Genomic DNA, 138927 nt, shown 5'->3' on the forward strand with positions numbered 1-138927 from the left:
ATGGAAAAGTAAATTTTTAGAAGTTTTATTCCCTAAAATTTTTCATTATTATTGTGAGTCATAGACAGATGTAGAGCTTAAAGTGAAATGAAATCATTTCTATGTATGTTAAAAAAAGAAAGTAAGTATTTGGTTTTCATTTTCAATCAGACGTCAGGTGACATTCCAACTTATCCTATTTAGCAGCAGTACTATCAAGATGCAGTAAAACAATAATAATATTTTACCAAAGTAGCCTTATATTAGATAATATGACACGAATCATTATGCTCTGCCAGACAGATAATTTTATTCACTATCACAATATGGCATTCAACCATTTTACTAAGGTAAAATAAAACCATATTATGTTTTATTATAACTACAGTAAATTTGAAATTTATTTTCATAGATAATAATGATGTGAACTAAACTAAAGGATTAGCAAAACTACAAAACTATATTTTCATAAAAAGATTACGCGCCCACTATATTATCTTATCCAACGTGTAACTCCATCTGAAATACTGCCAAAAGCGAAATTCGTTAACCGACCGTTTCACTAAGCCAGAAACCATTTACTTTGCGAAACTTTAAAATTTCCAATAGATATTTCCCTCAGTCTCGAAAAATTGCAATCTCTGTATATAAACAGCCCGCGGGTGGCGGCGCGACAAAGTGGCAATATTCTATCTCTACGGGGCTTCCAAACAAGGGGACTCGAGGGAGATGGAAATACAATATTTGAGCAAGCGAAACAGAGACACTAGCAAGTTATTAATTGGAGTGAATTGACGGAACTTCGCACGAAGTCGTGTTTTTGACAAATTTCGCTTTGATACGGCGATTACTTCCACCTCAACGCAAGGGTCTTAAGTGAGAGATAAATAACGTCGCAAAAAACTAGACATTAATACACAAATTGGGACGTTTATAGATTATATTTTTCTTTGAAGAACAAGAGTATTAACGCTTGTGGGAAAAAATTGAGCTCTGTTTTGGGTATTAATGAATTTCTGTATTTATTTTTAATGACTGTTTTTTTTTTTACTTTTCAACAGACACGTTAATAACATTCAAGTAAGATCAGTTTAAAAAATTCCTTTACTGAGAGTTTACTTTTGTTGAAACAAATTTTTCTCTCTTATCATTCCCATTTTTATCTTATAAAAAATTTAAGAACTTTTCTCAATTCTAAGTTGCTCTAAAACAATAACCAACCAAATATTATATTTGAGTTTATTTTATACTAGCTTTCCGCCCGCGGCTTCGCCCGCGTTTTCAAAGAAAAACCCGTTCCCGTAGGATTTCCGTGATAAAACCTATCCTATGTCCTTTCTCGGGTATCAAAACATCTCCATACCAAGTTTCCTGAAAATTGGTTCAGTAGTTTAGGCGTGATTGAGTAACAGACAGACAGACAGAGTTACTTTCGCATTTATAATATTAGTATGGATGTCTTCGATCGTTCTATAGTAAATTTAAAAATTAACAAAGACGAAACTTTATGTCGTATGTAGTGGTTTTTAAAGTACATTTCAGAATGAACAGTTGTAATGCTAACGAGGTTTTAGTTTAGTAGTTGCAATTTTATATAATGGTTTAGTAACTTTTGCTTGTATAAAAAGTTTCAGTATAGGTAAAACGTTTTTTATAGTCAATTGGAGATTGTTTTATCATAATAATAGTGGACCGTATGCTCTGTATTTATTTTCAGGTAATTATTATAGAATATAGAATGGAAAAGAAAATTAGTGAATACATCCAGTTGGAAAAGTAATCCCTTTATGCATAAAGTTTCTGCATCAGTTATAAAATTATTAAAATACTCATTCACTGTACCGTGTTCTAAGACTAAAATTGTTTGATTCATTGGTTTTTAACCTAAAAACTTTAAATTTTTAATCTTACATTTTAAGTTATATCTGCATTTAATACAATTCTATTAACAATATTCATATTTTAAAATAATATGTAATGTTTGTTTCATTGATATTTTCAGGTGGTCAGCCTTCTGTGTCCTGCCAATTGTTAGTCACCACTGGGAATCGAACCCAGGTATGGTTCTTCTTTACAAAGAAGGTGTTCAAACTATACATACAAGGTGTATAAATAAAACAACACATAATATTGTAAAATAACATCTTTTATTCCTCGTAAATCACGAAGCCGTATCGGATACATATACGTCACTTATGGTTAACACTTGCTTATTACATTTAACATTTAACATACAATCACAATCATCTGGCACTCAGTGTCGACACTTACACCACTCATCATTTACATTTTTTTTTCAAAATGGACAAATTTAAATTTTGAAATAGCTGAATAAGATTATTTTTTTTTATTTATGAGCCTAAATATAAGTAAAATTATGACGTGTCTTTACCAGTCTATGCATAAAAATAAATAATACATCAATACATGATACATAACTACAGCGTGTTCATTTAAATATTATTTTTACTGTAGACCTCATTTTTAAAATACAATAATTATGTAGTTTATGGATAACAACAAATGAATTGAACCCAAATAACAAGAATACTTATTCGTCTTAACAAAACAAGTATATAAATGGTGCTTGTTTTTGGTAAACGTAAAATATTAATCAATAAATAAAACACACATTTCAATCCTTTAATTACCTACATTTCTAAGAAAAAACCATGTAAGATCCAGTCTTTCTCAATAGCATTAGTGTCGCAAGATTCGCTCTAATTATGTCTTGAAGTGAGTAGGTATCTTTCAGTAAAGATGAAAGGCAGTACTCGATTATTGAACACTCCTTACTACGAGATAGTTCTTGGTCTTTATTGTTTCAGTCAAAGATTGAATCGATCTATTGAAGTATACGTTTCGAGTTGAAGTAAGATATATAACAAAAAATATTGAGAAAAAATTTTGACTTCTGTAAATATTTGAGAGAATTATCGATTTTGAAATTAAATATAATTGAGTGATTGACATAAAGTTAGTTTGTTGATAATAATTTTTGGTTAAAATAAAATAATTTTAAACATATTTCCTCAAGATTTTCATTCAGCTGTCAGTAGTCATGCGTAACAAAAAATAAATACTTAGTTGATGATGACGTGACATATTTTGATGTCATTAATAAAATAATCGCTATTATTGAGCATAAATAAGCTATACAAACTTAATATTTACCCGAGCCATACGCGTACAAAACTTCGTTACAATTATAAATATTATTATAACATTTAGACATCGAAACACGATAACTTAAACATCTAATTAGCTAAACATGCAAATAATACTCTATAGAAGAGATATATGAGATAATAGAAGAGATCTAAGCGCATAAGATGCCTAAGAGTTGAAACACCCTGTATAATCCATAACGCGTTTACATACAATTACGAATAACATACATAGATTAGAAGCTAAAAGTTAAATAAATATACCAAGGCCGTTGATTTATAAATTTATTTTCGTTGAAAAAAAATGTGTGCGTGTACGTAAGAAGTGGAACTTCTTTATGACCTTATTTTATATCTTGTTAAAACGATATGCTATCCCTACTGCGCTGGAGAAAGTACCTATACGTCGAATCACGCGTGGTAGGGATAAGAAAAAGATGGCGCGTAACGGAAAAATGTCACGCGTAACGAAAAAATGTTACACTAAATTTTTTTCCAACCCCGATAAAGAAGTTTCACTTCAAAAAACTAAAAACGAGATCATTTTAATGGCATTTATAGGCCACTTCTAAATGTTTTTAAAATCGCGCAGAGCCATTTTAGTTGTATCCATTTTAAATAAAAATAAACACGGTTTAAATTAATATTGAGCATCACAGAGAAAACATATTTTAATTGAAACAGTTTAAGACAACGGCCTTGGATCACAGGGTCAAAATTATGTGAATAGGATAAAATATTGCAGCGCTAAATCTTTGTAAAATTAACAAGCAAAAGTGTAAAACAAAACAAGTGAATGTCTATTTACAATATTGCACTAAACCAGTATAAATATAATGTGTATATATTTTCCTATGTATAACATTTGGTATAATAGACGACTATAGACACGAAATCCTGAATGTGGCTTCGAGGGATTATTTTTACAAGTTATAAGGCGTCGTATTAATTTCCATTGCGAAATGAAACACGATATTTTTCGGTATTCGTAGGGGATTTGTTTGAATTTTTTCATTTGTAGTAAGCATTCCTATGGTTTATTGTTTTAATTTTCAAATACAATGGCGTATTTGCATTCTTTCATATAGTTTTTATTGGTACGGTGTGCATGAATTCAACTGGCAAAATGTCTGTTTCAAATTTCGTTTATTTGAAGTAGCCCTTGTATTTATGGCCACAATTCTCCAAACAAACCATTATGAATCTTATGTAAGATCTAATCCTATCAGTATATTGATGCATTATTAGATTTACAAGATTCACCTACCTGTACTTTTTCGCAATGTGAAAGAAAACCATGAAATGCAAGGCATGATTCTAGAAGGTATTTAAAAACACAAACTTAGATGATTTTCGTAATATACATTTACGCCTTTTATTTCATCGAGATATTTCTATCTCGATGTTTTATTTGTTTATAATTCCTCAAAGCCAATTTTTAATGTATTTCGTGTCACCTACTGTTTTTGGTGTTAATCCTTACTGTGCCTGGACGGACGATGTCCTCAGGAACTCTTAACCTAATACTTACCTATCTCCACTGTATATCCTATACTATGGTCAAAAATTAAATTCCTTTTGCATTGACTTCATATTATATACAATTCCTTAATTTTAATGTGGGTAGTTGCATATTTACACACGTTAAAGATTTAAAAATAGACAGGAAATTTATTTCTAACGTTCATATTGTGGTAACTTATATCCGCAATTTCTGACATTAATTAAGTGTATCGTTGATTAATTTTATTAATACTTCTCAGTATTTCTTTGGTAATATAACCTTAATAAATAGACATTGAATTAGATCTAAGAATTCCAAGAATTCCCGTTCTTAGAATATAAATGGCCCTTAATAAACACCGATTCTGTTATTTACATTTCCATTGTTTCGTATTAAAATGCTACTTAATTTAACATACAGTTTGATAAAAAATTACTTTTTATTTTATTATAATAGATACCTACCTAATGTTTCGCTTTTCAGCTGTCACCGACTTTTGTTTCAATACAAAATTTATCTTTGTCTATTAGTCTTAGGGCCGATTTTTCAATGCTTGGTTACAACTTATTCGTCAAATAATTTATAAAACTACCATCTTAAAAACGTACCTATTCTAATTGTCCATATTTGACAGTTTACGTGACATTTTAATATTATCGTGTAATACTTTATTGGCCGGATAAGTTTTAACCAAGCATTGAAAAATCGGTCCTTACAATAGTTAATTCGTTAATTGTTTTTATATCTGAGAAAAATCGATTTTGCATAGATTAGGATGGTCCATGCAAATTGTGCGTTTTTCATAAAATCATGAAATTTAAAGTGACCCTCGACCGTCAATATCCAATTGGTCCCCCATGACAGCGTAAAAATTATGATAAAAATAAATAAAATAAAAACGTAGCACGCAGGCACTTTGGTACTTATATTCGTTAAAAGATCGGAAATAAGATTTGAGTGAAAAAGCGAGACCTTTTAATATTTTTTTTGTTTCATAATAACTACAGTTTGAGAATTCAAAAACAAATCAAATTAAAACAATTATTTTTAAAACATTATTCTTTTCAAAAAAAGAAAAATATTATCGATAAGAAATGTAACTGGAGAATTGGATGGTTTTTGTATTCTAAAAAGCAGTTACAATAAGAAATAGCATTACAATTTTTCACTTACAATAGATTCAGAATACAGAAAGACAACACTAATTATTATTAAATCAATATTTTCATGCTAAGTAAAATATACTTTATAATGAGAAATGATTTCTGACTTTTAATAACCTGAAATGTTCAGACTAAGATCAAAGAGCCTTATTACAAAGATTAATTTTCAAGACCAGAACTATGACGGCTTTTTATAAAATTTAGTAAAAGGAGACTTAAATTATAGCCCAGTAGATTTTAAATATTATAAAACGATTTCAAAGACCTATTCGTTCAAAGCAATTAAAAATCTTGTTGTAGACTAGACTTTTGATCATAATATCGAACATACTTATTTCCAACGCATTCACATTTGCTTTTTGATGATATTATGATAAATGAAAATTGGAAAAATTGTATGTAAAATCTATTGAGCATAATTTGACAGAGCAACATATATATTTTTTCGAAACAAGAAAGCTTAGGATAATTATATAAACTTCGAAAGAGAACACTTTCGAAAATGGAGAAGAGCCAATTATTATTGATAGAGATACAAAAAATGTGTATTCAGATAATTTGGTAGAAAAGCTGAATTAAATATAAGTGCTAAGCGCTTGTCTAAAGTCATGAAGGGCGGCGAGGAGTTGCGGTGCGAGTGGACGAGCGGCGGCCGCCATTGTCCAACACCAGCACATTAGACCGTACCTTTGTAGGGTTATATTTTTAGTATGAAATATCTATTAAATTTGTAATAGAAATGGTGGTTTTTATTGAAGTGAAACTTCTTTATCGGGGCTGGACAAAAATTGAGTGTACATTTTTGCGTTACGCCGTACGCGTGACATTTTTGCGTTACGTCGTACGCGTGACGTTTTTGCGTTATGCCATACTCGTGACATTTTTAAGGTCATAAAGAAGTTTCACTTCTTACGTGTGTACTCTAGTACACGCATACATTTTTGAAGTGAAACTTCTTTATCGGGGTTGGGCAAAAATTTAGTGTAACATTTTTGCGTTACGCCGTACGCGTGACATTTTTGCGTTACGCCGTACGTGTAACATTTTTGCGTTACGCCGTACGCGTGACATTTTTGCGTTACGCCATACTCGTGACATTTTTAAGTCATAAAGAAGTTTCACTTCTTACGTGTGTACTCTAGTACACGCATACATTTTTTTTTATGTAAAGTGTTCTTATTAATTAAGAATCAGGAGGAAGGAAGTGCGTATAGGTGGAAAAGGATGGAGGATCTGGAACCGAGCGTTTGTTGCCGTGGCACGTGGAACATTTCGTTCAGTTCCCGTAATTCCGCCACGGAATAGATATGAAGAAAGGTAAGGTTAGGTAAGTTTCGGTTAAAAAACAAGCTATGCTGTGTTAAAACGCCGCGGCCGTGAAGGTTAGGAACAAAAACAGGCTAGGATAAAATAAAAAGAGTAAGTTGAAGTTCAAAATAAGGTTAGGTTAGTCGCAAAAAAGGTAAGTTTGAGTTCAAGAAAGGTTAGGTTAGATTCAAAAAAGCATTTTATTCTGTTTATCTCAAGGTTAGGTTAGATTCAAAAGCTTTTCAAGGTTAGGTTAGTTTGGGTCCAAAAAAAGTTAGGTTACATTCAAAAAGCACATTTTTATCATCAGCAACACTCACAGCTCATCGGGACAGTTGTTAGATTCAAAAAAGCTTTTTATTTTGTTTATCGGCAATACTCACAGGTCATCAGGACAGCTGTGCGGCTGCGCGGGCCGGTAGCCGCCCGCGAGCAGCGCGCCCACCTCGCCCGCGTCCAGCTCGCACAGCGGGCCCGCGCACAGCGTGCACAGCTCCCACAGAGTTACCCCGAGAGACCACTGGGAGATTATATAAGTGTTTAATAAAAATAACTATGTTAAAAACAACCCACTTCAAAAACGGAAAAGAAAAAATAAAAAAAAGACGTGTGGCACTCGGGGACTGCCGCGGTAAGGCTATTGCATGCTACGCCTTCAAGCCACACCTCCGTGCCCGTCGGAGTGGGGGGCGTGAGGTTTTTTCGTTGCGGAATTTCTGGATTCGGTCCCCGCGCTCAAGGCCCGCGATAGAAGCTATGCAATAGCTTAAAATACTTGATATTATTAATTACTACATATTATTCAGATGTGCTATTTATAAAATAGGTTTGAAGTCAGTGCCAAACACTAAGCTTAGTATTAAGCCCGATTGCGTGAAAAATGCACAACTTTTTTTATATATTTGAGCGGGCAAACGAGCTTGTGGAGCGCCTGATCATAAACAAATCCATACACGTACAGAGGTGCCTCTGCCTCTTCTGGTGCGTTGTCAACTTCTAGATATGAAGGTACACTCCCTTTTTAAATACAGTCATAGGTATTAAAAATTTCGTCATAGGAAGGCTATTCCATAATTTGGTAGAGCGTAGAACACAGGTAGAAGTTATGAGAAAATCGCACTGTATGCCAAAGATTAGAGTGGCGACCATTTTTTATATCAAAAATAAAACAATAATTAGAGAAAAAAAAGAAAGGTAGCTTTTCAATATTCACTATTCAAGCAAACCATTTTTCATTTCACAAAAGTCTCACCACATCAGACGCAGTAGTATACTGGTTGTGCAACAGTGACTCGGGCGCCATCCACTTGACGGGTCGGTTCTCGTTGTCGCCGAGGCAGTGGTAGTCGTCCGGGAACAGGTCCCGGGATAGACCAGTGTCTGTCAGTTTCAGTCTTAACTTCTCGTCCACTCTGTGTGGAGAAAGTTAAATAATAGCTATAATTCAATCAAGTAGGAGAAACCTTTTCAAAATTTTGACTTTGCCAGTATTCGTATTAAGATCGTATTAACCAGAAAGATCTTGGAGGTGAAAAAATGCTATGCAAAAAATTATTCTGAAAAAAAGTTCTTAAAATCTTTCATTACACAACAAGAAGACTGGCCATCATTAGGCTGAAACGTACATTAAAACAGACAATTTTCATCAAATGTTAGGGAGCCAGGTGCAAATTTGGTTAACTATTTCCTCTCAAGAGATAATTCGTCAGACGCATGAGAGTATAGTATTATAAAGCCTCGTGAACGTCAGCTGGCGCTCGGTTGGGGGGGTGAGCGGTTGTAGCCTCCCACGCACATAGGAAAAAAAATACATTCATTCATTCATTTCCTCTCAGCTAAAAATTTGTCAAATTGTAGCTAACCCAATATCTCAACGAAAAAAAATAGTCAGCTGGTTACAACATGGTGTATTATACGTCAGCTGGTGTCTCGAACATGAAAGTTAAATTTAAAGAAAAATTTATTTTCCGTTATTTCCTCTCAAACAAAAATTTACCTGATGATAGCTTATATGTAACAGTGGATAAATATATATGTCAGCTGGCTGTATCTTGGTGGAAAAACCGTCAGCTGATACGGGAGGCTACAACCGCTCTTCCCCCCAACCGAGCTCCAGCTGACGTTCACGAGGCTTTATAATACTATACTCTCATGCGTCTGACGAATTATCTCTTGAGAGGAACTTGGTCATAAAATCTGCTGCTGGCTCCCGGACCATTAGAACTATCCAACTCCTACCATCAAATGCATTTCCTTCATAACTAGAACTTACATGCAATTCCTAGCAGCTACATCCGCATGTACGATCCTATGCAAGTGCAAGTAAGCGAGGCCGCACGCGATCTGCGCGCCGAGCTCCACCAGCTCGCGGGTGGCGGGCGCGGCTTGCTGGCCCACGCGGCATGACGTGAGGTATCTAAGAGTTTATCGTGTTTTGTAGTGTTTTGGTACAGTATCACTTGTATACAGGGTGTAATCGTTAAGTGTGCACAGGCGCTTTTTCCGTAAGTATTACAGATAACAAAAAACTTTAAACTGATATCGAAAGTACTTAACCTAATGAGTAAAATGGCCGTAATAAATTTTTAAAAATAAATCGAGAAATATCAAAAAAATTATCTTTAAACCCTCCCATACATTAAGTATGAAATATGAATATCCCATACATTTAATATGAAAGATTTTAGCTTTCTTTTTCTTTTTTGGTTTTCTGCTTTAATTACTTCGCAAATTTGAAGTGGCATTTTCCACGCTTTTTCCGGACATTTTCACGCATTTTCCGGATATTTTCCGGGAATTTTCCGAGCATTTTCCGGGCATTTTCCGGGCATTTTCCAGGCATTTTCCACGCTTTTTCCGGACATTTCCACGCATTTTCCGGATGTTTTCCAGACATTTTCCGGGGATTTTCCAGGGATTTTCCACGGTTCTACCGGAAATTTCCACGCATTTTCCGAGCATTTCCCAGGAATTTTCCGCTTATTTTCCGGGAATTTCCCAGGCATTTCCCAGGAATTTTCCGCTTATTTTCCGGGCATTTTCCAGGCATTTTCCACGCTTTTTCCGGACATTTCCACGCATTTTCCGGATGTTTTCCAGACATTTTCCGGGGATTTTCCAGATATTTTCCGGGGATTTTCCGAGCATTTCCCGGGATTTTCCAGACATTATCCAGACATTTTCCGGGGATTTTCCGGACATTTTCACGCATTTTCCGGATATTTTCCAGGCATTTTCCAGGGATTTTCCACGGTTCTACCGGAAATTTCCACGCATTTTCCGAGCATTTCCCAGGAATTTTCCGCTTATTTTCCGGGAATTTCCCAGGCATTTCCCAGGAATTTTCCGCTTATTTTCCGGGAATTTCCCAGGCATTTCCCAGGAATTTTCCGCTTATTTTCCGGGAATTTCCCAGGCTTTTTCCGGGGATTTTTCGAGCATTTCCCGGGGATTTTCCGGATGTTTTCCAGACATTTTCCGGACATTTCCCTGGCATTTTCCGGGGATTTTCCAGACATTTTCCGGGGATTTTCCGAGCATTTCCCAGGGATTTTCCAGACATTTACAGGCTATGTCAGGGAAATGTCCGGAAAATGCCTGGAAAATTCCCGGAAAATATCCGGAAAATGCGTGAAAATGTCCGGAAAAACGTGGAAAATGTCACTTCAAATTTGCGAAGTAATTAAAGCAGAAAACCAAAAAAAGAAAAAGAAAGCTAAAATCTTTCATATTAAATGTAGGTATATGGGATATTCTTATTTCATACTTAATGTAAAGATAATTTTTTTGATATTTCTCGATTTATTTTTAAAAATTTATTACCGCCATTTTACTCATTAGGTTAAGTACTTTCGATATCAGTTTAAAGTTTTTTGTTATCTGTAATACTTACGGAAAAATCGCCTGTGCACACTTAACGATTACACCCTGTATATGAGTGTGTATGGTAATATCGCTTGTTTATACGAGTGTGTATGAATGTAGACACTAGTGTGTATAATCCTATGCAAGTGCAAGTAAGCGAGCCCGCACGCGATCTGCGCGCCGAGCTCCACCATTATATGCGAGTTTACTGATGTTTTGTATTGCTTTGATAAGAGTGTTAATGTTAGTCAGAATGTTTGTGCAAAATAATAAATATGTAACGCTTTGTGAATTGTGATGTATATGTTTATCCGTGACCACTTTCACTTATTTCTTTCCGATAATTTATTTGTTCAATGTGAATTTTGTTTCCTATATGATAGTATGATAAATGTGTCACAAAATAAATCTACGTTTCGTTAAATTTTTTATTAATTCAAAATTCGACTCATATTTTATCAACATTCACATAATCACATATTCTTACCTCTTAAGATTAGAAGAGTGCGAAACACAGCAATACACTAGTAGTGGTTTCCTGGCTTCTTCCGCACAGGCGGCCATTGGAGATAGAACATTGTTGTGAACCAAACCGAAGAATCGTAATCCTTCTGCTACAAGTAATGCAGCTTGCATTGCTGATGCTGCGTCTATTGATTAGAGTCAGAATTAAAATTTAGTAGTTTTATATATTGTGTGTATGTATGAATTTTGGAAAAAGACAAGTGTTAGAGAAAATCTATACAGGGTGTCCCGTAAGTAGTGGACCAACGGGTTATGGGGAGTAGAGGGACTTATTATCTAACAAAAATACAAAAATTTATTGTCCTAACCCATAAAGTTTTTGATTTATGCTTTATTTTCAAAATTTGATAAAAATATCATCCACGTAAGCTTAATATGAACTTTTACCATTTCTGTTTTTATTTTATTCTTATTTTTTTGTTCAAGGTTGTTAAGAATACATAAGTCTTCCTAATTAAAATGATACTCAAGCATAATTAACAACAACAACAAAATTAGACCAAAAAATAGGTAAAATTTTACGTTTTAAAAATTACGGACTGAAGTTTGAACAAAGCTGGTGTAAAAAAAATGTATGGTGACCCTGTGAAACTTTATTTTAAAAACTTCTACATCTCATACAAATTACAAAAAGGTATAATTGTGTGGTATAAAGTATTTAAAAAAATGTTAAATTGGCGTACAACATTCAAATTAGAAATTATCAGGTAGTCAACTCATTAAGTTATTCCGAGAATTATTGCCTTTATGGGCGCGCGCTGGAATTCTTTTGTATTGTTTCTGGCCTATCATAGACGATACTTGAACCCACTATTATTTTCTTTGACTTTCAACTATTTCAGTGACTTGCTTATAGCTCGGAACTACATGCGTGTTTAGCTTGAATCTGTCATTACGATATTATTCTTTGTTGAAGTGCGCTTGAATTGGACACTGATTTTGCTTGTGATTTGGATGTTGTTCCACTTTGGTTTTTTGAAGGAAAATTCCTAATACATACACTCCACGTGAATATGCAGAAAAATGTTTTTTATTTATGGACTCAGTGATGGAAATGCTCGACAAGCAGCACGTGTTTATCGTGAGCGTTATCCCAATCGGGATTGCTATCCTGATAACCGATTTTTTCTCAGAGTAAATAACGCATACCATGAAGGTCGTATTCCTGGAATTGGAAATCGAATAGGAAGACCCAGATCAGTCGATGATCGTCTAATATTGACAGAAGTAGAAGAAGATCCTTCAACTAGTACTCACCGTATTGCTAGACGCACTGGTGTACCAAGAAGTACAGTGCATCGCATATTGAAGAGAAGTGATTGGCACCCGTATCATGTACGAGTGAGCAAGCATTAATACCAGGTGATTATCAACGACGAATTAATTTTTGTCGAGAGATGCTTGATGCTTGGATCAAATTTTTTTTAACTCAATAATTTTTTTAACATTTCTGCATATTCACGTGGAGTGTATGTATAAGGCAATTTCCTTCAGAAAACTAAAGTCGAACAATATCCAAATCACAAGAAAAATCAGTGTCCAATTCAAGCGTACTTCAACAAAGAATAATATCGTAATGACGGGATCAAGTTAAACACGCGTGTAGTTCCGAGCTATAAGCAAGTCACTGAAATAGTTGAAAGTCAAAGAAAATAATAGTGGGTTCAAGTATCGTCTATGATTGGCCAGAAACAATACAAAAGAATTCCAGCGCGCGCCCATAAAGGCAATAATTTTCGGAATAACTTAATGAGTTGACTACCTGATAATTTCTAATTTGAATGTTGTACGCCAATTTAACATTTTTTTAAATACTTTATACCACACAATTATACCTTTTTGTAATTTGTATGAGATGTAGAAGTTTTTAAAATAAAGTTTCACAGGGTCACCATACATTTTTTTTACACCAGCTTTGTTCAAACTTCAGTCCGTAATTTTTAAAACGTAAAATTTTACCTATTTTTTGGTCTAATTTTGTTGTTGTTGTTAATTATGCTTGAGTATCATTTTAATTAGGAAGACTTATGTATTCTTAACAACCTTGAACAAAAAAATAAGAATAAAATAAAAACAGAAATGGTAAAAGTTCATATTAAGCTTACGTGGATGATATTTTTATCAAATTTTGAAAATAAAGCATAAATCAAAAACTTTATGGGTTAGGACAATAAATTTTTGTATTTTTGTTAGATAATAAGTCCCTCTACTCCCCATAACCCGTTGGTCCACTACTTACGGGACACCCTGTAGATACAAAAGTTACTATTAAATTATGTGATAATTCGTCCAAATAAACAAAAAACTTACTATTTACGATACTTATAAAGAAATAAAATCTTTAGCTTAACTTAAATTCCAAATGATCTGAAAAACAAGTGTATCATGATACACTATCGAATAAAGTAAGGTATAGCTCGAGTCTAACTCGACCATAAAAATATCCTTATAAATTAAATCACCAACCTGACACAGTCTTAACAAGCACTTCTTCATACGTATCGCCCCGTTTGAACACGCCCTTATATATTCTTCCAAAAGTCCCTTCATGGACGAGTATTTCCAAGCGAATGTTGCAGCGTGGTGTTGTGAGCAGGCGCAGTTGTTCCGCAGGGTCCGTCACTCGGTCCTTTGTTATTGTTTGCTGTTGTTAGTGAAAAAGTATTGAAAAGAAACGATAACCTATATTGAAAGTATTATAATGGAAATAATATTGATGAATACATTTTACTGATACGCATTTTATTAAAGAATAAACTATAATTTTCGAGATTGATCACATCAACAATACGTAAGACAGAGGAGAGAACTCTTGAGAACAACTAAAATTTAAGTTACAATTGAGTGTCGTAATTCGTAGAACTGCATTGAAATTAGTGTGACACTCATTCTACGAATTGCTTTGATAAATATTTAGAGCCCAACAGATCCTCTGCGACACCGGTCATCAAAATTGTTTCCATTCCCAGTATTATAAATTACTTACAATATAATAAATAATACAAGGAGATGACCACTACTTGACACTTCATAAATACAATAAACCTGTATTTTCCACACAAATTGCACGTACTAGATCTCTATTTTCAAAAGATTAGATTTCTGTAGACATTTCACCAAATCGCTGTGGTCTGGCTGACGTTCCAATTACAGGGCGATATTAATGATTGTCTTCAGAAATTGCAACCGGACTGGCAGTTTTTTGATTAACCTAAGGCATTGTACGATACAATATTGTGTATTTGCAGTTTCTTGAATGTCATTCAAGTTTTCTTTGGATATGTTGACGATAGAAGTGTTTTGCCAAGGATATTACACATGTCATGTTGTCCAAGGGACTTCTTCAAGTATTTGCAGTAACTACAATTTTTGAAGTGAAAACTTCTCTAGCGGCGTTGGGTATAAAATCTTAAACTCGCGTCAGGATACGTGGCCTGATCGAAAAAGTGTAAGACGGATTTTTTTTAGCCCTTAAATTCCATGCGTAAGACGGATACCATTCCAAAATATCAAACATGCTCTACGTTAATAATCAAGTTTTCACTTCTGCCGGCACTCCCGGAGTGCAACCCGTCTTTTTTTATGGAGATGATTCGGGGAACGTTTTTAATTACAATTGATTGCTTCATGTATTCATAAAAAGGTAACGATATCTAATCAAGTTAATTAGTCCAGAGAGCTAACTCGATAAGAAGAACTCAGTTTCGAAATTATTAACATCTTGAAGTAGATTGCAATGATTCCCAAGAGTCATAATTAACTTGAACTAAGAAAAAACGCTTAATTATACACTTTAATGCTTCGATAATTTCTGTACATACAGCGCAATCTCACAGCTATCTTACTTTAAAAACGTTTGAGCTTCGTTAAAACTTGACATAGCTTCTAGCGATCTTCGTTAACGCCTCCGTTGAACACTAATTCATATTTCCTCCCAAGAATTTCAACGTTGCGTTAAATTTACGAACAAAGGGGGTTGCAAATTAAAAACGTTGCTTCGTGCCAAGCCTAATAATGAAAACATAGGATACTGGATACGCTATTATAATAAACTTATCTAGTATAATAGCTATAATAGGTTTTTACGTATTTTTCACGTCCAATGTTTTACGACCTTCAATAGTTTCAAGTATTGCGAACTCTAAATATGTTTCCTGAAATACCCTTTTAGTCGTAAAATGTTCCACTCGTTAAAAATAGGTAGTTTTACATTGATTAACGCTGAGTTCGTTTGAATGGCACTTTAAAATAATTAAAGCCTCAATCTCGTTATTTTTCATTACCCTGATAAAAACAAACCTTCTAGAGCAACTTGAGCTTTGCAATATCTTGAGCGAAGATTGCTAATTATATTACGTTTGTATCACCTGAAGGGTGTTGCAGTTAAAATTGGATCTCTAATGAGGTAAAGGGCCTCATTTCACGCGCAATTCAACGTCCGCTATGAGAAGGTAATTTTTAAAAACCTTTGTTAGATAACTTCGTGTTTTATCCTTTGTGGCCTTTAAATGGAGAAATATTTTAGCTATTGTTATTAGAAAAACAGATTTTCTTTTATGAAGTAAAGGTGTATACATTCGTAGGATAAGGTAAATACAAGCCTCAAATATTGGTAGATGATCTTTATTTAATTATGACAAATAATAATATTTAATTGGAGCAACTATGGAGTTTCTTGCCGGTTCTTCTCCATAGATACTGCTTTCCGAATCGGTGGTAAATGCAGTAAAGAATATGTATTGACGTTTCAAAAGTGCTTCTCGAAGAAGTCTAATTGAATAAATTAATGTTTGAGTTTGAGTTTATGTATTTGACTACGCATATGTAACTGTAAAATAGGGCTCAAAATGAATTAGCATGTATCATTATTAGCAGATTTCAATAGAACTTTCAATTTCGAAAGTAGACTACAAAAAACTATAGCAAGTTCTCAATTTTCTAATTATTTTTCTGGTTAAATACGAACCATTTGCCATGTTCACAAAATAACAGTCATTTCAGTTCATATTCTCATTATAAACTTCTCTTAGTTTTGCATAAACTTTTTTAATAAGCATTTGCAGCGTTGTTTGTGAAATGGAAAATGTTAGTCGTTTTACTAATAACATTCTAAAATAATTATTAATATATGAAATGGCTCCTCGATTAAATAATTGTGGATATCATATATTTAATGGTGAGATTAATTATTATGGGGATCGGTTTAACCAAAGATTAACAGACATTGCGGCGTAATTTATTTACGGTTATGGATGATAGAATGGATTTTATTTTTTTCTGTGATTATGAAAGATAATAAAATATTATATCCGTAATAATATAAGTAGGCTTTTTGTCAATTTCTGCACGTCTGATAACTATAATTATAATCGTGATAGTATGCTGCTTTATTCTTGTGTATTAAAAATCTCCATTTCTACCATATAACATACACATCAAGCTATTTATGATTTATGAGAATTATCTCACAAAAAAATAAAAGACACAAAAATAGGCTAGGATAGGCTTAAAAATAACGTTAAAATTTATGAAACTGAATTCAGTATTTGACAATTTTTTTAATCAAGTTACATAACAATCTCTATGTTAATTTATATCAATATATTGAAACTTACCTGTGATACATGCGTCAAGTTAGAAGCCGCATAGTACGAAACCCTGGACTCCGGTTTAGCGTACACGTGCTCTCCGATATGGGTCGTCGCGTATGGCGATGGGGATCTTCTGCTACCTATTTTGTTATTATAATTTAGTTTTAATATTTAATGTATTTCTAGATGCGCTAATGAATTATGATTTCGGAAGGTTAAACAAGGAAGTTATTTTTGAATGAATATAACGAATAAGTGATGAGAGTATGACACAATTATCTTCACTCTTCAGAAGTGCAATTTTTTTATGGGTCACAATTAAACAGTATTGGATAATAGTATTTTTAAAGTAAATAAATAAAAGATTTTCCAGGATATTCAGTTCAATATAATACAACGAATAAACGCTATAATTAATAAAACAAAAAATGTTATTGTTTCTTGCGGTGTCGATGTTACTCAATAATACCAAAATCATCGATACAAAGTATTCAGCTATTGAATATAACCTCGTTAAAGAAACGCGTATTATTTTTACAGATAAGTAAAACTTTTTTAATATTTTGAAATAATTTTTAAAAATGAAAATCAAAAGATAAATCCGCTTGTATTTAATTACACTTTCGTGGTGTAAATGAATGCCGCAATACATGTATCATCCATTTTACTGAATCCAATAATAAGTATGAATAAAATTATATTATGAGATAAAATGAATATGGTAAAATTATTTAATCGCTGAATAATGACGGAATAAAAGAGGTTAAAATGGGATTAATTTTTATTAATAATATGTGGTGTATTGTTTAACTTGAGCGAGTCAATAAATCGTATTATTTTAAACGTAGATACATTTAACATTATAGCATGTATTATTAACTATCCTGTTTATCATCTAATTGTATTATTATTAAAAATAAATATTTAAGTAGATATATTTATGTCGTAATCTATGATCGCTATAATTATGAGATACTGAATACTGAATAGTAATTTTCTACTCTTTGAACTTTAATTTCTACGGACTCACTCTCGACTCCACTACATTATATTACATTTTCTGGTAACATCTATTGAAGGAAAACTAGTGTTCTTAAAATTCAATCGATTTCCTAAACGATTATAAATACCTAATAAAAAATCTTAAGGCTCTTTAAATTGAATCTCCATTTGAACTCAAGATACCTACGTTATTCTATTTTCTAAAAATTCACACTTACTAAACAAAAATTTTGTTCTCTTATGTACACTTACCGAAAGGAAACTTATGCAGGCTGGCAATCGTAGCATAAGAGCCAGTGGAACTGGGCGGGCGGCCGAGAGTATCAAGTCGTAGTAGGACATTCTGGTGACTGCCGTAGGCGGCCGTCGTGTAGGATGTACTATGGAGTAAGATTGTTTTTATGAAAAATTATTAAAAAAAATCCTTTATTGGGTGTATAATATAAATTTTCCAAATTTCGTATGACATAATATTTTGTCTTATCTGAATATATTCAACATTGTTCTTAAGTAAGATACATATAATTATTATAAAAGCAAACAAATTAAGAAGAAATTTTCCAGCCGTTTAAAAAATAATGTTTTATTTTCCGTTAATTGGTAAAACTAAAACAATTTCACTCTAGAGATGGTAATTGACTTAATTTTTGTTTGTGTTACTATCAATTACTTTTCGAACACAAAAATACGTATGTACAAGGAAAAATCTATTTAATTAACCTAATTTGAAAGGTCGCAATTTGTTTTAATCAATTACTTCATTGGATAGCAGTCAATCAATTTATTTCACAATCAAATTCGAATACACTTATATATTAGAAGCAATAAACATATAGGCATACATACATTAATATATTACATTATTATGCATGGGTTCATGAACTCACAATAAGAAGACCTAATCGATTTTGATTAAATTTAGCACGGACATAGTTTATAGTTTAGACTAGCTTAAAATGTCAACTATTATAATTGTTTATTTAACAATTTAATGTACCATTACAAATTACAATACATAATATTGAAAGAAATGGAAAACATGCATAGCACATAAGGCAACCTTATCGCTTATCAGCGATCTCTTCCAGGCTGCCCAAGGTAAAGGATAATGAATTAATCTTCTTATATATAAAAATGAATCGCAAAATGTGTTGGTAAGCGCATAACTCGAGAACGGCTGAACCGATTTCGATAATTCTTTTTTTATTATATTTCTTGAAGTACGAGGATGGTTCTTATGTAGAGAAAACGTAAACATGTACCACGGGCGAAGCCGGGGCGGACCGCTAGTGATATATAATATCATGGACGAATAATGATAATATACAGTATTTTGAAGGAAAAGCTAAATTAGGGAAATATTTATTTAAAATAGTTTTAAAGGAACTTTTATAATTAGGTACTTATTGAACTTACATTTTTTCATTGTATAAATTAACTAATATTAAGAACACTTGAAATGTAAAACATGTATTATTAAGGAAATCAAAGGCTTTTTTAATTATTTATTACTTATTGAACACTACAAAAACCTTCTAAATTAGTGAGGCACAATGACTATCCCATGAATAAGTAAAACAGTTTCTATTCACGAAATAATGACGAAGCTCATTCGAACAATAGACATTGTCTAAAACCGAACATGGCAATTTTTCATTGTACTACATAAACCTTGCAATTAAACGTCGCCGGGTAATTTATTATGTATCGATAAAGCCTCCTATCATCCATCAAGTGAAGAGACAAGGGTAGCTTCCATACAACTACAAATATTAACAAGTGTTGAGTGGCAGCGACTTTTGTTTAGACGTCGCGTCATTTTGTGGTGTTCGTTCTTTGTGTTAGATAGGCATAATGATGTTTTTGGTATTTATTCAGATAAGAAATTATAGTATGAACTATACTATGTAATTTACTATGAAAATGAAGAGATAATTAGTCATAAAGTTGTTTTATTTGTTGTTAGTAAAGAGTCATTAGACAGACAATCCAGTAACACACGTTTAACAATCTACAGATACGAAAAAAAATCCAATAAAAGGAATTTCACCTAAAAAATATTAGTTTACTACAAACTTTGTTTTTCTCCAATGTCATTTTAATCTACACACAAAAAGTTCATTTATTACTGATAGACCGGGAGATACTGACACAAAATTTCGAGTCATTTGTAACAGGATGGCGGTTCTACAGGGGTCTTAGTACGCAATGACAAAAAGAAAAATGATGGTGTGAACGCTGGTACCGGTGGGTTAGTCGCGTGGGCGTTAGTCGAACTCGTCGGAAAAATAGCGAAAGTCAAACGATTTGTAACACAAAAATTTTAGAATTTACCGATAGCCCATAAAAAAGAAGTAGGCGGTAGTGTCATGCCATACTTTTCCGGTATGACTTACAGCCCGCCATACCGACGCGAATGTGTTGATTTAAAAAAAACAATTATTCAACCATTTGTACCAAGCTAACTTTTGCACAGGTAACCATCGTCGTGCAGCCATTTACGAAAATCGCCATGCCATACTTTTCGGACGATTCCAAATGGTCGTCATACCGCCGAAAATCTGCAAAATTTTTTTATTTCGCCTATCTTTTTGTACCAGTATTGCATTTGGCTTTTTGGAGAGTATTTGATAAAATGTGACCATTATTATATTTGCCATACTTCCAGTAGGGGGAAAAAGTGCTGTCATACTTGAAAAATAAATTTATTATTAATTTATATAAGTGAAGATTTCCAACACCTAGATCTTTGAAATTTTGTATTTATATTTGTTGATCCTCAAACTTACAGGAAAAATAAGTGCCATACTGTTACAAATCGTTTGACTTTCGCTATTTTCCGATGAGTTCGACTAACGCCCACGCGACTAAGCCGCCGGTACCAGCGTTCACACCATCATTTTTCTTTTTGTCATTGCGTACTAAGAACCCTGTAGAACCGCCATCCTGTTACAAATGACTCGAAATTTTGTGTCAGTATCTCCCGGTCTATGAAAATTTTCCCAAGAATTATCATTTACAAAAATTTGTTTAAAAAAATATTATAATCTCATAACTTACACCAATCACCAGGTCAATCTAAACCTGATATTGTGTACAGGGTAAAATGGGTTACTAAAACGATCGTACATTATATTTAGCGCAGAAAAAGGAAAATGTATTTTTTCTTTATATTTTGCTACAAAATATGAGATTAAATAAATTTACTCTTATTCTAATATGAAGATTTTATCAGTTTATCGAATGTCATATTAACAGTGGTTTACCCTATTGCTTAAATCAAAACGTATTGCAGCCACAACGAGCCAGATTCAAGATAAAGCATTCCCCTCCCCATTTATAAAATTCATCCTCCCTTCATAGTAGTTCTCATTAAAGTTCGGATAATTTATCTTCAATTCAGTTCAAAAATTAAAATAAAATGTATCTAATAAGTGACAGGGAAACCAACACCACACAAGTACACACACCTTTCTCCTCCAAGGTATTTTTACAGAATCATAAACATCATCATCTTTGGCCCTTTATGTTCCTATTGCTAGGATACGGGCCTGCCAAGCCGTAATCCAACACGCTGGCCAATTGCGGGTTTGCAGATGTGATGTATCTTCGAATTTTGATTCTTCGACATATCATTCATTTCCTCACGATATTTTCCTTCGCCATTACACTGTTATAAATCCACTTACTGTATAGAATCATGGTGCCTTGCTTTATTCCCCCGCTTATACAGCGTGCCCACTGCTGCCGCGCCGGCCAGCAGAGCCAACGCGGCCGCCGCACAGCCACCCGCCGCGAATAGCACACCGCCGGTGTTGCGGGTGGCGTCGCCCGCGAGGCGGGCTGTCTCGTTGCGAGTTACTATTGTGGATACGCCTGTAATTCGTTTGTTAGTTAGTTATATTGGAATGTAGGTATGTATCGCATTAAAGGTTGTATTTTGATTTATTGGTATATCGTTATAGATTTAGAGAGATCGCACTCATTGCTAAATTATAGACTATTACAAACGTTAAATATCAACTAGGTACATCCTCAATTAATTGAATATTCACTTTATTAGAATATCTGCGAATCAAATAATTGTGAATATTATATAAGTGCCTATGATAATCAAAATACGATAATAATATCATCAAATCTTAATTTTCAATTAAAGTAAATAATAAAAATTCATAAATGAAACACACACCTGCCATTGTTTATAAGTGTTACGTAAAACTACGTTAAAGACGTTGTTAAAATAAACACATAACAAAAGCGTTATACAATCTTATTTACATCACTTAAAAAGCTTTTCTCGACGACGCTGCCATAATGATATTAGATTGAAGCCGACTAAATGAAATATTAGGGATAATAGAAAAACTTTCAACGGATAGGGAGGGAGAAGTTATATCCAGGGGGGTTACTATGATGTCTTACAGCAGTATTCTTACCAGTGTGGGAAAGTGATGGCGCTAGACGATCTGTATAGCGCTGTCAATTTTCCACTCTGGATATAATACTGCTTTAAGATTTCATGGTACGGGGGCAGGTACGCACTCAGATATCAACGGTTATTAAATACTTCCCCTTGTCTGAAACGTCTTCAGGTGGAAAAATTACGGGCTATCTATAGACTTTAATTGAATTTTAATATTGAAGTAAAATTTTATGAAGATCTGAGAATTGACTTCACTCTGAGTTTGCTCATAATGAAATGTTTGTTTCTCAAGTGAATATAATTTTAAAGACGGTTATAGGTACGATGGATTTGATAATATTTATTCGCTGTTATTTGAATCAGTATAAACTCTTTACAGCCTATCATTAAATAGTTATGTAATTGTTTGTCAATCAAACATATCATATGATAATTATTTCTAGTAAAGCACACAAGGCAGTTTGCCTTATAATGAACTAGATTTCCGCCCGCGGCTTCGCCCGCGTTTTCAAAGGAAAACCCGCATAGTTCCCGTTCCCGTGGGATTTCCGGGATAAAACCTATCCTATGTGTTAATACAAGTTACCCTCTATATGTGTGCTAAATTTCATTGTATTCGGTTCAGTAGTTTTCACGTGAAAGAGTAACAAACATCCATACATCCATACATCCATACATCCATACATCCAAACGAACTTTCGCCTTTATAACAGTAGTAATTAAGATAGGCGGCGTGGTTATCTCGGAAAGAAAAAAATAGAACTCATAGTGGAATTTATTATGTTTCACGAGTATTTAATGGATTTTCTCCACAGCCTACTAGATTATAAACTTGCTGTTATTTTTAACATATTATAATAATGACAGAATAAACTATCAAAATGTTTTACTGGTATTTATTAGAGTATGAGTAAACAAAGAAAACAAAAACACGCGTAAAGATTCAGAAATACATACAAGGAGAGTGATATTTCCTCGCTTTCCATCCGTTTAAGGTTCTCAAGAAAACAAGGGTCCATAGCAAATACTATTAGTACAGGTTCGGTTGAAACAATATACTTCAGTGTAGTGTTTGGTTAGAGAACATTTTATATCACTCGTGAGATAAGAAAGGGATTTGTTGGAATTAAATAATGAATCTTGAGCTCGCAGTAAAGCTTTTCGTACCTTATCGAATACAAATGTCGCTTTTAAACTGAGAAAATAAAGCGTTATTTTATTTATCAATGCTAATGCTAAGCGTTAAGTGTTGTACATAATTATATTAAAAAAGACGTCTAGAAAATTCAACGAAGAGTCTTCTTTGTATCATAAAAGAAGAGATTAACGTTTGAATAAACAAACAGTTTTTTAGATTATTCATTTTTACACTAAACCCTGTGTGTATTTAAGTTCCAAAATGAGAGTTGAGTTTACTAATAAAAACTATAAGTAATAGTAAATCATAATCGATGATATATTGTGTGTAATGTGTACCTATCATTAATTTGCGTTATTGTGAAGATATCATGACATTATTGCACTAAGTAGTATCATAATTGCCACTCATTTGTACCAAAATTAAAATTATAATTTACTACGTGGAATTTTCTAGACCAATGCAGATGCAAATTTTCACAAAGTGAAAAACAAAATTTACACGGTACAGCGGATTTGCGTTAACTAGCTGTATTAAATCGGGACTAGGTAAAATAAAATAAATGGATACAAATTTTATATTTGCAATGTAAATTTTCTTTATGGACTAATATTTTTTGATACTATTTTATATGTCTCTATTTATGTGAAGTATATCTTATAACACATCTTATACAAGCAATGTTATAAGACCAATTGATAAGTTAATTTCATGTTACACCTGATAACTGAGTTTTGAGAACCTCCTCCTTTTTGAAGTCGGAATAAAGAGCTTTCAAAATCGCTCAAAACAATTAAAGCTTTTGCATATGATCTCAAATCAATCAACGAACAAAATGATATTCCTATTCACTCCTTTATATCAAAAGGAAAAAGGAAACGTTTAAACACATAACTAGCACGCAAACATCCCGCCTGTTCAAATTGTACACCGTTGCAATAAAAATTTGATAAAACACACAATAAACTCGACGCTTTTCAGTTGAGGGTACGAAATTTCCAAGTCAAATAACAGAACAATAGAACAATCGATACTTCCTTGTAAACACATTAAAATGGGGATGCGGAGTCTTCAGGACCCCTCATAATACGTCTTCATCCCTTGCAAAATATCCTGTTGCGTCTACACAATCGTCTACATGCTAATAACGGAGGGAGTGATTTGTGGAACGTAAACTTGTATCAGTTGAGCGAAAAATATTAGTAGGGGTTCGCGAGTTTAATATTAATATTGGCAAATTATTTTGTCGTGAACGAAAGGTAGGTTTATTAAGCACTAGCTGTGCTCCGCTGTTTCACCCGTATTGCTCCGCTCTTGTTGGTCTTAGCGTGATGATATAATATAGCCTATAGCCTTCCTCGATAAATGGGCTATCTAACACCGAAATAATTTTTCAAATTAGCATAAAAAAAATAACTATTTTTTGCTAAAAAAATACTATATTTATTCTGTTTACTTTTGTTGGTGAATACACATTAAAAGCATACACTTTGCTCATAAATAAATAAGAACACACATGTACATATTTTAATTAATTACTTTTTTCATTTAAATATTTCTTGCGTGTAAAACAACAGTTTAAAATATCGCCGACCATGAAAATTGGATGAGTTATTGAATTAATTTGTTTTCCCAATTAAGATAAGGAAAAAAATTGTATTTGATAAAAAATTTACACATTTTAATACACGTGCAAGTTTTATAAGTTTAACCAAAAGCAGCATGAATAAACTAAACGTTCTAGTATTATATAAGGGTTTAATCTGCCACACTAGATAACAAGTCAAGTTTAACGAGCTTCATATAAAACCCAATAATAATCGTTCGCTATAAAACGCCTCAAGGGAAAACAAGGTCTAGTGTAATAAATGAAAATACGCTTTGCATGCAATTATTATAAATTCATGCCAAAATAGCGCCTTTATGCAGCGAAGTTGCGAAATATCGCGACAGCATAATCAAGATCTTCAAACAAAACGCTCGACAGCAATATTTAATCGAGATTAAACAAACACGAATCGATGTTTCGAAATCGATTTGTTATCAGATAATTATATTCGAATATTGTGTAGTTGTAAGCTTTTCTGAATACGATAAAAACACCCTTGCGCGTTTCAAATTTATTGTTATTATTTCTGCAGACGAAGTGTTCGGGAAAAGTTCGGTTTTATTGCTTTATGTGTTTTTAGTATACAGCCAGTTGTTATTAAAGTGATTTGTAGGAGGGGAATAGGTATTTGAATAAGTCCGCGAATTGAAAGCATTGATTTTATAAGATGAGTGGGATTTTTTATGAGATTAGTTTCTTGTATATTGCTAATATTTATGGATTCTTATAAGAAATAAGTAACTTGGAAAGTCTATAAAAAGTTATTCTATGATTTGCATGTTTTTTCTTCATATTTTATTCGTATCGTGTTCTGGCAGAAACTAATAAGCAAATGGATTCTAAAACTTATCTACACTAATATTATAAAGAAGAAAACTTTGTTTGTTTGTTTGTTTGTTTGTTTGTTTGATTGATTGTAATGAATAGGCTCATAAACTTCTGGACCGATTTTAAAAATTCTTTCACCATTCGAAAGCTACATTATGCACGAGTAACATAGGCTAGGTTTTATCCCGGAAATCCCACGGGAACGGGAACTATGCGGGTTTTTCTTTGAAAACGCGGGCGAAGCCGCAGGCGGAAAGCTAGTATTATATAAAGTGCATTCTTAAATTTCAAAATAATTTAGAAAAGTGGACCGCTTCGTTTCAACAATAAACTTTTAAAGGTATAATTGAAGTAGAAGCTTTACCTAATTTAGATGTTCTTTCCCATATAATATTTTGTGGTTTTTCTTTAAAAATATAACCATTATTCTCAATACAATCCCAATTACATAAAACCACAACCCTCTTTCATAGAATTTACAATTGGAATGCCCATAATTCATCACATCAAAGCAAAACAATATGATTTTTCTTCATGAGTGACTCGTAAATATATTGGGTCTGGTTATTTGAAGTGGTTAGGAGGGTGGAAACATAATATGACGGCTAACATAGCGTGGAGTGTTCGATAATCAGATTTTGTTAACCTTTAAGAATGGACGTCATTTTTTCTTAACACTACTGCGGACGTGGAGTCTCACAGGCTCCTATATGTACATACTTTTTTTTTGAGAATTTGATATAAGGTTGCTTTAAAGCTGATTGGATATTGAATTTAAGGGATTTAGCAATAAAATAACGTGCTTATGTAATCAACTTTTATTAAAAAAAATATAGAAATGTAAAAAATAAAAAATCGTGACACTTTTAAGTCTAAATTTACTTAGGCTACATTTTTAGATATTAAAAACAGCCAAACTTATGACTATAACAAAATGAGTCTTTTTTTCTTAAAATATAATATATAAGGAACCAAAAACACAAAATACCTACTTCAGGTAACTAATACAAAAAATTTTGACAACGGTCTAATAACGCTAATTTATTGGCAGTCAGTGCACAAAGGTCTAGAACATTGGAGACACACAGGTTTCTTGCACCCAACACAAACATAGGTAGTTATCCTATGTTTTTTCGCGGGACAGATTCTACATGCTCTTCTGGACCCTTGAATGGTTTCTTGATCCGGGACACCTTCTGTAACCATATCATTACCTAAAAAGCGATTCATAGTCAACCTCAGTTCTCTTGGCAATGAAGTATTTATAACACGTCTTTGCACATGAGGCACTACAAGCACGAGTGCTAGTTTTTTCTTTAAATTTCCTCTTTCCACAGCTTTTGGAACTGTCCGATTCTTCTCCTAGGACCTGGTCCGGTTCCCGGTCCTGATCTTGGTCCTGATCTTGGTCCTGATCATGGTCCTGATCTTGGTCCTGATCTTCATCACTGTCACTCTCATGATTTTGTATTAGTTCGGACTCCAATATAAAAAAAAACCTTCAATATTCTCTTCATTGTCAGACTAATCTGTAGCTAACAACTCACTCACTTTTTGTTCGAAAGTTGGATCAGCGACACGGAAATTTTTTGCGCAGGGCCCTGAACAGAAGTCGTAGACGGTAGTTTTGATGAAAAATTACCGGCATTATTTATAATTTGATATTTTGTACTACAAAATCTGAAACAAACATAATCGCCCTTATAAAATATATTATATGACAACAATGGACGTGTAGCCTGACAGGCTCCAGTCCATTTTTGGATGGTTATTACTCACGTAATATTCACCGGACGACACAACCTCCTCCCTCGTTGGTAGTTTGGCAACTAAAACAAAAGCTACTGAGCCGCTCAATCCCGGGGAGCGGGGGGAAATAGGTGAAACTATGAAAACGTAAACATTGAGTAGCCTGTGAGACTCCACGTCCATACTTAAAGGTTAATGACTTTATGACTATCATTTTGAATCGTTTGTCTGTACAGAATATTTAAAAATACCTTAATTTTTAATTGGGTTGTTATCATCAATAAATTAGTTACCTATTATTTATACGAATGAAAATTAATTTAGTAATACAAGATAATAAAGATAGCACATCATACAATTTGGGAAGTCATAGTTTTTAAATTAATCTAGTTTGGTATAGAATTAGTATAGGCACGAAAACTTTTTCATGTATTTTAATGTCTGTAAAGTAAAATCTTTCAAACTCAAATTCAAACATTTATTTATTCAATTAGACTTCTTCTAGAAGCACTTTTGAAACGTCATTACATATTTTTAACATTTACCACTGATTCGGAAAGCAATATCTACGGAAAAGAACCGGCAAGAAACTCCACAGTTGCTCTTTTTAATCATGTCAGTTCAAACGTTTTTGTTAAGGTTTCAGAAATATAAATTTACTAATAACTAAAAAAAAACTTTATCAAAATCTTATTTAGTTCCCTCCATAATACTGAACAATCCTCAGCCTCACATTTCAAACAGATATCAATTTTAAATATAAAAATGAAAAGAGAAACAACTTACCAGCTAAGCAGATTTTATTCCTCTTGAATAACAATCGAACGTCTTTATTCGCGCGATCCGCGGAAGAGATATTCAACTGTATTGAGACTAGAATCTCTTCGCTTACAACTCCCGTGCAGGGGAGGCGCACTCTGTAATAAATGTTAAGTATTTATATATATAACTAGCGGTCCGCCCCGGCTTCGCCCGTGGTACATAATATTTACATTTTCTCTACATAAGAACCATCCTCGTACTTCAAGGAATATAATAAAAAAGAATTATCGAAATCGGTTCAGCCGTTCTCGAGTTATGCGCTTACCAACACATTTTGCGATTCATTTTTATATATAAGATTATAATACTTATAATATTTAATTATTTGTAGGCTGGGAACTGAGATGAACGAACACCAAAAAAAGTTTGTCACTTAGGAATAATTTCTTCTATTGTCTTAAAAATTCTCAAAATCTACAATACAACTGTATAGTTATATCATTTAATTATAATTATACATTAGGTAAGTACCTAACATTTTCATTGCGTCAGAAAGTCCAAGATCAACTTGTACATTAATGAAACATTTTCATACAGAAAACATTAGTATTTTACAAACTCGACAAATTTATTTTTAGTGTTACTAATTTCAAAATATATATTGCAAACATTATACGAACAAAAACTAATACCTACCTATTTAATTTATTTCATTTTTATGCTTATGTGTGACTTGCATCAGAGAAAATAAAAAGACGGGTTGCACTCCGGGAGTGCCGGCAGAAGTGAAAACTTGATTATTAACGTTGAGCATGTTTGATATCCATCCGTTTTACGCTTTTTCGATCAGGTAAGGAGTCCTGACGCGAGTTTAAGATTTTATACCCATTACAGAAAAAGTGCTCAACGCCGCTAAATAAGTTTTCACTTCAAAAAATACAACATATTACATACCTAAAAGTCTGCAACGTGGTCGGCACGAAGCCTCTCTCGGAGATATTAACTTGCGGCGGCAGCATGGCGCTCCTTGCCGCTCTGACGTCATAGTCTATAGCCATCATGTATGGCAGCTAAAACAAATTTACATATTTATATTGTGTGTTGAGATTCAGTGTTTATGGAAGAAATGTTTGTGGAATATAGATTAAATGCCAATATTATACAATGATAGAGTCTTGGCATATAGGAAAAATACATATAATAATAGAATTAAGTTTGGGAAAATAATTAAAATTAAAATAAGTAATTCGTAATACGGAAATAAAACCGGTGTAGTAGTATAAATCCTAAACCTTCCCCTTTATACAATCTTTTAGTATAGTAGAGCAATACAAGATTTATAAATATAATCGGTTATAGCATGCAACCTTTTATTTAAATAATAAGTAACAACAATCACGCTGACTTTAGTTAAGGGAATATAAAATAATTTTATTATAAAAGAATAAAAATAAATTCATTAAAAAGATAATTTCATTAAATACCTACTAACTCATTTATAAAACAAAGGAACTCAAGAGATGCTCTGTAAAAACATAAACTGATTCTTTATAAACGGGAAAAGAAATTATTCTCGTGAATTTAAATTCTAAACTAAGTATATAAATAAGTGTCGCTTAAGAATTTCTTTGAAAAACGACGGCTAAACGCGCGCCTTTGTTTTCGAAAATTAAATCTCTTGAAAGCTAAATTGAAAAGCGCGGGAACAACGCGGACAATTAAAATTGTGTTTTGAAACTGTTTCTGCACGAGTCACGATTTGTATTGTTTAAAAATTAAAATCTAGATCTTCGATATATTTTAATTAATGTGTTTTATTGTGCAAGTAATTTAATGTTTGTTATACCTACTCATATATTTTTTCGTGTTTTTATAGAGCCATAGAAGTTACATCTTCGATTAACACACATTTCTAAGAACATATTTTAATTTGATCGAGTATAAAATTCTTATTTGTCAGAACTGTTTTTGTCAAAAATAATTCATATACGAATACAAACCACAATCTTCAAAATAAGTTTAAGGACCTTAGTATAAAGCTTTATTGAAGGAACCACTAAACCGATTTCGGTTTATTTAAATTATAACGAGATGCAAAGATGTGACAATCTTGCATAAAATACGAATAATATTAAAAACCTATTTCTTACAGCGATCTTATCAGTATAAAGAAAAAAGGATATCAAATCTATTTAACGTATCAGTATTCATATTACTCTAGCTTTCCACCCGCGGCTTCGCCCGCGTTTTCAAAGATAAAGCCGCATAGTTCCCTTTCCCGTGGGATTTCCGGGATAAAACCTATCCTATGTGTTAATCCAAGTTACCTTCTATATGTGTGCTTAATTTCATTGTAATGGGTACAGTAGTATTTGCATGAAAGATTAACAAACACACACATACACATCCTCACAAACTTCGCATTTATAATATTAAGTTCATATTATATGATCTTATGATTATATGAATATGAGCTAAAATACATACCGGTTTTCTTCCTAAAGCCTGCCACATGAACTCCAAATCTGCAATATGCGCCGGTACAGGCACTACGAAGCTTGTAGCATAGTTGTTAACAACCCCTTCCCTCACGTAGTATAGTTCTGCATCTAGGCCTGTGTAACAAAGGATTTCATCAGAATATGAGAGATAGAGTCTTGTAAAATCATGTTTTAGATGGATGGAACTAACCTTAACTGGTAGAGGCTGAATTTTATACATAAGTTCATTAAGAAAATAAAGATATTTTTGTTCTTTTACATGTCTAGATATTTATCACGAGCAAACTAATTGTTCTTATGTTAAGAATAATCCGAAATCAATCAATTCATTATAATTCATATCGATATTGTAACTTTTAAGATAAACATCTTTAATTTAATGTTATTTTTTTTATTTTTACTTTAATTTAAAATATCATCTACCAGTATGTACTCATCCTTATTTTTATTATGAAATTATATTGAATACGATCAAATATTCGCGCTGTAAGACGATTTCAAAGACCTATTCGTAAGGAATGTAAAACATTCTTAACCAAATGCAAAGCTTACAAACTTAGCGAACTTTTCTTTACGTTTCATATTCACTTAAGGACTGGACTGGATGATAAACATTTATTACATCTGTAGTAGACATTCAAATGCAAATGCATGAAAATTCAACAAAATTTATACACCCGCATAAATGCATTAAGTTCATCAATATTTCAAATGCATTCGTATAAAAAATCTTATTATTCTAATTTTTAAAGTGAGTATCCATGCTCAAGGCAATTGACGCTCTATTCCTTGGAAGTTAGGATACAAAATTGCTTGTATTTCTTTCTGGGTTAGGTACACACAAAATGCATTGAGCAAATGGTGTACTCCCCAGTGGTAGTTCGATTCCCGTGGGGCAACTGCGTCAAATTATCCAACTAACTCTATTTGCTTAGCTGGAGAAAAAAGCCCGGACAATTTTTGGTACATTCACAACGGTGAACGAAGAAATTCACTACCAACCAATTTAAGAATATTGGAAATATCTAAAAACTGCAGACTTTACATTTCAGACATTTTCTAATTCATATCCGTGAACTCAGCAAAATTGTTGAATATTGGAAATGCATTCTTATATCATAAGTAAGTATGTGAGGGAAATGAAAATATTATTTCATCTTATTTTCCTGAAAAGTATGTTTTTAACCTTTTTATAACGGAATTAAATGCAAAGAACAATTATTTATTAACACATTATTAAGATATTGCATAGCTTCTATCGCGGGCCTTGAGCGGGGGACCGAATCCAGAAATTCCGTAACGAAAAAACCTCACGCTCCCCACTCCGACGGGCGTGGAGGTGTGGCTTGAAGGCATAGCATGCAATAGCTTTACGGCGGCAGTCCCCGAGTGCCACACGTCTTTTTTTTTATTTTAAGCTTTTGTAGAGCATTATTATCAAAATTCATTCGAAAAATATTGTACATATTCAACAACCATTCCATTTTATAAGTACCTTACTCAGCTTGCGTCTATTAAAAAAAATTAACCAATAAAAAGACGCTATCACTCATTCAAAGGCGGCAAAGCGGACGCGACAGTCAAACGGACTGAATATGAAGTACCACTTTGCGATTGATGAATCACTACCCTCACACCCTTGCGCTAGACACCCCTTGTTGAGTACTGTTTATCTTATACTCTTATGTAACTACTGTCGTAGTTCCCATTGATATAGTAAAAGTTTCTAGACTGATGTTTTCCTCGTGTTAGATGTCATTTAGATACGCAATACGCATAACTAGTTTTATTCTTAAACTATTATTTATTTATGTCGAAAGTATACTTAATGAAGTCGGTTAAAAAGGTTTCCACTCGAAGAGCAGATAGATAGGAGAAAATTGTGCAGTTAAAATAAGACATTAGATTATTATTATTATTTCCAAAAGAGGGCCATTTTTGATTACTTTGCAGAAGATCGTTTTATTTTCTAACTATCCTTTATATCTGGGAACGAATTGGTGATGATATTTTAATAAAGAATACAGAAATAAAATAAATTTCCAGCTGTAAAGTTTAAAGGTCTCCAACGGCCGATAAAATGTATGTTAAAACGTCAATACTCCGATAGTGTGAACGAATTTCCAGAGATAAACGATATCAGTTTTACAAATGCTCGATACGTTATGAATATTTTCATTTATTTAATTTTTATTTCTTTTCTATATAGCTTGGGGCTCGTTGCAAAGCCTGGTTATATTCTTTAATAGGTGTTCCCTGAATTGGATTTTATGCGCGTTGAAAATGGGTCTATTAATAATTTAAATGCTTTTTATCCAGAAATTCGACGCTTTAGCGAGCATGGTCATCCTCAAACTATATTCGAAACTTGGTTAAATTATAATTTATTTAACACATCAGATTTTGAATCGATATCTTGTCAATTTCCCATTTAAATAAACAAAATGTACCCACCCTCTTTATTACTATCGAATAATAAACAAAAATATTTCACCCCACCGTAATTACTCCATTAAGATAACACCAGCCCCAAGGTAGGCTTCAAATACAATTTGTCTCTTGAAACAATGCTTCTCATTATTAAAACTTACTAATGACAAGGGAATGCGTGGCGCCCGCAGCGATTCCTTTGTCTCGCAAAGGCGCTAATATGAACCTGTCTCGTTATGTTATACATGCCTTAACGAGACAGTATTAAGTAGCTGGTAATGAGCTCAGCGTGACGCTTTTGTAAGTTTTGCTAATTACCTCCTAGGTTATCGTTTAGATTTATAGTATCTTTCGAGTGAATGCTAAATTCATTACATTTTCTTTTCAGTGAAATATTTGTCGTCTCTTTAGTATATAAGTTTAAAAATGAATAATACAATTTTTCCAAAATATATCTTATAATTGTATTATGACGTAGACCTTGGGGTTAGACTTGTGATTATTTGAGCGTAATAATAAAACTCATAGGAAAAGTTAAAATTTCACGTAATCTTCATCTTTTATATTATGTTGTAAACGTTTCTGTATGTATCTTTTATTCAAAAATATATTGCAATATATTTAGTTCCCACATTACATTACATTACTTGCTGATGGAATACCAGAAATATAAATTATCTAGAGTGTACCAAAACATTGTTAACGTAAAGCGCTTGCAACTTGTTAAAGCGAATCCTTTTGGCATTAGATCTAGAGATTCCTTATATTTGGGAAATTTTTTAACCATTTGTTGATAAAATAACAAAGTTGCCTTTTAAATAGATTTTTTATAGGAAAAAAAAATCAATCACGTACATACTTTTTCTTCTTCAAATATCAATGAATGAAGACTTTTAAAAAGCCCTACTAAATACGAGTAAATAACTTTGTTGGCCAGTAACATTATCTGAAACTTTTCGGCCCATCACACTACGCTCCAGTTACAGTAATGGCCCATTGCAGTGTAATTACAAAATGATACGACTGCATTATGCTTGTCATTTGGATCATTCTAGACCACTAGTGGGGAATTACCGCTGATGGTGGCATTATGTTTAAATGTTAATGACATAGTACTGATTTGGTGGTGTAATTTCTGGCTAGAAACATAGTAGGTAACTATGACTTTTTCTTCCATTAAATTTATCTATTTTACAGTTGTAAGACAAGACTAATTTTGCAGAAGAAATGATAAAATATTCACATAATAGTCAACCAAAAATAAAACAGAGTCTTATTATGATTCTTTCTTTGTGAAATGTATTACAATACGATGGTCTTTCAATGATGGTCAACTATGGAAGGATGGTCAACTTTTCGTTCAACAATAAATCATTGTGAATGAAGTTCGTAATGGAATACGATGTAACAGAGTATTGTGAATATTTGTAACAAAAGTTTATTTATAAACAGAGCCTTGACTAAAAGATTCGTCGGATATTACAACACTAGCTGTGCCCCGCGGTTTCACCAGCATTGCTCCGCTCCTGTTGGTCTCAGGGTGATGATATATAGCCTATAACCTTCCTCGGTAAATGGACTATCTACCACCGAAAAAAAATTTCAAATCGGACCAGTAGTTCCTGAGATTGGCGCGTTCAAACAAACAAACAATACTCTTCAGTTTTATAATATTAGTATAGATTACTTGCTAAATCCATAAACATGAAGCTTTGAATATATTCTCGTTGCAGGAACATTTATTAAATTGCGATAAAGGTGTATTTATTGTCTCTTTGTTTGGTTAACACGCGAATGCCTACTGGTTTGAATGTCTTTTTGTGGCTTATCTTGTTAGGGGCCTGTATATTATGAGTCTGGGAAAGATACGGCGCGTAAAGTCTACAATTTTGGCGTATTCGAGCAATTTAGGGGAATATTAAGTATTCATTCTCGTTTTGAATAATCTATCTATACTAATATTATAAAGAGGAAAAGTTTGTATGTATGTAAGTATGTATGTATGTATGGTTTTCACGCATAAACTACTGGACCGATTTTGTTGAAATTTGGCACAGATAATCTTTAGACCCTGAGAAAGAACATAGGCTACCTTTTATTGCGAAATATGTACCACGGGCGAAGCCGGGGCGGACCGCTAGTATTTCAATAAAATGAAATACTTTATTTCATCATTTCTCTATGATATCTGTGTTATGTGCCTTTCTGAAAGTTATTTTCAGATAATAATAACCTACTTTGAAGTATTAATTTAAGATATTTTTCCTGTGTATTGTGTTTTACTGAACATTATGTATTCATTGTTTAATATTCTCGTAATCCGTACCAAAAAAATAATAGAAATAAAATTTTATTCAATGAGAAAGCGTACTGAGGAAGATTTATACACCATCTTGCTTAACTTCTGTTATCATCGTAATAAATTTTAATTTACGTTTGACCTCATTTTCGGAAATCCTTATTCCGTATCTTCTTGTTACAAGGTAATTGAAAATTACTACCAGTTGCCTGTTTTGCCAATCTAAGGTGTATTTCACAACATTATATAAACTTTTCAATGGAACCATCTTTGTTCGTTCTTCTGAATAAGGTTCATATCTTTCAGTCTTCAGTTCATATCTTTCATTTGTGTTGATACAAAGTAATTAAATACAGATAATAAAGTAGAATACATTAACGGTATATATTATATATTTTTTTTTAATTTAGGTTTTTTGACTTTTTGGACTGTTATCAAATTTTTTTAGCACTATATGCCATTTTTATTATAACATACTCTACTTTTTAATTTATAATTCAAATACCTCATTAGTATTACTATACACGAGTTAAAATGGGTCAAATTTAAAAAAATATGGTTCACAGTGTGAAAAAGAATTCTTTCAAGCCCACGAAATTTTAACGGTGCTCGTTAAAATTTTAAATTATTGCCGTACAAGGAAAAAACCCTTTGATAAGTTTTTCTTCATTATTTTCTTAATTAAGTTACTTAATACAAATTTGAATACTTTGAGACCATCATTATATTATGATTTTTATAAAAATTCTAATGAATAGAAATTATGATACAATATTTATACATTCACTAACATTCACAAATACATAATATAATATTTGTGAATGTTAATAATTTATACTTTTAAAAATAACATATATGCTTATTTAAACAGTAAAAATTTCAAATTATACAAGAATTCAGAATAAAAGTCAAAGTGATGCTAAACGACAATGTCCGCATTATTTGCATAAAACACTCTGAATATGTAGCTTAGCTGTCTATGAATGTATATTAGTAGCTTTAAAAATAAATCCAATAAAAACATGGACTTGCGTGCTCGTTAACCGACTTAAACCCTACACACGATGACATTGTGTTTGATTTTAAACAGTAAATTACCTTCTTGTTTTTGCACTTGTAAAAATTATTAGCAGCAATATAAGTATGTTCACTTACAGAGAAATATAGGTTCAATAATCGGACTCAGATACAATCAATTAATTATTTCAATGCGTGATAAGAATACTTAGCCGAAATGTATTTTAAAAAATAGAATACTTCAAACACAATATACTGACAAGACTCTCTTTTCTCCAGAATTACAAAATATAGGTACTATTGAACTACTCTTCAATACCGTCTTATATACATATTACGAATACATTTCACTTTATACAAGAAGAGCTCATTCATTCATGCATATTCAAATGTAGAGGAAAGTAAGTTAGCTGAATTTCACAGGATCAATTCATGCCATAAAAAGTATACATAAACATGAAATATTAAGAAAGCCTGTCAAAGGTGTCAGCAAGTAAGGCTGTGGCCGACAGTCCTTTGAATGTTTTTTCACGGTAAAATTTGTGCTAATATAATGCCTTCATTTTATAAAGTGACTCATGAGTTTCTTTACGCATTTAATTTGTATAAGTAATTACGTTTATGAATTAGGTTTTTCGGATCATTGTGCTACGTAAGTTATAAACTTTAATTGTATGGAATTAATATTAATTACTGTGATCCGAAGATATTCTTGCTTAAAAAAAAGCTTTAAGTAGGAAAAAACTTCTTGATTGAATCTTTTTTCATCACGGTGTACAAAGATTTTGTTTACATCAGGCTTATTATCAGGAAAACCAAAAAAAGGTTCGTATAGTAGTAGGTAATATATTATAATACAATATTAAGGTTCTATAGGTATATATATTCTTCTGATAAAATTGAACGATGAATATTCAATAAATATTTCTCTAAAGAAGTCTAAATCCCTCGTCACTACTAAAACTCATTTATTAGTCCAAAAATTAAATCGATTCAGAAGTTTTAAGTACTCTATAATTTCCTCGAAGAGACGTAGAAGCGACAAAACCACATGAAATTGGTGTTCCCGAAGCGCCCGTGGGAACCACGGAGTGTTTCCGACAAGAGCGCTATTAGTCAAATCTTGTGACTGAGCGAAAACATTATTAGTGTCGCGTCTATGGGTTTTTTGTTCTTTGGAAAGTGGGTAATAATTTTATTAAACGACGCTGTTTTTAAATTTAGTTGAATATATTAGAGATTTTTGTTTAAAAAATTGTAGCTATCATTGTTTTTTATCAATTATAATTCTATAGATTAAGGTAATTAATACCTCATTCTATAGAATATTATTGTAAGTTGAAGAAGTGGTATTATAAAGTTTTTTATATCATTCTCTTAAATAGAGAAGGAGATAAAAAACATTTATTATAAGTTCGTATGCAATATCTATACCATTTTCTTCGCTTCTTTTGAACATATAAGGCTCTATCATATCGTAATACACAATAAGGAGCAAACTTAATAATAATAGCATTATCGAAAGGTTACGAAACAGCTATCCGACCTCACATTGACCGAAATCAAGAAGCGTATAATCTTGCCAATATGGATACCACGATATTTCCGATTAATTTCATCATAGAGGATCCTCTTTGGGGATAACAATGACATTAGTTCACGGTCAAATAATTTATGTTAATGGAATACGGATATATTTCCTTTTTGATACTAAGTTTTTATTGAATTGGCCTACAATATTATTTGTATAGCACTGTTTCTATTAAAGTTTTATTTTATCATCAAAAAGGTTAAATTATCCGGATATTCTACTATAGGAATAAAGCATTAGATTGAAACAAAAACATTTGCATACTAAACCACCCCAAATGCTATAAAAACAATAGTAAAGTAAGTTTGCCTACCTCATGGTTATGCCAAGAAAGTTTGCGAAGCTTTCCCTCTTTCAGTTGTTATTTCCGCAAAGAAAAATATACCTTTTACTTTAACCCGTGACGCGTCCTATGTACAGACGGTTGCTCATAACTAAAACTGTACTGTAGCGTCCTGCGTAACAACGACTGTTCATAACGCGGCCAATGACTTTGAAGGTCACCTGTAGTTCTTACAAGTGAATGTTTCCAGTATAAAAAATATTTCTCTATGCCTTAAACATTTATAATTCGAATCGACACGACTCCGAGACAGGCAATAGAGACCAAAACCACAAAATAAAAAAAAAGTGAATCATTGATTGAGTTGCGTCATCGGCCATAGTTTGTGACATTTGTCTTGTTCAACGAATATTTGGATTGTGAATTATGCCGAGAGGAATAATTAGATGAGTGATAATTGAGACGTATATTACTGGAAATTTTACGTAGAATACGTTTATGATATTGGTTTTAGGGATATTTGAAGAATACTCAGTGAAAAAGTGTCTCAACTTTTCAGTGCGGAAGACGCAAAATGGCGCTTTTTTTCTTGTTTGTGAATAATGGAGATTTGTTACTATTCATAGTGAAATACGTTGTGTTAAATGTGTGAAAATATAAGTGAATGTATTTGGCAATCGTGTAGTGATATGAAAACGTGAATATGATCATTTGATGACTCAGCATTATCATGTAAGTGTTAGTATGTAAGCAATTAAAATTAAAACAAAAGAAAATCAATTTTTTATAATTTTATAGAAAAAATATATCGTCATGATTACATTTTTATGCTATAACTAGTTTCTTCCTCTTTCCAAAAATACACTCACCGGCACGGAATCTTGGCCACGGCAAATTTTTGCGTAAAATAACACTATTTCTTTTCTACTACAAAATTCAATTAAAATTTTACCAAAACTAGTTACTTTAATGTTTTTACTAACTTTTAGTAATAATTGGAAGTTTATAAGAAGTACTATTGCGTAGATATGAATTAAACAAGAATTTACGCTTTTCCTGTGAAATTTAAATGATTTCTTAAAAAATGCACAAAAATTAGAAAGAACGTTTCCAAAAACAAAATTGAACTTTTTAATATAGGGTGTTTCCTTCTCTTGCCTTAAACACTGTTTGCATCCAGTCTGGCATACTCTAGAAGACATTTTTGATGTCCACTTGAGCTATAGTGTACCAAACGGCCCCAGCTGTATTTCTACGCTCATCTAACATTGGTGGTGGGTTGGAATCGAACTTTATGTTTCTTTTAAGCATGTCCCAGATGTGTTCTATTGGATTAAGATCCGGGCTACGAGCTGGCCACTCCAATTTTTCAATAATAACCTCTTGAAGGTACTCTTATACGCATCGTACGACACGCGGACATGCGTTATAGTGTATTAGTAGCAAATTTTCTTCACTTATAAACGTGTAATAGGGCTGAACATGTTCCTAGAAAATTTCCTCTATGTACCTGATCAAATTTAAGCCATTATCTACGATAACTAACTCCGTGCGAGCATCAGAACTTATACCTCCCCATACCATTATTGACCCTCCATGAAAAATCGCAGTTTGAGCGTGGTGATGGGTGAAAACCTCTCTTCTCGTCTCTTTTATACTGACTCTAGGCTATCAGAAGCTCGTAAAGTGCCTTAGCAGTCACCTGTGAACACCTCACGAGCGCACTGGCCGTGGGTCCAGTTTTCATGTTTTCGTGCAAAACGAAGACGTGCTTCTCTGTGATGTCTGAAGAGTTCTGGACGGCTTGCTGGTCTGCAAACCTTCAAATTAACTTCCTTCATTAGTCTTCTCACCGATTGCTCACTCACATTTATTATCCTGGTGTTTTAGAGCCGGTGGCGTATCTCAAAAACTGTCAGAAAGCCATTTCGGAGTATCTCTTGAACAATAAACGGGTCTTATCGAGCTGATGAGCACCTCACGCCTTCATTTCCTGGTCTGCACGTGTAGCTACCAGTCTCCTGGTATCTTCTCCATGCATAGTGCACCGCTGAACGTGGTACGTACTGTACATTAGGTACTTTACGTTGCGGCAGTCATTGGTCTGACATTGTGATGGCCTGAGCAGGTTGTTCAGATGTGAACGGCATTTTTTATTGTTTGTTATGATCATTGACTACAGTACAACAATAACAATATCTTAAAACGGCATAAACGACATCGAAAAAAGTTTAAAACGAACAATTCGTAACTTCGGCTTAACCACACAAATCACAAATTTCGTGTAACTCTTAAAAAGTGGTAAAAGATTATTCTCAAACTTAATGATTTCTTACCATAAAATTAAACAAATAATATGTTAACATATCTGCATACAAAAAAATCGTGAAAAACACTTCAAACTTTTTTTATCGGCAAATTTGTAAGTGGCCAAGATTCCGTGCCGGTGAGTGTATATCATACATGGCATATAATTATAGAACAATAGGGTAAATAAAATTTTCAAACTCGGTAGTCATAAAAAAGCTAGATTTCGTGAACTCCCTTGACACTATCGGGATCGGTGCCGGCTGTGCGCCGGACGCGTCACGGGTTAAGACATTACTTCATTTCATCAAATATCATTACCTAGTTCCCTTTTTGTTTTAGAGTGCTAAAATCTATATAATTAACATCATAATTAATTAAAGCTCTTACAAGATTTATGTCTCAGAGTAAAATGAAGCTTAAATCATCATAACGTAATAAAAATGTAATAAACTCGAAAAGTAAACAAAGTACAGAGCCATTTCTTCGTTAATAGCAAAACGGTCATAAAATAACACTTATCGGGGTATTAGAAAATATTATGACAAGGTGGCGAATACCATAGCACGATGGACGTAAAGGAACGTCGTAAAATAGCATCGCAGTAGAGATACATATAGCTTAGTACGATATAGGAGTATGCAGTAGATATAACGTCTATTGAACCTTTAAACTTGATCAATATTTGCCGTTTATAGTTTCAGGAGCATATGAATATAAGGAATTTTAGTAAGGAGTTACCTGTGAAGCCTCGATGCGCCTTTTGAGCCTATGTATAAGGAAGACCATTGTCCGTAAAATTTTCAGATTAAAGATAGTAGGATAGACTAAATGGAAACCAAGGAATTTCTAATTTCGAACGCTAAGAATTAAGATCAACCAAAATAAATATAGTTTATATTAGATTAATAAATAACGTTATAATTACTCGTGTAAATGTATTAGGTAATTATTAAAAAAATAAACAGATACATTTTCGCATATTATAACATGCATTTCAGGACATTTTTTATATTCACAGAAAGCTTTGTTAAAGGTTAAAATTTCAAGTTCATACAACACGCCGATAAACAAAACTCCATATTAAAAAGCTTTCATAATGAAATAGATCTTAAAAGCGTTATTTGAAAACAATGTAATATAACGTGTGTAAAGTAAACAAGCCATAACTCTGTCACGCCCATGCACTTTATGTTGTTACGCATACGCGACGAACATTCGCTTCAAATAACATGTACACACGCTATTTTTATCAATACAGAACCTGAAAGATTGGTAAAGTATAAAAATTGTAAAAAAGGTTAACCGATAATTCGATATATCATACTGATGTGTTCAGTAATTGTATACAATATACAATTTAAATTAATTCCCTTGATAGTGATTTTGTACGTTTGTACGTACCAAAATAACATAGGGTAGGTGAAACCGCGCGGCACAGCTAGTAATTATATAATTGTTTATTTTGGTACATAGAGTCATTATTTGGTACTTTTTTAATTTGTCAGTTTCATTTTATGATTTACTATAATTTTACTGAGCCCTTTAAGGCAAAATTTAATACTGATATTTTAATATCTTTCTAATGTGAAAACAACCTTGCACTTTCCATGTTTGAAAACGATCCTCTGTACAATTTTGTAACATTTAATACGGAATTACTAAAATTTTGGAGCATGAAAACATTTTCAAACGGAAAACTCTTTCATCAGCACGTTTTGAAGTTAGTGAGAAATTTCAGAATCCCTAGAGTGTGTACTTACACATTTTAATATTTAATAAGTACAAGTTTCTAAAACATTTAGCGAAGCTTTTAGATTTTTCATGGAAATAAGGTCTGTGAAGTTTGTGACGAAATTATCGTAACATTTTTATCATAAGAAAAAAATTCGCATTTAACATTGAGTCAAATGACTCTATTAACGTTTTGAATACGATCCAATTTCACACAAACCATACTTTAGCTTTGTTATTTAAATATGAACATATTGGTATTTCTGAAGTAAATCCTATATAATATCTACCTATTGCTATACAACCAATAGATGCAAAGAAGAAGATAAAATAATAATTTTTTTACATTTTTTGTTACATCCATTATCGGAGAGATTTTTCAAAACCGAAACATAACATCAACTCAACGCAGAATCAAACTGCTCCCAGTGGTAGCAAAGGTAAATTGGGCCAAAAATGATAAACCCATGACATATTTCATGAAGCCATTCCGCTAACGAAGCACCGTGGGGAGATATTATCGGCTGTTCGACTGATTAATGTACTTGTGAATTATGTACGTTTGAATTATTGTTATTAAATTATGAGTTACGATCTACGCAGGGCAAGATGTGCGAGGGTCTAATTGTGATATCAAATGCGAGTAATTAATGTTTATTGACATGTTATGGCTTGTTCCAATATATTAGTTACTAGCGGTCCGCCCCGGCTTCGCCCGTGGTACATATTTCGCAATAAAAGGTAGCCTATGTTCTTACTCAGGGTCTAAAGATTATCTATGCCAAATTTCATCAAAATCGGTCCAGTAGTTTATGCATAAAAACCATACATACATACATACAAAGGTTTCCTCTTTATAATATTAGTATAGATACCTGAAGATCATCATGTGTAAAGTCATTGTTAAAAATTCTCTTGAACCTTAAACAGATGAAGTGTTTTAACTGGAACAGAGACAGAGACAGAGCTGTAAAAGTTTCAACATGATTGAATGACAATTCACTTTTCATCATTCTACAATTAATAACATCACAAACAAATGACAGTGTCAATTCGTATCCACAAGGTAATTAGTAGGAATACCCCTCAAACATTCCAACAGATTAAAAATAATACCATGTACTTATTAAATTGCCAGCCGAAATAATTTTAAACTGTCAAAATATGAAACCCAACTAATCATAGGCGGTATAATTAACTCGACTACCAAACCAATTTGTATTGAGTACGCACCCTCTTCATCACTCTACAGGACATTTTATTCTGTCCTCTTTAAAAATATGGACACCTATGTCCAATTATAAGGCAATTCAATACGTTTGCTGTCAAAATATTACTTTTATTAATTGTGTTTTATGCTGTTATTTTTGTATATTTTTTCGTTACTGTGTGTAGTTAATAAATTATTTATTTATTTTTAGTCGTACCTATTGTATAATAAATCAACATCATCGCTTTAATACCAATATGGTACAAGAACAGACAGCTACCATTAATTTCAAGACAGTGAATATTCATCAGTCAGAAAGTCGAATATGAATGCAAGTTAATTTTTTACAAGGTATCATAGATATAATAGGTACGGTAAGGTAAGTTCTTCATTTAAAATGAAGGAATCACTCAATATAGATCGTTGTTTTAAAATAAAAACAAATTATCTAGTAATAGAGATATAATATAACCAATACATAACCGCAGCTACGTATAACATGCAGTGTTCAAAACCACACCGTACCGAAATCAATCCATACTAATATTATAAATGCGAAAGTAACTCTGTCTGTCTGTCTGTCTGTTACTCAATCACGCCTTAACTACTGAACCAATTTGCATGAAATTTGGTATAGAGATATATTGATACCCGGGAAAGGACATAGGATAGGTTTTATCCCGAAAATTCCACGGGAACGGGAACTACGCGGGTTTTTCTTTGACTGCGCGGGCGATGCCGCGGGTGGAAAGCTAGTACATATTATAAAACTAGCTGAGTAAATCATAAAATATAACAACACTAGTTCAACTGTATTTTCAAGCATAAAATATTATAATAAAAAAATAATACTTCGAAAACGCTTTTAGATTTTCATAGTCTAAAATAGCTTTACATTTACGTCCATATCAGTAAATACAGACATATTTCACAAATTCGTAAATAGTAAAGTAAGGCAAACCATAAATATCCGTAGATACATAAAGTATTGACCGGCGCCTGCCATGAAGTTCATAGCTTTATTGATATTGCCCTCAATAAGGCTTTCACCGCAGGAAGCAGTAATGTTCTAGCGGCAACAAGTGGGTCATTTGCCTTGGCGTCTTGTTGTACAATATTTTAACAAAATACTATAATAGAGTTGTTATTGCTATTTATTTAAGGTATGTAATGTTATTCGGATGTTATTCCATACACTACTAAATTAATCGGAATATCAATTCACATTAACTCTACCTGTCTATATTTTTTAATAATAAACAATTGCTGCATATTTAGTTAATTAATAATATTATCTACAAAGTAGATATCTTCGTACAAAAACACAATATTCCTTAACTTATGCATCCTGCTTCTATATTGACGAATAGCCAAAATTATAAATCATATACCATAAGCGTCGAATATTGACTCGTAAAATAGAAAACTGAATAACTTACGGTAGAGCAAACCCAATATGCTAGTACAATACAAAAAGCACAATTATCTCACATGCAGGGATGAACCCTCCCTGCACCCGCCCGATAAGACTGTGCCCATACTGCGCCCAATTGATGTTTGAACTGTCATTAATCCCCAAGCCGACAGATGTCGCTTAAGTCTATTATTTTTGACACATACGACAGTTATTTGTCGTTTGTATGATTTATTCATTTAGCCACTGATGAAGTTTTTATGTCAACGTTTAGGCTCTTTTGTTTTAGCTGTTTGTTAAGTTGCCTTTACGATGAAATAATTCGTGAAAAAATTCGCCCGCCTTTGAAAGCGCCAACAATAACTGACAATAAGAATGTAATATGAAAAAGATATTTGACTAATGATTTAGTATTGAAAATATTAATAAGAATCGTGTCAAAAGTAATAAATGTAAAATGAAGTTATAATTCCACAGAGAGCGTTGGAAACGGCCTCATAACGACCTTCTTTATGAAAACCAAATAGATCGCTAATGAACTAATTTCAAGAAGTTATTCATTTTCTTTCTAATTCCTTAAATAAATACAGTTTTGAAGTGGTCTTATTTGATAATATTGTATTTAAAGCTGTAAGATTGAAGACATTTTCGTACACAAAAATTACAAAGAAATTTTGTCATAGCAATTGGTTATTAAAAATTCAACATATAATTCCAAAAAAACAAAGCAGTTAGCAATAGCGTATATCTTGTACGAATATCTATTACGACTATTAAAACAGGAATTCCTTAATAATTCTCATCTGGGGGCACGGCAGTGCCCCCGCCAAGTCGAGCAAAAAAAAGCGGCACGGCCGTACCATCCTTTTCTCGAAGCAATTCGGGCCTTTTTCGACCCCCTATAATTCGGTTGTGGATAAAGCAAGAAACCTGAATCTTCAGTAACTAATCCGGCATTGTATAAACACGGAATATTTAAAATTTCAGTCAATTTGAACCAGTAGTTTAAGAATGACAACTTGTTAAAGTTTCTAAATTTTGTCACTCACTGACTCACCGATCATCAAAAGTCCAAGGCACTTCTAGCAGACTTAGAAGCTTCATATTTAGAATACATATAGAGTTTAGTGTCTTAATCATGGGAAAACTTAAATATTTTGTAATTTCGGTCCAGTTTTCCAAATACACCAACTGCATCAATAACTTTGTAATCCCATATAAATATATGGGATTACAAAGTTATTTATGCAGTTGGTGGTTGGTGGTGGTATCAAAAAGAAAGGCTCTACAAAAAGAAGTGAGATCCCATCAAAAACATCCTGTAAAAAACTCAAGTCTCGCAGCTCAGTCTTTCTACCGTCAAAAGTTGTGAGATCCATGTAATACCAAGTCGGTTAATCTATTTAGTGTCTACTTGAAGGACCTTCTGTCTTAAGTTATTACATAAGTTATTATCATGCCAATATTAAAAATATTTAACGTTTTAAACAAATAGATCGACTTGGACATCGCATGAAAACAAAATGAATATTACAATATTATATTAGATTCTTTAGTCTCTCGCGCCTCACGCGATTGAAACTCTCGTTCCTGTTGGTCGCTGGCCCGTCGTGCTGTGTAGTGTGATACATACTAATAATCAAATCAAGCGATGTCCAAGTCGATCTATTTGTTTAAAACGTTAAATATTTTTAATATTGGCATGATAATAACTTATGTAATAACTTAAGACAGAAGGTCCTTCAAGTAGACACTAAATAGATTAACCGACTTGGTATTACATGGATCTCACAACTTTTGACGGTAGAAAGACTGAGCTGCGAGACTTGAGTTTTTTACAGGATGTTTTTGATGGGATCTTATTTTCCAGCACAAACATCCGAGTTCCTCCCAGTAGACGGTGGAATATCATAACGACGTCATACCATCATGCGCGGGCCATTATTTTTATTCCATGCATTTGTCCCCAGCATGGTTTATGAGTCTCGACGTTTTGTATGCATAGCGCAGTGGCAAGTTTCTTTTATCTCTAATAAGATCCCAATACGAATGTGCTCCCTTAAGTAATAAACCTCTAGTGCGTTATAGTTCTGTTCCCGTTGTGGCACGACACGATTTTTGTTTACGTTTCGATGAAGGACGTCGTAGGTTTTCTTTTTCGTTTTAAACCAATGAAAATAGTTTATTTTACATGAGTCTTTTATAATTATTTAAACAGATACTAAATACTTTGGGTGATATAAAAACTGCACTTTATACTGTACTTTTTGATTAAATTTAGATTTAGAATATATTTGGTTTTATTTCTTCTTTCTTTTATTTATTATTTTAGTCATCATTCATTTTCCAACAAATAAATGACGACTCCAAATTATTTTTCCTATAAATACTTATTTCCTTTCCATTACAAAATATTATCAAAATACATTACTAAATATATAAGGAAATAACATTGATACAATTATTTGTCCCTTTTAAAACATACCGTACAACGGAAACATAGCCAATTGCGTACGAAATACGTCGAATTTGTAGAACAAATATAAATGGTTGAGGGTAGATCAGGGGTAGATAATTACATTTTTTGATCTTCGGAAATGGGGGATGACGTCAACGCTAAGGCGACAGGTCTTTGTATGGATGTTTTGATAGCGTCAGAGATATCGGACTTTAGTAAACAAAGATATAACCACAAGGTTCCCATGCGAGTGATTTGAATTTTTTGTCAATTTGGCGCATAATTTGTTTACCTACATATTATTTTTGTTGCAAATGAAAAACTTTTCTAGTAATTTATGAACTTTTTATTTAGATTACTTTTACAACGTAGGTACTATAACTTAAATGTTCTACAGATCAGAGAGTATAGACAGTATGGCAAATAGAAGTCGCAAAATTTTTATTTTAACAGATAATTACCCGACTACGGCAAAGCAAAAGGAGGGTTATGATTTTGACAGGCTATGTATGTATGTATGTATGTATGTATGTATGTTCATCTGTTCCCTCGTAACTTCTAAACTACTTATCAGAATTCGACAAATGACATATCATTAGAAGCGTCTTAATTGTCCGCTGGTTATAGGCTATATGGGGTTTCACAAAATCTAATGTGGCGACCTCTAGCGGACAAAACATACAGAGTAAAAAAATAAAGTTAAGATAAATATGCCGTGTTTGGTATCATTTGAAAGCTTTTTACTTGCACATTTTGAATATATATATATTACTAGCATTTGCTTGTGACTTTACCTGTATTCATGGGCTGATTGCATATAATTCACATCTTTTCGTTCATAGCTTCTTTATTAGTTCATCAATTTAACTTTTGTTTTATACTTTTTCAGCGTCGTTTTTTGTCGTAGTTGGGTTTTAGTTGTTTTACTTTTTATCTTGTAAATATTTTACTTTAACACAATTTATAGTAACTCTGAAGTCCCTTGTCCTCTAGTGGGGTATTGGGCAGATGCATTACACCTATTTCACTGATCGTTTTTCTTTACAGACAAATAGGTACCTGCCAGACCGAAACATTCATTTCCTTGATTCCCTCCGGGAATCAAAAATAGGACCATACGACTCTACGCTCACGCGTTAACCACTCTATAAAGAAGGTGGTCATAATTAATAGAATACCCATGAATATAGTATTTTCAATACAGTTTTCAGCCAAATTATATATTTTAAGATATTATTTTTCGATATTATAACTTCCAACTATATTAACAAAATATTAATTCATATTAATAATTAAGGCGTCTATTACCCATAGGTTAGGTTTTATTATCAAGTCAAGCTACCCTGTAAGTAAGAGAACCTTCATGGGCCATTTATCCAATAAAATAATAACCAAATACATTTTTAGGATACCTATTTTATATAATCAATAATAGTATAGATTCCAAAGATAATATGGTTTCTTTAATAATATTAGTCCCTTGTATTATGCGCTCAGAACTCACGTAAAAACAACTGTAATGGATTTTGAAGACATTTCGCATCGGTTCGTTTTGACCCAGAAAAATCAGCCATTCTCAAGAGAAATCGGAAAAACTGGCACAAGGAAATGTTTTGGATATTTGACTGACTTTTTCACTCATTCTTAGCTTTAATAATTTTGACATGGATATCGTTATCGCTAAAGCATAATATTATTATTCGGGTAGCAAAAAATACATAGGTATTTAGTTTGATATTCAGCTTTCAAGATAGCTAATCTATTAAAAATATTCTTCTATAAAACATGTTGCATATAAAGTATAAATGATCAAAGAAACCAGTAGCAATTAAACAATAATTAGCTACATTCTCTACTATTATTATTAAAAGCTGTAGATCTTACTTATGAAGTAATATTCTGTTAGAAGTGGAAAATGGATGAAACAGCTGATTATCCCAGAAATAAAAGACTACGAATATAAATTATTTTAAAATGTAAGGTAAAAAGATGTACAGCACTATTGGTTTACGCAAGAGGTTCTAAACTGATATAGGGGAAATTCTTCAAGATAAATTAACCTGACTTTCCGTTCCATATTACTTACTAGTTTTCCTCCCACGGCTTCGCCCGCGTTTTCAAGGAAAAACCTGCGTATCTCCCGTTCCCGTAGGATTTCCGGGATAAAACCTAGCCTATGTGTTAATCCAAGTTACCCTCTATATGTGTGCTAAATTTCATTGAAATCGGTCCAGTAGTTTATGCGTAAAAACCGTACATACATACATAATAACAAACTTTCCTCTTTATAATATTAGTATAGACAAGAGTATTTAATTCTTGTATCACACAAGATAAACCAAATGTGAAATAAAAAGTTATAGAGCTCTTTATTAAAATAATAAATTGTAGCTTAAAAATCATACCCTTACTTACTGAAAAACTTGACCAGCTTTAAAAACGTAGGTGTTCAGTAGACTAAATTTATTACCTTCTAAAATCTAAATAAATAATCGGTGAATTTATTGATTATGATCATTATAATGACTTTTAGTATCTATAAAACGATGATCAACGATGTTACATACATACGCTGTGTGTCTGTCCCTATGTATGCTTAGACCTTTAAAACTACGCCTCGGACCTATGCAGTTATTGTAAAATAGATTACTAGACTTATTACTGGTTATCAAGAAAGGTTTAAAACTTGTAAAATTTTAAACAAAGCCGGCAAAGTCGCCGGCAGAAAGCTAGTTAACTATAAACCTAAATTGAAGCAAAACATCATGATTTTGCTTATTTCCAAATAATATACTATCGCAGTACATTGAGGCTTTGTTGATAAGACAAATGAACTAATGACCTTGCCTGTCACTTAGGATTATGATACCGTAAAAGATTGATGTATATTTTGTAGGCCTAACATGTTTATTAAGCCTATGCTATAAATAGTAATATACATTATTATACGTTAATGAGATTTTAATTTATTCTCGATTACTTACAAATACGGTGAATAATGAAAATAATATTACAATATATAAAATTCTCGTGTCACAATGTTAGTCTGCATACTCCTCCGAAACGGGTGGACCGATTCTCATGAAATTTTCTGTGTACATATATCGGGTAAGTCTGAGAATCGGCCAACATCTATTTTTCCTATGTACCACGGGCGAAGCCGGGGCGGACCGCTAGTTACAATATAATTTTCTAAGCCTTGTAAGTAGTTTTGAATAGGTATAATATCAAAATATGTACATTTCTCTGTTTAACATAAAAAAATGAATCTAAAAACGAGCTTATCTTGTGCAAAAATACGCTGTATTTTTCCTTAAAAGAAAATACATCATGATTATGGTAATTTGTTTTACTTACCTAAAAGTTTCATAACTTCAGCTTGACTGATAAGCACGTTGAGATGGCCCGTTGCCAGGGGCAACGCGAGCCAGACCGCCCAAACGAAGATCAGTCTTTTACACGCCATTACTAATAACTCACTGTTCTATCATTTTCAATTTCACTTTACAGTTCATTTTCACAAGCTCTGCAATTCGCAACTATGTTGCATCCATATTTGAATGGTAGCGCGCGAAAAGTTTTCTAAGTACAGATAACACAAGAACTTTGTGAGAAACAGAATAAAAAAATATTTATATACAAAATGAAATATTTCAAAATAATAATTATACAAATGAAAATAATTTAATAAACAGTTAAAAATTAATGCAACAAAAATAAAACAAAATTGAACACAGATAAAATGAAAAAAAATCTGAATTCCAATTTCAAACCTCGAACGTTCGCGGGATTGTCAACTGAAAACGCGGGAAAGCGTGGATACGCGTCGGGCGACCGCGACACCACGCCGCACTGCCGTGTTCGGATACTCGCAGCGCCAACAAGTTACGTGTGTCATGCGCACTTTAAACCCTTGCAGAGTGTGAACTTGCTTTATACCCGCAAGGCTTGCACCTTGAACGATTATCGGTAAACTGCAAGTTCAACGAGAAAAAATTGAATGAGGAAATATATTTTTAGCCTATCGCCCTTTGTTATTAGGTTCTTTTTATACGAGTATGTTTTGCAATATTGTATGTTGGAGTAATAAGTAAATAGTGAATAAATTCCTTCAACTTTTGATACTCAATTGTAAATAATAAAACTGTTTTTAATTATTTTTTCAATTCAAACAAAATTGAGCGCTCTATACCTACATAATAAATAATTGAGTTTCAAAAATCAGGTATACAGTGGAGTGCCCTTCCGTCGTGTAAATGTGTTAAAAATTGAAAGGCTTTCATCGACGAAGACTTATAAAGCGAATTAATTGAGTTTATCTCAGGGGAGCGACGGACGCTTCCGCGCATTAGGCCTGTTCGCATGGCACTAATGAAATTACTCCGCCTTTATAAACTTACAGTTTGAATTTGTAATGAAACAGATGACATTGATATTTACTCTGCTACTCTGATAAATTGCGACTAATTATATAACTTTATTTTACATAGAATATTCGGATATCGTGCGTTATGTTTAAATTCTGAGCTATGAAATGAAAAATTTATATCAACACATGTATTTATTTATTCTGATTGAACATGCAAGTTAATTTGTATAAGGAATGTTTTAAGCCGTATGTTTCATAATATTAAGACTTTAGTACAGAAAGAAACAAGTGTATAAAACAATGTGTGCTTGTTATAATTCTTGAAAGTCGCCCATCAATAACATCTATTTTCCATACGAAATTGCAAAAAAGCGTAGGCCACTAGACACAATACTCATAAGCACATACAGTCAAAACAAAACAGTCCTTAACGAAATATTCGCAATAAAACACACGGAACAATAAATCAGAAAAGTTTCTCGGAAAACCTGGTCTAGTTAAGATTAGTAGGAATGTATAAATAATCGGATAGTACTCACGACACTGATGGATTAACTCGCTTAATAAGCAGAAGTTACTGCAATATCCCTTTAACATAGCAAATGTAATCCTAAACGTAAGGTTAGTTTGTTTTGTTCATAGATTTCTCAACGGGGCTACAATTCAAGTCGTATGAAGTGTGTATTAACTCTAGTGTTGTGCTTTTTAAATGTTTCGTAGCACGTGTGCAATTAGTTTTAAATTTCTAAATTACTCTTTGAGTACCTAACCAAATCACATCTACAATTTTATTATTAATTAGGAAAAAGATAAACACTATCTATCTTCTTATATATAAAAATGAATCGCAAAATGTGTTGGTAAGCGCATAACTCGAGAACGGCTGAACCGATTTCGATAATTCTTTTTTTATTATATTCCTTGAAGTACGAGGATAGTTTTTATGTAGAGAAAACGTAAGTATGTACCACGGGCGAAGCCGGGGCGGACCACTAGTATTTTTATAATAATTGATAGTAAGGGAAAGAGAGCTGCGAATTTGTCTAAAAAAAGGGAAAAGATAGAGAACGCTATAGTAATCATTATAATCTGAAAGTAATCATTACCTACAAATACTAAAATTTAATGTAGCCATAACAAAGAAACGTTGGCTGCGAGGTTTTATATTATTTGTACTCAATTAGTATTTAAAACAGCAAAAGCTTTAAAAATAAATATCGTACCGAGAAGTAATCCAGAAATATAAAAACGTAATATATTTTAATCCTGCGTTAGCTCAAAGTATGAAAATATTGTCTGGTGAAATAACAACAAAATATTGACTGAATTTCAGATTGTTCGAGCGAATGCTCATGATAATTATATTTTATTATCCTTATAGTGTGCCGCTCAGACACTATAGCAGATAGAAGAAAAAATAGAGCAGCCATGTTAAATGCATTAGTATTGAGAATTGTACGCTACTTTGCAATTCCGTGTTACCAATGTTTATGAGAACTGTGTTGGTATAAAAAGCAATTTAGAATGTTCATTATAGTATGTGTTTTTTAAGTGAGGTGTCTATTATCGCATAGGTCTTTATGTATGCGATACTGAACGCTTCGTTGTGCACTCTATCGGAAAATTCCAGAAACTCGTGCAGGCGTAGAGTACGCGTGCTATGCATGTTCGTCGCAAACTTTTATGTACGTTTTAATTTTTAAAAATAAAATGTTCATTCGAATATGAAGTTGAGCTATGCTTGGTGTTTGTTATTTTATTTGCATCGAGAATAATTCAACCGATTTCTAGGAAAGCTTTGTTAGATATCTAATCTGTTTAAAGTTTCAATACACTTATACAGAACTTAATATGTTGTTGTACCTGAATGCAACTTCATTTGGACATAATACAGAGTTTGTTAATTATCTGCTCTAGCATGACGTCGTTGGCTCTAGCTCTAATTATCTTATTTAGCTCTTTCAAATATCTACCAACTTAACAACGAAATTATTATTGACAGGCGAACATTATTTTTTGTTGTAACGAATTCTACAGCAGGCTTCAACCAAAAATCTAAACCCAAAATTTTATTCATCTATCTAAATTCTAATGTACCTACACAAAACATGTATCTATAAATACAGCATGACTCAAGCCACGTCATTATTGGAAGGATATGTTTACTTTACTTAAGGAATACGTTTGTTCCAAACAAACATCCGAAGCTACCAAATGGGTTGTTTTATGGTAAATTTCGATAAACGTGGATTTAGGAACGGATACTCGTATTAATATATTGTTGGAAATGTTTAATTCAAATTTGTGTATTAGAGACATGGTAGTATATCGTTGTTGACTGGATAACTGAATTATATTGCTAAATAACTCAATTATATATACTTGCTATCTACATTTTATTTGATATTGCATTCAATGAACATTTCTTTGCGCATTTATTAATATTTAGTGTAAACGTAAATGTGAAAATCATAACACAAGAGAGAGGCCGAACAAAATTTTTGTCACAATATCTTACATGCAATATAGAGTTCTATTTTAATTTTAAGACCGTAATCTACCTCGTTAAGGCCTTTCGAATCCTTATTTATACTATTCCATACTAGATTTCCGCCCGCGGCTTCGCCCGCGTTTTCAAAGGAAAACCCGCATAGTTCCCGTTCCCGTGGGATTTCCGGGATAAAACCTATCCTATGTGTTAATCCAAGTTACCCTCTATATGTGTGCTAAATTTCATTGTAATCGGTTCAGTAGTTTTTACGTGAAAGAGTAACAAACATGCATACATCCATACATCCTTACAAACTTTCGCCTTTATAATAGTATTAAGATAAGATTAAGATTTATATTAGAACTTAGAAGCTATACGCCATGAATAATTTCAAACCACGATGCCTCCACCGATTGTAAAATTGACGAAGAGTTTATTAAGGTATCATTATTTGAGTAAACATCTCATTTTTTATATCTTACTCAGGAACATTACAGGAAAAAATCACATAAAGAATATTCTTCAATATACCAATAACAATTTACAATACGTTTACAAACATCATTGAAAGCTTTTGTTACAATCTAAATGTTTTACAAACAATCATATTTTGGTGGAATCCCTACAACACTCATCCTACATAACCTTTGAAGGTAAATACCCGATTTTATCGCAAACCAAATACATTATCTCATATTTCGAGCCGGGCAAATATTGTCCGTTGAAGCCCCAAATCTCATGTAACCAGGATACTTTGCCCTGGCTTGAGTTACCCGGGAATTCTCGAATATTCTTGGAATCGATGTTAGAGCGAATTGCTTATTCCTATGCATCCAATAAGTGGCTATTTATTCCTTTACGTTGATCCTGCAAGACACGACTTATAAATAGTGTAGAAATTAGAATATTATTCTTGTTAGTGTTTTGTTGTGAAAAACGATATCTTTTTAATGTATTTTGAATTTTATTGTCGCTTCTATTTGATATTGATGTCAGTTGATGTCTATTCAAAGCTAAGTTGAGAACTATTTCAGCGTTTTTCCTAGAATATTGACACGCTTTCTCGCATAGGAAAATATAGGTATGTGTATTGTGTAGGTGGATTGGAAATGTAAATATCTGCGAATTCGTTTTCAAACTTATAAATAAATTGTAATAAAAAAACATACATTTTTGCACAAAGAGATTATAACAAGATACGAGGGCGATTCAATAAATACTTAGCCTACAAAAAGTATACGAAAATTTTGGAAAAGTGGCAATTTATTTTTCAACATAGTCTCCTTTTAGTTCGATACACTTAGCCCAGCGCTGCTCCAACTTTTTTAACCCGTCCGAAAAATAGGTTTTCTCAAACTCTGCAAAATAGGCCTCCGTGGCAGCGATAACCTCCTCATTTGATCCATATCTATTCCCGGCGAGGGATTTTTTCAGATTAGGAAACAGAAAGAAGTCACCAGGGGCCAAATCTGGAGAATACGGTGGATTAGGCAGCAATTCGTAGCGTAATTCGACCAATTTGGGCATGGTAACGGCAGACGTGTGAAGCGGTGCGTTGTCGTGGTGAAACAGCACCTTTTTCTCAGCCCGATGGGGTCGGTTTATCTTTAATTCGGCGTCGAATCGGCTCAATAAGTAAAGCCCTGTAATTTGTTTACCTTTCTCGAGGTAATCGATGTAGAGAACTCCTTGAGAATCCCATAAAACGGTGGCCATAACTTTTCCGGCCGATTTTACAGTTTTCGCCTTCTTTGGAGCACTTTCCCCGGTCTGGATCCATTGTTTTGATTGCTCCTTGGTCTCTGATGTGTACCAGTGAATCCAGGTTTCATCGACGGTCACAAAACGACTAAAAACTCCCCTGGATTCCGCTTAAACAGCGCCAAACACGTCTCCGATGTGGACTCACGGTTGCGCTTGTTTTCCGGTGTGAGTAAATGCGGCACCCATCGCGCTGACAGCTTTCTCATGCCGAGTTCCTCGTGAAGATTAAGATGCACTGTTTCTTCTGAAATGCCTACAGTCTCAGCTAGCTCCCGAACCTTCAATCGGCGATCTGTCAATACGAGATTATGGATTTTTTTAATGTTTTCCTCCGTAGCAGCTGTTTTTGGTGCACCTGGACGTGGTTCATCAAAAACCGACGTATGGTCACGTGCAAACTCGTTGAACCAATTCTTGACGGTGGCTATCGATGGAGAAGAGTCACCGTACACAGCATCCAAGCGGTCTTTGATTTCGATGCGCTCTTTCCCGTCCAAAAATAGGAATCGAATCACCGAACGATATTGCTTTTTTTCCATTTTTGTAAAACCGATCCACACGTTCGCTTCCATAGGTTGTCAAATTAAAACAAATGAAGGGATTTGAATGAAAATTAAATTAAATAATTAAAAAAGAATGAGCTACACTTTGGTAAACCTATTTTGAAAGAATAGCGCCCTCTGGTGATGAGGCTAGGTACTTATTGAATGCACCAGGTATTATAATGGTATTATGGTAAAGAGGTCAAATATTGTGGCATTTTTCTACTTACTACAAAGTTTAAATAATATAATTAATTCTCTTCATCATGTTTTATTCATTACTTTTTTTCATTACTTTTTTATTTCCTGCTATATCAAGATTACTTCTCAATTCGCGTGTGCAATGTAAACAATTTCAACACAAACCGCCTCCAAAAAGAGACGATTTCGGAAATAAATCTCATACTTTTACTTCAACTTCAACTCCTTAACCACTACGACCGCGTTAACTAGATCCAAATTATAAAACTCATTTTATATTCCGTTTAAGCAGTGCTCGACCGCAAACGCAATCTGATTTAGGAAATCGTTGCCAGTGACGGCCGCTCACGGCTGCATCATTCTGTTATATTGTTCGTTCGTAGCGGTTATTTGCGAGTTAACATTTAAATTGCATGCTGATAGATATGGATTTTATTGGATATAGATGTGATATAAATATATCTTTATAAGTGTGTATTGTAACTTTTAGGTGTGTCTATGATGTATTATTGAAGAGAACTTAGAGGAAATTATTTTACTGTTATGTAAAAAATGTCATTTGAGAATCATTAAAAACAGTGCAAATATGCTAAAAATACATTACCAAATAAAATTCACATACACATGTGTATGTGTATGTGCATTTTATCTGGTGTGTGTGAGTGTGTACTCACACACACAATTATGTTTAGACAAACCCAATAGAAGAAACTTAAAAACATTATTATCTTGACTTAACTTTCATAATTATAGCCACATGAAATAATTTCAGTTCGCAAGAAATCCCATTTCCTAAACTTTGATCTCAACTCCTAGTGGATTCTCATTTCGAATTTCACCTCCAATTCAGAGAAAACCTCAAACAAATACGAAGTTTACTCAAACAGTAAGTTTAACACAATCTCTATGGAAGCCAATTTCAATTTCCGTCAACATTTCGCCTTTTTAGCAACGACTTCTGTTTCAAGAGGCGTGTATTCTAGACAGAATTTGTGCTACGGTAGTTGACTGGTAAGTTATGTCAGGAACAAGCACCCCTAGCATGCACCTTAATATGTTTATACCATAGTTAGGGCAGGTTCGGATACTAACTTATAGATATATATTATAAGATGGAGATTAGACAAAAACAAAAATAAACCCTACGTTGTGGAGTATTGCGAGTAACAACAATATTTTAACAACTGGCAATCTGTAAAGAGCTTTCTAGTGTCTTGTAGTTACAAAATAGAATCTAACGTTCATCTACAAGATTTGTAACAAAAATACAAAACAACATCTATATTTGCAATTTAAAAAAATGGTTGCCTGTAAAGTCGGTTTTACGGGCGAAGATTTTACGTGACAACGTCTTTTTCTCGATCATAGTTGAGTGGGAGAGAGACGCAAGGTATTCGGCGGGCCTCTCTCTCGTTCGGTGACTCATCGTAACGTTACCGAGCGTTACACTTTTTCATAAGTGACTCCCAGTCGCAACCTAATTTAAGACGTTGTCACGTCAAAAACTTGCAAAATTTCGTAACTAAATTAACTTTTAACACCTTATCCACCCGTATTTAGAACTAATAAAATATCGTTTTTATCCCCTATGCACCCGTATTTTCATCTATAAGAAACCATGTGTATCACCCCTATATTGTGTCAAGTACAGTTTACTATCTTAACAACATGTTGGCAACCCTACATTGTATCTAACGAAGATTCCACATTGTAATTGAGTGTTCGCTCCGTAGCTCTGAGATACGTCATTAAAGTTGTAATAGCTTTATGTACTGATAAAACGTACATGTAATTTAGAACAATACTGTTGTAACAAGTTATTTTTTCCAAGATATTAGCAATAAAGAATATAAAATGTCAAAACAAAAATGTCAAAACAAAAAAAGAAACTACAGAGTCGTGTTTCAGGGCTGGATAAAATCATGGATTATTTTGGTAAATACAATGAGGTAGATACTAATAATATATTGGACCCTAAATGGTACGTGTTCATTTAAGGTATATGTCTGGATTAATTTAATACAAATAGTAACTTTACATACAGACAATTTTCAGAAGTTTATACAATGACGATTTTGCAAACAATTGTAACATTTAAAAACAAACATTAACGTTTTATTCCTCTACATTACCAGTGACCTATACATTAAAAATAATAAATAATGTGACACATTCTTGCGTTCATAATTCAACGCTTAGCGCGTCGTTACAAAGTCGTAAACCTCGAAACTCGCGTTAATATTGGTGATTATGTGTGCCTTAAATTATAAGGCGAAGAGGTTATAATTAAATAATGTGCTGTATAATCATAGAAAATATGTTACGCATTTCAGAGTGGCTATGTGTGTAGTATATTATTTTTAGTTAAGTAACTTTAAAGGCGTGCATGTAGCGGTGTTATAAAATATGGATAATAATCAATGTTATGATGCATTTCTACGCCAAAAGATGAATATTTTAACTACCTACTGGTTTCATTTGTAAAAAAATTTCATAAAAAATCCTTTTTTTACATATATTTTTGGTAGATACACTATTATTTTTTTATACTTATACTCTTGGTATTTTATTTATATCACAAATGCAAAAAATAAACACAAAATCTTGCAATTTGGACCAAACTTGATCAAACGGTGGACAGTCATGCAAATTAACGTCACAAATAGCATGATATTCACACATAAACCCTTTATTTTATATTTTATATCTCGAGTGGCTTTTTAGTAAACGTCACAATAATGAAGAAATTTTCCAAAGCATTAATTAGTTGTGCCTTTTAAATTTTGTAAAGTTTTTGTAGTTTATGATGCTAGCTTGAGTTTTTGTTATTTTTATTACTGTGCCTTTAAGTTTACTTATTATTTAATTATATGAAAATATTCATCAAGGTACGTATAAAAATTAATTAGTGTATGAAATTTGTTCCGTTCATTATGATTATTTTTGTAGAAAAATGACAAGAACAGAAAACCCACAAAAACTCTATTATTATCGTGACTAGAAAACACGTAATTCCAGGGTTAAACAACTATAGTTATAACTATAGGTACTTACCTATAAAAATACATCTCTTGAAGCTAGTACAAATAGACGACTTTAATTCCCAAGATATGGTGTTGCGTGCTTGAAGCTGTTAATGAAAACACGATTAATATTTTCAATTGAAAAGTAAAAGAGTACAAAACAGTTAAAAGGAAGTACAATCGGCGCTCAATTCGCCGTCATTTCCAAACGATAGTGCAACTTCGCAAACTTCGAACAAGTCAAAACTGAAATAATTGCTGAAGTCGGAATGCATTGCTACTTCAATTGCTATGGCTTTTGTTATACCGTTTTCTTTCTAATAAGACAACTTAAATTTTCTTCACTATAACTATGGTGTGTTTTCTCTTAAATTTAGCTATGTTTGCAGAAAAAGAAAATATCCTACCTACCGTGTTTATGTCGTTATAGCTTCATTGTTTATATTATAATTAAAAAAAATAATAATAAATAATAAAAATTTATTTTCAAGAAACAGGTACAGCATTATGTTCAGACCCTTTAATTACCCTAGAATTAGCTTTCCAGTTTCCACCCGTAGCTTCGCCCTCTTTCTTTAAAACCTAACAAATTATATACTAAATCCTTCCTCTAGAACTTCTCTATCTATTTTAATAAAAACGCATCAGAAAAAGAGGACGGACAGAATGCGATAGCGACTTTGTTTCATACTATGTAGTGATAATAGTAAATTGAATAAATGATTTTTTTTCTTTATTTTTCTTTCTTTCTTAAATATTTTAAGAAAATGCTGCTATAAAAGAGATATTTGCTTTTAATAATTATCCAAAATTTTCCATCAATTTAATGCGTGAATCAAAGCCGATATTTCCCCCCCTATGTCGTTAACGACAACCCCTGTCAAATAGCATCCATATGCGTCGCTAACGCCATAAAACACTGATAATTAACTCATTAAATCATGCACTAAAAAGTTTATTACACTTGTAAGTTGCGATTATTTACGGCGGCCATTACAGGCGCATGTTGCGTGCGATTTCAGACACATTGTATCTCTTTATTGGAACATTATTGAACTCTAGGAATGTACTACACTCAAACGAATTGTTATACGCATTGGTTCATTTATGCGCTTTATTTGATTAATGTATAACTGAATAAATACCTTTTACGTTTGGTTTTTATTGATATTTTTGGTGTAAGAATGCAATGCTTTAATGTTGAGCATAATTTACAATAATTTATGTAGCTTTTGGTTCGTATTGTGCACGATTATGTATTATACAATTTGTTGTGTTGACTAATTATAATTTGTCCTTTTAATTCAAATTTTATTGTTACCGATTTCTGAATTAACTAAAATTAGGCACGATTTCATTTGCTTTGGTGTAACAGGATGCCAAAGAGGAATTTTAAAACGCAGTAACTACAAAGTGAACGAACTACGTAAGTGGCTGCAATGAAGCTTTGCCCTCCGTAATGTGGGAAGCGAAACCCTTTTGTCCTTTAATTTGAAAGAGAATTGGCTTCTAAAGGAAGTGTCCACTGGCTTTGAAGTCGTATTTATTACATTTCGTTGTATATAACGGCCAGCTTTGGACCTTAATGTATAGGTAGGTAGATCTTGCGTAATTAAATACTAGGTACTATAAGGTACATTGTTATAGAATGAGCAGTAGCGGCGTTTAGGGCCGGCGACTAAAGACAATATTACAGACTAGTGTTTGGTAGCTAAGGGCAACCATACAATTTAAATTTTAAATATAAATTTACTTATTCCCGATTCTCACTATAGTTGAAAGATCGTAATCAAACTTAGATCTTAAAATAAAAAAAATAGCACACACGGAGATTGTTAATACAATATGTATTTGTTATTTATGTCAGAAATATATTATGTAGGTACACTAGTTTTTAGTTCATCTCTATTAGTGTTAGTGTTAGTCTAAAGGGGGTGATATAGTTCATCAAACTGGAGCGTGTAGGAGATGTGAACAATTCCATAGTAAAAAGCTAGCAATAATATACATTCCAATAACAAGCTCCAGGTTGCATTGCTATCATTTTTCAAGAAAGCGATGTTGAAACTAGAAGGTGATTTTTAAAGTTGGTATGTATTCATGGTATTCGGTTCAACGGTGTAGAAAAGTGAAAACATTCGGAATACTGTTCTGTTTTATTGCGGTGTATATTATAAGATTGAGCGTTTTATATTTTCATTATTTTATTTTGAGATATTAATGAAAAAATGTGTAGAAATGAGTTGTTATTCTTTTCTTGTGTCAATGTAGAGCCAACTTTATCGCAATTGTATTGAAATAGAGACGTTGCCGTGAAAATCCTTAAAAACCTTTATCGTTATATTTTGGTTGGCATCTTTTAATTATTGCAGCTATATTCCCTAAACATTCCGATTCGTATGGCCAGTTACGTAAACAAATAAATACGAATATTGTTGTAAGTATATTTTACTTAAATTTAATTAATCTTGTATCTACAGTTACCATAAAGATTTGTCTACAAATGTTTAGTAGACACTTTTGTAGACACAATATCTATTATAGTCCAAATCACAACAGTCTATTAAAATAACTTTTACTTTAATACATTGGACCACAATAAAACAGAGCGACGCGAGCAAATATTCCCTCGGATATGTTGTTTGATCGGCAGGACAGGTTGTCGGCAAATATCTAACAAAAAACTTCTTTCCTTACACCCTCTAAGAGTTCTCTAGCTTTGCAATAAATCGAAAAACGACACTGAAATATAATATGAAACCGTTTTCACCTCCTGGCATGTGATTCTTTGTTCAATTGTTAGAAAATAGGCACTGAATGCGTGTAGATATTTTACGCTATTGAGTATTGAATTTTCGCTCTTTCATAAAACTGTAATAAGTATTTATTCGACTTGACTTCCTCTACAAACGCTTTTCGATTTCACAAAGCTATAGCACTGGTTTGTAGAACTGTTTCTAAAAAATATGAACGTACTTACAAATTTGATATCGACCTTTACGTCGAACATAAAGCCCAATACTAATAAATGACCTAATAACACAACTAATTTCATTTAATCATTATATTTCTAATAACTACGAAAGCAAGCTTAGCTTAAGACAGTGGAGAATAGAAAAATAATTCTATATAACCCATTGAGCCCCGAACGGCCCGATCGGTCCACGACACAATAGATTTTCTATTGTGTCTGTGATTCCGGGGCCTGAGTTAATAATATAACTTTACGTTTATTAAGATTTACGATTATTTCAAAGAAATACATCACGCATTAGAATAAACGTAGAACGCACCACTTAAAGTGCAATTAGCCACGACAGTCGTAGAAACACCGCAACCTCTTGTCCTAGATTCCTGATTGCGCCCTTGGCAAGCATTCAATGATACGGCCTCGTTTGGCGAAGGTAATTTGATTTTATTTTCGCAATGCAACTTCACTTCGAGATATTACGGTTTTGCGGGAACGTTTTTTAGATACGAATTCATGATATTATCGCGCAAAGTACAAATGCATACACGTGAATGATATACAAAATCCATACTAATATTATAAATGCGAAAGTAATTCTGTCTGTCTGTCTGTTACTCAATCACGCCTAAACTACTGAACCAATTTGCATGAAATTTGGTATGGAGATATTTTGATACCCGAGAAAGGACATAGGCTACCTTTTATTGCAAAATATGTACCACGGGCGAAGCCGGGGCGGACCGCTAGTATAAAATAAAATAGTAAAGTATCATAATATCTCGAATTCTTTCATAATTTTATACCTTTTTGTAGATATACATTACCGCGTCTCCAAGCTAATTTGACATTGGTTAAAATAGTATACAATAAAATTGTAGCCTAACAACAATTTAATTGTTTCATAATTTCATATAGACCTAACTCAAATACCTTCATTAGACATATGGACTACCTGTCCCAAATCGATAAGCATAGAAATCATTACAGGCACCCCAGGCCCATCCGATGTCAACATGGCCGTCCCCTGGGCTGTGTGCAATTTAAAACCCATCAATAATGCTCTAATGGACAAACTTTCCTTGCATCGCAATTACATTAATGCTATTATTTCTTTGTACTACACGTTGCTTGGACGTTTGGTGAGCTTGGTTTAATTTTATGTATGGTTGTTCTTTGATAAATGCTACGTAATAAGCGTTTACATAATATCTTATATATAAAATTCTCGTGTCACAATGTTAGTCTGCATACTCCTCCGAAACGGGTGGACCGATTCTCATGAAATTTTCTGTGCATATCGGGTAAGTCCGGGGCGGACCGCTAGTTTTAAATAAAATATTCCTACTATCATAGAGTTAGTTTAGTCACGGTTCCATTTAAATAATCAATCCAATTACTACGCAATAAAAGGCCAATAAAAATGAAAGTGTTTTGAAGTACTGTCATAATATAGAGAGATCCTTATTTTCAATATTAAAATTTGAATAGACTAATAGGTACTAGACTAGGTACATAGAAATTTTTAAAGTGAAACTTTTATTACATCGTCTCAAACTTTTTGGTCTGTGTAGCGTGTATCGCGGCTGCCGAGTAGGTATACCTACTCGGCAGCCGACCGTCACGCGACATGCGCTACAGTGTTCGGAACCGTTCGAACAGTTTCACTTTTACCGTGGTTTCATAAAACCACACAACATTTTTTTGGAAAAAGTAAAAATTACCTATATTAATATATAAAACATTTTATACTACAAACATGAGGTCCGTGTGTCAGTATGTTAAAAACAAATCCCTATATTTGCGGGTTTCACGACACTTGAGTTGATAGCAAAGTTTACAGTTACGTAATAGAGCATGGGGGTAAGATGAATTGTTTTTAAACTTAATTTAAATTTAGTTAGCCACTGAAAAGTTTCCTACAACAGAAGGGTTGCAACAATTGACCAGCACCGCTGAAATTGCTATAATTAAATATAGAGTATTAACACTCAGGGATCGTAATATTTTTGCTAGGCTCTACTATAATATAAAGAAATAAATTCGTATACCGTAATTACGTATACCTAATGTATTTTAAAATAGAACGTTCACAAAATCGACTTCTTAGCATTTCATTCAGTATTGCATAGCTTCTATCGCGGGCCTTGAGCGCGGGGACCAAATCCAGAAATTCCGTAACGAAAAAACCTCACGCTCCCCACTCCGACGGGCACGGAGGTGTGGCTTGAAGGCATAGCATGCAATAGCTTTACCGCGGCAGTCCCCTAGTGCTACACGTCTTTTTTTTAGTTAATCAATGCTTCCATTGTTTGAAGATTTCGCATTCACATCATGAAGATTTCAGAAAATTTACATATTCAAAGCTATTTTAATTGAAGAAATAGATCGTTTTTACCGTTATTTTTCCATTAAACTGCAGCATTCATTTTTATCAAATTTAAGGTGATCTATAAGTGAAAATAAGAATGTGACAATATTTCCAAGGATCATAGGATCGTATTGCTACGTACTCACAAAAATGCAAGCTTACTTTTTCTTAATCAATAACATATTGTTACCTAAGACATGCATATATATCGATTTGATCATGTTCCTGTGCGTAATATAAATTTAAGACAAAAAAGCTTACTAGTACTTTTCATTGTTAATCTATCCCTAGTTTCGTTGCTGGTTTCAATACAAAATTATTGCTATAGTTATTAAAATGTAATAAGTCATTGAACTGAATTTGTAAGCAAATATTTATTTTAGATTTGTATTTAGTGTTTCTATTCAACTCGGACGCGAACATAAACAAAACAATTGAAGCGTTTATAATAATTAACGATGGAAATTTTAGATATTACCCACTGCGCTTTTGGTTATTGAGGCGATATCTCCTGTGTAAAGGAAGTACTTTCCACACAATAGATGATTTTATAATATTTTTATAGTATAACAATATCGTGTTTTATCTGATGCTTGATATAAAGCTACATAAAAATGTGTTAATAAATAATTACATACACCTAATTATACATGGACTATACCATAAAATGCATGTCAAAGGTTACTTTCGAATAAGTAAACGAATACACACTAAAGCTAAATTATTATTTCACTACAATTTTCAGGCGTGATATATTTATTTACACGAATAATAAAGTATAAATTTACATTAAGCGCAGTGCGTAAAGGGTCTCGCTGAATCAACAGTTCTACGATTAACAATAAGATATTAAATTGCGATCTACCCTCAGAGCAAACAGAAATCAATCATCGTTCCATCACGCCAGGAAGAGGGTTAACTCCATTCAAATATCTGGAATATTCGCTCGCTTCGCTGATTATCTATTACGAAGAACTGTTGCTTACAGTATTGAGATTTGCGGAACGGCAGGGCTTAAATTAATGAAGGCGTTTGTGTTTAGAGATATTGACGTTTGGTATTTCACAGATAATATAATACCTACTATACTAGTATCTCGTTTTTCGTTCTCATACTCTGAAGATAGATGGCCAAAAAGCGTCACGAAGTGGATAGGGCCAGGAGCCAAGCGAAAGAAGGGCAGACCAAAAGCTCGCTGGGTTGATGATATCCTGCAATTGACGGGAAGGGACTGGATGAAGGTAGCTGGCAACAGGAGGAAATGGGGATAATTGGGGGAGGCCTATACCCGAAAGCGACCAGGGCATTTATCCGAATTTCATTATTAATGTGTAACTTTGTTGTAATTTGTGTTGAAGACTTGAAGTGTCATGTAATAATAAGGGCAAAATAAATAAATAAATAAATAAATAAAAACTCGTTTTTAAGAAGTAATATACAGTTTTGTTTTTTCTTCCTTATTTATTACCAAGAAAATCAAGAAACAATTTGTAATAAAGTTTGCTAATAACGATAGGGGCTAATAGATAAACTGAAATATATGTATAGTCAATAATTTTATATACCTAATTTTATTTGATAGTTTTGTTACCTATTGGCAGTGTTTATACACATACAATAATTGTAATGTCAAATTGTACATTGTATATTTTACAAATATCTACTCTACTGTCACTACTACACTTTCCTTTAATTCCCTTTTTTAATAGACAACTTGAAAAAGTCACAAGAACGATAAAAGTATTTAAGATTCACACAGAAACAATTCAACTTCAATATTTAAAGTTCAAAACGTGTGGTTGCACTACAATTAAGAAAGTTGTGGATGCAGAAGCGTGTGTAGCTTCTTACAAGCGGCTTGAAAGTATCCGCACAGCTTAGCGTGAACTTCTTCGTCCATGTGATACGTTCTTTATGTGGGGTGACTATGATTTTTGTGTTTAATGTGTTTATGATAATAAAATCAAGGTCTTGCTTTGGTTTACATTTTGTGAAAAATTATGAGGTGTAGTTGGATGTTTAATTATTCTTAAGAGGGTAAAATTCAAAGAAAATTATACACAAATACCAAAAATAATATGATTGCTTTTTTAAACTATAAATCTCACTTTATTTTATTTAATATTAGTTAGTATATCAAATTTCACATGGAACTTAATTTATTTCGGCGAACAGAAAGATGAAATGAAATTGAATAAATAAATAAATACAATTGTAGATTCATCAAAAATTAAAAGAGCAATGCTTTCAATATAGCTTTAAAGTTTTTAGATTTTAGATTAGAGAAGAAGAATTTAAATACATAGGCCCAATAAATTCTCAAGTGGCCCATCCATGTTCAGACACATTTAACATTTATTTTCCATCCAAGGAAGTAGTCTAGACTTAAATATCGTTCGAAATCGATGAACACAACCTTTATTTATGACTATACCGTGAACCGAACCCGAAACATCTTCGTTTTAATATTAGCATATAAACATCCCTTTTAAAGCTGTTTAAATAACACCAATAAAAAAAATGTTGTGTGGTTTTATGAAACCACGGTAAAAGTGAAACTGTTCGAACGGTTCCGAACACTGCTTTGTGTAGCGCATGTCGCGTGACGGTCGGCTGCCGAGTAGGTATACCTACTCGGCAGCCGCGATACACGCGACATGCGCTACACAGACCAAAAAGTTTGAGACGATGTAATAAAAGTTTCACTTTAATAATAACTTATAAATAAATAAATAAATAAATAAATATTATAGGACATTATTACACAAATCGACCTAGTCCCACAGTAAGCTCAATTAAGGCTTGTGTTGTGGGTACTAGGCGACGATTATGTACTACTATTATGTACAAAAGAGAAAATAGACGTCGTATAAAAACGAAAAAAAAAATGTAGTCATAGAGCTTTACCGGGTTGAACGTATTTAAATTAATTATTATTTAGATTTGTATCGTATAAAGTTAGATTGATGGTCACCCTATTAACACACGGGTACATATTAACTAATTATGATGAGTTAAGAAACTTGTAGCACACAAATTATGAGCACTTAGTGAGTTTATCTACTGAATTCCGCAAAAGTTAACACACTTGAAGATGATGGAGTTCAAAATAAAAAATTCATAAATGTTTGAAATAAAATGACACACACGAGAAAATCTTCCAAGTGGTCTATTATGTGTTAAATAGCAAGTTTTGTAAAGGCAAAACATTTCTGAACGACACTGTCAAGAGACAGTTCATTACTATACTGCTTTCATTTGTTTATTTTTTTTTTCGTTTGTTTGTACTACAAATTACTATTTAACATCGCAAACATAAACACATACAAACGCACATACTTTCATTACATTGGAATTTTTATGAGATACTCTATAAAATAACATATAACATGAGCTAATTAAAGCTTTAAATCACAATCATATAATTAACATGAAATTACAATTCGCTAAACATCGCCTGAGAGCGGGTTGGTGTGATTTTGCCGCCAAATTATTTATGCGTGACGCGTGACAGGCGACAAGGGTGCACGACTATGCAGATGGCAATGATAAATTATTATAAAAATGTATAAAAATTCCATCCATTTTTGGGAGACATATCTCTATAGTATAGAGTACTTGCGAGAGTAGAGAGATATATCTCTACTTTCGCAAGTTCTATGAGAAGGGATGGTTCTCAGCTCATAGGTATTTTTGTTATGATAGTTATAATATTAGAACTCCGTTCTCCCAAAATAACATACACATTACACGCATCAAGTATCATCAACCTATCTTTAAAATAATTAATGTCTCTTAATTTATGAAGTTAAAATTTTGTGGCATCTTTTATATTTGAACCATATTGTTATAGGTCTTTTACATTTTATAAATCTCAGAATGATAAAAAGTGTTACCTGGGCTCGTCCGGGATTTGAACCCGGGACCTCTCGCACCCAAAGCGAGAATCATACCCCTAGACCAACGAGCCGCTTGTAAATTGTTACACAAAAACCGTACTGAAGTTCTTTTTACATTATTATTAGCTAAGCTGATTACATAGAGGTCATGTTACACAAAATTGTTCTTCTGTTATTTTTCGACATATTTCCATTGTAACTTAACCAAGGAAGCTTTTAAATCGAAACAACATATATAAGAACGTTTAAGTCAATCCAATTTCGTATATAAGTACCTACTTGATAAATGTCATAAAAGCTGTACGCATCAAGTAAAGTAACAAATGCATAAAAAAATCATCTTTCAAACCTATATCGTTAGCTACATGAGACTCAATAATTGATATACCATAGCAGTCCTTGATGATTGTGCCAATTCTCTGTGCGTAGTTCTCGTATTATATTGTCATGACAAAATCGTCTGAAACAAGAACACGGATATAACACATGCAGGCCGCGATCAATTTCAAAGGATGGAATTTAATTCGGTCACAAAAAAGCCAGCAAACAGTCACTGGTGGCAATGTGTTGAGGCGTTGCTTAGCGTTTAAACGATTTAAGCCAAAGGATTTCACGGTTCACGGATTTGCCGAACGCTTTGCACGAATCTGTATTACGTATGGATGGCATAGTAATGACTTCTTTAGGGATTTTAATAATGTTCAATGTGTCGTACAGGTATAAAAAATGTTGACGTCATCAATGAAAAATATTGAAAAAAGTAGAACCTTATATTCTAAAGTATGTTTGCGGATAAACTGGGTCTATGAACGATTTTAAGAATTATCTTAGAAATATTATAAATTTATAATATGGTATTTTGCCATATATTAGGTAAGTAGATATAAATAACATCATTCATCAAATTTGTATATATTATAAATTTACATATTTCATGTTTTTTACTGTATATTATACACGTAGCATGCACAGTGCACACTATAAGCATATATTTATTGGGTTTAAAATATCTACACTTATTTTTTATCTTAGGGCTGATTTTTCAATCCTTGGTTAAAACTTATTCGTCGAATAATGTATAAAACTACCATTTTAAAAACGTATTCTAATTGCCCGTATTTGACAGTTTACGTGACATTTTAATATTATCGTGTAATACTTTATTGGACGGATAAGTTTTATCCAAGTATTAAAATCGGCCCTTAGTCTTGTTGCCATCTTTTTTGGATAATTAAATTTCAACGAAGAAGGAATAAAATAAAAAAGAACTTCGGGCTCGTCCGGGATTTGAACCCGGGACCTCTCGCACCCAAAGCGAGAATCATACCCCTAGACCAACGAGCCGCTTGCAGAGCAATACACAAAAAGCGTACTGATTTTTAAACTATTAAGTACTTAATTATTTTTTTACAAATTATTGTAAAAGAATATTAACTACCTACAATATAAAAAAAATATTAACATAATAATCATATGAAGGCTGGACAAGGAAATTAATATTATTATTGTATTCAAGCATTTTTTTCATATTTTAAGTGTAGATTTACTACTTGCCGTTTCATATATTATATTTTTATGAAAAGAACTACGTTATATGTATGTGTTAAGATTTTTTCATCGTTCTATTTTTATAAACTCATAATATTATATTCATTGTGAAATATACGTACTAAATAAGTTTTTTTTCTAATTACACTGAAAATTCGATACGCACATAAATCAAGCGTGAATGTTTACACGCGTACAAAATTAAACACCTGCTGTGTAAGAAATTATGTTTTATATAAAAATTATACAAATCTTATAAATTTGTGATATTTTCATACATAAATTAGCTGGTAGAATTTCAATATTATGTTAATAAATCGGACATTAAATAAAACATGTAACAAAGAGATATTTTGTGATCATGATGATTGAAATATGTTAAGCAATTATTAATTCATTTATTCCGAGGAAAAACTTTTATTATCACCAATCCAATCGAATTAACAATAGCAATAGCTATTCAACACGTAATACATCAGATTTTCAGTTGCCTGCGGCCAGCGTGGACGGATGGGTCGAAATTGCGAAACCACGTGTGGCTCCCCTCGCAGCCAGCTTTATCATTTTGTGATAATTATTGTAGTCTAGCTACCTCCCTTTATTTACAAGTAGAACAGGTATTTGTAGATTGTTTTCATATTCTGTGTACTGGATTTTACTGGACTTAAGTTGTGTGCATCGGGGTAATTAGTATGAAAATATAAGGCTTGACAATAATAGCATCCACCCCTAGAAGCATACCTAATTAGAAATTATATGCAACTTTACACTAACACATAGGTTGATTGTTTTAGAGAATCCCATACTATATAGGAAAACTGATATCCAAAACCAGTGTCCAATAAGAAGTCGTAACAATAATGTTTTATTCCATCCATGAACAATAAAATCATGTATGTCAGCGTGTGTATGACAGATACGTAATATTAATGTAATACAAATAATGTTCAAAGACCAAAGTACATACTCAGCTTTGAAAAGTATGTGAGTGACTTCATCCTTGAACAATAAAATCATGTATATCAGCGTGAATAACAGATATATAACACAAATACAATACATATTTTATTTCAAACATTCTTACAACTATCTATACAATTATATCTGTAAAGTACAATTATATGTACAATTATATCTGTTAAATATTCAAAGAAAAGTCGCACCCCGTTTGTCTGATGCCGCGTTTACACTGTAACACGATCTAAGTGAATCAAACTGTCATTCTGGACACATTATTGCGGCAAGGAATTTAGATTGTGTGGACATGCCTTTAAAGTAAAATTTTGTAAATGCGACTATTTGACAATTGTTCAGTTAAAATCTGACGATTGATGAGCTGAATTTTGCTGCAATTAAGTCTGTCAAGTGCTGTAGAAATCTGGCAAGAACATAATCTTGCCTTGAATACCAATTACTTGGTTTTGAATTTACTTAAGATAATATAAAAATTATGTTATCAAGAGACAATTTGAATAAAGCTACAGCTCAACGAAGGAGTAAAAATATATTATTTCTTCATTATAAACATCGTAACCCTTATTAGCTAAGCAATTTATCTGTATAATAAATTTTCAATTTGTTTTATGTCTTATCCTGTTTTTCCAACGATATACTTGATCGTCCCTCAGGTTACGGATAAGGGGTGCATTTATCCCTCACCTTCTTGCAGAAAGAAATCACTTCCCCGTGTAAATACACCCTTTGTATACTTATAAATTTTTAATTTAAACGAAATGCTAATTAAAATTTAATCAAAAGTAAAAGTATTTAAAATTAGGAGTAAAAAATAAAATCGATTGGGTGCGTTTATTCAAGTTTGGTTATGGAAGATTGTGGAAGATTTATTAGACTAGCTGACCAACTCACGTTGATTTTTATTAGAATATAATAATAGCTAAAAAAAATTGTTTGAAATAATTCGAAACATGTTCAAACTATAAAAATTAGTACCTACCTTTGTACGGTCTATTTCTGTGTAGTTTTAAAAACAAGAACCTAACCTAACCCACTCCCTTATCCAAACCAAAAATTTCTGATAACGAATTTTTGGCATATTACAAAATGCCGACCGTTTGTAAACGGCGAAATATTACAATTTGCCTGCGACATATCTACACCACTATACCACACTATACGTACCTACTTAACCCTTATTAAAACGCTGGGAGCTATACTTCCCACGTCTCAGATTGAAGTAAATCGTGTTTTATTTTTATATGCTTAAACCTAAGTGACATATCACACTAGCGGATTGCGAGCGGTTTCAAAGCGGAGCGGGTGCGCAACGAATACGTTGCGGGCGCGCAACGAACACGCCGCGGTTGCGCAGCGAATTCGTTTCGGACGCGTGGCAGATGCGCAACGTTTACGTCGCAGTCATGTACACTCATTAACAAAATGGAATCCGTGCTGGTTGTTACTTAAAACTTGTGATAGTATAATGATTATGAGATCATTATTTTTTACGAGTTTCATAACATGTTAATGTTTAGGGTATTTTTTTATCCATTAAATCTTGGTCGAAATGCAATCAGATAACTTAATTGCTCATAAAGAAAGTTCATTAGTGAAATAAATGTTAAAGCTCCTTAACTAAAACAGGTCTATCTTATTATTAGGTAAATAGGTAGCAGTGAGTAGAAAATTTTATCAAGCAACCAGCAACTCACTAGTCCTAGTAATTCAATTTTATAGCACCTTTTTTAACAACTCCAGTTGTTACTATTACATCTTTAGTTAAGTAAGTGCATTTCCACAGTACGGTTAAAAAATTGAGTGCTACAGAAACGATGGAAATATTGAATGGAAGTTAGGCAAGGCGGAAGAGCTGGCTTTTGTGCGAGAGTATACAAAATGGCGTCGACGCTTCTATTCGCAGCGAAATCGTTGCGCGTCCGCGACGTGTTCGCTGCGCATCCGCGGCGTGTTCGTTGCGCGCCCGCAACGTATTCGTTGCGCACCCGCTCCGCTTTGAAACCGCTCGCAATCCGCTAGTGTGATATGTCACTAACATTTCAGAGAACTTTTTTTCATGGAAACACTTTTCAGAGAATTATTACATGTCATGGTAAACACACGTCAAAGTCAGGTGACGTGATTTTGCAGCCGAAAACGACCGTTATTTTTTAGTTTTTGGTGTAGTGCTCAAAAAAAATTAGATAAGTAGATTTGAGTTCTAGCTATGTAAACTAGACTATATTACGGTTGCGTGAAACGTAAAAATATGCCCAGAATCTTTCGTTTATACCTTGGTAGAGTCGATTGAAATTAAGTCTTTAAGTGGGAAGATATCATCCCAGTGTTCGTTACTGCACACGACATTCGGAAATTCTATATATAAAATCTGTGTGTCTAAAAAGTCTTTTTTAGTTGGTATAAGCAACTTATTTATTGTTATTCGTTATTTCCTGATCAGATAATTAGAAATCTTAACTCAATACATTAGTATTTACCTATTGTTTTTATTTTGTTTTAGAAAAATGCCATTTTTATGTTGAAGTCATTCATTTTTCAATTCCCGAATTCTTCCCTCAGTAAAAGAAACTTGCTTTGATGAGTACTTTCACCTCCTTTATTAAAAAACTTGATCTTTATAATTTTTTACGATAACATTAAATTCACAAGTGGAGTCAGGGCAACTAACTAGTGTTTTAAAATATTGATGTCTGGAGTGGACACTGGGAGCTATAGTTCCCACCTTTCCAAACTTTTTACAACAGAGAACAGATGACGGGATATATACTTCCCACCGAAAAAAGGGTACTTTCCCCCCACTAACCCCTTTTTTGTGTGTATTTTTGAAATCTACGACCCATAATTACCCAGGAACGTATCTTACTTTTTTGTTAGCTCCTCCACAGGCTCGCGTTTGAATAAGGGTTAAAATTGAACCTTACAATCATACTCATACTTATGTTCCACATTCAATCTATCCACTCGCTACAAACACGTCCACAGCGTGAGAAATGGATGGCGCCAATTAGATTAGCAATAACCTAATGCAAGTATCGAAGGTCACCAGCGAGCATCAGTCTTGTGGAGACACTCCATCAATCACTGACAGCTGACCGTCTTCACGTCCTGAAATACATAATGCAAGAGCTTTATATAATCGGGTTACAGATTATATTATGATGTTTTATCTGTGGTCTGTTTTTGTCATAGTCGTTGATAGAGTAGTATCAATTAGCTAAATGTTTGAATATAATGAATTTAAAACGATAGTACAGTAACTAGTAAGTATCAATAAGTCAGTATCCTTCATAGAATGTTGGTAATTTTTGAATCTGTTTTATCTGTGTAGGTATTATCTATATTTCTCTATTTTAATGTAAAACAACTGCATTAGAACTTTTGGATACATGAAATGTTTTAAGTTATATTATATTGATTGAGTATTGAATGAAACTAAAATGTTGAATTCTAGAATTCTGCAAACGTATTTATTTACATCAGTAGCCCACAGTTGTTTAAAATAACTTATATAATTGCAAAAGTCCCATCATATAATTCGCATATATTTTACAAACCACATACAAAATTAAATAGATCTAATCCGAAAGCCATCAAAGTCGATCGTTATCATGTTTTACTTCAAACTCTAACCAATATTAGAGATGTCTTTCACTTCTCACGATTTATCGTAGTTTTAAGTAAATAAATAATATTAATATTATCTAAATTTCCTAGCAAGATAAGTTATCTATGTATAGATAAATTATAAGGCTCTATCTGGGGGCACGGCAGTGCCCCCGCCAAGTCGAGCAAAAAAAAAGCGGCACGGCCGTACCATCCTTTTCTCGAAGCAATTCGGGCCTTTTTCGACCCCCTATAATTCGGTTGTGGATAAAGCAAGAAACCTGAATCTTCAGTAACTAATCCGGCATTGTATAAACACGGAATATTTAAAATTTCAGTCAATTTGAACCAGTAGTTTAAGAATGACAACTTGTTAAAGTTTCTAAATTTTGTCACTCACTGACTCACCGATCATCAAAAGTCCAAGGCACTTCTAGCAGACTTAGAAGCTTCATATTTGGAATACATATAGAGTTTAGTGTCTTAATCATGGGAAAACTTAAATATTTTGTAATTTCGGTCCAGTTTTCCAAATACACCAACTGCATCAATAACTTTGTAATCCCATATAAATATATGGGATTACAAAGTTATTTATGCAGTTGGTGGTTGGTGGTGGTTATAAATTTAATAGGTGTAGTAAGACCTTTAACAAAATTCGTTAGAAGTAGATGGTATCAAAAAGAAAGGCTCTACAAAAAGAAGTGAGATCCCATCAAAAACATCCTGTAAAAAACCCAAGTCTCGCAGCTCAGTCTTTCTACCGTCAAAAGTTGTGAGATCCATGTAATACCAAGTCGGTTAATCTATTTAGTGTCTACTTGAAGGACCTTCTGTCTTAAGTTATTACATAAGTTATTATCATGCCAATATTAAAAATATTTAACGTTTTAAACAAATAGATCGACTTGGACATCGCATGAAAACAAAATGAATATTACAATATTATATTAGATTCTTTAGTCTCTCGCGCCTCACGCGATTGAAACTCTCGTTCCTGTTGGTCGCTGGCCCGTCGTGCTGTGTAGTGTGATACATACTAATAATCAAATCAAGCGATGTCCAAGTCGATCTATTTGTTTAAAACGTTAAATATTTTTAATATTGGCATGATAATAACTTATGTAATAACTTAAGACAGAAGGTCCTTCAAGTAGACACTAAATAGATTAACCGACTTGGTATTACATGGATCTCACAACTTTTGACGGTAGAAAGACTGAGCTGCGAGACTTGGGTTTTTTACAGGATGTTTTTGATGGGATTATATAATGACATAAAGTATAGGTATACGAAGACATCATAATTCAATTTCGAATTTACTTATGAAACTAATTTTTAATATTTATCAAAAAAACAAAAATATTGTAAATTGTTTTATTTGTTGTTCATTCGTATAATTAAATAAATATATTTAAAAGTGTTATATTTAATTTCTAAGTAGTAAAAATTTTTATTCCAAGTATACTTTGGAACTACACAGCGTTGACAGAGGACATAGCGATCTATCAAAAATAATTTTGTTTATTTAAAATGGTCTACCAATCCCAAATACATCACTCATCATATAAAAATAACATCCCATTTTTTATCACCACACGACAATCGTATCGCAATCGAATCCAAATCGTGTCGTATCGTGTAAATGAGCCCACGTTTCAGGTGTAATTTAAAATGCATAAATCTCCATGGCTCAGTCGGTCCGCTAACTGGCTTCCCTCGAGTTTTAACTTTACCATTTTATGAATAGGTAATCGTTTACGATGATACTAAACATTGATATAAAGAAATGAATGTTGCTTTTCTATTACTAACTGGAGCTCGCGGTTTTACTCGCATAGAAGAGAGGTAACTAAATAATAACCTTTATGCTGATCAAAACTATATCCGAGGCAAGTTTCATCTAGAATCAATCCATTGTTTATTGATTGAGAAACCAACATCCAAACATACATCCAAAAATTCATAACTTTTATATTTATAATTTTGTAGAGTTCCATAAAATCATTCTCTACTTTGCAAGTAATGATGAATGATTTTGATAAATTTCTAAAATAAACAACACTTACACTGTAACAGTGGAGAACATAGTTCTAAAGATTAATCTATTTTCAGATTTTTGTCCATTCCAGTCGATTATGATCTATGTTAATCGTCTTGAATTTGATTATGACCTAAATAGCTTAAATTGAACTGCATTTGTTATTCAAAATTGACTTGAAATTTCGAATCCGATTATAAACAAAATTATCATGGATTTTCCTAACAAAATCGAAATCCTTTGACATTTTGATAGCGGGCGATCCCGAAAAAATCCGTAAAATGCAATCCTGAATAGTGTCTATCACATCCCCATTCGTCACGGCGTGTCAACAATCGTGTGAAACAGCCCCTATTTTACATTTAATTGCATTTCTTTGTCGATCTCCCTGTTAATCTGAATGCACCCTTGTCGCCTGTCACCGACCGATCAAGTGTGAGCCCTGCCCAATCATACTTGCCTAATCCCGATATAGCTGGATAAATGTATCGAAGTGCCAACATAAATTGGTCGCGTCTAGACTTATTTGATGTAAGGAAAGTGTATGTTGAGCCAATATTTGCGGACGCACTTAGCTCGATAATGTGTACTTGGTTTTTTCTGTTTGGATCTCAGTTCAATCAGTCCCAGCAATCTGGTCTTGGTATCTTGTTAACATAAGACGATCGAAGTTGACGCGATTATTTCCGAGTCTTGATTAGATTTTTATTTGCTTTTTAAACTAGCGCTCGGGGAAAATTCATTTAATCTAAACGTTGCTTTGGTTAAATTGAAATGGAATTCCGTTTGCAGTAAATATATGATGCGACTTCTGTAAATGAAGATCTTCAAGATTTAGATGAAAATAAAATGGTGGGTGTGTATTGTGGTGTGGAACGAAATGTTTTGTAATAAGTAGCTTATTTGCATTTAAAAATCCCGTTTTTGTACCTACAATTCCTATTTTTGTTTGGATCTGATTATTTTTATAATCCCCACTATGAGTTTGTATCTAATAAAATATATACATAACATGCAACATTTTAGTATTCAATTGACATTATTATATATCATCCATTAAAAATGTTACAAAATATTCAGTGCAAACGAAGTAGCGTGGTCAGCTCGTAATAAATAATTGCATAAATAAAACAATCGATGCTCACACAGGACATACGTCCAATTAGTCTCATCTTTCACTACACGATTATATTTAATTAAAAATAATTGAGACCGTGTTGAACCTGGGGATATTTGACCGTCAATGTTAACTGATTTTCATGACATACCCGCTTCAGGTTAAACTCATTACACTGTGGTCTGCTGTTGTTTAATTATGAACGTAGCAATTAATGATAATTATGGAATTAAAAGGTTATGAAAGAACTTTATTGAGGGACAAATCACATTTGTCAGCAACGATTGTCGTTACATTTACTGGCCATGAATTAAATGTGCAGTTTTTATTTGTTATATTTTATTTGTTTAGGGGACTATTTATCTGTTTTTTACAGTCTATAAAATATCATAATAATACTAATTTAGTTGTGGTTATCGTTTCCCATCAGGTGACCTGTCAGCTCGGTTGTATCATGTATGCTATGAAGTATAAAACTATCTGGAAATAAATATTCATCAGAAAATAATCAACAACAACAATTTTTTTTTTTCAAAGATTTAACTAGTAATAGATAGAATAGATTGTTTATAAATAAAATGTTGGCGTGTTCTCATATCCTAACGTTCTTGAAACATTGCAATTTAAAAATGTTATTGGCACTGCGTGTGTATGCTAACAAATGTAGGCAGTCCCTTGTTCTATTTATTGGGCTTAATTAAGGCTTAATTATTTAAGCTTACATTGGTTTTGTGTAATACATAATAACCGTACCTAATGATAGTGATTTACGAGAATCGTGATTTAATTTATTAGTCGCATGTGTACTTTCTTATTGTGCATTTATGTTATCTTTATGGCTATTCCATTTTTATTCTTTTATAATTTTCGAGTTTTTAAATTTATTACCTTTTTATAGCGAGGAAATCTTGCATAGATACCCTCGGTTACCGGGCAAGGAGCCGTGGGTTATGTCGGATTCTTGCCGACTAAAGCCCCACGGTGTTCCGTCGAGCCGCTTTAATGATGGGGCCGCGGATATTGGTTCCTACTATTTTGCTAATGCCAATCATTTTCGATAAAAATATAAGTAGGTACCTAACTACATTTTTTTCTAACTCTACCTATACAATAAATTCGTACTGTTTACTTTTCCGTGTTGATAAAAGTACATGATATAATACTTACCTACGCGTTATTAATAAGTACCTATATAATTGAAACAGATGGATTTTAATGACGTAATTGCCTAATGATGTGGAAATATTTATTAGTAACGCTTGCTTAATGGTTTAAGTCACACAACTCAGCAATGTTGTTCCAAAGTTACATAACTTGTGGATATTATTTTGAAGAAGGGAATACTTTAATTTATTAATTATAAATGTCAGTGGATTGAAAATTGTAATGGACCATTTAAAATAAAACCATAATATTAAAATACAATAAAATATACAAATATACAAACGCATACATTTGTTTCTCGTGTGACGAAACCATAAAAAGTTTGGAAAATCTACGCTACTCTACTGTATTCTTATATCGTCTTTTTATGTTGAGTAAACCGAAAAATACATAATTATTGCTTTAACGGTATGCGTCAAAGAATTTTAACTAAGTTAGTACCAAAATATAGCATAGCCACGTATCCACTAAATTATACATTAATAAATATCCCTATAACACCAAAATTGGAACTTAAGTGAACCTCTATTAAAAGTCCCGACCTATAATTTGGAGTCGGCTGTCAATTGAAAAGCCGAAATATTGATCACCGTGTGTACAGGGGTCAATAACCGCTGATTGCTTTCACCATCACTATGGATTTCATATTATTATATTTCCTAAAACTTCAAGCCTATAAAAATAAACAATATGGGTACCCATCCGTTATTAAGTGATCATTATTATTTTTTTAATTAAAACCAAAATCATGGCCATTTTATTCCTATACTTGAGCCACGGCGTCCGCGTCACAAAGAAACGAAATAAGAGCATATTATACTGAACTTTATCTGATACAGAATGGTAATGACGAATGTAAAAAAGTAACAACTAATTGTGAATAAACACTTTCAGTCTAGGCCTTAGATTAAGTTACAGTCAGTCTTGTCCAGAAATTGATCCTCACTTAATTTACTATTTTTCAATGAGTCCTTCTACAAAACATTCAGCAACATTTTTGAAGTAAAAATAATATTGCGTTCGGAAACTCGTGTACATTTTAGGCTAAACTTTTAGCCCTTTGTGGAGGAAATTGCATTCTACACTGGAGCACACTTGAAATAGGCCCCACTCTGCGACGCTAAAACCGTGGACTTTGCAAAAAAGACATTCATATTGCTACAATTTCGGGAAAAACATCCAATATTTATACGTCAAATTTTAATACAATTTTTTATAAGTACATTTTCCTCATATTACCACAGATTACGTACTTAATTACTATTAATTGTACTATTACTAATAAAAACTTGACCAGTATTTTTATTGAACAATAGATTTAATAAATATAATTTCCTGTGAAACATTCTTTATATTTTTGCTACATGAAGCATCGGCATAAAAATACATTGTTTTAAAAGCTCTTTTATCGGTTCTCATAACGCCAAAAATATTAATTTTTTCCCCTTCAAAATATTAATAAAATTGGTCAAGTCGTCACTAACCGTGGTTAATGTTCAAGTGACTCCGGTCCACTATACATTTTGCTTCATAAATAAGCAAATCAACATGGGATTGTGTACTCTACCGTACTTAATGTTCCTTAGAAAGTTTATTTTGTACCCAAATGTGGGTACAGCGTGACCCAATTATGAGTATACGTTGAATATCGTCATTGTTATTTTTTATTTGATATAATAACGTTTCCAGGAAAAAACATTTATACATTTTCAATTAATAGGTACGTTACATTTAAATAACAAATTGAAACACAAAAAATATAAGATCTCTAGATCGCAGGATTACGCTCTGATTGTCTTTCAGGAATTTAAACTTCTATAAAACATATTTTCTTTGTTCATTGCCATGCCTTCACCTGAATAACTAAGCAGTATTATCGCATAAGTCAATTAATGAATCACATGGTCATACCTTCATCTTTATTTTGATTCATACTTGATACAAGCATATTATGTTTATCATTTACATCTCAAAACATTTTATTGAATAACAACGTAATCCCACAAAACATATTGCTCTACCCATTGAGTTACTATGTACTACGTACTAGAGAGGCCATCGCTACTACACTATTTGTATCACTAGTTAGGGTCAATCGTCTCAAACAATTTTTTTTATGTCCTCTCTATAAAATACTTCAATGGCTCTACCAGGTTTTTTCACCTTCCGCCGTAACCGTTTAGTTTTGGTGAAAAGCGCTGTATCACGAGAAATTTATAAAGATTTTTCTAAGATACTGTATAAAACTGTAACACTCTCACACAATATTAAACGACATTCAATCACATGGCGGACAAAATCATAAAACCAAAGAGCGTTATTGACTTCCATTCGCAAAATAAATTTCATTTCAAACGTCGATGTCAAACCGAATCCCTCAAATAAAGCGGTTGATCGTACGAACGTTCAGTGTGTAGAAAATTGTATTTCTAAATCCGAACCAAAGCTACTCTATTCCTTTTGCAAGTCTGAATTATGTTTATTTTATAGAATATTGAATTTTCATATTATATCTGTGACTTATTTCGAGAGACTAAAAGCGATTTAATATTATATTGCCTGTTGTTTGAGATATTGAAGATTTATGATATCCTTTTGGTGGTGAATATGTTTTGAAAGTGGATCTCACTTTGAGGAATAAGGGTGTTTTATTTTTGTAGTTGTGGAATATGTTTTTATATTATTTGCATGAGGTGTGTTAGCTATCGTCCCTGTCTTAATGATAAAATAGTATCTCATAATATAAAAGGCAATGTCTCATAAACTGGACTCATTAAGAAGATATTATTAATAAGAGCATTTAATCGTACTATTAAAGTTCCAAGACAATTCGAATTGGAGATGTGATCTTGAGGCGTTTATCGTTACAAGCAATGTGTGAAATAACATCATAGATTTATCTTTTTATATCATTTTTAATTTAAGTTTTACAGGTCAATTCCTAAATACTTAGGTAAGGTGTATTTCCACAAAATGTAGGGATAATTATTGTTATTTGACATGATAATCTTAGGTATTCCTACCGTTTAATGAGCGATTTGCAGAGTAATTATTATCCTGTAATAATTTTAAAATTTCCTTTTATTAGTGACCAATCATAACTATATCTAAATACCATTTAATTACTTACCAATATGAAATCCAGAGTGCATTGGCCACATAATGTGAAATTGGATGTATGTTATGACATAGCAAAATGGCGGGGAATGTTTACGAAACAGCCGAAACAGCCGAAAAGCAAATTCGTTACAAACAATAGTGTAGCTGTAGTACTAACAAGTGTGAATGTAACAAAATTTTACTATTTGAGTCAATATGCACATGGAAATTTGAAATTATATCAAGGAAAAAGCGGGAGCGGTGATGTTTAAAAAAACAAAGGTTTCATCATTGTTTTTATTTTCCATACAATCCAAAATTACATATTATGAATAAACTGCATAAAGTCTATATAAACTTATCGATCGGTCTTTTTAGATTAGTCGATTTTCGAAAATTATCCACGCTGAAGGCCTACACCATTAGACCTACAACCCAAGTTAATTTCTCAGAAAACAAAACTCCCATCATCTGTGATAATTTTCAGTGTCCCAAAGTATATTATGATAATTTATTGGCATAATTAAAATGTTCAAATATGCATAAATTACTTTTCTTACACTTATCTAATACGTCGCTATGCAACAACGTTCCTTCAATTCATAACTTACCTAATATAAATTTGTTTGAAAAGGCAACATTTATTTGCTCCTAAATTCTATTCCACTTTATAAATGATCAGGATAATCGCTTGTTCTTCACACCACACGTGCAAAGCAGTGAACCGATGCTATTTGCATGCGTATTATTCACATATAGATGTTAAGCCTCTTAAATAACAACGCCAATGTGTATTGGATTGGATTTATTTTACTGTATGTACAAAATAACTGTTGTAGTTGATCATTAGTTTGGATAGCGGTCATTCTAAGCGGCCGTTCTAAAGTAGAGCGCCTTTTTCTAATAAAGTAAGATATTATTATTTTCGACATTCTCATTAATGTCCTTTAGTAACGTTAATCAATAGAAATAAAATTAGAAAGTAACAAAAATATAATTTATACTTATATTAGCAATCTGTCATCTCGAATCAGAATGTGTGGAGCTTTAATCCTGCTATCAGCACCAGTCCTAATACTAACCTAACCTAAAAGCATGCATTCACAGAAGTGTACCTACGTAACACTTCTGTGAATGCATGCTTTTCTATAATATCAGCAACAGGAAGACATAATTTCGAATTTCTGAAAAATATAAAAGTGCAAACGCAATCTATATCCGTATCTTATCATCCCCTACTACAAGTATCTTAGAAAAATATCATAACATACACAACACACTTGGCAACTATACTATTCAAGCTTATCTAACATACTTGAACAAATATTCATAGCGGTATAGTCGTGTACCTATAATAACATTCAATGTATTCATAAAATTCAATATCCACGCAAACTTTAGCCATATTAGCGCAAAAGTTGCCAACTTCAGGTGACGCTGTTCTCACAGCAAACTATATCATGCCGATATAAGGAACATTGTGTGTGTTGCGTGGATATGGTAATTTGAATAAACCGATTCTCTGGGGAGCAACTATTTACATGGATTACGTGCGTAAGATATTTCAAGACAATCCGAATTGGAGATGTGATCTTGAAGCGTTTATCGTTAAAATGCGTGAAATAAACATCAGAGTTTTAACATTTTAAATCATTTTTACTTTTAAGTTTAAGAAAGGTCAATACTTAAATAAATTTTAATTTGTTTGTTCGCAAAATGTAGAGATAATTTTACGTATTTATTTTCACTATTGGTGGCACCCAATTAAAACTTCAATGTAAGATTCATTACTGAGTATATCTTGTATTAGCAGGAGACTCTATTTTGTAATAAAAAAATAATAATTATGTATATCCCACGTTATTATTGGTATGTAACTTCTCGGAATCTCCGTGTAGTAAAAATATACACGTGGACTCTGAATTGCTTCATTTATTTCAGTAAAGCCCACGCTAATTATCCTGTATTTTAAATAATATGTCCTTTTAATATAGGTTATATCGTATCTATTTTTCATAGATCTTTCACTTCAATGTACAAGTTCTAACACGTTATTTAATGAAGTTAGTTGATTAGGTTGTCGTCGGTAGAGTTGACGATTTTGTTGTACTCTGTATTGGTTTGTACATACATAGTGATACTATCTATCATGTATTATTGGTATGATTAATTACTGCTCTGATCAAAATAGCCTTCTCGCTTACGATATTTTATGTAGGAAAAATTGTAACTCGAGAAAGGACAAATGTATGATTTACATGTAGTACCTATGAGAAATAGGTAAATAAGTATCATTTATTTATCAAGTTATTATGTAAATATTTTAAAAAATGTAACACACGTTCATTATGATTATTTATTCATTGATTATGCAATAAACATTGAACTTACAGGTAGAGTATACAAAGTAAAATTCATCTGTATACTTATATCTTCATATTGTATATTTGGAATCATTTATTTCCTCATGTTCAAACCAAAATACGTCAATCCCGGTGTTCATTCTCACCATTATATAATGACCTACCTTTACCAATCCTTTGTTTGCTTGTAAAGAAAATAGAATGTGCCGAAATAGGTCTTCTTACATTGGTCGGGATCAGGGAAAATTGTGTTCGAGAAAATATGAAGATGGAAGCAGATCCATGGTTGGTATTGTTTCTTTTACAGCTTATATCGAAATATCTGAAGTTATTTTCACGTCATATCATTGGTATACAAATACTCCTTTAGTATTTTTCTAAATCTCAGTACAATAATTCTTTTCACGCTTTGCGAGAATATTCAATGATAAGTCACAGTAAATAATATAAGTTAAAAATAGTTTAGAAAGTTGAGACGTTTATTTGTAAAAGTTGTAATAAGAACTTGTAAAATGAAAACTAAAACATAGGTACCATTATTTTGTTTATATATAATGTGTAATAAACATTACCTATCAGATGAATGTAATTCAAAAGTATTTATAAACAAATTTAAGCGTAGTCAAAACTAGATCGAACTAAGTCTATAGTCCCAAACCATCGATTGAGAAGAGACACAAATCCCATAAGCCCGAGGGCTATGTCACACACAGTCTTCAAAATGGACGCCAATTTACTCAAGTGTGCTAAAGTGTTCTCATAACCCCTTACATTAGAAGTTTTTGATAGATTACAAGTTAATTTAATTGATCAGTTTTATAAGAAAGATATACTTAAACCGTTATACAAATCTAAATCTACTTTTTTCTAGGCAAATTTTATATTAATTAGAACATGATTATTATTTATATCCAACCAGTATTTAAGGCTTATACATGCGCTAATAACCTTGACCATTCTTGACGGATCTCAAACCTCTCCCGCTGCACCTTTTTTTTTCCTCGCATTTTGTATTTAAAAAGATACCAATCAGTGAAACAAAAAATCCTCGTCAGGGACTGTTGTGTAACTGATAATTTATTAAACATAAAATTTTCAGAGCTCTAAGTCAGCAGGTTACGAAGTTTATAGAGTTTTTGCGGAAAAATCGATGACCACGGCACATTTTTTTTCTAGAAATCTATTAACTTTGGAAAAAAGTCCTCGCGAGCAATTAAAGATCAAAGACCATCCTATTTTCTATATTTTTTTCGGTATTGTGCTTTATGTTGTACCAGACTTTATAGAGGTTGAACATAGTCGAAATTGCCGGGTAACGCCTTAATGTCATAAAAATACAGTAAAATATAAAATATTGACCTAATCTTTATGACTTCAGTTTACGAACTAAATGGACGATTAAAAATCATAACTATGTGCAAGCCATAATTTTTATCGCAGTTATTAATGTGTCACATTTATATAAAATTACTAGTACTAAAGTTTACCACCAAGTAACTACATTGTTAAAATTATAGCTCATAAATTTTTCCATCAGCTAAATTATTTACAATCCTATAAATTATTATTTCTTTGCTATGAAATGGTTCTATTTCTAATAACTTAAAGAGGAAGTTGATAATACACAATCATAGCAAAATTAGTAAGCTTTTTGATATAATATTGTGAAACTTTACGGAAATAATTGATGCTGTAGCTACCTAGAATACGATAGAGTTTTAGAAATATCGCAAGTAGACGGATAAAATACAAAAAAATGTTTGGTATTATAAAGTACAAAGTAGCTTATTATTATTTATTTATTTATTTATTTAACACTTTATTAGTTGTACAAACAAGAAAACCTTAGAATTACTTACAGATAAAAAAACAGAGTAAAACTAACTTGGCGGCCTTATCACTACGTAGTGATCTCTTCCAGGCAACCACGGTAATTATTATCTGACTTTGCAATTCAAAGTCAGTTCATAATAAGCAGAAAACCTACGAGAAGTTCCACTACTACACATAAGTATTTACTGCATGATGGAGTAGACTTTATTGCGCCATGCTTTGATTTACTGTATATTACGGAATATGGCATTCGTTTTAATATCAGTTTTTTATTAAGCTTGTATTAAAATTGTTAAATTTTTCCTCTATTTCTATTGTCTCTTATGTTCATCCTTGGATAAATATGGGATATCTGAAATCCAACATTTGCAGCTTTTTATCGGACAGCAATACAAAGAAATATAATTAATCCAAATACTTAGATACCGGTGTCGTCACTAAAATGTCGATGACGGGACCCTCCCATAATTAACATCGTAAAACAACAATTCAGATCTCATGTACATCAAACAAATCGCAATTGACACCAGCTACACTTTTAAAAAACTACGAAATCGCAACTATTGCACGAGCAAAATCAAAACAAAAAAACTACCAACTTGTTCGCAAACAAGTCGCCGAATTTGCTGCAGCGCAAGTATAAAATAAAATTTTAACAAGTTTAATTGCGTTTCGGGAACGTTTGTAATTGTATCGCCGTGAAGTGTGACAAACGAACGTAACTGCAACACGGACAAACGCTTTGAACTCGTGTTTTGAGTTGAAAATAAAACTGCAACAGTTCTAGGAAGCTAATTGTTTTGATGAAACGACGGGACATAAAGTGTGACGTCGTTAGTAATGTTTTCGTGAGTCCAATTAATTAAAAAGATTTAAAAGTTTATCTTATTTTTAAGTAGAAAATTACTGCTCCTTATTAAATTGATACAAGATAAATTGCCAAAAAAAACTTTCAGCATTCTATAAAGAATAAAAATCTAACAAAAGTAAAGAATGGTGACAAATTTAAATAATATTTGTGCCAATTCAGTTATTCCATTCAAATTTTCAGCAATATCCAGTTATACTTAGCTAGCTGTGCCCCGCGATTTCACCCACATCATTTACATGATGCCAGTTCTATGGATAACAGAAAAACAATTTTCCAATTCGAACCAGTACCTAGTTCATGAAATAAGCGCGTTCAAACAAACAAACTCGAACAAACTATACATATAACTATGTTTGTATAACACTGGATAGTGTGACGACAATCTAGCTGAGGTTACTAACACTCGAATGTTTTGACAAAGCAAAGGGTAACCCAAAGTTTAATTAGTCAGGACGTCACGGAAACACGTAGATAAAGCGCGGGAAACATTTGTGAAAGCGAATAAATAAAAAGGTCGAAAATTAGGCATTTTTTGTTTGAAATAAATTTACTTATTAGGAAGCCATTTATTTATTGGAATTAATTCCATATTAATCAATTATTACTTTGTTTCAATTAATTCAAATATCATCGTCTAATAAAATATAGACCGCCTCCTGTGTACAGTGGTTGATGCGTCATGCGTGTGCGTAGCACTGAGGGGTCCTGGGTTCGATTCCCGGTGGAGACGAAGAAAAAAAATGTCTCAGTCTCGTAGGACACATAAGGCTGATCACCTACTTGTCCCTAAAGAAAATCGATCAGTGATACAGATGTATAACGCATCTGCCCCTTACCCCTCTACGGGACATGGGACTTCACTTTTAATAAAATAATATTAACAACTTATTTCATAGTTATATTGATAAAAGTGTTGAAAAACACTAAAAAATATCATACATTTCTAGCATGAATATGTCATGTAATATGATCCACATTCATGTTATTTATCAGAACGATATCTAAAATACCCCAAATTTATCATTCAAATACAAATCAATACAGCTTACATCAAGAGTTTATGTTTAGGTATATTTACATTTAGTACAGAATTTGTCCTAATCCGATGATCTGATGAGACACACGGATAGGTTTAAGTAAATATTAGCCCCTTACCATCTTATATCAATAATCCTTTATCTGAATAGGCTTATCTAATATCTAACTCTATTTAAAATGTTCAGTCATAAGAGATTGATAAATGGTATTACAAGGATATTTCTATAAACTTTCTCTGTGAAACTATTCATCTAAACACATGTGAATGTACGAGCTGTTTTCAGAGACAATTTTGAAGTGAAATTATTATTAACTAGCTTTCCGCTCGCGGCTTCGTCCGCGCAGTCAAAGAAAAACCCGCATAGTTCCCGTTCCTGTGGGATTTCCGGGATAAAACCTATCCTATGTCCCGGGGTAAAAAGTAGCCTATGTCCTTTCTCGTGTATCAAAATATCTCTATACCAAATTTCATGCAAATTGGTTCAGTAGTTAAGGCGTGATTGAGTAACAGACAGACAGACAGAGTTACTTTCGCATTTATAATATTAGTATGGATATACTTTTTATTATAAAATTAGCTCTACTGTCACTTAGAAAGGTTTGAGGTAAGAGACACTAAAGTTATGTCGCATTAGTTACGAAAGTCTGCATACTATAGTTTGAAAATATGATATGAGAAATTCACACAATTGAGACACGGGTGTCTCCCCGTGACCACGCTCGCTGTAAAGTGTTCGAAACGTCGGGAAAATAATAGAATGAATAAATCGCGTTTAAAATCCGTTAAAAAGTCTTTAATTTCTAAATGTATAATACTCGCGTAAAATCAAACATCAGAAAATATAATATGATATGACTTTAATTTCCGAAACACATTAATATCACAAATAAAGTTCATATAAAACCCAATCTGATAACTTTACATTAAAAGACTATATATTTATAAATTTAAACCGAGTTGAAATAAAATTAAAACTAAGTTGAAATCAAATATTATAGTTGAGTTATAGACAAACCATATAAGACCAATATTATCTTTGTCTTTGCCATAATAACCATCTCGTTCAACATAATATTTTCCCACATGAAGCCCGCTTAATGAACCACGCATAAAAATAAAACAATTTATCATTTTATCTGCAATACTAATGGATTATTATCGACATAAAATCAGCTTTATTGGCGCAATAAATTAGCAACTCATTTTTATTATTGTTCAAACAGTATGTGATGATAAAATTAATTATCAATAGTGGCACTTACTCAAACTGCTCCATTAGCAATAATTGATGAGACAAATTGTATTTCATCATATGTATACAAAACATCGGGAGATGGGTAATTAGATTCAGTGCTAAAATGATTTAATGAAGCATTCGTCGGTCGTCCATTTGGATAGCTTTTATTTCATGACGTCATACGTTTTACAGATACGTTTTCACCACGCGAAAAATGATAATAAATGATGTCCAAAATTCAGTTAATTTCAAAGCTACTTGACTATTGTTTTATAAAAACAATATTGTTCCAAAAAAGGGAGTAGTGACGTATTCCTTAGCCTGAAAAAAAAGACAGCAGCCCGTTTCCTAAATAAAACAAAGATAATGGTGGATAATGTTTGGTAAATATTACAATGTTTGCCTTATTCTCGGATAAAATGATAACACTCCATCCACAGCGAACTATCAGATATCATTCTATTCACGCAGTTATAATTTTAAATATAAACCAACTGATTTAAATCACCACTTGGTTGACTAAATATCTCTAAATATCTGCCAATAATGAGATTACATCCCCTACCTGATCTATAATATGTAAGAACGGGATTTGCAGAGATCAGAGGCGTCCAACCGACTATTTTCACCCTCGTTATGGATATCTGTACATGACAACTTTAGGAGGGTAAATGTATGTTCGACTAATCGAATTCAAAATTTCATTTTCCATGTAAAACGTTAGATCGTTGACGGTGCTTCTATCAAATTAGAGACGGATAATTGACTTTTCCCGTGTATAATAAAGTTTACTTCTACATATGTTTATATGGAGCAGCTCATCCCTACTAATATCCCTACTAATAATATTAGAAATGCGAAAGTAACTCTGTCTGTCTGTTACGCTTTCCCGCTTAAACCTATCAACCGATTTTGATGAAATTTGGCACAGACAATCTTTAGACCCTGAGAAAGAACATAGGCTACCTTTTATCAAAACACCACGCGGGCGAAGCCGCGGGCGGAAGTTAGTTACTTATAATCTAACATTTATTTTAGCGGTTTAACTATAATTTGTAACGTAAATAGGATAAGGTAATAATAGTATAGGGTAGTTTGTAGTTTATAATAAAATTCTGATTCCTGAAATGTCTATGCCATTTTAAAAGCCACACGAGTATCGTCTCTTATTTTATGAACAACTTAAACGGATCTATTATTATTAACCCCATAAAACAATAATTTCCATTTTGAACTACCGTTAAACTTGATCCAAGTATAGATTTCCTTAAAAAAATAGCAGATAAAACTCGTGAAAAATTATTGTTCCTGAAAATATCTAACCCCCAAGAGAGGGCTCAGTATTACGCACCATTATAGATAAAAGCCTTCGAAGAACCTCTGTAATCACGTTACAACATGATCGAATTACGGTTCGAGGTTGATCCCGCTCCCTTTACCCGAAAATTTTAAAATAATAATTTGTTATTGAAAAAATTGAACGCCTCTCCAGTCTCTGTAACTTTCAATATTTTAATTATTGTGTATCAAGTGGCATGTTGCGTTAATTAAAAAAGACCTTTATTTTGTTTTTGTATTAAAAAAAATAGTTTATTTCTCACATCTAGTGTATTGCATTGCTCAAACATAAACCTTTCAATTAATATCCTACTAATATTATAAATGTGAAAGTTTGTGAGGATGTGTGTGTGTTACTCTTTCACGCAAATACTACTGAACCGATTACAATGAAATTTAGCACACATATTGAGGGTAACTTGGATTAACACATAGGATAGGTTTTATCCCGGAATCCCACGGGAACGGGAACTATACGGGTATTTCGTTGAAAACGCGGACGAAGCCGGGGGCGGAAAGCTAGTTGAATTATAAATTTAATCATATTCTGTAAAGTAATTTCATGCGAACTTTTCAATAAAACTCTCTTGCACTCGTCCCTCCGTCCGCGTCTGTCTATTTAACATATCTGAATATCATTTAATAACAGTCACACGTCCTTTAAAATATTGAATTTTATAGTATATAATATTTGATACCGTCGGAAATAATTTTATTTTGCACTAGACGTGTCTCCGCGCTGGCCGGACGTTTAGCAATATGCACGTCTTCCGAGTAAAATATCAATTTCAAAGACGATCGTCATCCAATAGCACTTTGATATATTATACACACGGGTATATCCAGAATTCGATTCAATTCGTGTAATCGTTGTTTGTTCTGTATGAACGAAGTAAAATGTAAATATGAAATCCGTTATGCTGAAGGATTTTAAGCTTTTTAAACTCAACCGGTTTTTGGGCCGTGTATCAACAGATTCGTTTAAATTTTAAAATGGAATTGCAAGCGATTGGAAATTTCATATTATCAATACTGTTTGTAGAGTCTATGTAGAGACTCATATTGTGTGGATTAAAAAAATTTAATGCATTTTAATAGATGATATATTATTGTAAAAGTAACTTATGACTTTCACATAATTATGAAGTAATTTAATTTTGTCTGATAATACACAAAAAAATATTTTTGCTTACGAAAACTTAACATAGAAAACCATATCCCAAATCCTTCGTTAAACACACTGAAGGAACAAAACACTTTTGAACTTTTTCAAAACATCATCTTCAAAACACAGTTATGCCTTACAATTTAAAACAACTACGCTCTACGAACTATAACGACAAAAAATAACTGTTATTTTTGTCTGTCGTTTAAAAACCCATTGATTTGGAAGTGACAGTGGCCAGTGGCGCCCGGAAGCTGTCTGGATCGTGGACTTGATATACTTTATCTAAAACGAGTATAATAAACACTTTAACGTACATTGCCTGCTGCAACACATGCTCTATGAAACTGGGTGGTACATACGCAGTAGGGTAATGTAAATAAGAGGTTTATTCTCACAATAACGCCTCCTTCTAGTGATACCATCCGGCTGACGCTTGTAGGAAATGAGCACGGAACTGTTGATATGGCGAGAAATTTCACTGTTCAAAGTTTTCAGTCTAGGTGGTCGGTAGGTTCATCATAGTTCCCCTATGAAGAAGTCATTGTACGCAGTGTAATAAAAATCCATACAGATTGATATTGATAAAAATTAGTCAAATATTAAATTCGCAGTTTTGAACACGTGGAATGCTTTTCATAGCATGTTAAGGTGATAAGCCCAGTCGTCAAAAAAACTTATTTAGTTAAAAATAAAAATGCTCGTGTATTTTAGATTAGACATATAAATAAAATGAAACATTACTTCATACAATAATGTATTATCACATATTGTATAGTTACTACGTAAGTATTATTGCCAAAGCATGTTCATAAACATCTATACTTTTACAAAAGTACAAGCATATATCACATCAACTTGCAAGGTCTCGTATTTTTATTTACACAGGCCTATTTACCTTCCGTTCCTATTATCCCTTGCCTTGAAATATGGCGACATAAATAAAGCATATACAGGGAGGTCAACTAAATAATCGCTTGCTAACAAGCAACCCTTGTCAGCGTCGAATGGACTTGACGGCTCATATTACGCTATTTGTATAGGTTTTTAAATAATTAATTTACGTATCGCTATAAATTTTATGATTTCTAATTAACGTGGTTTTGTATTTATCGATTTACACGAACACACATACAGTAAACGAAATTTTACTGTAAACTTTTTATGCCTACGGAGTACGGAACGTTCCTCGACTTCTATGGAAAATTACTTCAAAGCCTTAAACGTTTGATAGAGTATAAAAAGTATAGATTTCCTACCAATATTATGAATACAAAATCTTACAGAGGCCAATCCTTTTACCCAAACAATTACAAATTCTTCATCCCTAATCCATCGCAAAAGAAAACGCAATTTTCATTCATGACAGCATACATTGCTACCTATGTTCGACATCTAAAATTCAAGTATTGTTCAGGCTACCCAATGTATACTATACGACGCTATGTAACGTAATATGTTGAAGATGTTAGGGATGAGGCATTGGCCTTTACTGTTACGCTTTCCTCATTCTATATGAACTGATATCTCATTTTACCGCGCGAACACCGAACGATTGATACTTCTGTAGTACAAGGTATAAAAATTTTATTGGCAACAATATTAATAAGTACAAAAAATTATAACGTTTAACTGTGAATTTTTTGTGGCTTCTAGTACTAACCTTTTTAAGATGGTCTCATAATATCTACTACATTCATAAAACAATAAATTAATTTAATGAATAAACTTTGTTCGATCATATTTTCATCCTGAATTTGTGAGGTTGTGGTGAAAACCTTATTCAACATATTTTATACGTTGTTAAATTGAAAATACAATATTTAAATTATGTTTTGATAAAATCTAGAAAACGCTCCTGATAATACTATATTTCCCACAATTTACGCTTGTGTCTTGTGGCACAATACATGTCGTTGAAACAAGCTATCTAACGTTGTATTTTTGTTGAAACTCATTTACCGAACAAAAAAGCTATATAAAGTAAGTACCAAAAATACCTTTTCTCCTACATTTAACTTCAGCTCTGTAATAAATCACGTGTAAGGAAAAATACCGTAGGATATTAAAGTGCTATTAATTTAATTATTTTACATATTAATTAATCTATACTGATATTATAAAGAGGAAAGGTTTGTATGTATGTATGTATGTATGTATGGTTTTCACGCATAAACTACTGAACCGATTTTGATGAAATTTGGCACAGATAATCTTTAGACCCTGAGAAAGAACAAAGGCTATCTTTTATTGCGAAATATGTACCACGGGCGAAGCCGGGTCGGACCGCTAGTCGTTAATAATTAGTAATTACTTTTTCAGAATATACGTCAAACAGAAACGTCTGGAATGTTTGTCTTGAAAAAAAATCAGCCTCTGTTTCTCAGTTAAGTTTTATTTTTATTTTTACATAAAGAATAGTTCGAGCAAAGTTTTACGAATTCGATCAGAATCAACCGCCATTTAAATTGTATCCACCATTCGAAATCAGGATTCCAAATTCAAAATTCACTTCGAACAAAAGAATCGTACAATGCTTGTAAATTGCCAGCACACAAACATCCCTTTAGGTTAAAAAATTGTAAAGCCCGTTCTACACTGTCACCTCCAATCCACTTTCAATTAACGTGTCCAGAGGAGCGTTAACACCGCTCGCTGTACGTTGCTCGCTGAGATTGTAGGCGCGGTCTACACGACTAACACTTCATTATTAACTTCAAATGTTAGCACAGATAATGCACAAATTTTAGAATTGTCGTAATAGAGTGGCAGCTGTTTATATTGGCCTTATCCGATCAGTGTAGTTTCTACAGCCGCACCACGCAATTTCCTGCAAAATTTCATTAAAAAAACTTTATAAAACACTGAGTCGGTAAAAAGTACAAATATATACAGAGATGAAGACTGCTATAAGAATTGCTCTACTAACTATTTGTAGTAGTTAGGTAAAGTAGTATTAAAAAAGCGACTGATTAAAAATATCTATACAACACCGTATACGCCTAGTCGTCTACGTTATGTATTTTCATGTCTATCAATGATAAAATAAGATAATAATACACTTAGTATTCTAGTTAAATTGCCAGTAGAATTCCCCAATACACAATACTGCTAACACGTAACAAAAGGGGTTAACAAACACTTCAACTGATTTGACATTGTGCCCCTCGCCTAACTCTACCCCGGCCGTATTCAAATATCTTTCAGGCAGGATGCTAATTACGTGGCCTAGGGTGTCTAGAGCCTATTGAAAGCCTACTTTGTGTAATAATGGAGAGGACTTGAACACAAATAAAATTTAATCTTCAATCGTGCTGGTGTTAAGTTTAATTAAGTTTGCTTCTATTGTTTTGTAAATTGTATTTTCAGTTTATATTTAGACTGAAGATTGTTTGTTGATACAATTGTCCGTATTTAAGCAAAAAGGAACCACCCAGCAAAAACGCACTTCTGAGATATCAAAGGATTTACAAAAACATTTGCAGCTCTGTTAGATGATGTAAAATTAAAATTTATTTTATTTAAATTCATTGATAAATTACTTATTTAAGTATGTGTATATAAATTTGCTCTGAATATTCTTAAACTTTCTAGATAATTAAGAAAATGTGCATGTGGTTCCTTTTAACATTTATCAATTGATAGGTTTTCTCTTATACAAAAAGGAACCACATCCCAGGGATTTAATGATATAAATGAAACTATGTATTTATAATATCGTAATTAAAGCTTTAATTAATAAAATATATAAAATAATACTTATATAGCACGTTTATTCGACGTTATCATCAAATTGGATTTCGAAATCCACCGTGTCTAGTCCATCTATGTGGTCTTCTATTGCATCATCACTAATGAGACCGTTATAAAAACTGTGCATCTTGTGGAATGAGATGTAATATGGACTGAATATCGCTAGAAGGTGAAGAAAGCTTCTCCAGAGGCAGCGACGTATAAGGTTCTTCGTTATCTTCTGTAATAAAAAGAAAAAAGCTTTAAATCAAAACAATAAAGCCGCGTGGCTTTTATACGTAGGTAGGTATATGGCGACAGCAAAATATTATTAGTTCTTATAAAGCCGTGTCCCTACTAGACGACTAAGTATGTTGTATGTACATGCGCCATGTACAAAAAACTGGCTAAGTGCGAGTCGGACTCGCGCAACGAAGAGTTCCGTACCATTATCTATAAAAACGCCAAAAAAATCACGGCTTATTGTATGGGAGCTTCATAAATATTTATTAAGCTATTGCATAGCTTCTATCGCGGGCCTTGAGCGCGGTGACCGAATCGAGAAATTCCGTTACGAAAAAACCTCACGCTCTCCACTCCGACGGGCTCGGAGGTGTGGCTTGAAGGCATGCTATGCAATAGCTTTATCGTGGCAGTCCCCGAGTGCCACACGTCTTTTTTTATTCTGTTTTTTAGTATTTGTTGTTACAGCGGCATCAGAAATACATCATATGAAATTTCGACTATCTAACTGTCACGGTTCATGAGACAGAGGGATAGACAGACGGACAGCGGAGTCTTAGTAATAGGGTCTCGTTTTACTCTTTGGGTACGGAACCCTAAAAATCATACGCAACAGTGTCAACCCTAGCAAAAAATTAAATAAACTGTTAAAATTTTGAATTTCGCAGGCTAGGGCCTTGTTCCGGTCAAAACAGTAGCCGCGCGAGTTTTAAAATCAAACAAATAATTATATGCGCTGAATGATGTGGCTGAATGTACTGTACTGAATCTGAATCTAAACGTATTTTACCAAAATAGTAGGTAGGTACCTAGATCATCGACAGTTATTTTTAAAACAGGGTTTAGACTTTAGTAGTTTCATCTCACAATGACAGATGAATCGTAACAAAATGATCTCTTAATTCGACCACAGATTCGACTCGCCGCGCCTTCGTGAACAACGACATTGTCGTTAAAATACGTAAATCCACAGAGGATTCCTCTTGTACTTACTTAATGAACTATCTTCTTAAAATCACACCACAATCGGGAATGAATCAAAAGTGGATAAAGCGTACCTGCATCTCAGATTCAATAAGTACTTAAATGCATTAAATAAAACTACTTACCCGTTGTATCTTCATTATTATCTTCGGTGTTCGTCTCCAATGCTTTTCTTACCAATTGCTTGCTTATTTATTTATTACTAAATATTTTCAAATTTAATTTTAAAGGTAATTAACAAAAACAACAGAACTTACTTCGCGGAGGAAAAAAACACCGTCACGTATTCGAACTACTTCACTGAATGTCACCTATATTGACAGATGTTCGACGTTTTACTTAAAAAATTGGAGTTTTGCACTTAAGTAATATTAAAGATGAGAAGCATTGTAACAAGTCAAGGCATTTGGTTCCATATAGCGATGATGGGTTTCAGAATGTTTTACAATATTTATTTATGCATAATAGAACCGAATGCTTGTGGTTTTATTTTGCAATAAAAAATTTCAATTAAATTATGTATTTATTTTACGCATAACCATACCACAGAAACCTGGTTCCATTTTGTGTATTAAAAATAATTGTTATTAATAGAAATATGTGTAATGTATAATGGCACCAAGTAGGTGTGGATCTGTTTTGTATAAAATGACATGATAGTAATATCGTTTATTTGTTTGAACAAAGCAGTCCCATGGTGCTGTGGTTCGGTTTTGCTTAATATGGTATTATTCGTTGTTGCTGGTGGTTCCTTTCTGCTTTTAGTATATCTTGTTTCCAACGTAAAAATCATGTGGTTCTTGTTTGTATAAGAATTTAGACCACTTTTGAATGAGTATTCTTCAATAAAAGTAAAAAACGAAATTTGTCGAGTGGTTCCATTTTGCATAAATACGGACAATTATTGTACTCTAGTGACTAGATGTAATTTAAAGTGTTTATTTTTATTCCAAAATAACGATCACATTGAATTTTTCAAAGTATGACGTTTAACGATGAAATAACAAATGTAATAATAATGTCATACGTTGTAATTATAGAGTGATAATTGTGAAAGGACACAACGTGATTCAGCGCAATTTAGTTCCAATATGCAGACAAATTTTGGGCAAGGTTGACAGCACGTATCAACTTTTATTTCCTAAGCATTCTCTGAGACATACATTTTTTAGAAAATTCAAAATAAAAGTAGAAAAAAATGGTTCGGCTGATAACTAAAAACAAGAAAGAATTTTGTGCCAAGCAAACTAAATCAGCGCAAATATATGCCGCACATAGTCCACGACTACGCTCAAAGCCAAGCCAGGTCACTGTTAAAAATCCAATTCGTAGGATCCATATAAATCTCGCTTTACGTTTTCCGTGATTTAATAGCATTAGACTGAGTCCCGGCCAGCTAAAAGCCCGTTTATAATAATATTACTTTCGTTTTCAACGGGGCGGGCGTAAGTCAATTACGTCGAGTTTTCTCTAGATGGTACTATTACCTATCGAGTTTCAAAGTGGTATGATAGGGTGAAGCGGAGCGTACTTTATTGTCTATTTCCCGTGAAAATTGTGGATTTTAATACGTATTTTTTCGTAAGTGAACCGGTTTATTTGTTGATAAGCGTCCACACGCCTAAGCGTGGCGCGCGTCATCAATCAAGTATCGGTGTTATAAGGCTGTTTTGATTAGTTTTAATGTTGAAGGTTTTGTGGCTTTTAATTCCGTATTTGTTTTAATTTTTTAATCATGATCATTTCGTTGCAATATTGTAAATGAAACTTGTTTGATAATAGGAAACATGTATATTAAAAGAATCCTATTTGAACTCATCCTATTTTTCACAGACATCTTTAAATACCACTTTCTGGCTTCAGATAACATAAACTCTGGTAATTGATACCTGTGTTTTTCTTTGAAATTATAAGTATGTCTGTATAGGTCACCAAACATAGGTTATAGACACGATCTTTAGCAGTATAAAGAACAATACTGACCAATTTATATCAGTGATACCTTAATAATAAAATAATACGGGCATTTCTCCGCAACTCGACGTCAAGCGCCTATTTTGCGTGAGAGAGGGAGGTGGGGGAAACCAGCTAAAATTGAAACCACCCGAGCTCCTCCATGAAGCCAAGCAGCTTGTGAGGGCTGCCAAAGGCTTCGGGGAGGGACCCGCTCAGTGATACCTTATTAACAGCGAATCTTTTGCCGCAGTTACGACTTCGGCTAAGGCTTTTTTCCTGTTTCATCCATTAAGTTTACGGTAAACGATAAATCTTCACGCATGGCTTTTGTTCAAACACATTATGTAATAATGTTAGGAAATAATGGTAAATATAAATAATGGTTTGTATATGGTATGTCTTGAGAAATTTTGGGAGTTCAATGAAGCCAAATCTTCTGGTTTCCAATATTTCAGATATTTACAGATTCAGTCGTGAAATTAGTAGGTGTATAACGATATTCTTATTTAAATATTATATTAGGTAGGTACCTGAAAACTCAATTTTAAAAATAGGTACGTTTTAAAAAAACATCCCGCTGCAAATGTATGAAGATTGGTCCCGAAGGTTTTAAATTCACTTGGGTCAGTGCCCTGGAAAAGTAGGTTAATTGTATGTTACCATTTTATTTTATTTTCATATATATTTATTGGAATAAATAATTCATTTTTGCACATTTGGATGTTTTATTTTAATCTTGATATCGTCTGGAAACTTCTAGGGTCTATGTTTTCTTGTCTTTATAATATCTATGCCACAGATAATAAAAAACTATACTAATACTTTTACTAAGTTTCAGATAGATAACTACTATGCTGTCGCATTTTGTATTCATAAAACTAGATAAATTATTCAAAGCATTTGTAAGTACAATTGTGACCAATTACGTACATTGAATTAACATCAGTAGGTAATATTTAAAGTATTATGTATAAATTGTAATCAATGAGATAAAAATATTTACGAAAACTTCATAATACATAATTATAGCAATAAGTATCTAGAATTATATTGATATGAAAATCATGGATTAATAATAAAAACAAACAATTTACGACTGGGATTAAAATATCACATTTTATCATTGTTTCTACAAAACAGGTTTCTTGCATTAATCAGGGTCAATTATTGTGATTGGTCAATTTGTTCTACATTCGATTGTGATGCGTTTTTATATACGCAGTAAATAAGTTTCCGTGGTGTAGCGGTTATCACATCTGCCTAACACGCAGAAGGCCCCCGGTTCGATCCCGGGCGGAAACAATTTTTAAATTTTTTTATAGGCGCAAATTTTTTGAATAAAAAATTCTGGGACACGAGTATTAATTATGCTTACCATAGTGTTATATGGTAATAGAATACTATAGAATCACCATTCCACCCCAACGAACAACAGAAGTGTATATTTTTAAATATCATACAGTAATTGTGCGATAAACGTGAAAGAAACTGAAATAGTCCCTTTCAAACGACTGGGCGTATTGTCGACTATTTGGTTATTTTGCCTGATTGGCTTCACTTGGAATATTTCCTCTCAATAGGTACATTCATGTTTGGACATTCTGGGGACACATATCTTAAAATAGAATTCACAGCCATATCTATTTGCCAGCTGACCCGGTGAAATGGAACGCTTCAGGGAATTTTTTCTTACATTATATTTTTGTAATTTTTCTTGCGTAAAATATTTTAGTAGTTCTGCTATGTGAAGTGGAGATAAATGATAAAAAGCTGACTAGCCTTGAATTGTAATTTGTTTTTATTTTAATATTTTTTTTTTATTCTGAGAGGAATTTTGGTTATACGTCATGAAGACAAATAATTATTGCGGAGTAAATATTTACAAATAATTATTACAATAAATTGTGCCTATATCTTGTCTATTTCGTTTATCTTCTTCACCCAGATTAGGATAACTTTTAATATAAACTGACCATTTATTCCCGAATAAATACAATCTAGTTAAGGTTCATAAATGAAGCAGTTAACCCACTGACCCTACCGGCTACCATATACCACTTAAGCCTCTATGACAGATGTTTTCACGGCGTAAACTACCATAAAACACGCAAAAACAACATAAATTGTCGCCAACAAACTTTAAAAAACCCGCCTAACCGCAGAGCAAGTACAAGTCAATAAAAACTTCCTGAAAACTACAGTTTCTAAACTCGACTCTATATAAACATTTTTAGTCTGTGGTTTCTAGTTTATCTATGAACGACCTTGCGTGACAAAGTTTAATGTAAAATTGCGATAGGCTCGGTTAAGGGGTCAAAACGTGTCAAAGAAATACTTGAAATAAATGGTATTTTTCTTAACAGTTAAATGATTAGCCAAGCCTTATATAAAAAGGAATTATGTGATAACAGCCATAGAAATAATTATTAAAATATTATATTAATTTGTATTATTTGAGAAAAGAATATAATAAGAGTATTTTAGCGCTTTTTTCTAATTAGTAACACGAAATACTTAAAAGCGTTGTTTTATTGATAACAATTTTTCAGGACCTATTTTATTTTGGATAAAATGCACGTAAAAGCTTTTTAAAATTGAATATTTTTTCATTGCCATTATACCTAATAGTTGATAGATAGTATCCATACTATAATATTATAAATGCGAAAGTAACTCTGTCTGTCTGTCTGTTACACACGACCCCGGAAATCCTACGGGAACGGGAACTATGCGGGTTTTTCTTTGATTGCTCGGGCGAAGCCGCGGGAGGAAAGCCAGTAGCACCATAAATCGATAAACAACCTGATATACAATTTGTCATGACAATGAAAATTAGAAAATTAATTTCATGTGATTTTTTAAAACATTTTATTTAGAAATTTATAAAATTAATATCATCGCATTTCTTTTCACGTGCAATTTAACACAATAAATTAAAGAATTCACTCAGTTGCGAATTCGGTTGTTATTTATTACAACATTTCTACTTACCTATTAGTTATAACTAAGCCAAAAGGGTCATTAACTTTTACGATATCCACATACCTTAAATCTACGAAAAACCAAAAATGCTTTTACGCATCGCAACAATACCAATAAAGGCCAATCATCTGAACTGGAATTCAATTTCACCAAACGTAAGCAATTCTCATATCTGCGACAAACGTATTGCCCCCGGCTTTCCCTCTAAGATAAAAAAGAAACCTATCGAAGCATCGGCGAGGGGACTGCACTGGGATTGCAATTGGTAGATAAGTTGTATTTTTTCATTTTTGTTACACCCTGGCTGAATATCTCTTGGGTGTAACTTATAGGGTGGCTGTTTTTGACTGGCTTTCATACGGTGTTTACTATCTTGCACTGTGCATTTGTCGAACTAAAATGTCATTTATGTGTCACATTGGATGTATTATCAATTGATAAGAAATGTGGAAGAATCTGTCCTCACTGGGATCAGAAGTTGCCACGTAAGAAAAAGAAGAGAGATAAGAAATGACACAGCTCCTTGAGAAATGACAACTGAGATTTGTATGATATACCTAATTGAAAAGTGAATGTTAAAACGCAGAGTTTGATATGTGAATATTATTTTGATACAAAAAGATTCCGTTCCCGCAGAGGTAGGTCGTACAAGTAGAAAAGCTATCTAGCTTCAACAGTAAATTTGAGTTAATTGGCAAGCTTGCAAAAAACGACACTCCTTAATTTAATTTCCACCAAAAAATCCTAAAAGAAAACTTCTCAAAGCCCCATCACAAGTTTTATAATCATTTAGCGTTAGAAAACCACGAGTTAGATGTCAATTAAATCCCAAGGGAAACACAAATAGGCACTCCAACTGTACTCTGACGTCACCGTTTACGTCATAATACAAAACTCATTAATTCCAAGTGATAACTCACAGAGTGACTGCATCTTAATTACACCAAACTTAGCTATTTAGCTATCTGAACTCGTGGAGTGTCTTTACGTGCTGCCTTAAAATTCATTTAAAGTTTCAGGGCTCAACTTTCTAGGTCTTAGCAACAAAGGATATTTACGAGAATACTTTACAAACTTAGACTGTTGTACTAAACAGGATAAATACGAGTATAATAAGGACTGGTGTGACAATAGATTTAAAGAATAATGTGTACTGAAAATATCTAAATTGTGACTGCGTGTGCCTCAAATTTTTGACGATTTACAACTGGAAAACACTCATTCAAACTGAATCTGTGACAAACTACAATATAATTAAAACGTCTCAGACTCTCAACTAATTATTTAACACAGAATAACTGTATTAATCGTGTACCCAATTCACTTTCGTTTCACATACCATCTAATTCGTCATATAGCCCACAATACCCTATCCCAATATCCGCTGGCATTCACCCACAAACCCAATAAGGTCACGTGTACATCCATGTCAAACTCCGTACGTGTGTATCCTCCTTGACGTATGAACCGATACCAGGCCTCCGTCACTCGCTCAAGGTCGCGCTATAAGTGCCTACCGCACAGTAGGTCGGTACCGACCCAAGCGGCAGTTGGTTGGCACACGCGAGACTGCGCATCCGCGTCACGTTTCCCGCGCTCGCTACCAAGATGCCCGGTGCGATGTGGACGGGTGTCGGAGTTCAAGAGTGAATAACAAAGCTACTTTTTATCCAGGAGACACATATAGCGGGTCCACGCGGGTGAAACCGAAGGAAACAACTACTAATTACTATCAATAAGATTTCATTTTTTTTATTGTATAATGTAACAAATATAATTAACAATAAAAAATTAAGTGTTTCAGCAACTCTGTGTTTAATTTACGCGCTCGGTACAACCCTAAAGTTTTCGTTTGATGACGCAATCACGCGGCGTGCGCGGGAAACTCGCTTCTCGGTGCGTGTTCGTAGAGTACATTTCTTACTGCAGCCGAGTTGCGGCGCATTTTGTAGGTAAATATAGCGTAGGTATTTTAGCTTTTGTATGGGAGTGATGTATCTGTTACGAAGTAACTATTCTCTAATCTGTGCCGATACATACTCAGATACGTGATCTGTGTATAAACGGGCTTATGTCAAAGATTATTATAATCTGTAGACTGGCAATATTAGAAACTGGATGTAGGTTAGGATCCCTTTACCTACTAGGAGTTACTTATTCGAAAATGCCTACAAGCTGTGCTATTTTTTTTTAATTACTTTGTGGATATGAAGTTCTGCACTATTCAATCATTTAATAACTCAGGCCCCGGAATCACAGACACAATAGAAAATCTATTGTGTCGCGGTCGGAACTGGCCGTTCGGGGCTCAATGGGTTAAAACATCTATGCATTTAAAACCATGTTGTTCCTTAGCTTGATAAGGAACCTGTATTATATATTGTGAACGTATAAGATTCATATAAAATTATATATAGCTTTCATGAGATACGGTTACTTACTCGTTAATTAATAATAATAAATAATAAATACACTTTATTGAGCACCATGTAAATACACGTAAAAAAAGAAACAGACAATATGATTATAAAGCTAAAAAGGCGGCCTTATCGCTACTAAGCGATTTCTACCAGGCAACCTATGGGTAGGATTTTTAATTATAAGAAAGAGGTGAAAACAATAGGTGGTGCAGCAATGAAAATGAATTACAGTATATTTAAACCATACAACTACTTATATTATAAATACATAGTAATAAATATAATTTAAGAATACCTACTTATACATTTTATACATATTAATATATACGTACACATAATATACAATACATACAATACATAATATATATAGGGTCAACCGGGGCAAATGCAACTATGGGGCTATGGCAACTAGTTATCATAACTAATTTATTAGAGTTGTTGTAATATATCGCCACCTATGATTCAATAACTCAACGACTAATAAATCTTACAAGTAATAGATGGTGCCACTACGATGAAAACTATTTGATTGATAGGCCATTGTGTCAAACCGCTATTTTGAAGTTGGTGCAGTGCGTAAAAACAGGTGTCGAGTTTTACAGACAAAAAAATTGTTTAGGAGTGATTTTTTGCAGGTGTTTTTGATTGGACACGATTATCACAAGCCGTTAAGCATATTTCATTTATATATTTTTTAATGCGTTAGTTTATTTCTATTTTGTGTTATTGATGCAGTTACAATTGCCTCATGAAAATTTCACTGTGGGGTTATTGCAACTGTGAGGTTAGTTACAATAGCCCCTTATATTTTTGTATGAAACTAAAAACACTAGTGATGTGACAGTGTCGATATTTTTATTATGTATCCTTCTTGTATTAATTAAAGAAGAACCATCGATTATTTCTTCGATATTATACCCAGAGACGGGTTCATAAGTAAAATTAAAATTAGATAAAGCGTGGTTAAAGACTATATAAGTAACTAAAAACGATAGGTAGGATAGTTGATAGTTCTGTGATTGTTCAAGTAATTTTTAGTTAACGGTTGATTAACTAATAAACGTATTTTGTTTGGTTTACGTTTTTAACAATATTTAACACAAAGAATATTATTTGTTCTGACCAAAAACTAAAATTGACTTAGTAGGTACACTGTAATTTTTTTTTTGTTTCGATTTAAAGAGGTAAATCAAAGTAGGTACATGAGATTTTTCTCTAAATAATGCGGCGCCATCTACGATCGCAACGTTATTGTATAGATAACTAGATTTCCGCCCGCGGCTTCGCCCGCGTTTTCAAAGGAAAACCCGCATAGTTCCCGTTCCCGTGGGATTTCCGGGATAAAACCTATCCTATGTGTTAATCCAAGTTACCCTCTATATGTGTGCTAAATTTCATTGTAATCGGTTCAGTAGTTTTTACGTGAAAGAGTAACAAACATCCATACATCCATACATCCATACATCCATACATCCATACATCCATACATCCATACATCCATACATCCATACAAACTTTCGCCTTTATAATAGTATTAAGACGTTATTGTATATATATATAGAATAATAAAAATATATCGATGAATAAGTTTTTTGCATTCTCCACACTAATTCTCTAACAAATAGTTGCATTTGCCCCACATTTAGAAAAATAAGATTTTTCCTGAAAGCTCGTCCTTGCTACACGGTAATCCAGTTCAAAATCCTATGAATAACATGAAATCTCATAAATATATTCTATATTCGTTGTTTTATATGAAATAGAAGAAGAGCTATGGCAGTTAGTTGCATTTACCCCCGACTAGGGGTTAATGTAACTTTTTCTACCAATTTTAGGAAATATTCTCACTACCAGTTATTTATAAGACTACTGTATTGCTTGATTGGTTTAAAATAATCTTGAATAAATACAAAAAACAATAAATGGGTCAAATAAATGACCAAATATAAAAGGAGATAACTGCAACCGATCAAACTTGTGACTTGTTATTTTTTAGTTGCATTTGCCCCGGTTGACCCTACCTATACAATACAATTATTAAATATAAGGATACTAACAATTTATTTGGGAGAAGAAATGGTTGAAAACTAAATTTTTAAATATGTTCAGCGATTTCGCACGTCTGATTTCAATTGGCAGAGCGTTCCAAAGAAGTATCGACTGTATATGGAAGGATTTGTTTTGTTAATATTATTTTGTTGTAAACACCGTGTCTGCAAACAACTTCTTCTTTGCTTCCTATTTCTATACCTGTCTGAATTTACAATCTCGAGACCTATTAGCAAACGTGAGAAATGTTTGTATGACATTAATGCTAACTCTATATTATTTATTGCCACACAACGTTATAGTAAAATTATTGGTGAATATTATTACAATACCTAGTTAGTTTACAAAATCGAAGGGAAAAATATTATGCTCTATATACAAGATGTTTCATTGTTCTTCTGAAGGCAATATGGATCACGTCCAACATAAAAACGTGTGAGCAACACGCCCGACAAGAGATATATTGAACGGCTTTGACAGGATATCAATTGGGACAGCGGAAAAATTCACTATTTCCACGAAATTACATTGTATATTGCGAAATAAAATATGGGTGAAACCACTCGCGAAAGATTTGAATCGTCTCCTGTCCTGTTTGCTATTGAATTTGTCTTTACAAAATATGCAAAATAGTATCAATTGCATACCAATTACCCTTTTATAAAATACTAGCTTTCCGCCCGCGGCTTCGCCCGCGTTTTCAAAGAAAAACCCGTTCCCGTAGGATTTCCGGGATAAAACCTATCCTATGTCCTTTCTCGGGTATCAAAATATCTATATACCTAATTTCATGCAAATTGGTTCAGTAGTTAGGGCGTGATTGAGTAACAGACAGACAGACAGAGTTACTTTCGCATTTATAATAAGCTTTCCGCCCGCGGCTTCGCCTGCGTTTTCAAAGAAAAACCCGCATAGTTCCTATTCTCGTGGGATTCCCGGTATAAAACCTATCCTATGTGTTAATCCAAGTTACCCTCTAGTATATGTGCTAAATTTCATTGTAATCGGTTCAGTAGGATTTGCGTGAAAGAGTAACAAACACACACACACACACATCCTCACAAACTTTCGCATTTACCTCTATAAAATTAGTAGGAAGACAACCTAAATTATTGGCAGTCGGCTATGTAGTGATTTCTTGCAGACAACCAGACGTACGAAGAGAAATTAAATTAGAGGATTACTTAGTTATAATAATATAATTACATATTATAACAATTATGTAAATTAATATTAGGTATATACAGCTTAAAATATCACTGTAACGTCATTAAATTTCACTGAATATACCTAAGTACTTAGTATATAAAATTCGAGAGCAACAGGAGTTTTGAGACCTGACAAATAACTTTAACCCTACAAGATACTTCCATTAGGGCTTGATGTATGGACATGGTTCGTTGCCAAGATGAGATAAACAAAGTACGGAACTTGCAAAATTTCACAATTTTCTTTACAGATGGAACCTTACCTATTGAACTGAAATTGAATTGATTGAATTGATTTTGGCACTATTTTTATTTTAAACAAATTTGAATAAAAACGTTCTCGTAAAAATACTAATCGTAGGTAGCTTGTTAGGCTTCAATAACAAGTACCTACTTACTTACTGCTTTCTTAATGTTCTGAGCATTAGCTTAACACGTTCGCGGACAGTAACGACCACAGGCGTCTAGACAGCTAAAAGTGATACGACAGTACGTCTGTCGACGTATCAGTTTTTACTTGCATAAAATCAGTACGCCAAACGACGAGCGATTTTTCATACTATCATAAAGAACGGCATGTTGTACTGTCATCACAGGTATAATTACGACTTTTGTACTGTCACTGCATTATTTACAAAAATTCGTCAAAGGAAGGTACTTCCACGCATACATTCATATTTTTTTACCCCTCTCCCCGCGCACACTACGCCCGTGGGCGTCATGTTTGCATACGGTTAGTCGAGTACTGCGCCGCTGCGGTGATCCCGCGTGCCGCGTGTGAATTGTTGTTTAGAAATTGAGTATTTTGTTTCCAACGTAATTTAATTGTTTTACTCATACTGGATGTACTAATTCAAGTCTAGTTGCTTATGTAAACAACATATTTATGTTGCTATTGTTTGTTGTGAACACGATTTTGTTGAACTAAATTTGTAACGAATATTTTTGCAAATGGCGTCTCGAGACTAGTTCGAAAAAGAACAAAAACGTCTTCAAGACCTGTTTGATGCAGCGTCTACCCCTGAATCGAGTCCATACCCATTTGCTGATGATGGTGACTATGAATCTGACGCTGAGTACTTACGACGTTTACGCCTATATCCGTTCTGTCATATCATATGGTTTTTTAACCATGTGTTGTAACACTACGCCCCTGGGCAATGTATGAAAAAAAGTAGTGTCTCAGTAGCTGCAACCTGTAAACCAGTACTGTCCGCGAACGTGTTAAGAAAGTTTATTTTGTATGTATATCACATTCTGTCAGTTTCATAACGAAGTTCATAAATCAATAAATCATTGCTTATAGTCATTATTTTTATTGTTTTTTAAAGTGAAACTTTTATTACATCGTCTCAAACTTTTTGGTCTGTGTAGCGCATGTCGCGTGTATCGCGGCTGCCGAGTAGGTATACCTACTCGGCAGCCGACCGTCACGCGACATGCGCTACACAAAGCAGTGTTCGGAACCGTTCGAACAGTTTCACTTTTACCGTGGTTTCATAAAACCACACAACATTTTTTTTTGTTTAAAATTTTGATTAAACTGCCATCTATTGTATTACTATCATTACTATCAAATTATGACATAACTCCATCGCTTTGACGTTTTGCGGTACCAAACTGTAGATGTCGCTTTATATCTTGATTTCAATAAACGACATTTTTATTAAATAAAATGTTATTGTAGAATTATTATTAATTAGAACAAAATAATCGATATTTTAAAGTTTATTCCTTAATTATAAAATATAGCATTATAATAATATAATACATCTAAACCACAGTAATCTAAACAATTTATTTCTAAACGATCAATGATACCATACACAGATTTCAAAAATTACCCAAAAATACTTAGATTTAATTATTTACTATTTTGGTCCGAAATAGATTTGGTGTAGAAAGACTTCTGAATAAATTATGTTCTTGAGATAAATCGTGTAAAAACAAAAAGGCCATGTCAATTAAAACATGCATAACATACCTCGTTAAAGTACTTTTGAAAATCTGTGATATTTTCAGACGGAATTGCAACTATGATATGAATATGTATTTATTTGATTTGAAACAAATTCTCTTAATAACATTCTAAATAGTGAAAAATTAATTTATATATTCCTCTAAATTAGGTAGAACTTTAATTACTGGCTACACAAACGTATGACGTTAGTAGAATCAGGATTCGTCGTCAGTGGTTGTTTATTTTATAGATTTAAGTTTATTGATCCATCAGTACTTAGTTTTTACAACCTGAGTGCATGTCGTATTATTTGCTGTGAAAATAAGTGAACACATTGCAAATAAAATTAACGCTTCAACGATATCTACATCACTCACACAAGTGTTAATTTACATTTTTCGAATAGCTCATTTCTAAGTCTACGCGGGTTTTATTTTTTTTTAAATAAATATGGAAAATTTAAATAACTTGTTCAAAGTGTTAATTTTTATAGTTTCCTTAAATATATTGGTAGTTTTTTCATATGAAGTGGATACATACGATTTACTCATGCCTAATGTATATCCCCACAGAGTAAGTATTTTTTCCTATTTATTAATTAAAAAATATACGTGGCTAAAATTCATGTTAGATTTATTTTTCTGTTAAGCTAGGTCAGGGATGGATTCTATAATTAACTACAAAGTGCGTTTTATTTAAGAATTCCATTCAAACAAAAATGCGTGTTCATAAAATATAATAAATAAATATTTGAAACTTAAACAGAATACCTATGTGATATAGGTAGATACTGTTTTTGTTATCCTATTTATCTACAAACATGCTTTTTAATAGAACCTTAATGTTGAATAGTTGCCTTAGTTTTTGAATAAAGGTTGTTATGTTATTGAAATCTGCTTGGGTTTTTTTGATGTGACAACGTCTTAAATTAGGTTGCGACTGGGAGTCACTTATGAAAAAGTGTAACGCTCGGTAACGTTACGATGAGTCACCGAACAAGAGAGAGGCCCGCCGAATGCCTTGCGTCTCTCTCCCACTCAACTATGATCGAGAAAAAGACGTTGTCACGTAAAATCTTCGCCCGTAAAACCGACTTTACAGGCAACCATTTTTTTTTGCACTATTCTTGGAAATAATTTAACCCCTGACCTTTACAATTGAGGCGTGTCATTGTAAATGTTAGTTATTTGGTTATTATTTAAATACTTTTATAAATAAAATAGATTTGTCTCTTTTTAGAAATTTATGAAAATACTTATTGTCTTTAAATGTATGTATATAGGTAAAAAATATACCCAGAGTGCAGACATAAACTTTAACCATTCTGTAATAAAACAGGATACAAAATATTATGTTGTTATTGATTCAATATTAATAAGCAAATTCAGCGAGATGACAAAAGTTGCAAAATGTTATAAGAATACCTATTACATCTATCCAGTGGCATAGCCTACCTTACAGGGAAAAAGAAAAACAAAACAGATTTGAACCCACATTCATTTACTAATTACTGTATGTTCAAATCAGTTTCATTTTAGTCTCTTTACACTTTAAAAAATCTTCAAAATTAAACATAAAAACATTTAATTAATGCTCTAAAAATAGTAAAAAAAGTTATTACAAAATAATATGAGGCTGTTATCTATTGATCCATGGAGCAATAACGCTCTAATCAAACACTTAACGCTTATCTCTAAAGTGATAAATGAATTTCATATTGCAAAATTTAATTAAACTTGAAACTTGTATGGCCCTTGCATGAAAGACAATAAGTTTCAAGTTATAAATAAATAAATATTTTCAGGGCAATTTTCACACATGGCACGATCTGATCCCATACTAAGCTTTCGCTTGTGTTATGGAAACCAGATGGCTGATAAACATACATATATAATTTAAATAAATACTTATATATAGATAATTAACACCCAGACATAGAGCAAACATCTATGTTCATCACACAAATATTATATTATTTATATTTTTCAGCATTATCGGTAGAAATTGTTTTCTCCTTTCAATTTTTCCACCCGTCCGACTAGGGCCCTTCTGGCCTCCTCCACTCAAGCGACAGCCAAAGCCGAGGTCCGAGATCCCCGTCAAGGGGGGACGCCCTTGCGCATGTCGCTATCAGGGTGAACCTTCAGTTCACCCACGCGTCCGCGTTAAAATGTAGAAGCCCTTCTGGCTAACATTGAGAGATACCAGACACAAAAAAAATCAATTTTTCCAGCATCATAAGTTTTGAGCATTCCCACAAATCAAAATATCGGCTATTTATACTTAAAAATTGCATGAAAATGGATTCAGTGGTTGCCGTTGTTTGCCATAAAAATAACATAATATAGACATAATAAGGGTGTGATTTTGCTAATTTGAGAATTTGAAAATGAAGCCATTAAATTATTGAAAATTGCTTTATAAACTCCAACATTTCCTGAACAACATTATTATATTTTATATTTGTAATAGGTTCCTCATTAATCACCAGAAAAGTATGTTATTCCATTTATACAATACACATTCAACAAACAACATAATTGTAAAATTGTAGTTATAATACAGCACAATAAAAGAATAAATTGAACAATTTTGTTCCGATTCTAATCTCATGTCCATAATAATATACAATTTCGCGAATATTTTTATTTGCTTGTTTTTATAAATAGAGTAACATCTATTTAAATATTGGGGAGAGATATTGTGCATTAGCATCATGTAACCCTACTAATACTTATTATAAATGCGAAAGTAACTCTGTCTGTCTGTCTGTCTGTTACGCTTTCCCGCTTAACCCGGCGTCATTGAGGTTGGGTCAAAATGACCCGGCTTGTTTATAATTTACAATATCTTTGTAATTACGTGCACGATTGTGCTGTTCTTTGTAGTAGCTGGAGCTAATAATGTACATTAAACGTTTTGGAAGTGAAATCCTTTCGACGTCGAGTGTACTGGGAGCTACACGCGTGTATTTTCGAAAAAGGTAAATATGACCCATCCTCACAATTGATGTAACAATTTCGCGCCATGGCTAAGTTATCGATTTTTACTGTTGTGTAGGATTTCTTGGTGTCTGCAAACATTTTTTTTGCTTGTTTCTGTGAATTTAATGTTTTTGTTTGTCTAACAGGTACTTATTATAAAATAGGTACTATAAACGGATAGAATAGAAAATATCACGTATCATGGCGGGTTTAGACTCTATCTGACTCAGACTTACCTTATTATGATGATGAAGTAGAAGAAGAGGATCATGTTAGAGTCCGGAGTGTGTTTCAAGCGGAGAAAAGCGAAAACCCGAATTCAATACCTTTTACAATAAAGCTAAATATGGGGTTGACGTCCTTGATGAACTTTGCGCCTCATATGATGTGAGTCGTAACTCCAAAAGGTGGCCCCTGACAATTTTTATGCCATGTTCGACACATAGGAATTAATGCGCTTATAATACGTCGCATAAATAAAAACAAACCAAACGATAAGCGACGTAATTTTTTGAAAAACTTAGGTCTTGCTCTGGTCTTAGAACATTTGAAAATTCGCCAGGAATTGATCGATAGCAATGACAAATGGGTAAAAGAATCAGAGAATTTATTGGTGGATCATCAGAGGAGCCACCTGCAAAATATGTTAAGTGTGTCCGGAAATAAAAATAGTAAAACAAAACATTTTTGTCAAGCTTGCCCCAAATTTATTTGTCCTGAACGCATCATGGCTTTCTGTATTGATTTCATTTACAATGAAGATTCTAATTATCTTTGTTAAAGTTTTTTTCTAATATATATTAGACTTAAGTTTATAAAATTGCTATTTGTAACCAAAACTACTGGATATTAGCGTAGTAATGACATGAAAACGTAAGAGGTCTATATTTTGTTCCTATTTTTATGAGTTTATGTCAAAGTTGATTAAAGTGAATAAAACGTTGGTTAATTATTATTTTTATTTTATATTATCAAAACCAGAATACCTATAACCTATAATAATAACACAGAATACTAATTTTCTTAAAAAGTTTAAAAATAACAACTATAAAATATATGGGTAATATTGACCCACCTCAACGTTCGCGTATCTGTTTTCTACCACAATGACGCCGGGTTAAACCTCTCAACCGATTTTGATGAAATTTGGCACAGACAATCTTTAGACCCTGAGAAAGAACATAGGCTACCTTTTATTGCGAAAAAAACACTAAGCTTGTTATAAAGATTTGCAAAGTTTATTAGAAAAATGGTTTTTGAACTGGTTGTGTCTATTTAGTTCCACATACCAGTGTAAAGATCAAATCAAGGACATAATATTCATATTTAATAAGGAAAATCTGCAAGTGTTCATAAAGTAATTTTGTTGCACTTAAAATTTACTTTATAGCTGAGAAGTAAGTACAGACTAAAAAGGGTGAAGTACTGAAAATAAAAATAAACTCTTCTAAATGGCATTAGTTTGTATGCTCTCCTCCAAATATTATGAAGTAACTAGGTAATTTCATATATATTTCATTTTTGAAGTGAAACTTTATCGTTACGCGTGACATTTTTCCGTTACGCGCCATCTTTTTCTTATCCCTACCACGCGTGATTCGACGTATTTCTGTAAAGATGCATATGTTTTTTTGAAAAATAAGGTCATATTATGACCTTATTTTTCACGTAAGAAGTGAAACTTCTTTTAGACCGTCATAAAGAAGTTTCAGTTCTTACGTGTGTACACTAGTAAACGCACACATTTTTTTATGATAAAGAAATTTAGACAAATTGTCTTCTATCACAGTCTAAAAATAGGTCATTTGACAATGTTGAGTTTTAAACATGTTAAAATCTATGTAAATATGTTGTTGTCATGTGGGTACCATTGTGCAATTAGTGTTTATCATTGATCTTAATTTGTTTGTTTGTTTCAGGATGAGCTGTATCTATGTACGCCTATAAGAATATCTCCAACTCAAAACTTTTATATAGGTAAGAAATAATAATATTAATGTTATAGTGAAATATAATATGTATTTGTGTGTCAGTGGTAGAGATGGGTTAACCAATTTGTGATTCTTTTTAAATGATAGTATTTGCTATCTTATTGATATTAAAGCCTTATGTGAAGTCTCAGCTAATACTGTAGTTAAAATTGTCACATCCATCTACTGGTTAGTTTCAGCATTCATAATGTTCTAACATTTGGATAACTGATATTTATTTTCAAAGATATATTTATATAAGTATGCTTTAGTCCTTTTAAGTCTCTGGATGTGCATTATATATCTTCTTAATATATATAAATCTCGTGTCACAATGTTTGTCCTCAATGGACTCCTAAACCACTTAACCGATTATAATAAAATTCGCACAACATGTGCAGTTCGATCCAACTTGAGAGATAGGATAGTTTAAACATGTAGGTACCACGGGCGAAGCCGGGGCGGACCACTAGTATATTATAAAATGTTATGTAAATTCCAGAAGCTTATCTCTATACTATGGCATATTAAATAATACTTATCTTATCTAGTAACATTGATTATAATAATTATTATGCATCATCTTAAATAATTATTTCTGTACATGTCAAAAGGTCTCTGGGGGATAACCTTAGTTATTTATTGAAAACAATATTTTGATAATATGTAAATCCCCTATTTGTGTGTAAATTGGGTTTTGTGTCATGTTTATAATCATTAATTATTATATTGGTAAGGGAGCCAGGTGCAAATTTGGTTAATTATTTCCTCTCAAGATCGTCAGACGCCTCAGAGTATAGTATTATAAAGCCTCGTGAACGTCAGCTGGCGCTCGGTTGGGGTGGTGAGCGGTTGTAGCCTACGCACGTAGGAAAAAAAATACATTCATTCATTCATTTCCTCTCAGCTAAAAATTTGTCAAATTGTAGCTAACCCAATATCTCAACGAAAAAAAATAATCAGCTGGTTACAACATGGTGTATTATACGTCAGCTGGTGTCTCCAACATGAAAGAAAAAAATTTATTTTCCGTGATTTCCTCTCAAACAAAAATTTACCTGATGATAGCTTATATGTAACTGTGGATAAATATTATATAGGTCAGCTGGCTGTATCTTGGTGGAAAAACCGTCAGCTGATACGGGAGGCTACAACCGCTCTTCCCCCCAACCGAGCTCCAGCTGACGTTCACCGTTCACGAGGCTTCATAATACTATACTTTGATGCATTTTACTAATTACCGCTTGAGAGGAACTTGGTCATAAAATCTGTTCCCGGCTCCCGTACCATATTATAATTGTTATTTTACTATTTAATAAACTGAACAATATCTGCTAGATAATGAGGTTTAATATAATCGACAGATTTTTTAAATAATAGTTTTATGAATTAGTAGTGGAATATCAAACTGAATGCAAGATACAATATTAATATGAATTTCATATTATTATCATGTTTATTTCTATTCCAAAAACTTGTTATCACATTTAGTTTCTTACATGATGATTTAATTATATTATTCTATGTTGCAGTGGGCTTCAAACCAAATGCATCAATGCACACAGCACACCACATGCTTCTGTATGGCTGTTCGGAACCAGGGTCTAATGATTCTGTATGGTAAGTGTGAAATTTCAATATAATGTGAGATTTAGAGATATGGGTGCAAGGCAATATGATCTTTTTTAGAGTTGTTAAGGTTCATTTTGGCGTGAATTTCGATGGAGGTTTTTGTTGCATATTGCGATGGTGTGTGTAAATTATTAATATTAATGAAAGAAATGTTTAGTGTGATAAAACTTTGCTTTTTCAAGTAAATTTATGGTCAGATACGCTAGAATTTCAACAGTATCTAGTATGAAATATGTATATTATTATTTACTGTCGATCAAAATACTCTCAATGACAATCAACATCAATTGTTGTTTAAAGTTATGTTTTATTGTTTATCTATAAACATACCATGTCTTTAATATTACATCATCTCGCATTCGTTATTTAATGAAAACCAAAACATAAATAATGGGTATTGTTTAAAAAATGTTTAACAAAATATAAATAAATAGTATTGTTTTTAAATGTTTATGTTTATATTTCAGGAGCTGTGGTGAAATGCAGAGCAGTAAAGTGGATAGCATGTACGCTACGTCTAGCCCTTGTCGGAACGGATCACAGGTACTTATTATGTTATACTAGCAGAAATGCGGCTAAAACCGCGGGGGTTTTAGCCGCATTTCTGCGCTAATATTGGTCTATTAGTCTTAATTCCTATCCTTGTCGGAACGGATCACAGGTATTATTTTAAACTAGCTGTTTCCCGCGGTTTTACCCGAATTTCTACGCTAATATTGGTCTTAGTTCCTATAGGGTATATGCCGCTGAATGGGCTATCTCACACTGAAAGAATTCAAATCGGAATTCTAGTTCCTGAGAATAGCACGTTCAACCAACCAAACAAACAAAATCTCTTCAGTTTATTACTATTGGTATAGATAGGCTAAAACAATAATATAATAATGAGTAGGTACTGATATTTAGTACGCATCAATACACCTATTAAAAAACCATATATTAAAATTGAAAATTTGATACTGAATAGCCTCCTTAGCCTCACATTTCTCGATATAGGCGATACAATTTGAAGGCATTGATAAGTATTTTTAAGAACTCTTGTACTAAGAAAACAACACTCTATTTGACCAAGATCAATTTTTGTATTCGCCAAGATAGTGGCCTTTATTTGCACGAGGCAAATCAAAATGAGCGTGTAATTTATGTATGTCTATAAAAAATATGAACTGTTTGTGTATGATTCAATATTGATAGCATATACTGGAACGAATGTACGCAATGAAACGTTGCATTTGAAATGAGATTCTGTATCGTGTGACGTCTTTGAATTATCAATTGAAAATTTACTTAAACTGTAACAATCTCCTAATATTCTGTAATGGGTCCTCCCAAAAATACTCCCTAGAAGTCTAATGTCATAAACCTTGAGACTGATATTATTTTGGAGATGTTTGAAACTGTCACAATAACTATAGGTCAAAGTTATTACCCATTTGAAACATTTTATTTATATTTATGACAACTTATGGTTACTGCAATCCTTAATATTTCCTCATTTTATAAATGACTAGCTTTCCGCACGCAGCTTCGCCAGCTGCAGTGTAGTCATAAAATTAGAAATTTGATGTTTCATCGCGGTAAGAAGTATAATTTCTAAACTCCTTACTATGACATAGACACAATAAAACTACAATATTAGTAAGGATAGTTAAAAGTGACCCATATTAAGTATCAAAAATAAATTATATTTCAGATCGTATACGCATGGGCCCGTGATGCGCCAAGTCTAGAAATGCCGCCAGATGTCGGCTTCCTCATTGGCCGCGACTCACCAATCAAATACCTCGTGTTGCAAGTGCATTATATGTCCAAATTTCCTGGTAAGTTCTTGAATACCTATTGAATGTTTAGGCTTTTTTTTAGAAATACTACACCACAGTTTATCAGCATGTGGTTTGTTAAAATAGGTATCTTAAATAATTTTTCTAACTGTTTCCCTGATATCCTCTTATTGTAGGTACTTCTTATAAAATTTAAGAATTTTTAACATGTTAAAACGTACTTGTATTCTCTTTTATTAAAATAAATAATCTACTCCAAATTTTTATGACATAGTTTCCATATTAGTATATTTGGAGAACTAAACCATTGATCAAAACCTAACATAATTTTTTCAGCTGGCAAAACTGACAACTCTGGTGTCTTCTTGAAATATACGCAAGCAGTGTAAGTAAAACGACTCATTTATTTTATATGCAATAATCATCAGTATGGGCGGCCGTACACGGACCGCTTCAGGCAGTTGAGACCGACGGCTTGAAACTGCGACCGCGTGGTGAACTATAGACATTCATTCACTGCCGTACACGGACTGCTCGAGCCGTGGCGACTGCTTCAAGCCGTCAACTGCGCGGTTTGTAGCCACAGCTCGAGCAGTCAACGACCGACGGCTGGAGCAGTCCGTGTACGTCGCTCAGCCGTTAACTGCTCGAACCGCCCGTGTACGGCCGCCCTATGATGACTGAAATCAGTCAGTATGTAACTAATTGTCTTGACATGAAAATAAATCTTTATAAATAAAAAATAATAATTTATTTGCAATTGATACCAAACGACTCATTAAGAATTTTTAACTTTTCCAGTATGCCCCGCCAAGCCGGAGTCCTACTCCTCGGTACAAGTGGTGTGATCGCTCCACACAAAGTAGAACATATGGAGACAGCTTGTACATTGCGGGAGGATAAAGTGATTCATCCGTTCGCATTCCGCACGCACACGCATAGCCTTGGTGAGTTGTATTCTAGAATGTTCTAGAAGGTTCTAGAATATTCCATTAGGTAACGGGTATTATGGGGAAAATAAAGTTCCATGAGTGGTAAAACACATGGAGACAGCTTGTACATTGCGAGAGGACAAAATGATTCACCCGTTCACGTTCCGCATGCACAGCCTTGGTGACTTGGTGAGTTGTGTTCTAGAATGTTCTAGAAGGGTCTAGTATGTTCCATTTCATAGCGAGTCGTATCGGTAAATTAATGATCTAAAGACTTTCGTGTGTGTGGTAGAACACATGGAAACAGCTTGCACGTTCCGCATGCACACACATTGCCTTGGTGAGTTGTGTTCTGGAATGTTCTAGAAGGTTCCATTTGAGAACGTGTAGTATGGAGAAATTAACGTTAGAGATAGCTTGCACGTTGTGAGAGGACAAAGTGATAGTGAGAGTTGTGTTTTATGAGGGTCTAGGTTCTAGTCTAGGATGGGTAATGTTCTATTCGATATTCTAGAATATTCATGAATATTATATATCTCTTGTTAGCATGTTACATGCTTTTAGTTACGCTTATCTTAAACATTGTGCAAGTTGTCAACCTGATAACGTAAGAGAGAAACGAGGGCTCATTTAGTTTCTTCTGTGCATTTTAATATACATTTTATGATATTATATCCCTTTTTTATTAGTATTTAAACAAACGTGGATATTTTATTACATCAATAAATTGTAATTGGTTCACTTAAAACTACAAACTTTGTATCATAAATCTAGATCTGTAGAGAATAATAAAGATGATTTTATACTAATTTCTAATTATTTTTTCCGTATTCCAGGCCAGCAAGTATCCGGTTATGTTGTTCGCAAGTCACTTAACGGTGACGATTGGACCCTTATAGGCACCAAGGACCCGCAAAAACCCCAAATGTTCTACCCCGTGGTGTATAAGGACCCCATCGGGAAGGGAGATATCTTGGCCGCAAGATGTGTGATGAAAAATGATCACGATTATATGGTTAAGATTGGGTATGTATAGCCAATATCTGGTTTTGAAGAATTCTCTGTTCTTTAGAGGGCACTTTAAAGTTGACCTGCATGCTATAAAAAAAGAGCCTTTGTGTTGACACGTGTCAGAAATGAAACTTCTTTGGCAAGATTCAAAGATACCAAAATCGTCGCTTTACTAGATATGACGTGGTGGTATTGCTATGATGCGACCTTAAAATTTTACTGTCAACGCGCCTAAAGAAGTTTCACTTCAAAAAGTTTTTTATTTTGTTTGTAAAAACGATTTAGAAACTGCATAACAAGGTTAATTAGCATGATTTTAAATTATTTTCAGATCAACCAACCAAGACGAGATGTGTAACTTCTACCTAATGTATTGGGTGGAAAACGATACTCCACTAGACATGAAGTACTGTTTCTCAATCGGACCACCGTTCTACTATTGGAACACAGCCCCAGAAGACTTCAACCGAATCCCCGATATAGACGATAATAGCGTGTAATTCTCGACCTTACGACACAGGTAATAAGGCTTAATGTACCATGAAAACTTGCATAATATTATGAATAGTGTTTTAGGTAAATTTGATGTTTGGTGTATGTTTAGTGGGAACTAAGTATCTCTTTATATGTATTATCGTGACTTGGACATTTTTTGTCGGCGTTTAATTTTAATGACAATACATTCCTGAATTCGAATTTCATTTAAGTATTTTAATTTTTTTTTTGTTATTATCTAGATCTGTGTTATTTATTTGTTTATATTTAATCATCATCATTAATCATTAAATAAAATTTAAGTTATTTAACTACATAGGCTATTTGTCTTCAAGGCAATGTCGAAGAAATATTCTTCCATGATACATAGATTAAAAAAAAACTTTAAACGTCACAAATATATCGTTGATTAGTTAAATGAATTACTTATACATTTGTATTATATCAAATAAATAAAATTCTATATAAATTATAACATTGTGTCAAAGACTAAATTAAACTTCTATTTCTCGCTTAACTATGCTCAAAGAAAAATATCAAAAAAGCTATTTGGATTTGAACTTACTAAAGTATATATTAAATATATTCCTTATAAAAACATTTTATGCACAATGTGGTTATCGTGTGATTAATGAGATTATATCTATAGGATATTAAAAAAAAAAATCATATCAATATATATTTGTACTATCTATTTGTAGGTAAAAACGGAACATTCCAGAATATATTTTAGCATAGCTGTAAATTATAGAAATTCAATGTCTACATTTGAATAAAAAATACAAAAAAATGTGTATAAAAAATTAAAAACCTATTTTGATTGCCATCTATAATTATCATACTCATTTAGCATTTTTTTTACTGTTATTTTATGAGGAAAAACAATATTATTGTTTTCTCTGCTATGTTCCATGTGTAAATTAAGTTTTTGCTTATTTATAAAACCTATTTTTGTTTTGCCATTCTAGATAAGCCAGAAAAAGACTGGTCACAAAAAAGGTATTCGAATAAACTACAAAAAATTCGGAATTTATTATTGAGCGAAAAAAATTAAAATAATTAGGTAGTTAATTTTATTTATTGATTTAATTAATAAAATCTTACTGCATACTATTTTTTTTGGATATTAAAAAAAAAACATTCGCAAAACTGAAAGCTTTATTCACATAAAAGTCTGAGAAATTTCAGATCTGATGTATTTTAATATCTTTACAACTTTATAACATCATCTAAGCTTTTTATCCCCTTTTTAGGGTTCCGTAGCCAAAATGGCAAAAACGGAACCCTTATAGTTTCGTCATGTCCGTCTGTCCGTCTGTCCGTCTGTCCGTCTGTCACAGCCGATTTACTCGGAAACTATAAGTACTACAGTGATGAAATTTGATGGGAATATGTGTTGTATGAACCGCTACAAAAATATGACACTAAATAGTAAAAAAAAGAATTGGGGGTGGGGCCCCCCATACATGTAACTGAGGGATGAAATTTTTTTTTTCGATGTACATACCCGTGTGGGGTATCAATGGAAAGGTCTTTTAAAATGATATAAAGTTTTCTAAAAAACATTTTTCTTAAAGTGAACGGTTTTTGAGATATCAGCTCTCAAAGTCGTAAAAAGTATGTCCCCCCCCCTCTATTTTTATAACTACGGGGTATAAAATTCTAAAAAAAATAGAGGTGATGCATGCTAATTAACTCTTTCAACGATTTTTGGTTTGATCAAAGTATCTCTTATAGTTTTTGAGATAGGTTGATTTAACTGTAATTTATTATATTTGCTGCTACGGAACCCTTTGTGCGCGAGCCCGACTCGCACTTGGCCGGTTTTTAAATTGAATATTAAATAATTAAATTTTTAATACAAGAATATTATTTACTAATTATTATTTATTAACAATACATAAATAATTTTAAATCTAAAAGAGTTTTTCTGTATTCAGATTATGTTCATAAAAACTTATAAAATATACACAATCGAAAAATCTTACATTTATACTATATACAAAGTATGTATTTTTTTACTAAATAAATATTATCTGATACAAAAATGACGCGGTACGTTAACTGGACTTCGATATATTATGTAAATAATTATAAAAATATAACATAGTTATAATTATAAGTTTGACTATTGCTCTTTTTAGAGTAGCGATAGTATTTGAATGACAGAGTAGAATTTTTTTTATTGTATAAGTATATATTATGCTTTGTACACACTTGACTAAACTAATCAGGCTAAGGGGTGGTAAAGAAAATTAGATTAACAATTAAATTTGGACCAAAAGAAGTATATTTTATGGCTTTGACTTTATTCTGATTAATAGCTGACTTATCAAATCACTACTGGTAAATATTCTATTAAATTCGTGATGTTCAATATCATAGAGAGGTTTTATAAATGTTTAATAAAAATGTTTTTAAAGATCATTATGTATTTGACAGAAAATAAAATTAAATTAAAATACCGCATAAAGACTATGTAATTTATGTTATCAAATAATATGCAAATTGGATTATCAAATATTCAAATAAAAATCACAATGTCGCTCTCATTAATTGAGGTCTAATGTGTACACAGCATAATATGCGATGCCTTGCTTTATTTATAAACTAGCGACCCGCCCCGGCTTCGCACGGGTGCAATGCTGATACTAAATACACTACAGAAAAATTGTGAACGTTGTATAGGTATATAAAAATATAGCGGCCCGCTCCGGCATCGCACGGGTATAAAATACATAGCCGGGCGGCCGCAAACGCTACGTCCCGCAATTTTTAAATCTGTAATATCTTCGAAAATATTCACTTAAATCACACGGTGTAAAGGGCCATATAGATCTATATTAAATGAACAATGTATCCATGGTATTTAATTGGTTAAAGATTAATGCTGTATTGGTTAAAATCGCTTCGAAAATTAGCCATTATTTGTCGTAAAAAGTAAATGACAAAAAAAAGTTATTGTGGGTTATCCATAAGAGATAGACATATACCATCGCGGACTTTTCTGTAGACCTTTTCAATGTGTATAATACTTAGTACATTATTTTGATAAAACTCGTAGGGTTCAGCCTGCGTTTGCAATGTAAGCGGAATAAATGTAATTTTTTACGACATCACATTAGAAACCTCAAAAATAACAGTACTTCTCCACTACTTAATGGATCTTATTATACATATAAACCTTCCTCTTGAATCACTCTATCTATTAAAAAAAACCGCATCAAAATCCGTTGCGTAGTTTCAAAGATTTAAGCGTACAAAGGGACATAGGGACATAGGGACATAGGGACAGGGAAAGCGACTTTGTTTTATACTATGTAGTGATATAATTAATTAATATAATATTCAAAACATATTATAAATAGATGAACCGGTTATCGCAATCTATTTTAATTCGAAAATTTAGATTTAATTTTAATTTGCTCACACTGCTATATTTGTATAACCTATAACGGCAATTAATTTTCCATTTATCATTATTTATGTTCATAATTTCTGAGAGAGAAATAACATCGATAAATTATTATAATATAAATAAAATTTTAAAATAATATTCTGTAAGACCTAATCCGTCTTATTACAAAACATAATACATATATACTAACAGCTAAAAACCGGGTCTAAAACTTATTAAAACCATGGCCTGTGTAAACTTCTGTAGTAAATTTAAACCATGACTTCGGTTTAAACCAGGTTTATTAAGTTTTTGTAATAAGGCGGACAATTTTTTTTTTAATTTACATTCCGATAAAATGTAACTTTGATCTGAATTAAGTAATGTGCAATATTTTCCCAGTGTTAAGTTAATATTAATTATAAAATATTCTATCGTATGAATTCCATTAATTATAATTCTAGTCTATTGATCTGTTATTATTAATTTAAACTTTGATTTGATCTGAATCAAAATATAATATATTAGGATAGTTGCGAATGTCGGAATCATATAAAATAATTGGAACTATATTGGACCATAGATATTCTATAAGAAAACGGTCATTCGCAATTATAATCTTAAAAAAAACATTTGTCTATTAAGCTTAAGTTTCAAATAAAAAATAAAAAAAAAACAAGTCCCGTTTATGACAAAATATTCGAACATAAAAAATAGTGCATCTCTGTTTTGTCATGGCAAAGACAAGGACAGAATGTCACGTATTTGCATAATGATGCAATAACCTCTAAAAAATAAGACTAAACGGATGTCAAACGGGATTTATTTTGTATTATTTTAATTATTCTTCCTGTTTAAAGAATTATATTACAGAATATATATTATAGTCTGTTTGTTATCAGTTGTAAAAACGCACGCAAAAAAATAATAATGTATGTTTTACTAGTGGTGCATAAAATCGTGTTGGACACGCTTAAGTATGTTTTGTTATGGATATAATTCTCAGTATTGAAAAGTATTACGTTTCCTTTCAGTATAGTAAAACTAAGAATTTTACTCGCATAAAAGCGATTAGACATTATTGATGGTGTGTAGATATTTAATTTATGAAGGTTATTCAATCCTCCATTGCTAAACATGTTATGTTATAATTATTCTACTCTTCATGTTGCTTTAATTTTTTATAGAAGCACAATTTCCATACTAATTTAGTGACAAAATTTAATATTTTAATCATCGAGTTAAAATTTATTATTCGTAGTAGGTATATAATATTTTGCTTATAAATTGCATAGGAATTATGTATTTAGTACGTAGAAAATGTGTAAAAACCTACTGTCCAGTTCCAAACTGTCATTCCTAAGTGTGAACCTCATGTTGATGTAGATGTTATGTATATGTGGAAATGTATAAATAAAAACGTATATTTTAAAGCAATTTGACTTTTATTTCTCTCTAGTCTTTATTTTATTTTCCTTACTTGACTTATGTTCCTGTGTTCCCTAGCTGGGGCAGAGGGCATTAACAGTGCTCCGCCAGGTGTGTCTATCCAGAGCTTCCCTTTTGGTCTCGCTCCAAGTTTTCCCGATTTTCTTGGCTTCGTCTATGACTATCCGCCGTCAGGTCTGTTTAGGACGGCCACGCTTACGCTTTCTTTGGGGGTTCCAGTCTAAGGCTTGCCTTGTAATATGATCCGTTTCCCTTCGGAGCGTGTGGCCAATCCAGTTCCACTTACGACGTTTGATTTGCTGGTCAATCGCGATCTCACCGCAGCATTTTCCCTACTGAGTATCGACAAAAAATGAAGGTGAGTTGGACGATTGGAATTTTCGTCAGGAATATTGGATGAAATCGTAAAAAGAATAAGTATAGTTCTTCTGACTTATCTTCCACCAAGCCGACTGTATAATTTTCCTTTCTCTTCCCAGCCCTTTTATTCCCCACGTCAATCATTTCCTTAACCCCATACCTTTTTACGTTGGCAATTTATTTGTAGAGGTAGAAAGAAGGGTAATACAATAAGAAAGCAATAAGATTTTGTAGCCATGGGTTAATCAGAAATTATCTATTGATCCCGGCAAGAACTAGAGTATTAATTGATGCCAGTTTGAAGTTTCAATTTTATTTATTTTTCTTATCCGTTAGTATAAGTAGTTTCACCATGCATGATGTGGTCACTAGTTCAGGGATTACACCGCAAATGTTTCTTATAATAACGGCTTTTAAGCCTTTTGTTTCAATTTTGTCAACCAAAACAACAAAAAAAGACGTTAAAATTTTGCCATCTCGCGCTCGGCGTCGTATCGTAGGAATATCTAAATCGAATAGGCAGGACGAAAGGTTAAAGCAGATTTCATTACTTCCATAACTTTATATTTCATCCCATACAGTACCTATCTGTGACTTTCTCAATGCCATGCAGTGTACTACGAGACAATATGCATATACGCACTTAGTGCGTATATAACATATTAATGTTACACTTTATACACTTTAGTGCGTATATAACATATTAATGTTATATACGCACTAAATTTACCTAGTAGTATAACTGTAAAAACTTATCTGACGCTACCTATCTAACTTTCTTTCTAAAAGATAAATAAATGTATAAATGTAGGTAGGTTATTCTATCTTATTAATAAACACGAGTTAGAATGTATCCATACATTCTAACTTTTGTTTGTTATGCTTTCACGCAAAATCTTGATCGGATCTGTATGAAATTTCTTACAGACATAGAGTATAATAGTCTGGATAACCATATTGGCTACTTTCAATCCACGTATCACGCGAGTGAAGTCGTGGGATTATAATAAGATAACCAAATCACATCATAATAATAATTATAGTATCTTTGTAACTACTTACTCGCAAAATGTATCAAAACATAACCAAAAGACGTCATCCCACTGAAACTAAATACGCACACAATAAGCTATATTGCAAGGCTAAGGGTGCTTTTCCACCAATCATATTAATGCATATAGCGAAAACATATGGTGGAAATGGTTTCAGCTAAGATATATGTTTTTCTATGGAAGGACGCGTGCTATGAATGTATGCTATGGATGCATGCTGTGTACGCGTGCGACGTGCAAAGCGGCCTACTATCGATACATCGCATAGCTCGAGCTGCGCATCTTCCTCGCACAGCTACATTGGGGCGGTTCATCTTCATAGCACATCTTACTCGCACCACTACATAGCGTAGCATTGGTGAAAACGGTGACACAATTATTACATAGTTACTCGCACCGCAACATAGCGTAGCATTGGTGGAAATGGTCATATAGTTGCATAGCATTGCTATTACATCTTCGTAGCATAGCTGCATAGCACATCTCTGGTGTAAAAGCACCCTTAGGGTGGGTGGGGGCACTGGGCTCGGATGCAGTCCCCCGCGAGCGGCCCCCGCAACGCACCGCGGGGGCACAACAGGTAGCGAACAGATTTCATGTTAATTGACGTATATGTTGCTGCGGTTATGTGGAACTATAAATATTGATATATTATAAATTATTTAAGCGCAGATGTGCAACAATAAAGAGCAATAGTAGGTACCTACCTAATATTTTTTTTATTTAGGTTAGTATATAATATGTACCTAAATTCTTTCAATCTCTCATCAACATAATATTATATTGGGCCACTTTTGAAAAGATGTTATGGTATCTTCCGTGTCTCTTCTTCCATAGCTAGAATAAACCATTAACCGGCTGTTGCCGAAAATCTGTTTCATTAGGTCCTTATCCTAATCCAAAGACTGTGCCTTGTTTCACTGTTAACTTATTAAATATACCTATGTGTAATGTGATAGACGAAAATTTACGTTTTCGAATTTATATAGAATGAAAAATGTAAACAGTAAATATTATTTGCGTGGGAATTTTTAAACATATCCAATATCACAAAGCGAGACTTGGGGAGACATGCTTGTCAATAATAAGGCAGGGTACCAATTATCTGTTTTTGACTGAATCCACAAGAATAATGTCATTCATTATAATATTATATTCTCCAATTTGAATATTTGCTACGTTTGTAGCAAATATTCAAATTGGTTGGAACTCATTGCTATTAAATTGGCTTAACTTTACGTGGGTGTTCTGCAGATAATTTGATTTTTATTTCACAATAGCTGCGTCCCGCGGTTTCACTCGCGTAAGTTTTTCTTTTAACCCTAATATTCCTAATCCTTACGAAATATCAGAATAAAAAGAAGCCTAAGTTACTCCTTATTCCCTACATCAGCTATCTTCCAGTGAAAGTCCCGTCAAAATCGTTCAAGCCTTTCCAGAGAAGAGCCGGAAACAGACAGACAAAAATTTAAAAAATTACTGTTTTGGCATATACATGTACTTTAATAATACAAACAGACACTTTAATTTTATTAATGGTATGGTACTTGGTAGCTGTTAGGTATAGAAAGGGTAACTAATGTCTATAGATGATTTTTATTTCAGTTAGTTAGTTAACTGACACGTGATAAAATTATTAACTATTTACTTTTGTTTTTCAGAGCAATATTTCGTGATAGATAATTATTTCCGTTCAGAAATAAAATAAACATTGTTAGTAAACTGTTCGATTACTGGAAACTAAGAATGTGGGCGTAGATTAATAATATACTTTTCTCTCTATTCAACTAATTAGTGGATTTTTCTCTGTTCAGGAATTATGAGACATCGCTTATACCTACACTCGTTGTATAAAACGTGTTATAGAAAATTAAAAAATGGTGCTCGTTAGTCTTAAAAATTGTGATGAAAGACTAACATTTGCAAGCTTCTTCTGCAGCTATGCTTGAAATTAATTAAAAGTTCACCTAGAGTCTAAGTCTGTGGCTCTTCAGCCACAAGCACCTATTTAAGCGATAGTCCGGTGACTCGCGATGACACATTCATTCGATACATAGTAATTTTAGAAAGAAAAGAGCAACAAAGTTATCAATAAATATTTAGGAAACTCACATTTTTTATTTGTGAAAACGCAAAGGTATACAAGCACAGCTAAAACTATTAAATCGAGCAAATAAAAATTTGGTATACGGATAGCCACTATGATCAATAATTAAATGATGTACGCATCTGCTACGAAATAGTTTTGATAAATACTACCCCCAAGGGTAAATAGGGGTTAAAGTTTGTAACATGAAAAATTATTATGACCACGCGGGCGAAGCTGCGGGCAATCGCTTGTGTATATTATAGCTGTATTGAGATGATTAACGATCCCCGCAACATGTAGCCAGAAGAAAATTACATAATATCTTGTGTAATTCTCATTGTTAACCGTTCTACCTAACAAGCGGTTGGCGCCCGTATTCGCATATTGGCTTACAGGATTAGGTACCTACTCTTGAAAGTGTTGTGGAAAATACGATTTAGCGTGACGCAACTTTACACAACCGATACGGCTGCGTAATTCAACTCATTAGGGGACATGAAACGTTGTAGGGTATAAGGGTAGTATTATATCGGCTTAGTACATGTGTTCAGCGATTGATTCAAGGACAAGTACAGGTAGTTTACCCGGGAGATGATTGAGTGAATTGTGATTACAGAAGGGCTCATCTTCATTATTGGCCAATTTATGAAATGAAAACATCCCTTTGAAGGTTTAGGTCTCGTTAGTTGCATTCGAATCACTAAAATACCTAAAAATTGGTCTGTCGACTGTCGAGTAATCTTACTATTCATGTTCAATAGTTAGATACCTTTGGGTGCATGGTTAGAGCGGCTTAATTTTCATGCTTATAAAGCGTCATCCTTCATCCTTTAGGTTCATACTTCATACGTCTTAGAAAAAAATCTTTAGCGATATAATATAAAAATAGTTATTTAAATTAAATTGTTTTTAAGTCACTATAGGTACTACTAACCTAGAGTGCTGCCTACAGAATGAGTAGGTACTCCATAACTAATGTTTTAGATAACGTCGTAAGATCTCTATTTAGTCTTATATTCACATTTCTTTAACAAACAGTAATAATTAATAACGAAAGAAGAGAGCAACAGGAAAGGGGAAAAGATCGGTGACAATAATAATTATTGTTACAAAACGTGTAGGTATTTCACCTCAATTACTTACCTACCTCTAAAATTATCAAATGAAATGATATATTCAAAATTCTAGATTTCTATAAAGAGAGTAAATGTAGTTGTCCACTTAATTAAATAATTTAATACTAGAGTTAAAGTTGCATATCTATTCGGATTATTAATAAAACTAAAGTAGCCGAGTGAAGTAATTCACACGACTCTGTTTGGTCCAAGTTAAATACAATATTTGTAAACGTATATAATATATATATATATTATAATGGCGCCAAATTAAATAATCGCTAGATGGTAAATGTATGGTACAAAAACGTTTAAGTAGGTATGTACTTGGAAATTAAAAGTAGGTAGGTACCTATGAAAATTCTTAACTTTTGCTGTCTAAAGTTGAGACGGATTATCATTATAAAAACGTAACGGATATCAGAAATTTAAGCCTACTTAAATCTAAATTTCGGCCAATATTCTGTGGCTGTAATAATGACTAAAGTTTTCTTACCATTCTCATGACTGGGTTAATCGACAAAAATTTTATTTTAACATCTATTTTTGATTACAAATAAAATTTTATTGTTTTATCTACAAACTTATTATACATACTTACTTATTATCTATCTAAATATACCTAGACTTATAAGTATTTTTTTTTATACTTAATACCGTTCAGTAATTTTTCCAGACTTGATCCTTTTACACCTTTCATTAAGCTTTCCTTTATTAAGTGTTCATCATCAGTTTTACGTGCATGTAGGTATGTTAATTTTTCTTATTTTGTTATGTAACTTATAGATATTTATATTTAATCAAAAATAAATTTTATCAAAATCTCCATTCGCTTATATCCCACACCTCGTAGATACCGTGTAATTAAGCCACATATACAGACTGGAATAATTTAGTTGTGGACTCTTCTACGCAAGAATTTTTAATTGAGATCAATAGCTGTGTTGAAAGGAGTTATTGCAGTAAGGGAAACGAGTAATTGTTGCCTGTCAATAGCAGCTTTTATGACAGTGCTTCAAAGAAACGGCAATTTATTCACTAGGTTTCACTAGTATTAAATACCTAGTATACAGTATTCCTTTGTTTAAGCGGCGAACGTGTGTAGCTCATGGAATATGTAATATTTTTTGCAATGATAACGATAAAAATTATGTTATGCGTAAAGATGGTATACATTAATGCTACATAAAGGGAGAATAAACATTAATTATGTAATATGTAGTAAGTATAAATTAATGGAGACGATATTTTAAAAAGTATTTACTCAATTTTTAATACAAATCTGGCCGAAAGCCGAAAGGCTAGTATTCAAAACAGCTGGGAAAATTATTACAATACTTTGAAAATTAAAAGACAGAGAGAAGTTTGAGAAGTAATTTTAGCTCCTTAATTTAATTCTGCGAAAATATGTCAATTAATGAACAAAAGTCGCTGGCGTCAGCTAGTTTATGTTTATGAAGACAAATTTTATAAATTATTTTCTCCTTGGAAAAGCATAAGCTAATCCTTCTTGGAAATTTCAAGAAGGTGTAGCTTATGACATTTAAAAATAGATCAATTAATAATTTTGTTAATTAACAATTAGAGTTATAACGTTTATTATAAAATATGTTTGAACTTTTAAAGTCTTTTGCAAATAAGACAAATATTGCTGACATAAACTAAACATAATATAAGTAGGCACAGACTTATTTTTTATTTAGATTAGATTAATTTAGATTTATATGAAAATATGTAAACTGTGTTTAAAATAAAGCAATTCCTATTTTATTCCATTTAAAAAGTATCTTATTATACTGTACTTTCTTAGGTAAGTCGTACGCTCTTTCATTCTATATAATGAGTATATAAAACTTTAGGTATATAACTGAAATGAAAAGAATTCTGGAGCTTTTCGTCAAACTCTGAAGGACCTATTGTTGAATATCATTTGGCCGTAACAAGTAAGGAAAATACTAGTAGGTTAGAATGGGCTTCACGTTTCTTTAGTATATTTTATTCCATTTAATCCTTACTAATATTATCTATAAAATATGTGATAGGTAGTTTGTTTATTTGTTTGTTTGATAAATAATGTGTCTAGGGATAGGTAGGAGTCTAGACTCTATAGAGAGTGACAGATTACATCTACTAGAGCAGAATATATTATAATTATTAAGGGAATTTCTTTAATTTAAGGGAAGCCGCAGGCCTTAAAGTTTTAATTTATTTATATATAAATTTACTTAAACCATATCATGGCAATAAGCCCATATTTGTGTAATTCTAACAGACAATAAAGTTGAGAATCCAAAAATAGCCGACTCATTTAAAGAAGTTACGAAGTTACATTTGAGTTGCGACAAATTGTGGCGAAGTTTAATTTTGCAGGATTTCTTTTGGAAACTTGGTTGACGGGAAGCTAAGAGTTTGCTTACGTGGTTGTTTTAATTTGTTAGGAAATATAAAAGTCGATAATACGCTGCCTAATGGAACGTTTTTATAAATGTGAAGAAGAAGAATTTCATGCCTGTTTTGCTAGGTTTTTATCTGACTTACCAAACATATCATTTATATATTTTTTTAGTTTCCTCTAAATATCGAATCCAGGAGCTCCCAATTCACGTACTAACCAATGTATCAATATAATAAGATAAACAGAAACAGATAATGAAAGATTACGGATATGTTATAAAATAAATCTAATCATATAACATAGAAATATTCTTTCAGAACGATAAGGAGTCAAGGAAAATGTATATGCTACAGTCAAAACCCTGAACCAGTCAATATCCTTATTGACGGTTATTAAGGTTATTAACTGATTTAAAGAGCAGACATTCAGTCAATATAGGTTTTAACCAACGTACTGAATAGATTTTAACACTTAAATCTTTCTGTAATGGGCAAGTAAAACAATAGCGAGTTGTACTTGCCCATTACAGAAAGGTTTAAGTGTCAAATTCGACCCAGTAGGTTAGGTTAGGTTAGGTTTGAACTGCGACCCTCACGCACGAGCCGAGCGAGCGAAGCGAGCGTGCCGTGGCAGCGGCCGGCGAGTGCCAGAACCGACTTTTATCAGATAAAATCAGTCAATAAGGATATTAACCGACGCCCTTAGTCAATAACCTTAATAACCGTCAATAAGGATATTGACTGGTTCAGGGTTTTGACTGTAACATATATGTACAAAGAAATAATTAGAGTAATAGAAACGGTCTGCGCACATAAGTTTGTAACATGATGATTGGTTACTAAGTACCTAGGTAACTACTTAGTAGAGTATCTAGTCTCATGTTTAAATCCTCGTAGTACTAGGTCACGCGTAATAAATTATTAAATTATGTACAGTGGTTTTACCAATATAAATGTCACATCTAACACACTTTTAATATCATCTGTAGATATTCATAGCCCATCTATGAAAAAAATCTTACAAGAAATAATTTACTTACATTATCGTTAATACTTATAACTCTTACTCTACTTATAACAGAAATAATATTATTTGAACATTCTCTATATTAAATAGCTATTTAGTAATTTGTATGTTGTCCCTACTTACGTAATATCTCTTTGGGATAATCCTACATCCCACTTAATGTAAGAAAATATTATGTAGAGACAAGAGTTCTTATAACCTACTTTTACTCGTCACATTAAGTACTGAAAATTAACAAACAAAATTCTTAATAACAGGAAGGTGGCCGTGATGAAGGACATTACAGACAACGTACAAGAAAATAAACTTGTCATTGATTTGTCATTAAACATTCAGGAAAATCCCTGAGCGATCCTTTTTGTATACCTCGTTAACGAGTATTTATATTATACAATACGATTCTAGCGGAATATTATCCAAAAATTTTTTGGTACAAATAAATCAAATCTGTTATTATATTATCTAGATAGTTGTTCAATGAAATTTCCACAACACGACCTCACATATGTTTAACCAATACATCTGGATACAATCGATACGCAAATTGCATTTGAGTACAATAAATATAATTCAAAGCCTCGTTACCTATATACCTAATTATATCTAAATATTGTACATTGTTACTATGTAACCTACATAATTAAATATAGAAATTCATTCCCCAAATTGAATAAAAAAGTGTGTGTGCCAAGCAAACGTGTCAAAAGTGAAACTTCATTGGCAAGATTCAAACCAAAATCGTCGCCTTCCCCCATGAGGTGCGGTATTGCCATGACGAGACCTTGAAATTTTACTCTCAAGTCTCAACACGCCTAAAGAAATTTCACTTCAAAAATCGTTACTCCTAGCTCAGATCGCTGCACACTACTTAAAAATACGCCAAATCCGCATCCCGAAGGCGGTCGAAAATATCCCATCGCCGATGCGTTTTGCGTTCAAACGTACCGCGAGCGCGGCTCGCACGCGTCGTCAGCTGGAAGGTCAAGGTTGCCCGGGTCAATGCTGAGGCTCCACGCCCGGGGTAGCGCGTAGGCGTCGCCATGGCAACCGGCCCACGCCACCTACGTACCCAGGTAGTCAATCAATTACCGCGAACGCTATCTAATGAGATGTAATTTAATGAAATCCTGCACTGATACTGAGTGCTCGAGTGAAACATGCTTTTTAATTTAGCTGTGTTGCTTTATTTTTGCATGCGGGTGGACTCTGATATTGAACAAAAAGTTCGTACGATATTAATTCCCTTTTCGTTTTTCACTGAGTGGTTTTCTTTATTTGAATATAATGAAAATGCTTTCAAACGGAACATTGAGGGTATTTTATAATATTTATTCGATTGTATATTATTCAGGGATCATGTGTCATTGGTATAATTACTATTATAAAAATAAATTCATCATGGTATCTAAAAAGAAAAGAACTCTTTTTATTACATTTCCCAATGTTAGGTACCTAATTACTTCGGCCTATGTTTAACAACGATATTAATTTTATTTTCATGCTAATGTAAATAAGAATTATGACTCAATGTTGTTATTATCATGTACCTACAAAATTATTGACGATGATGACTCAATACATATAGATATTATCAAGGTTGATCCATATTTTTATTTAGGGTCATTTTGTAGAATTACGTCATCCGTACATTATAGGTACACATTTAAAAAAGAAAGTCGGAACCCTTGACTGTCTATTTATCCATTTTTCCAGAAGGTTATCTATATTATAGTGTTAGTAAATATTATTTCGTATTTGTTTATGATATGGATAACACCCTATAAGTCTAACCTAATACATGCATTCCCATGCATATTAACTTTATTCATTACCTACATTTTTATATATTTTTTTATCACCATTATCACCGTTTACTTCATATTATATTTTTATATAAAAAATAATCAGATATTAATATTGATTAGTGGTTGCTCTCTTATATACGTAGTAGTACGTATATATATACGTAGCCAGAACCCTTTCTGTGAGTTTTAATGTTTGTCAGTCGTGTTTAACAAATTCTATCTACATTAATTATCCTTTAAAGTATGGAAAAAAGGTAACACGAATATAGGACACTTAGGATAACTAAAAGTATAGAGTATAGAGCATTTGTAAATTGTAAAATATGTATAGGTATATATATTAATTATCTCACCAATCATCATCATCATCAGGCATCATTTTGTTTCCACGCTGGCCAAGTGCGGGTTTGCAGATGTCACATGTAATCGAACCTATTATTTCTTGTGGGTATATGCCGAGACCCCGTCTTTTCGATTATAATCTGAAGTAAAACACCGATGCTCGTATTCCAACAACAACAACAATATGCATTTTGTACGGAATAACGTACAAATTACAATATGTATATTGTATAATTTTCGTTTATATACACAACATTTTTTACAATAAGGCCCTCAATACACAATGGATTTTGTGCCTGAATAGATTTATTTAATCACCATAATACGCAAACAAACATACCCTTGAACTTAATCATATTTCACTAATAACTCCGCAAAAACTTCGGAACTTCATTATTGCGATATCCTGTTTACTGGTAAATAGGTTCAAAATTCTGTGAAATCCGTATTGAATCTTCGATAAAGTTCTCCCTTGTTTAATCTTGTTAATAACTGTTATGAAGCCGAAGCTTTTAGTACTCAAATATGTCCAGATTTATATTAATTTAGTTACCTAGTTTGTTTTGTTAAAGTTTTTCTAAATTGAATTTTTATATTAAATGTCCAAATGCCAGGTGAAAAATAAGTTATACGTGGTTTTCCTTCACTAATGTTAGACTGTTACATTTCGTTGTTTGAGAAAATAAGTTCACCTCTATAGAACATCCCTATAGAATATGAGTTCGGGTTTGATAAGATTCTGTTTACATTAGCATGTTGGAGACAAAATTATAACCATCTACCGTCTCTCTAACGAACCATCAACCATCCCTCTAAGGATCCTAGAAAACAGTCACAAATCCACATATACTACACGCATAAAAATATATACTAAAAGCTGAACGGTATGCCATGATCTTACTTCTACTACAGATCAAGTCTTAACAGCTCTACGAAAACAGAGCCCTCTCAATTAAAATCTACACACATCTCCCGCTTGACCCAAGCCTTTGAAAACAATAAAAAACGCGTTCCAGTTTACGTTAAATGATAAAGGCTATCACACGCGCGTTGAACAAGAGCAGCGCGTTGACCCATGTAACGTATTCACGGCTTGCACGTCACGCCTCACAGCCTGTGGAACCTCTATATTAATAGGCTATACTACTGAAGGTTGCGTAGGGTGTGTTACCCGACTGTGGGTAAAAGGTAAGCCTGGCACACTCTGCGGTGTAGTCGTATTAAAATCAATGGAGATATCTTTTTGTGTCAGATTTTTTAGATCAACATGGCAACATCAATCGTCATGGATTTTTCTAACAAATTATCGGTATTAGGTGTATACTTTCGGTATTCGTATAGATCGTTTCAAATTAGTTTATAAGTAAAAAAGTATGTGCGTAAAGGATGCCATGAAAATATGGACAGAGGCTTTTCCTTTTAATAATTACTTATACAAAGACATACGCGAAATGTTTGTATTATTTAAAGTTAAAATAATATAATTTTTATAAAAGGCACATCTAAATTTATATGAGGTCTAAAAGTTATGATAAAATAACATTTAATTGATATTCAGAACATTAAAAATGTTTATTTAAACTCTGAACTCAAGCAAATGTTTCGTGATTAATGTTTTGATAATTAAACAAATATTATCCGATTTAATTTCACAAGAAGCAACTTTAAGTTAAGGAACTTTATAATAATGCTCAGTTTCAGACGTATTTAATCACGAAAATGTTGTAAGATGAATAATTTTGGGCAGAGTTTATTCCGTAAATTGTTCTTTATTAAACTGATCATGAACTAATTACCCAATTATAATTTGTTTTTGAATCCATATTTTAGTTCGCATGGATTAAGAAAAATAAGGATTTACTTAGTTCGGGAACGCTAGGCCAGATTTAGTATAACTATATTTATTGGCACTCTTCAGTTAAAACGCGTTGTGACTAAAACGGGTTTTAACTGTAACAAATATTCAATAACAAACGTGATACAATATTCTTAGAGTTTAAAATTCTAAATAAGTTATACAAAATATACGATTATTTTAACGCACTTTGCCTATATCCTATATGTTTGCAAATGACGATGAAAAACTGCGTCACAAGCGTGGTAACTGGTATATGACACAAACAAAAAGTTTTTAGACATGTGACGTCTACCAACCCTTACTTTGCCAGCATGATGGATTATAGCCTAATCCTTTACAGGTGGCCTGTGTCCCTGCGGGGAGAAGTAGACATGTAATAATGACACAGAATATGTTATCAAGGTTTTCTTTCACGTTATTATTTAACGCTACTGAAATTTATTATCTCAGATGTAAAAGCAATGGTTTTGTCTAGTAGGTTGCTTATTGGGTTTCAAACCAATGCTATTGTTGACTAGACTTGATGATGCGTGTGTCCCTTAAACAGAAAACTGAAAGAGTAATAAAAATAAATTCGATAGCTCTGACGGAGTCACGAGTGGCTGAATTGTCAGGCGTCCACCCCGGATTTGTGGAAAGACGCGGAATCGAATCCCTACTCGAGATCGATTTTTTTCTATAATTTAAAAATTTATATAATAGCTCGCTTATCTTAAAGTGTTATAAGTTCCTACTAGCCTCTCAATCCTTTCTATATAAACTAATATTGATCAGGAACTCCATAAAATCTGGGTAGCATTTAAGGTTTGAATCCAATGCT

At 32.8% G+C, this 138927-nt stretch overlaps 3 protein-coding genes and 3 non-coding genes across 7 annotated transcripts; 2 read left to right on the top strand and 4 right to left on the bottom strand.

Annotated features, from left to right (window-relative positions):
- Window positions 1-5368: 5368 nt before the first annotated feature.
- On the bottom strand, window positions 5369-51702 carry LOC149487533 (inactive tyrosine-protein kinase Dnt-like). 2 transcript variants are annotated; one of them, XM_089696123.1, is made up of 14 exons: window positions 51633-51702; window positions 51217-51441; window positions 31103-31230; window positions 29570-29685; window positions 28640-28770; window positions 21793-21979; window positions 18356-18483; window positions 17126-17241; window positions 13977-14154; window positions 11473-11635; window positions 9394-9537; window positions 8374-8533; window positions 7505-7641; window positions 5369-6500 (listed from the first exon to the last, which is right to left on the bottom strand). In XM_089696123.1, the coding sequence occupies exons 2-14, from the start codon at window positions 51323-51325 to the stop codon at window positions 6389-6391; spliced, it is 1809 nt and encodes a 602-aa protein (XP_089552249.1). In that variant the 5' UTR covers window positions 51326-51441; window positions 51633-51702; the 3' UTR covers window positions 5369-6388. The 2 variants fall into 2 exon arrangements, with proteins under 2 accessions (XP_089552249.1, XP_089552250.1); XM_089696124.1 differs by having other exon boundaries at window positions 51217-51688.
- Window positions 51703-56557: 4855 nt separating this feature from the next.
- LOC149487534 (protein GVQW3-like) lies at window positions 56558-57022 on the bottom strand. The gene has a single exon (XM_089695808.1). It carries the CDS (start codon window positions 57020-57022, stop codon window positions 56558-56560), a length of 465 nt encoding a protein of 154 aa, XP_089551934.1.
- Window positions 57023-69486: 12464 nt separating this feature from the next.
- On the bottom strand, window positions 69487-69558 carry TRNAP-UGG (transfer RNA proline (anticodon UGG)). The gene has a single exon. It is a non-coding gene; the product is annotated as a tRNA-Pro (tRNA).
- Window positions 69559-70759: 1201 nt separating this feature from the next.
- TRNAP-UGG (transfer RNA proline (anticodon UGG)) lies at window positions 70760-70831 on the bottom strand. Its single transcript has one exon. It is a non-coding gene; the product is annotated as a tRNA-Pro (tRNA).
- Window positions 70832-101024: 30193 nt separating this feature from the next.
- TRNAV-AAC (transfer RNA valine (anticodon AAC)) lies at window positions 101025-101097 on the top strand. The gene has a single exon. It is a non-coding gene; the product is annotated as a tRNA-Val (tRNA).
- A 9527-nt stretch (window positions 101098-110624) lies between these two features.
- On the top strand, window positions 110625-122463 carry Phm (Peptidylglycine-alpha-hydroxylating monooxygenase). The gene is made up of 9 exons (XM_089696045.1): window positions 110625-110987; window positions 115318-115375; window positions 116901-116988; window positions 117468-117543; window positions 118694-118820; window positions 119118-119166; window positions 119583-119728; window positions 120550-120739; window positions 121056-122463. Exons 1-9 carry the CDS (start codon window positions 110865-110867, stop codon window positions 121222-121224), a joined length of 1026 nt encoding a protein of 341 aa, XP_089552171.1. The 5' UTR covers window positions 110625-110864; the 3' UTR covers window positions 121225-122463.
- The last annotated feature ends 16464 nt before the right edge of the window (window positions 122464-138927 follow it).

The sequence above is a fragment of the Colias philodice genome, chromosome 6, assembly GCF_061535455.1.
Source record: "Colias philodice isolate Cphi_HAF_F1 chromosome 6, ilColPhil1 Martin Lab GWU primary, whole genome shotgun sequence".
NCBI classification, from domain to species: domain Eukaryota; kingdom Metazoa; phylum Arthropoda; class Insecta; order Lepidoptera; family Pieridae; genus Colias; species Colias philodice.

Bases quoted from the DNA above. Each gene is read 5' to 3' on its own strand.
- LOC149487534 (XM_089695808.1), bottom strand. From the start codon at position 57,022: ATGGAAAAAAAGCAATATCGTTCGGTGATTCGATTCCTATTTTTGGAC.
- LOC149487533 (XM_089696123.1), bottom strand. From the start codon at position 51,325: ATGGCGTGTAAAAGACTGATCTTCGTTTGGGCGGTCTGGCTCGCGTTG. The intron at 18,484-21,792 runs GTAAGTGGATTT...CTTACTCCATAG, and splicing joins AGGCACCATGATTCTATACA to TACATCCTACACGACGGCCG. The intron at 7,642-8,373 runs GTGAGACTTTTG...ATAATCTCCCAG, and splicing joins ATACTACTGCGTCTGATGTG to TGGTCTCTCGGGGTAACTCT.
- Phm (XM_089696045.1), top strand. From the start codon at position 110,865: ATGGAAAATTTAAATAACTTGTTCAAAGTGTTAATTTTTATAGTTTCC. The intron at 115,376-116,900 runs GTAAGAAATAAT...TCTATGTTGCAG, and splicing joins AACTCAAAACTTTTATATAG to TGGGCTTCAAACCAAATGCA. The intron at 116,989-117,467 runs GTAAGTGTGAAA...TTTATATTTCAG, and splicing joins GGGTCTAATGATTCTGTATG to GAGCTGTGGTGAAATGCAGA.